The sequence below is a fragment of the Dipodomys spectabilis genome, unplaced genomic scaffold (assembly GCF_019054845.1).
Source record: "Dipodomys spectabilis isolate Male_0828 unplaced genomic scaffold, ASM1905484v1 ptg000594l, whole genome shotgun sequence".
Lineage (NCBI taxonomy): Eukaryota > Metazoa > Chordata > Mammalia > Rodentia > Heteromyidae > Dipodomys > Dipodomys spectabilis.
The window spans coordinates 826,091-932,156 of record NW_024871271.1 but is presented as its reverse complement, the minus strand read 5'-3'; the positions used below and the strand labels follow the sequence as shown (position 1 = coordinate 932,156).

At 58.6% G+C, this 106,066-nt stretch overlaps 2 protein-coding genes across 2 annotated transcripts; both read right to left on the bottom strand.

The window, feature by feature from the left end:
* Nucleotides 1-3,731: 3,731 nt before the first annotated feature.
* On the bottom strand, nucleotides 3,732-16,598 carry Mxd4 (MAX dimerization protein 4). Its single transcript, XM_042670959.1, has 6 exons — nucleotides 16,406-16,598; nucleotides 16,226-16,325; nucleotides 13,648-13,677; nucleotides 9,122-9,236; nucleotides 7,244-7,406; nucleotides 3,732-6,678 (listed from the first exon to the last, which is right to left on the bottom strand). Exons 1-6 carry the CDS (start codon nucleotides 16,467-16,469, stop codon nucleotides 6,521-6,523), a joined length of 630 nt encoding a protein of 209 aa, XP_042526893.1. The 5' UTR covers nucleotides 16,470-16,598; the 3' UTR covers nucleotides 3,732-6,520.
* A 4,061-nt stretch (nucleotides 16,599-20,659) lies between these two features.
* On the bottom strand, nucleotides 20,660-105,832 carry Zfyve28 (zinc finger FYVE-type containing 28). Its single transcript, XM_042670995.1, has 13 exons — nucleotides 105,764-105,832; nucleotides 63,584-63,724; nucleotides 58,318-58,455; nucleotides 56,622-56,824; nucleotides 55,653-55,742; nucleotides 54,410-54,499; nucleotides 48,313-48,414; nucleotides 46,195-47,433; nucleotides 29,047-29,201; nucleotides 28,456-28,572; nucleotides 23,942-24,046; nucleotides 22,887-22,990; nucleotides 20,660-21,802 (listed from the first exon to the last, which is right to left on the bottom strand). Exons 1-13 carry the CDS (start codon nucleotides 105,800-105,802, stop codon nucleotides 21,671-21,673), a joined length of 2,655 nt encoding a protein of 884 aa, XP_042526929.1. The 5' UTR covers nucleotides 105,803-105,832; the 3' UTR covers nucleotides 20,660-21,670.
* Nucleotides 105,833-106,066: the final 234 nt, after the last annotated feature.

The window sequence follows — 106,066 nt, the reverse complement described above, 5'->3', positions numbered from 1 at the left end:
GGGAGGAGGAGGAGTCCGGGGCTTTGCGGGGGGGGGGTCAGGGGCTTTGCGGGGGGGGGGGTCCTCCCCAGCCGGGGCTTTGCGGGGGGGGGGGAGGTCCGGGCTTTGCGGGGGGGTCCTCCCCAGCCGGGGCTTTGCGGGGGGGGGGATCCTTCCCAGCCGGGGCTTTGCGGGGGGGAGGAGGAGGAGTCCGGGGCTTTGCGGGGGGGGGGGGTCCGGGGCTTTGCGGGGGGGTCCTTCCCAGCCGGGGCTTTGCGGGGGGGGGGGGGGGGGGATCCTTCCCAGCCGGGGCTTTGTGGGGGGGGGGATCCTTCCCAGCCGGGGCTTTGGGGGGGAGGAGGAGGAGTCCGGGCTTTGCGTCCTCCCCAGCCGGGGCTTTGCGGGGGAAGGAGGAGTCGGAGTCTTCTCCAGCCCGGGGGCCAGGCCCACCGAGGCTTCCCGGCCATCACTTGCGGTTCTGGCTTCCCGGCCCACAGACTGTCCCAACGACTTCCGAGCTGACCACAGTTACCCTCGCTGAGACTAGACCTGAGGCTCACGGTTTGAAGCCAGCTAGGCCAGTTAAGTCCCCAGAGACTCTTACCTCCCGTCATTCACTCCAAAAGACCTCAGGGACTGCGCCCAGGCCCTGAGTTAAAGCCCCCCCCATAAAACCATAAAGTAAAAGTTAAAAGTGTTAGCGCCACAAGTACAAATGACAAACATACAGGGTCTTCTTGATGTTGTATTTGGAATTTTATCTCAAACTTGTTTCTAAGGCAAGCTTTCTTCCAATCAAAATCAATTGGAGCTTCAGTGTAGTCAAAAGATAAGGACCTGTAATCCTAGCTACTCAGGAGGTAGAGGTCTGAGTATCATGTTTGAAGCCAGCCCAAGCAGGATAATCCATGAGACTCTTACCTCCAATTAAATGCACGTGCCCGCGCGCACACACACACCAAAAAAGACTAGAAGTGGAGCTGTGGCTCAAGTAGTAGAGCTATGCTAGCCTTGAGCATAAAAGCTCAGGGACAGTGCTAAGCTCAAGCCCCAGAACTACACACACACACACACAGATAAAGGGGACACAGGAACAAATCCACACAGAGCAAGCATATAAGTATAAAAATATAATGAATCAACTAGCCTTCAACATAGGTTTGTGGGAATGAATGCTATTACTATTTACTTTTTTTCCTTCCTAGATGTTTTCCTCCCACTAATATTAAAAAGTATCTTAGGTTTTGGATGATGACTTTTCAGACTATTTTTATACTCTTTGCATCAGTTTGTGATGCTGAAGATTGTTTTTAGATACCATTTGAAATTTCATTATTATTATTATTGTGAGGTAGAGAGGTTAGATGACATTTTAATGGAGGTGCTGGGAGCATTCTCCAAGCAGTAGGGAATAGAGTGTTTTTAAGCGGGATATGACACACTCAGATGTGTGTTAAAAGACTCGACTCTGCAGCTACAAAAGCAACAAAGGTGGAGGAGTAAGCTGGAACAAAGCAACCCAGGAATGCGATAGGGCAGAAGGAGCTGCGGGAGCTGGCAGGACCAGGGTGTGACCAGCCAGAGAGATGTGACCTGGGAGACTACCAGCTCCTGATCAGATTGGGGTTCAGTGCCCCAGTGACACAGTGCTCTTAACCTGTGTCCTCCCGGCGCTGGACGCCCTCAGGTTCATGCCGATGTCAGTCTGGTGCTGAGCTGAACCGAAACCTTCACCAGCATTGGCTCTGGTGGCGGCTGATCCTCCTCCACCTGAACTGGGATGAGGGGGAAAGGAAGGACCAGCTCCTGGGATGCCTTTCGTTGCTCTGTCCGTTGTGAGGCCTGCCTGGGCAGAGTCCACCCCTCCCATCCCTCCTGCCCTGACCTAGGAGCCTACACTCCACTTGGAGTCTGCATGGACGCCAGACTGTGAAGCAGCTTTGTCCATGCTCCATGGACATCCCAGGTGGACAGGGGAAGCCTGGGGAGCTGAGGCAGTGTCTGCTGGAGCTCTTCTTTTTCTTTGAGACAGGAGAAGAAATCAGACTTTCAGGGTTGGAGCAGGGAGGAGAAAGACGGTTTATCATCATATTGGCATGTGATGTCATGTGACAAAGTTAACTGTCCTCAAACTCAGAAGAGCGAGCTTGGGGGTGTGGTGTGTGTGTGTGTTGAGGGGTGGGGGTGGGGGTCCTTGGAGTTGGAAGGAGCGGGCCCAGAGGACTGGCAGAGCTCGGCAGCCAAAGGAGAGAAGTGTCTGATACTTGGCCTCAGACAAACGGGGTGAGGCAGCACGAAGTGAGGTGCTGCTGAGAGCCACTGCAGCCCCACCCTGAGGAATGGCATAGCCCACTTCCATGCTGGTAACCTGGGGTTGGTGTGCAGCTCCTCTGGCTAGAGATCGGGTTAGGGAGCAGGAGCCATGTGCAACGGCCCTGCCAGCAATTAGCTCAGATTAGCCTAGCCCCAATATTGTGGCTGTAATCTCAGCAAAAATGTGAGGGGAAGGGATGTGGGGGGCGGGGCCTCAGGGCAGGCTGGGCCTGAGCCTGCCCGGAGAGCTACAGGAGGTGCGCTGAGGGCAGGGTTGGGGTGAAGGACAGGATAAGGCTGATGTTGTGGCTCAATGCCAAGGTCACGGGACTCAGAGGAGGACGGCAGGGAGAGCAGCAGGGCCAGCGCCGGGTGCCCCAGCTGCCCAGAGTGGTCGAGGGCTGGCCGTGGGTGGTACCACTTGAGGGTGCTGGCTGTGGCTTAGCCAACAGGAACATGACAGAGCTGCCCAGGGGGGATGCGGGAATCCCGAGGGTTGGGAGGGGCAGGTCTCCATCCATCCCCCTGTGGCCAGGTGGTGGGGGAGGAGTACCTTCTGTGAGCCTCAGCTTCTCAGCCCGCACAACAACTCGGGTGTTGCTTGTGGCTCGCATGGACCTTGTGCCCACCACTTCCAGTTGTGAGCAGTAGTGACAGATTGTGAAGCACTGTTTGGAACTTAAATTTACAGCAACACCCACTCAGGCCTCAATTGTGTTCCCACCAGAATTCCCTCCCTTTGAGAGTGCCCCTCTCAACATGGGCCTCCCAGGTGGAATCATCCGGGCCCAGAATCATACCACCTGTTGGAAATGGGGAGCACCCCCTCCCACAGTCCCCCCAAAACCTGCCAGCAGGTCCCATCTCTAGCAGCTCTGTCATGGGCCCAGCCTGGGCTTCTTCCCCCATCCCCAACCCCCTCTGTAGTGCTCAAGGTGGCACATCCCCACAGAGCAGGCTCAGACAGCAAGTCCTCCCCACCCCACACACTCTCAAAACCTCACAGCTGCTCCCCCAAGACAGCTGGACGGAGGCAGGCTCTGCTGGCAGGTCCTGAGGTGGGCAGCAGACAATGCCCAGCTTATTCTAGGGATGCTGGGGACTGGAGAGCCACAGCATAGAACCCTGGAAGGGGCAAGCTATCCACAGCCCCAGCCCAGGGCTAGGCAGCACCCCAAACCTGTAATAGCAACACCTGTGGGCACAGAGGCGTGGAGAGGAGTCTGCCTCAACTCCCTCCTGTACTCCACCCCAGGGGTGACAGTGGGATCCACGACTGGTTGGGACACAGGGCTTCCTGACCCGTCAGAAGCAGAGCCCGGACAGGGTGGCGTGGGTCAGTTACATGGGCGGGGATGACAGGATGAGCTCAGGCCCTCTAGCTGAGGCTGAGGGGAAGGGTGCAAAGCAGGACGATGGAAAGAACTGGAAGCCAGAGGCCGAGGTATAAAAATCTGTATTTATATTACAATGACAGATTGACACAGCACAACCCTGCCCGGGGGTGGGAGGGGCTGCTCGGCAGCTCAGGGCCCAGACTCTGCTCAGGACCTGCCCCAGTGCCCCCACAAGGGGTCTGGAGTAGGGATGGAGCCGGGGTGAGGGAGTGGCAGGCCAGCTGACCCCAAGAGAGCTTGGTGATAGCTGGGAACAGGAGAGGGACTAGAGGTTGGTTCCAGGTTCCATCCACCCAGGGGCATAAGCTCAAGAACCCTGCTGTGCCACTGGGAGAGGCCCCAGGACGAGCCACCTGCAGCACCTCCAGAGGACCTGTAGCAGAATGGGAGCCCTGGGTGGGGCTGCTTCTCCCATGCCCCGGCCCAGCCCGGGCCTCAACCAGTCAGCACCACAGGGCCTATATGGGCAGGGAGGGTACAGAGAAAGGACGTAGACTGGCTATTCTGGCCCTGACTTCTTTCTAGAGACCATATCTGCCCTGCTCTGACCCTGTGGCCACCAGTAATGACCAGCTTGTGCAAATGGAAGGGAGTGGGAGAGGAATGGATAGGGACCTCTTAGCACCAGTCCCCCTCCACCCCCCAGACCGTCTGCCACACCTCTGTGCAGGCAGCAGCAGGGGGAAGCAGGGTAGAGCCTGGGCGGCTGCAGAGACCGACCCTGCAGTCTTGGTGGGACAATGGCTGAGCTGCTGGGAAGGTTGGCCTGGGAGCTGCTCTGCTCACCTGGGTTAGACTCTGCCAGGCAGAGTGAGGGAACTGATGGCTTCAGAATTCTGACTTGGGAGCAAGCCCTAAAGACAGACTGGGCACTGGGAATGAATGCTAGGTTGGCCGGCTCCCACAGAGAGAAGCCCCCTTTCTAGACCCTGCAGACCCCCAGAGGCAGGGGAGATGCAGACAGAACCGCCCAGCATCCTCTTAGGCATCCTCTCCTATTCCACAAAACCCACCCGCAGGCCTCCTCTCCACCCGCTCTCCAACAGCCCCTACAGGGCCAGTTCTGTGGCAGAGCTGTTTCCAGGGAACCCTTGCCTAGTGGGGCCCCCCACCACAGGGTGTCCATCGACATGGTGAAAAAAAAACAGCTTGGAACTTTATCACAGATGCCCTGGGGATGGGCGAGGTGCTGCTGCCCTGCCCCCCTGCTGCCACCACCTAAGTATTGCTGTGTGCTGCCCACAGGGAAAGGTCTTCAGGAATGGCAGACCAGCAGCAGCAGCCTCCTACCCTAGCCAGAGACGGCTGTGTCCACCCGCTGCCATCAGTGGATTCCTAGATCCACCTCAAGCCGAGAACAGGGGCAGAGTTGCGGGTTCATAAGGAAGCCCCGGCCAGGCAGACCTGCTGTCCCCAGGCTGCAGTCAGCCACCAGGGAGGCACCACCGAGCCCGGGCCACGGGCCCTGCCTAGAAAGTAGCTACGCCACTCACACGGGCCCGGACATGTCACTGGAGGCGGCCACAGCTGTGGGAAGGACTGGAAAGCTGCCGGGCAGGCCGGGGCATCCCGTGAGCCACAGGGACATGCTGGTGGTGGCGGCAGGGCAACACAGGGACACAAGGCACACTATGATGGTGTGCGGGGGACAGGTCCCTGAGACGCTGGGTCACTCCCACCCCTCGGCACACAAGGACACAACAACGGCTAGGAAAATAGAGTACAAAAATCTTATACAGGAAATAAAGGCGACACACACTCACGTCCTCAGTGAGAGAGTCTTCAGAGTTTTCTCTTTTTAAAAATGTTTCTGTTTTTTGGGGGAACCCTCTGCCGGCTGAGGCCGTGGGCAGAGCGCTGTGAGGGGCTCCCTGGAGGGAGCTCCTGGGTGCGCTTAGCCTGCCTGCCTTTCTCTCTCTCTCTCTCTCTTCCTTTTTTTTTTGCTTAAGAAAGGGAGGTGAGCGTCCAGGGGCAGTGTACCCAGCTCACCCCAGTCTCTGTCAGGAAGAGAAACCATATTCCTGCACAGACCAGGCAAAGCCACCTGGGCCAGGGAAAGGCGAGTCGGGGAGGGGGAAGGGGGAGGCAGCAGGAAAGCCAGGCATAGGCCAGGGGCCAGCACTTACAGGCGGCCCTTGGAGGCCCAACCTCACAGGATGTGTGTCGGCTGGTGCCCGCATGTCTGTGTGAGTGTGCGCGTGTGGGAGCGAGCCCAGGGGGTGCATGTGTGTGTCTCATGGTCCTAAACAGAGCGGAAGCTGCCTAGTGTGGCATGGAGTGGCCTGACTAGCCCCCAGGAACGCGGCCCTGGCTCCTGACACCCGAGGGAAGAAGGCCTCTCTCCACCCGCCTGCCCCAGGTGCTCACCCAAATCCCGCCCTTCACGGGTCCCTCGGTCCACGCCTCAGGAGCCTGTGTGGACCAAAAGATGGACGTACAGACAGACAGACAGTGGCGCCTTCCTTCCTTCCTCAGTCCACGCCTCTCTCCCAGGATCTGGCGTCGGCTCCAAGCTCCCACGGTGGTCATTAAGCCCCTGACATGGAGCCCACCGAAGTTTGCAGCAATGACATTTAATACTTCTGGAATGATTGGGAATCTGAGAACAGACTGTGTGCAGCTACGCTGGGCTCCAGGGCGCGGGAGCTGGGCTCTGCCTCCCTGCAGGACCCTGATCTGCAGGAAGAGGCTGGCAGTCCAGGCAGCAGTGGAGCTTCCAGAATGGCACAGCAGTGGGCCCACGGAGAGGCTGGCATGGGTCAAGGGAGGACTGGAGGGCTGACACGCTCGGCCAGGCAGGGCGGCGGGCCGAGGAGCACAGGACATGGGACCTACAAGAGGCCAGGGTGGCCGGGCCGCTGGCAGGGGCGCCCGTAGCTGCCGTCACTGCAGCCGCCGCTCCGCAGGCTGTAGTGGTCATCGGTGTCACTGCTGCTCCCAACACTGTCCAGTTCCCCGGGGCCCAACTCCATGCCCTCTATGTCCACCTCTGGGGAAACAGAGGGGAACAGGTCAGGCTGGCGCTCTGAGGCTAGCTGGGAGTTCCCTTCCAAGGCAGGGCTCCTCTCCCACAGCAGCAGAGGCTCTGGGGTGGGGGTGGGGGTGGGGAGGACGGCAGACCTGCCTGGCCCAGAGGAAGCAGGTACAAGACTGCTCCAGAGTGCAGCCTGAGGTAAGAGCTCAGCCTGGGACTCAGCATGTGGTCAATGCCTGCACCCCCAGCTACTTAGGAAGGAGGAGTAGCTAGGTAAAGTTAAGAGGGAGAGTCTCTGAAAAACAAGCTAAGGGCCTGAGGGACCCAAGCGGTGGGGTGTAATCACAAATTCCCGCATCTAAACCCAGTACTTGGGGGAGGGGGAGGTGCACTGGGGGGGCAGGGGGGCACACCAGGCTCTGGGCCTCACGGGACAGTCACCATCAGAAAAGAGCATGCCTCTTTGAGTAGGGTGGGGACCTCCTTGTCCCGGGAACACCCCCACCCAGCCCCCGGCATCCTCTCTGCCACGGGGAGGTTCAAGGTGCCTGAAGCCCGCGCAGGCTGCCCGGGCCCCCACCTTGCTCCGAGTCGTCTGTGGAGACAGCCGAGCCGGTGCTGTCTGTGCGCACGCGCTCCACGCTCTGCACCGACAACTGCTCCAGGCGCCGCTTCAGGAAGCGGTGCTCCCGCTGCAGCTGCTCCTTGATGCTCAGGGCACGTCGGTCCTGCTCCTCCAATTTCTGGGGGGCCGTACAGGGTGATCTGTGGGGCTGGGGCTGGGAGGGTCGCAGAAGCCTGCACAGAGCAGGATCCTCACCCCTCATAGGGTGACCCTACACGGTCCCCAGCTCCACTGGCTCCCAAGATGGCCTGGCCCTGTGCTCTCAACATGCTGCCCAGCTCTAGAATGCCCATAGCTGCTGGCCAGCCCAGCCAAGCCCAGTCACATGCGGGCCTGAAACTGCTAGCCAGCACCATCTCCCGAGGCCTGCCCCGCTTGGCCCTCACTGAGCTTGTGCCACAGCGTCTGTGCCACGCCCTCACCTTCAACTCCCTCCTGGCCCAGTCAGTCACTGCTCTGCGAGGACCCCCAGCCCCAGACGGGCCTCTCTCGAAGCTCCCACCACGTAGTCCCTGAGGGGCAGAGGAGGCCCTTCAAGGGGACAGAGACCCACATTCGAGCATTTCCAAATCCCCAAACCTGCATGTGTGTTTGAGGGCCTCCCTTATCCCATGCCCGCTGCCAGCAGCCTCCACGGCCCCACACCCTCCAAGATGGCTGCCTCCTTCCAGAGGACCTGCTTAGGAGAGCATGGAAAGACCCCTGGCCCCACCGGCCCTTCCAGTGGCCACCCCTGCACATCCCAGGGACACACAGCCACCATCCTCCCCTCCTCCCCTAGCCTGGCCATTCCCACAGCGCTGCCTCCCCCCCTCCCCCCCAAGCCTGGCCTACCCACAACACTGCCTGCCCCCCCCCCCCCCCGCCAAGCCTGCCCACACCACTGCCTCCCCCCCCAAGCCTGGCCTGCAGCACAACACTGCCTCCCCCCCCCCCCCCCCGCCAAGCCTGCCCACACCACTGCCTCCCCCCCCAAGCCTGGCCTGCCCACACCACTGCCTCCCCCCCCCCCCCCCCCCCGCAAGCCTGGCCTGCCTGGCCTGCAGCACAACACTGCCTCCCCCCCCCCCCCCCCGCCAAGCCTGCCCACACCACTGCCTCCCCCCCAAGCCTGGCCTGCAGCACAACACTGCCTCCCCCCCCCCCCCCCGCCAAGCCTGGCCTGCCCACAACACTGCCTCCCCCCCCCCCAAACCTGGCCAGCCCACACCACTGCCTCCCTCCCCCAAGCCTGGCCTGCCCACACCACTGCCTCCCCCCCCCCCCCCCGCCAAGCCTGCCCACACCACTGCCTCCCCCCCAAGCCTGGCCTGCAGCACAACACTGCCTCCCCCCCCCCCCCCGCCAAGCCTGGCCTGCCCACAACACTGCCTCCCCCCCCCAAACCTGGCCAGCCCACACCACTGCCTCCCTCCCCCAAGCCTGGCCTGCCCACAACACTGCCTCCCCTGGCCTGCCCACACCACTGCCTCCCCTCCCCAAGCCTGGCCTGCCCACACCACTGCCTCCCCCCCCAAGCCTGGCCTGCCCACAACACTGCCTCCCCTGGCCTGCCCACACCACTGCCTCCCCTCCCCACCCCCACCCCCAGCCTGGCCTGCGCACAACACTGCCTCCCCCTCCCCCCTAAGCCTGGCCTGCGCACACCACTGCCTCCCCCGGCACTGCTAGTAAAACTCAGCCAAGCCATGGCATCTCCTTGATTCCCATCCGTTCTACGGTCCCCCAGAAAATATCCTTTCCCAACACATGCCTCTAGGCCCCCCCCCCCCACGGCCCTCTGGGCCTGTGGCAGAGCCAGGGCTGCAGGAACGGGCAGGCCGCACTGCTCACCTTGATGTGCATCTTGGCCCGCTTCAGGAGGCTCAGCGTGGTGTGGCGCGTGCTGTCAGGGCCCAGGGGTACCAGTTGCTTCAGCTGCTCCAGGTAGAGCCTGAGTTTGGCTCGTCTGAAAGAGCCAGAAACAGTCTGTGAGGCCAGACAGGAAGGCCCATGAGGCGCCAGCAGGAGGGGCCTGGGCCTGAGGGAGGGCCAGGCAGCTCCCCGGCCCCTGGCCCCACCGCGGGGGTCCCTCCCCGGGAATCTCCTGGCCTGGCACGAGGGGCACACTGGATGTGGGCGTTCGAGGGACCCTGCAAAGCCTGCCTAAGCACGGCTGGGCTCAGAGGCCCGGGACTCAGACAATGCCAGCGTGCCGCATGCGCCCTGGTCCCTCTTGTGGCGCTGACCGGGGCGCGTGAGGGCTGAGGGCCACCTCCCTGACCCCGGGTTTGCTAGGCCTTCATGACACATTTTGTTCCTGAATCCATCTCCTCAGGGGGCTTGGCCTCACGACCCCCCCTCCCCGAACAAGTGCTGCTGCTCCTGACAGGCCCACTGGGCTGGAAGGGGCAGCTACGTCCAGGCCATGGCCCTCCGTGGCCTCGGTGACAGCCGGACCCGTGCCGTGGCCGCACGCATCCACAGGCTGGCACACGGCCCCTGCCGGTTGGATCTGAGCGGCTCAGGGGTGCGCGGCTCAGCACTGCCCCCAGGCCCTGCCGGCCCCACCTCGCTCCCATGTCCACCATACTCTGCTAAGTGTGGATTCTCAGGCGCACCGCTGCCAGGTCAAGGCGGGGAATGTTCTGGGGACTTTGGAAAGCCTGCGGCCCATCAGGGCCAGCATCTTCTCCCTAGCCATGGAGCAGCACATTCACGGTCTTCTTCAGTCCTGAAGAGACCCTGCAGGGCCGAAGGCAGGCACTGCCACCTCCTCCTTGGACAGAGGAGGCGTCACTGGGTGCAGAGAGGCTGCGGGGAGACACTGGCAGCCCAGCTCAGAGGGGGGAGGGTGGGAAGGAAGGAGAGAGGCTACAGCCTGCACCCACACCTGTTAACAGCACCGTCTCACTGAGCCCTGGCCCAAGCACCTGGAGGCCCAGAGGTTCTCCTGGATGGGGAACAGTTAGACTTTAGGAAGAACTGCTAGAATACAGACTGAGGCAGGGGCTGGCCAGGAGACGGGGGAGTGGGCTGGGCTTAGGCAGTGTGGTGGAGCTGAGGCCTTGTGGGTTTCCCTCTGCCTTCATTCACGCCCAAGCGCCCAGAACCCCAACCTCCTCTCCTCCAGTGGGTGAACCTGCAGTCCCGGGCTGGAGGCATGTAGCTGAGCAAGCTAACGGAAGAAAGGCCCTGCAAGACCAGTCACCTGTCCTGCGGCCACCACCGAGGCTAGGGTGCCAGGTGCTGTCAGGCCTCCTCGAGCCCACCTGCTGCCACCCCCACTTCATTGCATCTGTCACACATGACCTTAGCAAGTACCAACTGTCAAAAAGAAAGTTCCCCGCCCACAGAGAACCACATGATCACGGTGCTGCATCTCCATTTCCCTGTCATGAGTGTTCAACAAAAAGTTTGGAAACAGAACCACGTGTGTGACAAGTGACCCGGTTTTGTTTGAGCAAATGGTACAGCAGACGCACATGAGAGACTCCATGGAACACAACAAAGCGCAGGAAGCGCGTGTCGCCAGCACAGGCGGCCACAACGTTTATTTCTTTAGCTTGGTGCTCTTCTGTATTTCCAGGTATTTGCTATGCTAGTCCCTCCCCCACGTTACTAATACAGAGAAAGACACATTTGTACAAGAAAGAGGGGGGAAAAACACAGCTAAAAGACAAGTAACAGTAGAAAGATATTTGCGATACATATAAAAGACACACGGTTAGTATTCATGATATTTTGAGCTCATATACATCCAAAATAAAGAGCAGTACCTCAATGTAACAATGAGCAAAGAGCACAAACAGGTGAGCTGCAGAACACAAAGGGCAAATCTAACATGAAGTTCACTCCATCTCATGAGTAATCAAGAAAACAGGCACTCCAACAAGCAGATACACATTTTCTCCTTCACGCCAGCAAGAGGGCAGAAGGCGCTTGCTTAGCCGGCGCCGATGACCTGTCGTTTGCCGTGGGCTTGGCTCGTAACTGTGGCTAGCGTTTCCACTGGTCTTAGGACTTGGGTCTTATAATGTCCTCCCAGGCATGCAAAGATGCGGGGTCAGCACTGCCCGCCACACAGGCACCATTAAGACCCTGAGAGCAAACTGTGGGTCCTACGCAGGCTTCAGGCCAGGGAGGTCTGGGAGGGAGAGGCCGGAGGGCAGCGCTCACGGGGAGCTGAGTGGAGGACCGCAGCAGGGACAGAGGAGTGTTAGGGGCCCTTCTTACCCCAGGGACCAAGTGATTGAGACGCTCTTTGGGGTGCAGTACAGGAAGCACATGAACAACACTTTAGAAAAACACATTTCTCCAGAGACAAAGCAAGGCACTAGACCATACACATGTGCTGTTTAAAATTCAGCGTGTCCACCCAGTCCTGGGCGGGTGCGTGCCCGCGGCTGCAGGCTGCTGGGGTCGCCCTGGCTCCTTGCCCGGGGCAGCAGCTGTGACGGGCAGGCTGCCTGAGGCCCTCAGCTCTGCCAGTGTGGGGTGGGGGCGCCGGGGCGGTCCTCACCCTTTGAGCCCCACAGCCCCAGGACCCGGCCACGCTGAGCCTCCAGCGGAGCCCCTCCCCGCAGCCCTCCGTCCCGGCCCCAGGCATCCCGTGGAGTCGCTGGAACTTTGCCTTTTGGAAAGGACCCGGAGCGGACACAGCCCCTGCGAATCCTGCCTGAACCACCCCCGGTGCCAAGCCCTTGGCACCGCCCTCCTGCCTTGCCGCCACCGGCTCCCACTCCTCAGACAACACTCTGAGCTCCATGCCACGGTGCCCCTCTGCCGCGGGGCTGAGCTCCAGGCGGCTGGCAGAGCCACATTCCGGGCCACACCAGGCCAGGCCGCTGGAGAAAGGGCACCGGGGAAGTCACCTGCCGGCCAGTGGGAAGGGGGCAAAAGAGCTCCTGCAGGCCCTTCAGCTTACTAGAACCTTCTATGCGCCCTGTGTGGTTCCATGGGGCTGCACTGGGCCTCTGCCCCTGGAAGGGACCTGGCGCCATCTCCCTTTAGGGTCAACCCGCCACTCTAGGGCAAAGAGAACCCAGAGCTCCCTCTGTATACTAGCTCCGGCCAAAGCCTAGGGCTGAGCCCACAAGGGCCACCAGGCGCTGGGTTGGCTGCAGCCACTGGCTGGCAGACTGCTTGTCTACCGGGGGACTTAGAAGACGAGGACCAGGGCCAGAGCAAGGCTGAGAACCTGTCCAAGGAGGCCCCACAGGCTCAAGCCAGGCCCCAGTAGAAGGACCCTCTCCCCCAGGGCCGGTGGCATGTGAGCCTGGCTGTGCGTGCGAGGGTACCCAGAGCGTCCCTCCCTCCTCCCTGGCCATGACGGAGACCCCTACCCAGGCCCCAAGCTCAGGCCCCTGGGCTGTTCAGGGCCCACCAAACCTATGGCTTGGCCAGGACTCCTGGCTGGGCTGGGGGCACCTAGGCTGCCAGCCATGCCTGAGGCCCAGTGTGAGCACAGGCTGGGGGCAGAGATGGCAGAGATGAAGGCCAGGCCTGGTCCTCTGCCCTTACCACCTGCCCTCCCTCTGCGCCCAGGCTGCTCCCCCGACACGCTCTCCAGGAAGTGTCCCCTAGAATGCCCCCAGGCCGGGCCTGGTCAGGGCTGACTGGGCTTCTCTGGCCTGGAAGCCCAGCAGCAGCCCCCAACCCCATGGCCCTCTGGGAACACCCTGCCCCCCCCCACACACGTGACCAGTGCAGGAAGTGCATCTCCTCAGGGAACACGGTGTTCCGTCCCGCCCAGCCAGAGCCCCGATCCCGCGGGAGCGGAAGCTGGCGCTGCCAAGGGTTCAGACATGGGGGAGGGAGAGGGGAGAACTGGCCAGACTCCAATCTTCCCAGCACACCCATGAGGCTCTGGTCTGGGATCAGACCCGCCCCACCAGGAAATGGAACTGGCCCATTTCACAGATGTGTGCAGCCTCCACCTAGCAGTCCTCGGGGATCTCCTTGGTCTACGGGCTGCTCCAGGTGCCTGAGCTCCCACTGGCCACCAAGAGGGTGCTCGCCTAGCCACACCTCCCACACACAGGCCGAGTCTCAGGGGACGCAGCCGCAGCACACCCCCGCGCTGGGCTCTGCTGGCTGACTCCGGCCTCAGTCCTGCGGGGACGTGGCCGTCTAGCTGTCTGTGGGAGGCCTGGGGGCAGGAACCCACGCTCTGGTCAGTTGGAGCTCTGGCTCCAACTGGGACTCGGGCAGGAGGAGCGGGCCTCCTCCAAGCTGAGTGCAGGAGCCACACAGGGCCATAGTCCCCTCCTCCGGGGAGCAATCGAACTCTGGCCCCAGTCTGCCGCCCCTCAGCAGAAGGTGGGCCATGCCTGCCAGGCAGCTCGTAAGGAAACACAGGGGGCGGGAGAGCCACTTACCTGTGCTTTTCTAGTTCGTTGTGCGAAGACCTGTTTAGAGAGACAGAAAGACAGGGCTCACTCTGAGGCCCCACATCACAGCACCAACTACCACAGTGCTTGTGAGGGCGCTCGCAGCCCCGGGCCCAGGGAGTCCCCAGGTGATGAGGCAGGGGCGGCTGAGCAGCTGGCAACCCAGGGCTGAGGCGTCTCCCGCGAGCTGTGAGGACAGGGCAGGGCACACACAGCGAGTGCAGAGGGACAGGGGCCCGCGGCCACGCAGCCACCGAGTGCGGCCAACGGGAGGACACAGGGGAGGTAAGGAGCCCTGGAGAAGCCCCACAGTGCTCCACATCTGGCCAGGAACAAGCACCTGCCTTCTCTGCTTCCCTCTCCCCAGGCCGTCTGTATCCCTGCAACAATCCCATCGCACAGACGCAGCTGAGCAGGGCGCACTGTGTCCTAACAAGACGGACAACACTGTCCTCCTGCGGCCCTCCTAAGGCTCACACGCCTGGTGGCCACGGACGTGGTCTCCATGTAGATGGGGACGCCCAGGACAAAGCCATCCTAGCCAGGTCAGCTCATGGTATGCATGTGTGAGTGTGTAAGTGTGCGTGCGTGCGTGTCCTGGGCTGCAAATGCTTCCTGGAGCGGTAGGTCTGGGGGGACTGTGTCCCACGTCCCGAGCCCCACCTGTCCTGCCCATCCAGCCCAGGGCAGCCAGTCCTGAGCACCATTCGGAAGAGTCTGCCCTCCAGTTATGAGGTCACTTGCCATCCCAGTCTGGGGAAGGCTGGGCACACAGGAGCAGGGCTTAGGCACACGCCCCAACCCTGATCCATGTTCCCCTGCTTCCTGGGCCTCTGTGGCCACTGCCTCTTTCCAGTGGCATCTCCCATCTCCACTCAGGCCACAGCACCTGCCCACCCTGTCTGCTTCCACCACCTGACAGCCAGCTGCTGCAGCGGGCCTCTCCTCTTCCCTCCTGGAGTCTGCCAGGTCCTCGGCTCCCTGTGCAGTTTCCAGGCCGCAGGACCTCCTGGTCACCTGGGCTGGGCAAGGAGTCCCGGCACCTCTGCCAGGGCCAAGGAAGCCACAAGGGGCACCGCGGAGGCTCCTCACTGGCCATCAGGGGGCCGTCCCTCAGCCGGGCCATGTGGTCAGGTCTGCTGGCTTACAGGGGAGGCTGAGGTCAGCAGGTGTCCTTCAGTGTAGACAAGCCCACCTATCCGCCCCGGTGAGGACGGCACTGGGCTCCATACACCCTGGGGGGCAGACAGGCACTCTGCCGCAGCCTGGGGCAGCTTCTCCCCTGCTCCCTCTGCCTGCAGGTACCCGCAAGTCCCAGGAGCACCTATCCCTGGAGAAGTAGCACTAATGCCGCTCTGGGTGGTGCCAAGGGCTGTCCTGGCACCGCATCTGTCTGTGAGGTAGGCATTCTTTTGCTTGCCGTCTCAGAGAACCTGGTGCCAGCTCCTCCTTCCAAGCCTTCCCTTCACAGAACTTGGAACAACCACTGGACTGCTGACGTCCTACCCCAGGGATGTCTTCCTGCCTGCCACCCACCGCTCGCTCTAGTTCACCGTGCCCAATCTTGTCTCTTGCCGAGGCAGACGGTAAGAGCCGTCCAGGTAAGGGGCTGCCCCTGACACGCGGCCTGAGGGCCGGCTGCAGATAAGCCTCCTAACAAGGAAAGGGCATCAGCCTAGACTGGGTTGAACAGGCCCAGGGAAGGTTGTAAATACCCAGAGGGGCTGCAGGAAAGCTACAGCCAGGCTGAGACAGCCCCTCTGCACCCCCCAGCTGCCAAGGGCTTGCCATCACAGCAGAAGGTGAAGAGCTCCCAGGAAGAGGGTGTGAGGGGTGAGTGGGCCTGAGCAAGTAACCGCGTCTTTCTATGCTCTGGGCTCCCCAGGCTGCAAGATGGAGACAACCGTGACATTGCCTTCCAGGGACCCACTGGGGCGAGGTGAACGCGGAGGAGGGGGAGGACGTGCTCAGGCGGGCTGGCCGAGCCAGAGGCCGTCCTGGCGGCCGGACGGGAGGCAGGGATGCCCACACAGCCGAGTCTGTGCACAGACGTCCGCAGCAGGGGCCGAGCTGGGCCTCAGGCGGCCAGAGCCTCAAGGAATTGTCTGCCTGGCCGGACCCGCAGCGGCGGGCGCCCGTGCGGGCCTCGCTTCCCAGGAGCACGCAGGCCGCAGGAAGGGGGCCGCGGGATGGGGACAGCGGGGGCTGCCCCGCGCCGGGGCGGGGCCCCGGGTCCGCCGGCAGCCCGGTCCCCTGCCGGCGACCCCCGCCCCGCGGCTGGGGTCTCACGGGGAGCACCGGCGGGGGCCCTGACCCCCACCGTGGAGACGGGGGGGTGCGGGGCGGAGGCGCGGCCGACCCCCCCCAGCAGTCCCCGGGCGCGCGGCGGGCGCGGGCCGGCGGTGGGCGCTGTACGCGTGGCACTGTTTACGGCGGCGGGAGGCGCGGCCGCGGGAAGATGGCGACGCGCGGGCGGGGCGGGCGGGGCCGGGCGGGAGGCCGGGGCGCGGGCGGGGCGCGCCTCCCGCGGGCCGGCGGCCGGGCGCGGGGCGGGGGGCGGCGGTACCTGCTGTTGGGGGCCTTGCGCACCAGGCCGGCTGCCTTTGTTTTCTTCCTGGAGAAGTCGCCGTCGAAGGGCAGCACCGAGGCGTAGCCGTGCTCGGCCTCTGCGGACAGACGGCGCGGTCAGCGGCCCCCCGCGCCCGCCCGCCGCCCGCCCACCCGGGCACAAAGGGGCGCGGGCTACCTCGGTCCCTGCGCTCCAGGTACTCGGCCGCCTCCAGCAGCAGCAGCAGGGAGTTCAGCTCCATCCTGCCGCCCGCGCCCGGGACGGCGGCGGCCGCTGCCCGGCGCGCTCCGGCCGGCTCCGCTCGCCGCCCGCCCCGCGCCCGGCGGCACACTCGCCAGACTCGCGGACTCCTGCGCTCGGCCGCCACCCTCCGCCTCGGGCCCTCAAATTGACACATAAGGGAGAGCGGCGGGTGGGGCGGCCAATAGGCGCGGGCGCTGCGGCCCCGGGGGCGGGCGCCGTGCCGGGCCCCGGCCAATGGGGACGGGCCGAGCGCCTCGGGCAGGGCCGAGAATGTTGACAGATGCAAGGCTAGGCCGGGATAGGCTGGCCGCGCTAGTAACAATTTAGAAGCCCAAGCTTAGCAACAGCACGTGGTGGCCCGGCCCCCGCGCGCGCTGACTGGCGGCCCCCGTGCATGTTAAGTAGTTGCCGCGCGCCGATTGGCCCAGAGCGGCCTATGTAAATTGAAACCGCGGGCCAATGGGCGCTGGCCGGGCGCGCGGCCAATGAGGGCCCTGGAGGCCGGACGGACCCGTTGCCGAGAGGAAGCGGCGCGCCGCGGGCCGGTCGCGGGCCGGGCCTGCGCGGGGCCGGGCCGGACGCGGCGGGGCGCGGGGGGCCCCGGACCGCGAGCCCAGGGCCGGGGCGGCACGGGCTCCGCGGAGCACGCGGCCTGGCGTCCCGCGTCGGGGTCCCTGCGTCGCTGCGCGCCGCAGGTGGCTCCTGGAAGCCGGGACGCGGGAGCGGGGTGGGGACGGCCGGAGACTGGAGCCAGGCACCCCGGGGGCCAGCGGAGAAGCCGAGGCCCCGCCCGGCCGCCGGGGCCCCCGGCGCGGCCGCCTCGGGCTCCCTCGTGGCTCTCGGTGCGGGGCCTGGCCGGGGTGAGAGGGAGCGGCCCACGGCGCGCGCTCCCGGTGAGTGTCCACCTGCCCCGCGGACGGCGGCCTCCACGCGCCCGGAGCCCCCCGCAGAGCGGGGCTGGAGCCGGCGCCGAAGCGCCCCGGTGCTCCCTCCCCCGGGAAGCTTCTAGACCTTCCACCCCGCCGGGCGATCCGTGGCTTCCCCTCTCTGGCCCCGGGTCACCGCACCGCGCAGCTTGTCAGTTGTCTGCTGGCCTCGGCATCGCATCGAACCCCCCCCCCCCACAGGGTCATTAGGTTGGTAGATACCCCCCCACACACAGGGTCATTAGGTTGGTGGACCCCCCCCACAGGGTCATTAGGTTGGTAGATACCCCCCCCACACACAGGGTCATTAGGTTGGTAGACACAGGGTCATTAGGTTGGTAGATACCCCCCCCCCACACACAGGGTCATTAGGTTGGTAGATACCCCCCCCACACACACAGGGTCATTAGGTTGGTAGATACCCCCCCCCCCACACACAGGGTCATTGGGTTGGTAGACACTCCCTCCTCCCATCCCCCATGAACCAGCCCTACCGCCTCCCCTAGATGCCGAGCATGTGCTGGGCCTCAGGGCTGGAGGGCGGCCCGTCAGTCATCTCCCAGCCAGCCGTCTGCCTCACAGACCCAGGTCAGCTGGTTTGTACAACGCCCTGAGAGCCACCATGAGCCGGGCAAAGCCCCGGCTGCTTGCGCCCGAAGCCGGCTGGTGCTCCAGCAGGAGCCAGGAGTCCGTGGAGTTCTGTCTTGGTCTCTCCCTGCAGCCACTCCGGATTCTGGTTTGGCCAAGTCACCTGTTTCTGTAGTTATAAAATGGACATGGCTGCACTACCACTTGGGGTGGCGTAGACTCGGTGAAACACTTCATGGACAGCCCTGGGCTGGACAGCAGGCTGGGCACAAAGCGGTGCCCAGAAGTAGCAGACCAGGGAACAGCGCCCAAGTCAGTACTTGCATGCGCCAAACTCCTGGTCCCGCCCACGGAGGGGAGGGGAAGGAAGGGGAGGTGCCTGCCTGGTCACAACTGGCCAGAACCGGCTGCCAGGCTGGCCCACCACGAGCCCGGGTCAGGCCTTGAGAAAGTTTGACATGCAGGAAAACATTGTTTTCAGAATACAAAAGACAGGGAAATCAGGGTACTTAAAGGTGTGATCAAATGTCTATGGAGCCTGATATAACTCCAATGTTACTTTTAATTTTTAAATAAAACAACTAATCCTACTTGTGAACGACTGTCAGAGTGGATTTTTGTTCTCAACTTATAAAGGTTTCCCCACTTTGCTGATGAGCCCTGCACAGTTTAGCAATTATAAATTAGAGTTTCTTGTAGCCAAAAATATCCTCAAAAGCAAAAAAGATAAAATATCCTTTTAAAAGCTTTTTGAGAAGGAAAAGAAGCCCTAAGGAGGGATATGTGGGGTGGATGAGTGTCCTCGGGGGTGAGCAGGTGGCCCTTAAAGTGGAGGTGCCCAGTCTCTGACCCCTCTGAGCACAGAGCATGCCCAGCCCAGCCCTGCTGCCGTACAGCCCCAAGAGGCTGTGGGGCATCCTTCCTGAAGAAGAGAGCCTGGGGTGGGGCAGGTCTTCCACAAGGGAAAGAGGTGTTGATGTGCGCTGGCTGTGTTTGGGGCTGTGTTGTGCTGTGTGCTGGGGTGGTGACAGCATTGCTAACAAGGAAGGCTGCCTGGAGGTGGCAGTCTCGGAAGGAAACAGGTCTCCTCAGCTCTCCCTGCACAGCCAGCGGGCGGGCCCACGGAGTCCTGGCTTCGGGGTGCCGGCAGCTTTCACCCAACCTGGCTGGCCAGGGCGTGCAACCCCACGGGTAGCCTCCTCGGAGTCTGCCCTGCCTCCGTCACGGCTGTGTCAGATGCAGGCCTCTCTGGAGCCTCCACCCATCTGCGGGGTTCTGAAAACCAGGACCTGGCCACTGGGTGATGGCGGTGGAGGGACCTCTATCAGAGGTGGCACCCTGGGAGCCCGCAGGCCCTGAGGAGGCAGTGTGTGGGGTGCCCCCTGGTGGCTGTGAGGTGCTGTGGTTGGAGTCTGGGCTGGACCAAAGGAGGAAGACATGGAGGAGGTGGTGTGTCAGTGACTCCAGCCCCAGTTTGGCCTTTAGCAAGGACACCAACGGTCCTGAGCCCCGTGCTGTGATGCGGCCCATGTAACCAGCTGACTCTCCCCACTCCCTCCCCTCAGTACAGCACTCTGCCTCCCAGCCAGGGTCCCGTGATCTGCGTGGACAGGCCAGCCGTCCAGTGCCACACACAAGGGGAAGGGCTGCAGGGCCAGCGGCAGAGGCCAAGTGTGTCCTGGCACTGATGGAGTGGAATCTCGGCGCTGAGCCTTTAGGGGTCCCTCCCCTGCTCCTCCCGTGCTACCTCTGGTCACCTCCCAGGCTGCCACGTTCTGCTTGCTGGGCTGCCTCGTGGGGCGCTGTGTCTTAAGTCTGGATCTGAGCACCCGTGGTCAGGGCCCCTTTGGCCTTGGGCCCCTGCTGTGATTGGAAGCTGGGGTGGGGCTGCCGGGGACACCCAAGGGCCCAGTGTCAGCCTGTGTGCCGTCTCTGGCTGCCGGCCGGGTGATGGGACAGGACGGCCCGGGAGTGCCTTCCCCGCACCTATCTGTGGCCACTGCAGCTTCCGGCCCTGTGGTCCTTCCTCTAGCTCACAATCCAGCTCTGCCACTTACTGGCCTCCTCGAGCCTCAGTTCCCCATCAAGATGGACCTCCTCCCCTAGGTGGACGGACGTGATGCCTTATGTCCAGACTGGAAGATGACCACTGAGTGCAGGGCTGGGCTTTGGGGCTGGAGGCTGTGGGGCCTCCTGAGGGTCAGCTGTCCGCAGGGGAGGGCCATCTCTGCGCTCCGTCCAGGCAAGCAGGAGCGGCCCCCCGACGCTCCTCTCCTCCCCAGGGTTTCGTCCTGGGTGGGGGAGCCCAAGCTCCAAACCATCGGCCAGAAAGGGGATATGGGAGCTGCTGTGAGACTCAGCCCCAGCCACGACTCCCAAGGGACTGGGCCCCCAGGTCCTCACTGCCCCGGCCGTGAGCAGGGGCCGCCTCCTCCAGCCACCCCACCCCCTGCTGGGCTAGGCCACAGCAGCACAGGAACACAGGGACCAGCAGGATGGTGGCGGGAGGAGCGGCGGCCGCCCCCCCCCCCCCCCCAGGGCTGATGGAAAGCCATGTCTGCCTTCCAGCCGTTGTAAGAGTGGCACCAGTCCATGTCAGCGCCCACACCTTCATGTCTGGGGGAGGGGGGGAGAAAGTCGTCAGCGTCCACAGAAGACATGAGAGCCTCTGCAATCCTTAAATAGATTTATGGAAATGGTCTCCAGTTACAGCATTTAGAAAATAAAAATAATCTCAATACATAAGATTCCCTCTGTTACATACTCTCCCCCCCAGAAGCCATTTTTGTGCATGTGTATGCCACTGCTGAGCGACAGCGGGTTTTTGTCTATAAAAGAAGCAGTAGGTGTGTCATCTCTAAAAACAAAACTGCAATCGTCATTGCAATGTGAAGCCTGAGATTGAAGCCTGAGGAGACGGCGCGCAGGGGCCATTTGGCTGTCTCAGCCTGGGTCCCAGCGGCTGTGGGTCTGAGGGGTGGGCCCAGGGCCCAGGGCGCAGGGGGAGGAGGGTAGTGCTGGCCACGGGCGGTCTCCGTGGTCCTGTGCCGCCCGGGGCCGGGGCCCAAGAACCTGAAAACCTTCTACCCACGGGGTCTGGGCCCAGCCGATACCTGCTGTCTGCCTGCACTGGGCTGTGTGTGCCTAGGCCGGGGCATGTCCGTGTGCCTCAGGGCCACTGGGCTGGCATTCCACTGTTCCCTCGGGGAAGAAATGAGATATGTGTCCTGGAGCGGGGTCCTAAGGCGGGCAGCGGGACAGGGAAGGATGTGGGGAGCAAGCACAGGAGCCCCTGGCTCCTGCTTCCAATCGCCAGCCACAGAGAGCAGCCACGCCTGCGTCCCTGCGTCCAGAGCGGCCTCTGGGGCGGGTGGAGGAGCCCCCCCTGCTCCACCAGGTGGCCTGCCCCAGAGGCAGCCCCCAGGCACCCCTGGTCCTCCACAGGGAAAGAAGACCTGTCGGGCCCCTGCAGCAGACCTGGCCACCAGGCTGGGGACCGAGGCTGGGGACAGTGGCAACCTGAGCAGGGCTACAGCAACGGCAGCAGCTCGCTGGGGCACGAGGACACCTCCGGGGCGGCCCGTGCGTGCGTGTGTGCGTGTGCGTGTGCTCGGGCAGCAGGGCCGGGAGGAGCCCGGCCTTCCCGGAGTCCCGGGCCCCAGAGCAGCTGGGGTCCCGTGTGGTGTCACATGCCTGCCTTGTCGCTGTAGAACGGGGTGACGTGGAACACGTAGCAGTGTGTGCACACGCGGACCGGCTTCACCTGCCCATAGCGTGGCAGCGGTGCTGAGTGCGGCGAGCAGCGGGAGCAGAAGATCTGGAAGGCAGAGGGACATTGGCGCCGAGCGGGGGGGTCCCGCTCGCCCCTCGGGTCCTCCCTCCAGCCAGGCCGAGCTGTGGCAGGAGGGATCTGCCTGGCCCAGGCCCTGGGGGCTGTGGAGCTGGGACCTGCAGGCACCCCTGGGCAGGAGGCCGGGCTCCAGGGCCTGTGTCACCACTGCCGATGCTTCCCACTCAGGCTCTGGCCCCGTCCCGTGTCTGGCTCTGAGGCACTGGACGTGGCATCATCCAAGTGTGGGCTGATTGCCTGGCCAGGACTGAGAGGGGGCCATGTGCCTGAGGAGCCAGAAGGGCTGCTCGCCTCCCACAACCACAGAGCTTGGTCTGGGGGAGACGCTGGGCAAGCACACCACCCGAGCTTGGTCTGGGGGTGCGCCGGGCGAGTACACCACCCGAGCTTGGTCTGGGGGTGCGCCGGGCGAGCACACCACCCGAGCTTGGTCTGGGGGCGGGCACAGCACCCGAGCCTGGTCTGGGGGCAGGCACAGCACCCGAGCTTGGTCTGGGGGCAGGCACAGCACCCGAGCTTGGTCTGGGGGCAGGCACAGCACCCGAGCTTGGTCTGGGGGGTACGCCGGGAGAGCACACCACCCGAGCTTGGTCTGGGGCCACGCGGGGCAAGCACACCACCCGAGCTTGATCTGAGGGAGATGCTGGGCGAGCACACCACCCGAGCTTGGTCTGGGGGCAAGCACACCACCCGAGCTTGGTCTGGAGGAGATGCCGGGCGAGCACAGCACCCGAGCTTGGTCTGGGGGCGGGCACAGCACCCGAGCTTGGTCTGGGGGCAAGCACACCACCCGAGCTTGGTCTGGGGGGTACGCTGGGTGAGCACAGCACCCGAGCTTGGTCTGGGGGCAGGCACAGCACCCGAGCTTGGTCTGGGGGCAGGCACACCACCCGAGCTTGGTCTGGGGGCGGGCACAGCACCCGAGCTTGGTCTGGGGGTGAGCACAGCACCCGAGCTTGGTCTGGGGGGTACGCTGGGTGAGCACAGCACCCGAGCTTGGTCTGGGGGCGGGCACAGCACCCGAGCTTGGTCTGGGGGCGGGCACACCCACCTTCCCGCAGCTCCGGCAGTGGTGCTTCCTGCGGATGACTGTGAAGGGCGCTTTGCAAGCCGTGCAGAAGCCACAGGCCTCGTCTGGCACCCACTCAGGGGGATCTGTCACAAGAGCCAGGAGCCCATGAACCGGGTGGGGTGGGTGGGCAGGCGTCCTGACCTCCCTTCCCCCCCCCCGTCACCCCCTCCCCCCCCACCCCCTGACGTCTCCCCCACTCCCCCAACCCCCCCCCCCCCCCCCCCGTCCTGGACTTCAGTGTCTGGCTGTGATTTGAGGAACAGACTACAGCCCAGGGGTTCTTCTCAGCCATCACCTAGGTAACCACGCCCCAGCTGCAGGCCAGGCCTGGCCACCTGGACTTGGGGTGTGCAGCAAGGCCCCTCTGTCCACCCAGAAGACCGAGGCCTTCTCTCCCGGGTGTCCTCTGCTGACTCCGGTCGCCTGGTGCCGCCAGTCTTCTGTCATCCATCTTGGAAGGAACCCAGACCTCAGGACCAGACTGGCATGCCATGTGGGGGTCTCTCCCACAAAGGTGCCGGGGTACCCCCAAACAGACCCTGACTTCCTGCCAGCTCAGCCGTCTGGTCTCCAGCCAACTCCAGGCTGATAACGGAGAGGGTCCCCCTGATCTCACAACACTAAACTGGGCAGTCTGCAGCCCCGCTGGCCACAAGAAAGGCTCTGGGACTCCGGAGTTCCCAGGGGAAGGCTCTGAGGCCCCCAGAGCCCCCTGTGAGGAAAGTCCCCAGTTAGTGTGCGGAGTGTCCTCCACCGCCGTGCAGGGCCGCTCTGTGGTGCCCGTGAGCTCTGAGTGTCAGGGGCAGCCAGCCCCTCACCCGACACCTCCTTGACTCCCCACATCATCTGGTTTGTGCCCGCTGGGATGACAGATCTGTGTTCACATGGCAACAAGGGGCTGCGCGCCAAGCCGAGGCGGGGGGGGGGGGGGGGGGGGAGACGGAGGCAGCCTCCCCTGGAAGCTGCACCCCATGTGGCGGAAGCCGAGAGCATCCACAGCAGTTGGGCAGGCCCGGCCCACGCTCCCCACTCACCTTCCAAGTCCCCGGCCCGGGTCTTGGCGGCGAGCTCGGAGGAGGAGAGGGGCTCTTGGCACAGCGCGCAGTCCTCCAGGGCTGCCCTCCGCAGGCTCTGGGACGCTGAAGGAGAGGGGCCGCTGGAGCCGGGTGTCCTCGGCGGCCCCTGGCGGCCACCGTGGTGCTCCCAGAAGGCACGGGCCCCTCAGCACATGGAGCGCGAGGGATGACCCAAAGGGCTCCTTCTGGTGACCTTCTTCATGCTGGGGGAGGAGGCTGAGGTGCATGGTGCATGCATGTATTCTCCCCCATGCATGGTTTGTGTGCCCCCCCCTGTGATGCATGCAGCTCCCCCCATGAGCACATCCTGCCTGGGAGCACTTCTCCCCCATGAGCACATCCTGCCTGGAGCACTCCTCCCCTGACAGCGTCCTGCCTGGAGCACTCCTCCCCTGACAGCATCCTCCCTGGGAGCACTCCTCCCCTGACAGCGTCCTCCCTGGGAGCACTCCTCCCCTGACAGCATCCTGCCTGGAGCACTCCTCCCCAGAGCGTCCTCCCTGGGAGCACTCCTCCCCTGACAGCGTCCTGCCTGGAGCACTCCTCCCCAGAGCGTCCTCCCTGGGAGCACTCCTCCCCTGACAGCGTCCTCCCTGGGAGCACTCCTCCCCTGGGAGCGTCCTGCCTGGGAGCACTCCTCCCCTGACAGCGTCCTGCCTGGAGCACTCCTCCCCTGGGAGCGTCCTGCCTGGGAGCACTCCTTCCCTGACAGCGTCCTGCCTGGAGCACTCCTCCCCTGACAGCGTCCTCCCTGGAGCACTCCTCCCCTGACAGCGTCCTCCCTGGGAGCACTCCTCCCCAGAGCGTCCTCCCTGGAGCACTCCTCCCCTGAGAGCGTCCTGCCTGGGAGCACTCCTCCCCAGAGCGTCCTCCCTGGGAGCACTCCTCCAGTGACAGCGTCCTGCCTGGAGCACTCCTCCCCTGACAGCGTCCTGCCTGGAGCACTCCTCCCCTGACAGCGTCCTGCCTGGAGCACTCCTCCCCTGACAGCGTCCTGCCTGGAGCACTCCTCCCCAGAGCGTCCTCCCTGGGAGCACTCCTCCCCTGACAACGTCCTGCCTGGAGCACTCCTCCCCTGACAGCGTCCTCCCTGGGAGCACTCCTCCCCTGACAGCGTCCTCCCTGGAGCACTCCTCCCCTGACAGCGTCCTCCCTGGAGCACTCCTCCCCTGACAGCGTCCTGCCTGGAGCACTCCTTCCCTGACAGCGTCCTCCCTGGAGCACTCCTCCCCTGACAGCGTCCTGCCTGGGAGCACTCCTCCCCAGACCGTCCTCCCTGGGAGCACTCCTCCCCTGACAGCGTCCTCCCTGGGAGCACTCCTCCCCAGAGCGTCCTCCCTGGGAGCACTCCTCCCCTGACAGCGTCCTGCCTGGGAGCACTCCTCCCCAGAGCGTCCTCCCTGGAGCACTCCTCCCCTGACAGCGTCCTCCCTGGGAGCACTCCTCCCCTGACAGCGTCCTCCCTGGGAGCACTCCTCCCCTGACAGCGTCCTCCCTGGGAGCACTCCTCCCCTGACAGCGTCCTGCCTGGGAGCACTCCTCCCCAGACAGCGTCCTGCCTGGAGCACTCCTCCCCTGACAGCGTCCTGCCTGGAGCACTCCTTCCCTGACAGCGTCCTCCCTGGGAGCACTCCTCCCCAGAGCGTCCTCCCTGGGAGCACTCCTCCCCTGACAGCGTCCTGCCTGGGAGCACTCCTTCCCTGACAGCGTCCTGCCTGGGAGCACTCCTCCCCAGAGCGTCCTCCCTGGGAGCACTCCTCCCCTGACAGCGTCCTCCCTGGGAGCACTCCTCCCCAGAGCGTCCTCCCTGGGAGCACTCCTCCCCTGACAGCGTCCTGCCTGGGAGCACTCCTCCCCAGAGCGTCCTCCCTGGAGCACTCCTCCCCTGACAGCGTCCTCCCTGGGAGCACTCCTCCCCTGACAGCGTCCTCCCTGGGAGCACTCCTCCCCTGACAGCGTCCTCCCTGGGAGCACTCCTCCCCTGACAGCGTCCTGCCTGGGAGCACTCCTCCCCAGACAGCGTCCTGCCTGGAGCACTCCTCCCCTGACAGCGTCCTGCCTGGAGCACTCCTTCCCTGACAGCGTCCTCCCTGGGAGCACTCCTCCCCAGAGCGTCCTCCCTGGGAGCACTCCTCCCCTGACAGCGTCCTGCCTGGGAGCACTCCTTCCCTGACAGCGTCCTGCCTGGAGCACTCCTCCCCTGACAGCGTCCTCCCTGGGAGCACTCCTCCCCTGACAGCGTCCTGCCTGGAGCACTCCTTCCCTGACAGCGTCCTCCCTGGGAGCACTCCTCCCCTGACAGCGTCCTCCCTGGGAGCACTCCTCCCCTGACAGCGTCCTGCCTGGAGCACTCCTCCCCAGAGCGTCCTCCCTGGGAGCACTCCTCCCCTGACAACGTCCTCCCTGGGAGCACTCCTCCCCAGAGCGTCCTCCCTGGGAGCACTCCTCCCCTGACAGCGTCCTGCCTGGGAGCACTCCTCCCCTGACAGCGTCCTGCCTGGAGCACTCCTCCCCTGGGAGCGTCCTGCCTGGGAGCACTCCTTCCCTGACAGCGTCCTGCCTGGAGCACTCCTCCCCTGACAGCGTCCTCCCTGGAGCACTCCTCCCCTGACAGCGTCCTCCCTGGGAGCACTCCTCCCCAGAGCGTCCTCCCTGGAGCACTCCTCCCCTGACAGCGTCCTGCCTGGAGCACTCCTCCCCAGAGCGTCCTCCCTGGGAGCACTCCTCCCCTGACAACGTCCTCCCTGGGAGCACTCCTCCCCAGAGCGTCCTCCCTGGGAGCACTCCTCCCCAGAGCGTCCTCCCTGGAGCACTCCTCCCCTGAGAGCGTCCTGCCTGGGAGCACTCCTCCCCAGAGCGTCCTCCCTGGGAGCACTCCTCCAGTGACAGCGTCCTGCCTGGAGCACTCCTCCCCTGACAGCGTCCTGCCTGGAGCACTCCTTCCCTGACAGCGTCCTGCCTGGAGCACTCCTCCCCTGACAACGTCCTGCCTGGAGCACTCCTCCCCCAGAGCGTCCTCCCTGGAGCACTCCTCCCCTGACAGCGTCCTGCCTGGAGCACTCCTCCCCTGACAACGTCTTGCCTGGAGCACTCCTCCCCAGAGCGTCCTCCCTGGGAGCACTCCTCCCCTGACAGCGTCCTGCCTGGAGCACTCTTCCCCTGACAGCGTCCTCCCTGGAGCACTCCTCCCCTGACAGCGTCCTGCCTGGAGCACTCCTCCCCTGACAGCGTCCTCCCTGGGAGCCCTACTCCCCTGACAGCGTCCTCCCTGGGAGCACTCCTCCCCTGACAGCGTCCTCCCTGGGAGCACTCCTCCCCTGACAGCGTCCTGCCTGGAGCACTCCTCCCTGACAGCGTCCTCCCTGGGAGCACTCCTCCCCTGACAGCGTCCTGCCTGGAGCACTCCTTCCCTGACAGCGTCCTGCCTGGAGCACTCCTCCCCCAGAGCGTCCTCCCTGGAGCACTCCTCCCCTGACAGCGTCCTGCCTGGAGCACTCCTCCCCTGACAACGTCCTGCCTGGAGCACTCCTCCCCCAGAGCGTCCTCCCTGGAGCACTCCTCCCCTGACAGCATCCTGCCTGGAGTACTCCTCCCCTGGGAGCGTCCTCCCTGGAGCACTCCTCCCCAGAGCGTCCTCCCTGGGAGCACTCCTCCCCTGACAGTGTCCTGCCTGGAGCACTCCTCCCCTGGGAGCGTCCTGGGAGCACTCCTCCTCTGGGAGCGTCCAGCCTGGCAGCTCACAGTCCTGTTTGAGAGCGAGTACCCATTTTGGATGTTCCTGATCTATGACTTCCAGGTGGCAAAGCTGGTAAGTACAGAAGCTCCTCGGGACCGTCCTGCTGGGCTGGGCTTCCAGAGGTGATGCACTATGCCAGGTACCCAAACACCCCTCAGCAGAAGCCCTGAGCTGCATCTCAGCTCAGCAAGGAGCAGGGAGCAGGGGTCCGAACACCTCCTCCCTGCACCTGACCAGCCCGCATCAGACACCTCTTCCTTGCCAGACACCGACAGTGCGTACGCGGCCTGCTGGAGCGTGGAGGTGTGCCCTGTGTGACGGTGTGATGCGTGTGCCTTCCATGTGCGCCATGCCACACAGAGGCAGCCCGCAGCCCGCGGGGGACACTGCCCCTGCTCATGGAAGGGGGCCCACACCCCTCGCTCTGGCTGGCCTGTGAAGGTATTGACAGATGGCCAGAGGTGGCATGGTGGCACATCTGGTCTAGTTTTTAAGAGGGAGGGCAGGTCTCTCCCGCATCTGTCTGCGGTAAGACCTCCAGACCCCGCCGGGGACTGGAGCAGGGTCGCCGCCGGCAGCATGGCAGGGGAGGCCACCTCCATGGGCGGTCCCCAGCGGACAGCCTGGCACATTTGGTCATGCCAGTCCAGTGGTGAGCGGTTGGCTCGCTCAGGCACTGCCCGTTCCCCTGGCTGGGAGGTGTGTGTTCGGTGTCCCTTCTTGGGCGGCCACTCACCCTTCTTTAGCTTGTCCCTGTCATCTGCCTCTGGCTTGGTGGCCATGACCTCAAACAGCGTTTTGAGAATACTTCTCAGGTCACTGGCATAGTTCGTCTGCAGTTGGTCAGCCACACCTGAGGGGCAGGACAGAAGGACAGGGAAGGCTGACCTCAGTGGAGGCCAGTGCCACGGGCTAGGTGGGGCTCAGCAGGCCCCGGCCTCTGGGGCGGTACGGAGGGGGAGAGTGCTTCCTGCAAGGCCGCACCACACCACAGCTCCCAGCCGTGCGGACTGCTCGGCCAGGGACCCGCGAGAGCCGCCCCCCGCTGGGCCACCGCCACCATCAGAGGCGGGGCGTCCAGACATGCCCAGGGCCACAGTGTGGACCACACGTGCAGGGCCCCAGGGGCGCCCCAAGCCGCTCCGCTCCCCGCACAGGCCTCCCCCGTCCTTTCTGGTGGGCAGGGCTGGCCTTCCTCAAGAGGGGTGGAGGGATGGCTCTGCCCACAGCCCCACAGCGGGGCCCTGACGTCCGCGCTGCCCACCGCACGCACGGCCAGGGAGGCCGGCCCCGCGGCTCCCAGGCCCCCACCCGGCCCACCACACACCTGAAATGCAGACAAACAGGCGGTGGATGAGGTCCTGGCTGCCGTGGAACCTGGACCGGATCTTCTCTCTGGAGGCGGCGGGGGTCACAGGCATGGCAGCCTGGCTGCCCTCCAGCCCGGTCTTGTCTGAGGAGCAGGAGCTGGGGGTGGAGCTGCTGCAGAGAAGGGAGGCAGGGTGGGTGGGGGCAGTGCCGGGGGCTGAGGGAGCCCAGGGGTCAGCCGGGCGGAGGGACAGACAGATGGATGAGGCAACAGCCTCCCCACTACCGCCCTCCTCGAGAGGACTTGCACATGGCATCCGTGTGAAAAAAAAACATTGATGTGATCCAAGTGAGCCCCTGGAGAACCAGGCAGAACCCTGGAGAACCGGTGCCCGACCTCATCTGGACCGTGATGGCTACGCCCTGGGAGTAAGCCCTTCCGGACCCTTCCGGTGAGTCTCCTAAGCTCAAGCCACTCCCCTTTGTGTCCTTGTCCAGCGCTGTCTCCTGACGTGCTCCTGGCTGCCACACCCTCTGTGGGGGGCTCAACGTGGCCCAGAACCTCTGAGTACACCTGCGCTGAGTACACCGTGACTAAGCAAAGGGCAAAACCACTCTGCAGTCCTCAACCCAACCACCAGTGTCCTTAGAAGACACAGAACTAGAGACGGGGCACTATCCCTGAGCTTTTGTGCTTAAGGCTAGTGCTTTACTGTTTTAAGCCACAGTGTCATTCCAGCTTTTGGGCAGTTAATTGGAGATAAGAGTCTCATGCCTCAACAGATGCTGGCAGGGATGTGGCCAAAAGGGAACACTACGACACTGCTGGTGGAAATATAAATCACTCTGGAAAGCAATATGGAGATTCCTCAAAAGACTAACATGGAGCTCCCCTATGATCCAGTAATCCCATTCCTGGGCATTTACCCAAACGATCACAAGCAACACCACACTGAAGCTACCAACACAACTATGTTCACTGAAGATGAACATCATCTAAGATCTGGAACCAACCCAGATACCCCTCAGTAGATTAATAGATCAAGAAAATGTGGAAGATATACACAATGGAATTCTGTGCTTCGATCAGAATGACATCACCCATTTGTAAGGAAATGGAAAGACTTGAAAAAAAATTAATTGAAGTAAGCCAGACCTAAAGACACATAGGCTCCATGGTTTCGCTCATTTGTAGTAATTAGCATATGTCTGGAATAGTCCTAGCAGAGGACCACAATAGCTCAATAGCTATGTACATATGAGCATATAAAATGATTCTAATCAAAATGAACTCTAAAATATGGAAATGAGTTTATTTTTTGTCGGTTGTGGGGCTTGAACACTGGGCCTGGGCGCTGTCCCTCAGCTCTTCAGCTCAAGGTGAGCGCTCTACCACTGGAGCCACAGCACCACTTCTGGCTTTTTCTGCTTATGTGGTACTGAGGAATCAAACCCAAGGCCTCTTGCATGCAAGGCAAGCGCTCTACCACTGAGCCACCTTCCCAGCCCTTTATTTCCTATTCTAACTGCTGTTTTGTGTATGCAATTTTTTGTCCATCTAGAAATGTTCATTACAATTCTTAAAATTGCCCCCTGAGGCCTACTCTGGGCCTACCCTTTTGGGGGTACTGGCCACCGGCCGTTTGCCCGGCTGGTGGTGTTCCTCAAGCGCTGGCCCTGCGTTGGAGGAAGGCGCATGTGTAGGGACCAGGAAGCTGCCCCTTGCTGGCGGGGCACGCACTGGCGCAGCCTCCGTGCAGGAAGTGCTCTGGTGCCATCCCTGCCCACTCGCCCACTCCTGCGGCCCCGGGCCTCCCGTGGCTCTGGGCAGCCTCCAGAAGAAACTGGAAAGGAGCCGAAGCCTGCACGCCACGGCGGGGAACCGGGGACCTGACCGCCCATCCCAGGGCGGCGTGTGGACGCAAGCCCACGCCAGCCCCGCGTGAGGAGGGACAGGCACCACGGCGGCCAGGACACCTCCTCCCACAAGGTCAGACCCATCCGGAAACACAAAGACAAGACACAAGGAGCACTTCGGGGTGCCACGTGGGGCTGCACGGGAGAGGCTGGGTGGGGAGAGGCCCTGGAACCCCGTGGGCTCCTTCCTTTATTGGAGGAGGGGGCGCCGGGACTCATCGCTCTGACCTAAAGCAATGGATGTTCCCTAGAACCCAGAGAAACGTGTGGGGGGGCATGGCGTGCAAGGCCATGGAACCCAGAGTTCTGCTGGGCCCGAGCGAGGATCTACACCCCACCCCGCACACCTAGACCACCCTGTTTACAGAGGTGAGGCCTCTGACCTCCAGCAGAGGTGCGGCCCTCACGGCCCCGTCCTGGGAGCTGAGGGACGTCAGCTTCCATTGCATAGCCACCAGCATAAGTAGACAGCCTCACAAGCACTGACAATGACAGATGCACAGAGACCTCCTCCGGTGGCATGGCTCACCCTGCCCAGAGACGGAAGACACCAAGGGCCCAGGGAGGAAACAAGCCGTGGCGGAATATCACTCCGCCCTCTCAAGGAATAAGACTTAGAGACCTGCTGCAGTCTGGCTGAGCCTTGGAGCATGCTGAGCGGGGCAAGCCAGACCTACAGTGAATTCCTGCAGAATCCCACTACGTGAGGTCCCTGGAGCAGGCAGCCAGCGAAGACAGCAGCGGAGGGGCCGAGGGGGGGTGGGCACAGTGTGGGAAGATGAGCACACTCTGGGGTGACGGCGACAGGGACTATGCACAGATGGATCATGTGCACGTGACATCACGGTGCCACCGAGCTGGGAACTAAGACCGTGAACATGAAAGCCACGCGCCAGGCGCTCAGGCCTACAACCTTAGCTCCTCAGGAGGCTGAGTTCCGAGAGATTGTAGGTCAGAGTCAGCTAGGTCAGAAAAAGCCCACAAGACTCCATCTCCCATTAACCAGCAAAAAGTAGGGTGGGAGACATGGCAGAGCTCCAGCTATGAGCAGGAAACTGAACAAATGTTTAAGGCTCAAACCCTGGTACTGACAAAAATAGAGAGAGATCAAACTAACTGTGTGTGTGAGTGTGTGTGCATGCATGTGGGAGTACATGCTGGTCCTGGGGCGTGAACTTGGCCCAGGTGCTGTGTCTTAGTTTTTTTGCTCAAGGCAGGCACTTTACCACTTGAGCTATAACTCCACCTCTGGCTTTTTGGCCATTAAAGAGTTTCACAAGCTGGGTGCTGGTGGCTCATGCCTGTAATCCTAGCTACTCAGGAGGCTGAGATCTGAGGATGGAGGTTCAAAGCCAGCCCGGGCAGGAAAGTCTGTGAGACTCTTATCTCCAATAAACCACTAGAAAACTGGAAGTGGCGCTGTAGCTCAAGTGGTAAAGCGCTCGCCTTGAGCTGAAGAGCTGAGGGACAGCGCCCAGGCCCAGCGTTCAAGCCCTACAACTGACAAAAAAAAAAAAACAAGTTTCACAGAACCTCCTTACTCAGGCTGGCTTTGAACTGAGGTCTCAGGTCCTGACCCTCCTGAGTAGTTAGGATGACAGGCATGAGCCAGTGGCACCTGACCAATTGATAATTATTTTGTGTTTTATATCTATATCTATCTATCTATCTATCTATCTATATGTTTTGCCAGAATAAATGTCCTTCTTTGGTGATACTGAGGTTGGAACTCAGGGTTTCATGCATGGTTAGCAGGTGCTCTACATTCCTCCACTCCTCATGAAATTTTAGAGGAAAATAGCCATCAGGGTAGAGGACAGAGACAAAGGAGCCAAGCTGAGTGTGGAAGAGAGGCTGGACCGGCGCGCCATTCGGCTGCAACAACATCCACGTGCTGAAATCCATTCGCAAGGGTGCCCCCCACCATCCGCCCAGTCCATTCGCGGCCTTCCGCAGCTTCCACATGCTCTGTGGCCATGCCCACCACTCTGCCCACGGAAGTTCAAAACACCATTGTCTGGTAGAGAGATACAGGGGGACTTGGTCACATCAGTCCCAAAGGTCTGGGTCAAGCCCGTGCCCAGGTGCAGCCAAGTGAGGCTGCAGCACTGTGCGACGGTTCCAAAGCTCTTCTCTGACAGCCCAGGGTTTCACTGTAGAAGTGGGTAACGCTATAAGCTGAGCTTCTGGAAGGTTGGGAGCCCAGGGCATAGCTTCATTCAGCAGCCTGATACAGCAGACAAACACATTTTACTCAAAAGCTTAATTCCAGTCACCTTTTCAAAAGACCGTAGCGAGCCCGGTGCTGTGGCCTAGAATCCCAGCTTCTCAGGAGACTGAGATAGGAGGATGGCTTCAAAGCCATCTTGAGCAGGAGAGTCTGAGAGACTCTTATCTCCACTAACTACCAAAACAAACAAAAAGCCCAAAGTGGAGCTGTGACTCAAGTGGAGTAAAATACTAGGCTCAGAGTTCAAGCCTTAGAACTGGCAGGCACACACACACCCAGACCATAGCAAAGCCCAAATGAATGTGGCTCAGCAAAGAATTTAGTAACCGAGTATATAGATATAAAAAGGCCTTCACTCCCTTGAGCTTCTCAGTCCGTGAAGCAAGAGTGAACACCGACAGGAAAGCCGACAGTACTGCAAGCTGTTCTGGCTACACAATCATGGATTCACCAGAATCCCCAAATCCATTGCAAGGCCTGGGTACCAGGAAGGAGATGCTGCGGGGCTGTCTGGGTGCGTCTTGCTGTGGGAGACGTGGGAACACAGACCTCTGCACAACCGCGTCCACCCAGCCCGTCATCTCCACCCCAACGCAGGTGATGGGGGCTGACCCCTGTAAAGGTCAGACCCATCAGCCACCTTCCACCACCCACCCAGCCACCCTCCATCCATCCATCCATCATCCAACCTACCCATCTATCCATCCATTCATCTAGCCACCCCCACCCACCCTTCATCCATATCCATCTCTCCATCCATCTCCCATCCACATCCATCCTTCCATCCGTCCATCCAGGCACTCACCCATGCCATCCACTTGTCCTAAAAATGTGTAATAGGAACCATGCTTATGGTAGAGTCACGACAGGGCACACTGCGGAGGGTTAGCGGAAGCTCTTCTTTTCCCTGAGGGCAGCAGGCCTGGGGTCCTGGGAGGACTTCCTGAGGACGGCCCGGGCAAAGGCCTTACGGCAGTCCCCGACTGCAGGGACCCACCCGGGCAATGCTGGGAAGACCAGTCGGTGGAAGGTGGAAGCTGGGGGAGGCTTTCACAGGACCATGGCCAGAGCTAGAGGTGGGAGAGGCCTGTGACAGACCCTCCCAGGAACTCCCCAAACCTCCAGCCTCAGGCCTCAGAGCAGCAGGAGGAGGAGCATGCCCCGAGGCACCGGTGTCCAGCCCTGCCCGTCAGTACCACAGCTCCGGTCAGTACCACAGCTCCGGTCAGTACCACAGCTCCAGTCAGTACCACAGCTGCAGTCAGTACCACAGCTGCAGTCAGTACCACAGCTGCCCGTCAGTACCACAGCTGCAGTCAGTACCACAGCTGCAGTCAGTACCACAGCTCCGGTCAGTACCACAGCTGCAGTCAGTACCACAGCTGCAGTCAGTACCACAGCTGCAGTCAGTACCACAGCTCCGGTCAGTACCACAGCTGCAGTCAGTACCACAGCTGCAGTCAGTACCACAGCTGCCCGTCAGTACCACAGCTGCAGTCAGTACCACAGCTGCCCGTCAGTACCACAGCTCCGGTCAGTACCACAGCTGCAGTCAGTACCACAGCTGCAGTCAGTACCACAGCTGCAGTCAGTACCACAGCTGCAGTCAGTACCACAGCTGCAGTCAGTACCACAGCTGCCCGTCAGTACCACAGCTGCGGTCAGTACCACAGCTGCCCATCAGTACCACAGCTGCCCGTCAGTACCACAGCTGCCCGTCAGTACCACAGCTGCGGTCAGTACCACAGCTGCGGTCAGTACCACAGCTCCGGTCAGTACCACAGCTGCCGGTCAGTACCACAGCTGCCCGTCAGTACCACAGCTGCCCGTCAGTACCACAGCTGCAGTCAGTACCACAGCTGCCCGTCAGTACCACAGCTCCAGTCAGTACCACAGCTCTAGTCAGTACCACAGCTGCCGCCAGTACCACAGCTGCTCGTCAGTACCACAGCTGCCCGTCAGTACCACAGCTGCAGTCAGTACCACAGCTGCAGTCAGTACCACAGCTGCCCGTCAGTACCACAGCTGCCGGTCAGTACCACAGCTGCCCGTCAGTACCACAGCTGCCCGTCAGTACCACAGCTGCAGTCAGTACCACAGCTGCAGTCAGTACCACAGCTGCCCGTCAGTACCACAGCTACTCGTCAGTACCACAGCTGCAGTCAGTACCACAGCTGCAGTCAGTACCACAGCTGCCCGTCAGTACCACAGCTGCCCGTCAGTAGCACAGCTGCCCGTCAGTACCACAGCTGCGGTCAGTACCACAGCTCCGGTCAGTACCACAGCTCCGGTCAGTACCACAGCTGCCGGTCAGTACCACAGCTGCCGGTCAGTACCACAGCTGCCCGTCAGTACCACAGCTGCAGTCAGTACCACAGCTGCCCGTCAGTACCACAGCTCCAGTCAGTACCACAGCTGCAGTCAGTACCACAGCTGCCAGTCAGTACCACAGCTGCTCGTCAGTACCACAGCTCCAGTCAGTACCAGAGCTGCCCGTCAGTACCACAGCTGCAGTCAGTACCACAGCTGCCCGTCAGTACCACAGCTGCAGTCAGTACCACAGCTGCCCGTCAGTACCACAGCTGCCGGTCAGTACCAGAGCTGCCCGTCAGTACCACAGCTGCCCGTCAGTACCACAGCTGCAGTCAGTACCACAGCTGCAGTCAGTACCACAGCTGCCCGTCAGTACCACAGCTGCCCGTCAGTACCACAGGTGCGGTCAGTACCACAGCTCCGGTCAGTACCACAGCTCCGGTCAGTACCACAGCTCCGGTCAGTACCACAGCTGCCGGTCAGTACCACAGCTGCCCGTCAGTACCACAGCTGCCCGTCAGTACCACAGCTGCAGTCAGTACCACAGCTGCAGTCAGTACCACAGCTGCGGTCAGTACCACAGCTGCAGTCAGTACCACAGCTGCCCGTCAGTACCACAGCTGCAGTCAGTACCACAGCTGCCGGTCAGTACCACAGCTGCAGTCAGTACCACAGCTGCTCGTCAGTACCACAGCTCCGGTCAGTACCACAGCTGCAGTCAGTACCACAGCTCCGGTCAGTACCACAGCTGCAGTCAGTACCACAGCTGCCCGTCAGTACCACAGCTGCCCGTCAGTACCACAGCTGCCCGTCAGTACCACAGCTGCCCGTCAGTACCACAGCTGCCCGTCAGTACCACAGCTGCAGTCAGTACCACAGCTGCCCGTCAGTACCACAGCTGCAGTCAGTACCACAGCTGCCGGTCAGTACCACAGCTGCCGGTCAGTACCACAGCTGCAGTCAGTACCACAGCTGCAGTCAGTACCACAGCTGCCGGTCAGTACCACAGCTGCCGGTCAGTACCACAGCTGCAGTCAGTACCACAGCTCCGGTCAGTACCACAGCTGCCCGTCAGTACCACAGCTGCAGTCAGTACCACAGCTCCAGTCAGTACCACAGCTGCCCGTCAGTACCACAGCTGCAGTCAGTACCACAGCTCCAGCCGGCTGCCGCTGCCTGTCGGTACCACAGCTCCGGTCGGCACCAGGGCCTTGGTGCCATGGGGTGAACTGGTGCCTTCCCGCTTCCTTCCTCCTGGCCACATGTGGTCTTTCTCCTGGAAATCTCAACACACGACCCTCACCCTCAGGAATGACATTTCCTCATGACAGCTCCTGATGCCTGCGGGCAAGCAGAGGACAGCAGGAGACGCAGGTTCTTCCCGTGAGACGCACCTCCTCAGACGAGGTTCTGTCCAAGTGAGAAAGTGAGGCGCAAAGCCGGTGCTGGAGGCTCACACCAAAACCCCAGCTACTCAGGAGGCTGAGATCTGAGAGCGCGGTTCAAAGCCAGCACGAAGACTCCTATCTCCCAGCGAGACTCCTATCTCCAATTAATCACTCAAAAGCTGGAAGTGGAGCTGTGGCTCAAAGTGGTAGAGCACTAGCTTTGAGCATAAAGAGCTCAGGGAGCACCCAGGCCCTAAGTTCAAGAACCATAACCAATAACTGGAAGGAAGGAAAAAGGGAGAGAGGGAGGGAGGGAGGGAGGGAGGAAGGGAGGGAAGGAGTGAGTGAGTGAGTGAGGGAGGGAGGGAGGAAGGAAGGAAGGGAGGGAGGGAGGGAGGGAGGGAGGGAAGAAGGAAGGGAGGGAGGGAGGGAGGGAGGGAGGGAGGGAGGGAGGAAGGAAGGGAGGAAGGAAGGAAGGAAGGAAAGAAGGGAGGAAGGGAGAAAGGGAGGGAGGGAGGGAGGGAGGGAGGGAGGAAGGGAGGAAGGGAGGGAAGGAGTGAGTGAGTGAGGGAGGGAGGGAGGAAGGAGCAGGCAGGGACCAGAAAAGAAGTACGAATCCAGGAAATGAGTGGTCTGGGAGAACAGGAACCTAAGGCAGATGTCTCCAGCTGGCGTCCTCGGGGGAGCCTCTGGCTCTGGTCGGGCGGCCTCTGGCTTGGGTTGGGCGGCCTCTGGCTCGGGTCAGACGGCCTCTAGCTCAGGTCGGGCAGCCTCTGGCTCAGGTCAGGCGGCCTCTAGCTCAGGTCGGGCAGCCTCTGGCTCGGGTCGGGCGGCCTCTGGCTCAGGTCGGGCGGCCCTGAGTGCCAGACACATCTTGGTGCCTTCTCTGAGTGCCCACCAGCGTCCCTGCTCCTCTACTCCTGGGGCAGCAGGTATGGACCTGGCCCCGGGGGACCAGCGCTGGCCAGGAGGCAGCCCAGGGACTGGCTCAGGGGCCCGGACCCCACTTCCAAGCACAGCCCTGGACTGGATGCTGGACAGCGCTGCTGGGAGGCCAGGCCCGCATGCCTGCGCCGCCCCTGTGGCTCCCTGGTCGTGGGTAGACGCCGCCCCAGGCCTCAGAGCAACTCAGCACAGGCCACTGGCAGACACCGCCCGCCCTGCGGCGGGAATGGCTCCCACGAGCTTCAGCTCCCACCAAGCCACGCGCAGACCGGAGCGGAGAACGCTTCACAGTCAGGAAATGCCCTCCGCTGCCCTAAGGCTCACAGGGTCCCCGGCAAGTCCCCGTGCTCCCTCTCCTTCCTCAGCCTGGCTCCCTGTCGCCGCCAGACATCCTGTGGCCCCAGGGTCTTAGCTCGGATGTGAGGCAGCCCAGCACGCCTTTTCCTGGCACTTCCTTTGGTCCCATTGCCATCCTTGCGCCATGGTGCGGACAGATCGGACCCAGGCCCGGCTCTTCCCGCCCCACCCCTGCGCGGCGGCCTCCCTGGTCCCCACATCCCTGCGGCACACCTCGGGAGAATGCGGCAGCCACTGCCGGCCTCGAGCAGCGCCGCATCCCCGCCCAGAGGGGCCCCGCCCCGTGCTCAGTGCTGATGGTGTCTGCTGAATGCAGCGGCTCAGCCAGGGAGCGGCGCACGCAGGCCCTGCGCTCCTAGGGACAGCGGCACTGGGCAGCGCCGCTGGCGGTTAGGGAAAGACGGCAGCTGTGTCTGATGTGGAGCCTGCAGAAACCTCAGCCCTCACCACGCCCAGGGAGGCGTGCAGAGGACGGGCTCCACTTGAGCACTGCCCGAACCGGACGCCCGTGCACCGGCAGGGCTCCGCCACCCGGGCATAGCTGGCCTGGCGGCAGAGGAGCTGGACACCCAGCTGGCGGAGCGGGAGGTGGATCTCCTGCGAAGTGGATCTACTGGGGTGATCTCGGAAGGAGGGCAGAGTGGTCAGAAGCCCAGTGTCCAGCCCACGTGAGCAGATGTGACCCCAAGATGAGAGGCTCCCGACAAACCCCCGGAATCGGTGACCCGCCAAGGGTCTGCGGAAGCACCCAGTGGAAGGGTCTGGAATTATCCCGGATTAGTGTGGTCGGTGTCCTGCTGAGAGGCAGGAGAGCCACCACAAGCTGGGGAGGGGCAGTGGCTGGGCCACAGCCAGGGCAGCCGGGGAAGGGGCCCCTCAGACGCCCGCCCACACCCTGCCCTCCACCACTGGGACCGGACAGATTCCCGGGGCACTCAGCTTCTTGCTGGCGGGGGATCTTGTCACTGTGGCCCCAGGACACAACAGTAAAGGCCGAATCTAATGCCATCCTGAGACCACTTTTACCTGCTGGGCAGCCTGCTGCTTCCCTACCCACAGAACGGGCAGGAAACGGCCTGGTGACCACACACTCAGATCCTCAGACCCTGCCTGCCTCTGGCTGGTGCACAGCAGCCTCAGGAGCGTGGACAGGGGGGCCCTGGCGGTGAGCGGAAACAGCCCAACATTATAGCATGCTTGAAGTATTCAAAAATATTCGAAAGAATAGTAACATCCAACGTGTAACTGTGGCATACGCTGTCCAAGGACGTCCCAGCCTGCAATCTGGGCACAGTCCTTTGCAGAGCGTTGTTTGCTGCTGCTTCTTCCACGAGCTGAGCCTTGCACGGCACAGTGGTGGTTGTGATCTGTCTCCTGGGCGGGCTGCACACTCCCAGTGCTCTGTGTGGATGGCGAGGAGCAGAGGAAGGGAGCTCCAGGACTGTCAGGGGACCGTGTGTTCCTGCTTGGCTGCCTGGGGGCCTTTGGAAAACCCAGCTGGCCAGGCCACAAGCTGCCCCCGGGGTGTCTGCAGCCAGGGCAGAGAGAGCCTGCACCACCTCAGCCTTGGGCTGGAAGCTGGGGCGTGGAGCTGAGGGTTGCCCTTCCTCCCCCGAAATATCCATGCGTGAATGAATGTACATGGGCACTATGCCAGGCATGGTTGTGAGGCTGTGTGCACAAATACACGTGAGCGTGCGCTCAGCCACCGAGGTGTGTGAGCAAGGACAGGAGGGCAGATGTGTACAGACCTGACAGTGCGTATTTGGGGTGTGCATGTGAGCACCTGTGTGAGCGCATGCTCCAACCTGGATGGGCCCGCTGCACCCCCTCTGCGCCCTGACCCTGAGACCTGGAATCTCTCCCAGGGTCCAGGGTCTACACCACAGAAGGCAGCTACAAACAGGCCTGACTTCCAGACCACTGAGGTCTGACTCGAGCAGCTTCCACAGAGTGGGTCTCTTCCCAGTGGTTTCCAAACTCATTTCTGCAGCCCGTCACGTAAGAGCACCAGCAGTGTAAGATAGAATTCAGTAGCCTGGGGCCTGCACATCCCTTTAAGCATGAGTCACACTGTGCTTTAAATTTAAATACGATCGTTTAGGAACGAAACCCCGGTGCATGCCAGGGCGAAGGAGCCACCGCGGTGGGCGAACGCTGAAATGATCAGGCCCAGCCTGAGCCTCCCCAGAAGCCCAGGGAAGGACAGGGTCCAGTCACGATAAGGGGTCATTGGGCAGCTGTAGCGGTTAGAGAGGGTCCAACACTTGGCAGCAGGAAGTGCTGCCCCCAGGAGGGGACTGCACGTTGGGAGGGCTGGACATGGAAAGCCAACGGCTTCTGCATGACGGGGGTGAGGGCTTTTGAGAGCGGGCTCCAGAGCTGCGGGGACAGCCTGGGTCTCTGCGCCCGTCACGATCTGCTCCACAGACCGGAGGCCGTGGAGCAGCGGTGGGCGTTGCAGGCAGATGGCCCTGGGTTCGAGTGCTGGTACTACATGTGAGCTTGGACCAATCGTGTGTCCTCTGTTTTATTTTTTTCTTCTCAGTCTTGCCAAGTGCAGATAATGCGTGGACAGAAGTGTGACTCGACTCTGCTCAGCGCTCTGGCATGCTGTGGCACCCACAGGACTGCACCGTCAGGAACTATAGTCAAGACCCAAAGGCAAAGTAACAATTTTTTTTGCCAGTCCTGAGGCTTGAACTCAGGGCCTGGGCACCGTCCCTGAGCTTCTTTTGCCCAAGGCTAGCGCTCTACCACTTGAGCCACAGTGGACTTTCCTGCTTTTTCTGTTTATGATATAATGAGGAATCGAACCCAGGGCTTCGTGCATGCTAGGCAAGCACTCTACCACTGAGCCACATTACCATGGATTATTCTAGATTGGTAAAATGAGGCCAGGCAAAACAAGCTTTGAATAGAATGTGTTTTCCCCTAAAAGGTTCACCTGAAAAGACAGGGAAGAAGCCCGTAGAAAGCAGAGAGCAAAGGATGGGGTGACCTTCAATCTGCAGGGCCTGGGGCGAGAGCGGCTGCCCTCCGCTCTGGGCCTCGCTCCTGGCTCCAACGCAGCTGCCACTGGACCTGCGTCTGTCCCGTGGCAGGGGCAGTCTGGCCATTCTACCCGAACAGAATCCTGCCACAGCTCCCTCCTCTGAAGCACTCAGTGGCTGTATGGCACGCAGGACAAAGCCCCCAAGAGCAGGATCTGCGCCGTTCGCCTGAGGCCCCGTGCCACGCACCGCAGGGCCACAGGTGGCATTGGGCAGGGGCCATGGTCCGATCAGGACAGCCACCTGATGGCCCCTGCTGTGCGTGCCGTGCCAGCAACCAGCACCCCGGCCAGACTCTTGGCTCTTCCCCTAGGACTGGGTGACAGCCACATCCCATCTCCAGGACCACATGAACATCACTGCCACCAGCGGAGCCTCCTGACCTCTCTCTGTGTTTCGTGGACTTCCTGCTGTGTGCAGCTGCTTGTCCATCTGCCTGACACACACCTTTGGCCATGCCTGTCTGGTTCCTTGTTGGGCACACAGACGCCGGCTCTGCGCTCTGGGACATTGACACGCAGGAAGGAAGGAGGAGAGGAGGCCCCCATGCAGGTGCTGCCCTGAACGGGGTGCACTCTCTCTGCAGCTCTGGTTCTGGCTCCCTCCAGCTCAGTACTAGGCCCCAGGGTACTGTCCAAGGTCCTGGAGCAAAGGCATGGTGGCCCTAGCTACCAGGACCTGACACTGGCCCTTCCTCACAGCCCTCATGACACATTCCCCGGAGGGCTTCCTGGAAGACAGGACACCTCCTGAGCACCCTGGACACGACCCACAACCAGCAAAGGACTGCAATCACAGGACCCTGAACACAGCCACGACCAGCACAGGACTGCAATCACAGGACCCTGAACACAGCCCACGACCAGCACAGGACTGCAATCACAGGACCCTGAACACAGCCATGACCAGCACAGAACTGCGATCACAGGACCCTGAACACAGCCACGTCCAGCACAGGACTGCAATCACAGGACCCTGAACACAGCCCACGACCAGCACAGAACAGCAATCACAGGACCCTGAACACAGCCACAACCAGCACAGGACTGCGATCACAGGACCCTGAACACAGCCACGAGCAGCACAGAACTGCAATCACAGGACCCTGAACACAGCCCACGACCAGCACAGGACTACAATCACAGGACCCTGAACACAGCCATGACCAGCACAGGACTGCAATCACAGGACCCTGAACACAGCCCACGACCAGCACAGAACTGCAATCACAGGACCCTGAACACAGCCACGAGCAGCACAGAACTGCAATCACAGGACCCTGAACACAGCCCACGACCAGCACAGGACTACAATCACAGGACCCTGAACACAGCCATGACCAGCACAGAACTGCAATCACAGGACCCTGAACACAGCCACGACCAGCACAGAACTGCGATCACAGGACCCTGAACACAGCCACGACCAGCACAGGACTGCGATCACAGGACCCTGAACACAGCCCACGACCAGCACAGGACTGCAATCACAGGAGCCTGAACACAACCATGACCAGCACAGGACTGCAATCACAGCAGCCTGAACACAGCCCACGACCAGCACAGGACTGCAATCACAGGACCCTGAACACAGCCACGACCAGCACAGGACTGCAATCACAGGAGCCTGAACACAGCCATGACCAGCACAGGACTGCGATCACAGGACCCTGAACACAGCCACGACCAGCACAGGACTGCAATCACAGGAGCCTGAACACAGCCATGACCAGCACAGGACTGCAATCACAGGACCCTGAACACAGCCATGACCAGCACAGGACTGCAATCACAGGACCCTGAACACAGCCACAACCAGCACAGAACTGCAATCACAGGACCCTGAACACAGCCATGACCAGCACAGGACTGCAATCACAGGACCCTGAACACAGCCACGAGCAGCACAGAACTGCAATCACAGGACCCTGAACACAGCCCACGACCAGCACAGAACTGCAATGACAGGACCCTGAACACAGCCATGACCAGCACAGAACTGCAATCACAGGACCCTGAACACAGCCCACGACCAGCACAGAACTGCAATGACAGGACCCTGAACACAGCCACGAGCAGCACAGGACTGCAATCACAGGAGCCTGAACACAGCCCACGACCAGCACAGAACTGCGATCACAGGACCCTGAACACAGCCATGACCAGCACAGAACTGCGATCACAGGACCCTGAACACAGCCACGACCAGCACAGGACTGCGATCACAGGACCCTGAACACAGCCATGACCAGCACAGGACTGCAATCACAGGACCCTGAACACAGCCACAACCAGCACAGAACTGCAATCACAGCAGCCTGAACACAGCCATGACCAGCACAGGACTGCAATCACAGGACCCTGAACACAGCCATGACCAGCACAGAACTGCAATCACAGGACCCTGAACACAGCCCACGACCAGCACAGAACTGCAATCACAGGACCCTGAACACAGCCCACGACCAGCACAGGACTGCGATCACAGGACCCTGAACACAGCCATGAGCAGCACAGAACTGCAATCACAGGACCCTGAACACAGCCACGAGCAGCACAGGACTGCAATCACAGGACCCTGAACACAGCCCACGACCAGCACAGGACTGCAATCACAGGACCCTGAACACAGCCCACGACCAGCACAGGACTGCAATCACAGGAGCCTGAACACAGCCATGAGCAGCACAGAACTGTGATCACAGGACCCTGAACACAGCCACGAGCAGCATCAGCTGGCAGTGTGTGTGGCCCAGCCACACCAGCTCTACCTGGCTGTAACAAAAGTGACAACACCTCCGGAAAGTGCGCTGCCTGCAGAAGCCGGGGCCAGGGTCAGGAAGTTGGGGAGGAGCACCTGGAGCAGCAGTGACTTGCTCATTAGCGGGAGTGTGTGCAGCTGTGTCCATTTTCCTTTGCTTAGACTCCTAAAAATGGAAGAACGGCCAGGCATGGTGATTCATGCCTGTAATTCTACCTACTTCAGGGACTGAGATCAGGAGGACCAGGGTTTGAGGCTAACCTGGGCAAAAAGTCTGTGAGATCAAAGCTCTACCAATAAAGTCTGGTTGAATGGCTCAGGCCTGTCATCGCAGCTATGACAGGACGCACACTCACGTGCATGTACATGCACGCACATGCACGCGCGCGTGCACACACACACAAGTGGAATTGAATTTCAAATACATGCCTCACGCCTGTAATCCTAGCTACTCAGGAGGCTGAGATCTGAGGATCACTGTTCAAAGCCAGCCCAGGCAGGAAAGTCTGTGAGACGCTTATCTCCAATAAACCACTGTGGCTCAAGTGGTAGAGTGCTTGCCTTGAGCTGATGAGCTGAGGGACAGTGTCCAGGCCCTGAGTTCAAGCCCCATGACTGACACACACAAAAAAATGACAAACAAAAGAGGCCAGTGGCGTGGCTCAAGAGAGACAGAGTACCTACTAAGCAAGTGCAGTAATACCAAAAGTATGGAAAACTGAACAATAAAAACTCTGGACCCTGTTTCCTTTAGCAGCAGGAGAGAATAAAATCTCCTCCAACAGGCTTCTCTGGGCGTATCTTCTTTTGTAGATTTGGCTGGAAACCATGCAAATATTTTATATAAACTTACATTAAGTATAAACAGCAGTCTCTATATATCTCATGCAAAGTTAACCTGCTAGGAGTAAAATTGCTGGCAGAACTTCAGAGAGAGGAACAATTTGGAGTCGACAAAGCAACTGGGTGTATACTCTAGAGATTATGCCCTAAAGACAGAAAAAAAAATGCAGACAACCATCCTTGAGCACACATACAGGGTGGCTGGCTTGGAAAGTGCTTTGGCAGCTCCTTAACCATTTAAACATGGTCAGCATTGATCCACGTGTCCACAGAAAACCCGCACCTAGCCGCACAGTGGCACCACGACCGCAGGGCGCTCCTCAGCCGGTGCCCAGAGACACAGGGTGCCTGTCTGTACCATGGTGTCACTCAGCCACAGAGTGGAAGCTTCTGAGGTGGACAGCCATATGGATGACCCTGAACACACTGTGCTGGGCAGAAGAAGCTGGACGCAAAGGGCTGTATCTCCTATGGTTCGTTCGCCAAGCCCACCGGCGGCAAACCCTCTGAGGTGGAACGCAGCCTAGAGGTCACCAGGGGCTGGGAAGGAGGCCGGGGCCGGGGCCGGGGCCGGGGCCGGGGCCGGGGCCGGGGCCGGGGGTATGCTTTGGGGGCATGTTGCTGCTCAAGTGGCTACAGCTGACCCCAGGCGCCATGGCCCAGCCTGACTGGGCAGCAGAGGCCCGAGAGCCATGGAGGGCTCCTCCTGCTCTGTGGGAGGACACTGGCAACACACTGCCTGCTGGAGTCCCAGAAGCCCCCTCCTCACACCATCCCACGGCCCAGCCCGCAGGGCTCTGCTCTGGCTCCAGGCTGAGCCCTTCCTCGGCCTGTCTCGGCGGAGCCTGTGAGGTGAGGGTCTAGGGAAGGGGCCTCTCACCCGGAGGACGCCTTGACTCTGAGTGTGACACTGGCTAGACCCAAGGTTAAAGACAAAACAGGCCATGATGCTGCCACCGGAGCGGCTTGCTGGTCTGCCTTGTGGAGAACAGGCCCAGGTGGGGGGACTGGGGAAGGAGACAGCCTCAGGCATGGGTGTGGGTCCTGAGGGCCTTTCTCCCTACCCTGCTACCACCCACTGTCCTGTCTCCAGGGAGCGTGTGGGGGCCCTGGTGGGAGGGAGATCTACAGACGCCTTTGGAGAGGTGGTCAGACAAAGCCTGGGCTCCTGGGAGCACTCCTGAGAACCTTCTAGAGGGACATAGAGTCCCATCATGGCCCCCGGGAACCACACCCACCACCAGGGGCCTGTGTCCCTCCCATCAGCACGCAGGTGGCTGGCAAGGGTCAGTGGGCAGCACGCTCCATGGGTCCTGGGTCTAAGGCAGGCCCAGCCACGGGCCTGGGTAGACCGTGCTTACCTGCAGCCTGCTGGGTGAGGCGGCGGGGACTGGGCTGTGTCTCCTCCCCCTGGAGGCCCGGGGCTCCCCTCGGGGGCCTCAGGCCCCTTCAGCTGGCTCATGGCCGGGCCCTCTCCTTGGTGCCTGGGGACTGCAGCCCCCTGGGGCCCTAAGGCATGTGTGAGGCACTTGGTGGGGGCAGGACCTTCGCATTCCCGCCCGTCAGAGGCATCTTCCGCGGGCCGGGGAGACGTGGGGTCTGGCAGGGTGTCATCCAGTCTCTGGGGACACTTGTCGCCAGCCTTGGCTAAGCCGGTGGAGGGGTGAGGGGCGTCCAGGAGGCCCCGCAGGGGCTCCACCGCGTCCTCCCGGCCGCCCGGGCAGCTCCGGCAGCACACGCAGGAGTGGAGGAGGCAGCTGGAGGCCGCGTGGCCCCCCTCGGCCTCGGCCCGGGGCTCCGGCGGGGAGGCGGTGTGGCCGGGGACTTCCTGGGGGGCCGTGGCGGGGCCCAGTGCAGCGGGAGACTTGGGGTTGAAGATGACGGTGGCGGAGAGCTTCATGCCACCGGTGCGGTGGGCGATCAGCTCGGCCGTCTCGGCGTCCTCGGTGCTGGCCTCCCAGCCGTCCAGGGAGAGCTGCGAGTCCAGGCAGCTGCAGGAGGAGGTGCCCGCCAGGCCGGCCGCCCGCTTCTCGCCCTCCTCCTCGTTATTGTTGTTGCACCAGTCCTCCGTCTTTCCTGCCATGGGAGCACTGGCCCCCGCCCCGCTGCGGGGCCCGCTGTCCTGGGCGCCAGCTGGGGGGCCGTCTGCCCACCCAAATGGGTCACCCGGGGCCTCTGCCACCTCCACATCGTCCATGAAGAACACCCTCTCCTCCTCGAAGCTGCCTGCCTTCAGCGGCGCTCTGCCGGGAGACCCCTCCCCGCGGGGGCTGCCCTCGGCCCCCAGCTTGCGGGCCGGGGACTGGCAGGCGCTGGGCGGCGAGAGCAGAGAGGACATCTCGTCGCCCGCCCTGTGGACCATCCGGCTGAGCTCCTCCAGCTCCTGGTCGTCGTACTGCATGGAGCAGGCTAGCTCGGCCTCCGGGTCTTTGGCCTTGGCTGAGAGCAGCTCTTCGGGGGGGAGGGGCGTTGGAAAGGTGGGTGCCAGGGCGGTGGGTGGCTGGGCATCCGCCTGCATTGGGAGCTCCGCGTCCTGCGAGACGCAGAGGCTCCGCTCCAGCCTGTGCAGCTCCTCTTCAGTCAGCGCCTGGAGTAAATCCCTACGGTCAAGACAGAGACATGGTGAGGGTCCCAAAGACCACGCCGGCCTCCCTGGCCAGGAGTGGACACAGCCCCCTGCCGGCAGCAGTGGCGGTGGCAGGAGTGCACCCAGCAGTGGCGGTGGCAGGAACGCACCCAGGGCACGGGTGCCCGCACTGTTCAGCACCCAATGGGGTCCTCCCTGACTCAGTGCCAGATGACGGCCGTCTGAAGACCATTTCTCCTTCCTCCTCCCCTCCCTCATTGCATTGTTCTTGTTTATTGGTGGTTAAGTAGTTGCATAAAGGATTTCAAGTTCAGGAGTCAGGTTACGAGTACAATGTATCTTGTCCAATACCAGCCGTTCCATCTTTCCCCATCCCATCCCTACCTCAAGTTACACAAATTTTTACATAGTAGACGTTGAATAGAATGACATTTGCTACCCTTCCTCCCTCCTTTCCCATGCCCTCCTTGTTTCTGCTTCCTGGTATTCACTTAACAAACAGTCCATTAGTTGTTCAGAGTAGTTCATCATTGGACCTCCCCTAATTTGTGTGTCTGTGCATATTACCTGTATCCGCTATCATGTATGTATTTTATATGTAACTTCCACATATGAGAGTAAACAGGTGCCCTTAGTCCCTCTAAGCCTGGCTTACCTCACTTAACATGATTTGTTCTAGGTCTCCCCATTTCCCTGCAAATGACATATTATTCTGATAGATGAGGAAAATCCCATGGTGTGTAGAAACCACATTTTCTCGGTCTGCTCATCTGCTGGAAGGCATCTGGGCTGTTTTTACAACTTGCTACTGTGAATGGTGGAGGGGGTGAACTCGAGCGCCGGCACCACCCTCCCAGCGCAGCTCCCCCCCTCACCGCCGCTCAGCCCTCACCTTATTTTCCGCAGCAGCGTGTGGAAAGGCCGGAACAGCTCGGACATGTCCTCCACCTTGCGGTCCAGGTTCAGGGGCCCGTCTGCATAGACCACGAGGCCACTGCATTTGAGACACGGGAGCCAGCGTGGTCAGACCCGTGGCCCCTGCGTGAGTCCCAGAACCCCACCTCCAAGTGATACCCACTGGGATGTGGTGCAGCCTCACCCTTCGCCTCTAGGACTTAATCAAATATGTGTACAGAGAAAGCAACTGGAGCCACCACCCAGCCTTGAGCACCTTTTGAAGTGGATTAGGGAGTCACAAGATAGTCCTAAGAATGTAATTGTAGCCAGCACCGGTGGCTCACGCCTGTCATCCTAGCTACTCAGGAGGCTGAGATCTGAGGATCACGGCTCAAAGCCAGCCTGGACAGGAAAGTCCATGAGACTTATCTCCAATTAACCACCAGAAAACCAGAAGTGACTCTGTGGCTTCAGTAGTAGAATGCTCACCTTGAGCTGAAGAGCTGAGGGACTGCACCTGAGCCCCGAGTTCAAGCCCCATGACCAACCCCAAAAAAAAAAAAAAAAAGAGTGTAATTGTACATATCAGTGCTGCAATCAGAGAAATTAGCATGGGGATCTGGTCCTCAGATCTTCCTCACTGACATGAGAATAGAGCTGTGGAAGCTCGTGACAGTGAGGCCTGAGAGGATTCCAAACCCTGGCCCTGATCGGAGAACCGGGATGGGAGCCGAAGCCTCCCCTCCGGTACTGTCACTGTGCAGTGGGAAAAGCATCACACTGCCCAGACACCCACAAAGCCCCAGAGCTATTCCCCAGGCAGGGGAGACTGGCTTTCCTCTCCCCCACATGCCCTCCGGCTCAGCACCCGCTGACGGCCCTGAGAATCGCTCTGGCCATCACCACAGAGAGGCTGGCCCCAGCCACCCCACCATGCAGGGCTGCTCTGTGTCTGCCTCCATCAGCCACGGCAGCCGGCTCTCCCAGAGCTTCGCCCCAGGACCCTGCCCTAGGTGCTTCCCGCTGGGTCTCTAGGAAGCAGACGGCAGGGTCTCGGTGGTCTGAGGGGCTCGGGGAAGTCCATCTGTCCCTGGATTCTGTTTTGTTTTGTTTTACTGGAGAACAGCGGAGGACCACATAGCCTCATCCACAAGGATCAAATAAACATAATTTAGGTGACAAATTCGCAAGATAGGGCCTTAACTTTTGATGGTAAACCAGGTGGCCTCAGGACAGTGAAAAGAGGCAGAAAAGGAGCCGAGTGTGTGTGGTTGGAGGTGGGGGCTGGGTGCTAAGAGGCCGCCCGGCCTTCAGCAATCCTCGCAGTCCTGTCGGCTGAGGAGCGGCTGACCCGAGCACGTGCCCGCCCGCGGTGCCCTGCAGTGGCCAGTGCTCCCACACCTGCCCCGCCAGGGTGAGGTCAGGGCAGAGCCCCACAGCAGCCCAGTTAAGAGCAGTGAGAAGGGGCTGCTGCCCAGGGCCTGGCCGTGCTAGGCTCATCTGGAATCTCGGGCATCGGCCCTGTGCCCCAGGGCCCTGTGCCCAGCTGTGCTCACACACTGGAGCACTCAAACCACAAGCGCCTGCTCTGTGCCCGTCCTGCCCCCTGCACGGAGGCTCTGGGAGCAGCCCAAACCACTCCGAGGGGCAGGCATGGCACAGGGCAGACCGGCTCTCTGTGTCCCTGTGAACAAGGGCAAGGCTGGTGACATTGTGTTCCAGGAGCTCAGCAAACACCTGCACAGAGTCCTACTGGCCTGGCCACTGACGCCATGTGCTCTTGGAGAGCGGGACGGGGGCATGGTCCTGGTGGCATGTATGCCAGGACACAACGCACACAGGAACCCGGCTGGAAGAGGCTGCAAAACCCACCCTTCACCACTTTAAAGCGTGGTGCCGCTGGTTAAATACATAGTATTGTGTAAGCTCCGCCTCTCATCCCCCTCCAAGAGCACCTGCAAATAAGTCCTCTAGTCTGCCCCCCCCCATCCACTCATGCCACCTTCTGGCCCACCACTTCCTGTCTCCAGCCCACCACTTCCTGTCTCCAGTTCACCCACACAGCACATCCCATGTAAACTGGATCCTGCGGAGTGTGACCCGCAGCTCTGCTCTCACTCCCCATCGTGTTTACGGTCACGGTCGCTGTGCGGCGTCAGCACTCTGTTCTCATGGAGACATCGCGTCTCACCGTGCACACACGCACTGGGTTATCATTTATCCCCAGGTGGCTATTTGGGCTACCTCCTCCCTCAGACCCCCTGAGGCTGGCGATGGACCAGTCCCAGCGACCTGGTCAGTCGCTGGGTCAAGATTTTAGTTTCTTTATTCTTTTAAAAGAACTATTCGTCTCTCTGCCCCAGCTTTGCCACGGTCAACTTAAAATAAGTCCACTGTGGAAAAAAAAAAAGAACTATTCAAGTAACATTGACCCCAAAGAAATGTATCCTTTACCTGACTACGAAACTGTAACCCTCTGTCCTCAACTTTATATAATGACAAAAACAATAATACTAAAAAGAACTGTTCTAAGATAAAGCCTTTAAAACCAGTTTTGGGAAGACCCAGTCTCTCCAGCCCCGGTCTCCTCCCTCACAGGCATCTCAGTCTCTGTGCAACAAGCAGCGTTCAGGTGTACAGTGGTCACTCGTGATGTGTGTAGTTACGGGAGGGAAGCCTCAAGCTGAGCAGCCGTAGCCCCTGCATGGACAGCGATAGCCCCTCCATGAGCGGCTGTAGACTCTGTGTGTCTGGTCCAGAATGGCTCTGTAGCCAATGAAGAGGGCGCTAGGCTGCAGTCCTGTGGGAGCCAGTGAAGTCCATCACAAGGCAGCCTCAGGACTGGCCTAAAGCCAGTTGGGGCCTGATTCCTTGGGTACACAGCCTTGCTGTGAGGTAGGAGCCCTGTCAGTGGGCCTTGGTGCATGCTCTGCCTGAGCATACACCTTCCTCCATCTCCTGGGGACCCCCCCCAGCCACTTTCCAAGCCCTCCCTCCAGCCTGAGCCCAGAGGGGGGGGGTCCCCCGGGAAGCCCTCCCACAACCGCCCAGCTCTGCCGTGGGTGGGCGGACCCCTGGGCCAGCAGGGCAGACTCGGGGTGCACAGCATGAAGAAGTGGTCCTGTGCTCAGGCTCCTCATCTCCTGGGACATGTCACTCTACACTTCACCCTGACCAACCCAAACATCCTCAGATGATGGGAAATTCCAAAATTCAAGTAGTTACGGGGCTTCAAGTGCCACCCCACTGGGAGGGTGGTGCACACCTGCAATCACACCACTTCGGAGGCTGAGGCAGGAGGGTCCTGAGTTCAAGGCAAGCCTGGGATACAAAATTCAGTGTAAAAAATAGTAAATAAAGTACTGGCCCTCCCGTGTGAGGCGAACTCTTTGGATTTGCTGACTTGACTGCTGAGACGAAGGGTGGTAAGGGGAAGAGCCAGGGATCTGGGCCATTGGAGGGTTCTGGAAAAGCCTACAGGGCTGGTCAGTGAGGAGCCTGAGCCTGGCCAGGTAGTGCAGGACTCCGGGGAGGGGGGTCAGGCCTCACTGTGGTGAGGGGCGTGCCTGTCCTCTGCAGGGAGGGGGGTCAGGCCTCGCTGTGGTGAGGGATGTGCCTGTCCTCTGCAGGGAGGGGGGTCGGGGGGGTCAGGCCTCGCTGTGGTGAGGGGCGTGCCTGTCCTCTGCAGGGAGGGGGGTCAGGGGGGTCGGGGGGGGTCAGGCCTCGCTGTGGTGAGGGTCGTGCCTGTCCTCTGCAGGGAGGGGGGTCGGGGGGGGTCAGGCCTCCCTGTGGTGAGGGGGGTCGGGGGGGTCAGGCCTCGCTGTGGTGAGGGGCGTGCCTGTCCTCTGCAGGGAGGGGGATCGGGGGGGGTCAGACCTCGCTGTGGTGAGGGATGTAACTGTCCTCTGCAGGGAGGGGGGTCGGGGGGGTCAGGCCTCGCTGTGGTGAGGGTCGTGCCTGTCCTCTGCAGGGAGGGGGGTCGGGGGGGGTCAGGCCTCCCTGTGGTGAGGGGGGTCGGGGGGGTCAGGCCTCGCTGTGGTGAGGGGCGTGCCTGTCCTCTGCAGGGAGGGGGGTCAGGGGGGTCGGGGGAGGTCAGGCCTCGCTGTGGTGAGGGTCGTGCCTGTCCTCTGCAGGGAGGGGGGTCGGGGGGGTCAGGCCTCCCTGTGGTGAGGGATGTAACTGTCCTCTGCAGGGAGGGGGGTCGGGGGGGTCAGGCCTCCCTGTGGTGAGGGATGTAACTGTCCTCTGCAGGGAGGGGGGTCGGGGGGGTCAGGCCTCCCTGTGGTGAGGGATGTAACTGTCCTCTGCAGGGAGGGGGGTCAGGGGGGTCGGGGGGGTCAGGCCTCGCTGTGGTGAGGGGGTCGGGGGGGTCAGGCCTCGCTGTGGTGAGGGTCGTGCCTGTCCTCTGCAGGGAGGGGGGTCGGGGGGGGTCAGGCCTCCCTGTGGTGAGGGATGTAACTGTCCTCTGCAGGGAGGGGGGTCAGGGGGGTCAGGCCTCCCTGTGGTGAGGGTCGTGCCTGTCCTCTGCAGGGAGGGGGGTCGGGGGGGTCAGGCCTCCCTGTGGTGAGGGGCGTGCCTGTCCTCTGCAGGGCCGGGGCGCTGGCCTGTCCCGATGCTCAGCAGCACCCCATGTTTCCGCTGTGCTCATACTTCATTGTGCCCTGACACTGCACTGTATGCCTCTGTGCTCTCCAGGTCTCAGTGAGGCGTCTCTGAAGTCAAGGTGTAGTTGAACAACCAAGAACACCCCCAAACACAGGGCTCAGAGTTTGACCTTGAGAAGCTCAGAAATGCTCAGAGACACAAAGAGTTCTACTGCTGTGTACGCAGGGCCTGAATTCATTCACGCACTGCCTTAACACCTTGGAGGCTGAGGCCCTGCATGCCAGCTCCACCCGCGTCCCCCGAGGGGCAGGGGCTGACCAGGTATCCAGCCTGCCTCCAGGCTGCCATCCACCTAGTCTCCAGCCTAGCAGGTTCTGCTTCCTGGCCTGTCCAGAAATTATGCAGTCAAACCAATCCTGTCCTTTGGCAGAAGCCAGGAAATACCTTGTCCTCGTGTCTCTCTGCTCCCTTGGTCACCTGACAGGTCCTGCGTGGGGTGTGGCCAGCCTCCCCGGGTGAGCCTGTGCCCAGCAGGCTGCCATCCTGCGTCAGGTGGCGAGGGCTCAGCCACCTTGCACTACTCGGGGTGGGGGCTCCCCTTCACCACTGAGCAAATCAGGGGTGCTCAGGATGTTTGGCTACTCATCTGCCAGGGGAGGCCAGAAGGCCAGCTCAAAGAGTGCACCGGGGCCAGCCCGAAGACCGCACCGGGGTCAGCCTGGAAAGCACACCAGGGCCAGCCCGGAAAGCGCACAGGGGCCAGCCTGAAGAGCGCACCGGGGCCAGCCCAGAAAGTGCACTGGGGCCAGCCTGGGGAGTGTACCGGGGCCAGCCCGAAGACCACACCAGGATCAGCCCGGAAAGTGCACCGGGGCCAGCCTGAAGACCACACTGGGGTCAGCCCGAAAAGCGCACCGGGGCCAGCCCGGAAAGTGCACCGGGGCCAGCCCGGAAAGTACACCAGGGCCAGCCAGGAAAGTGCACCGGGGCCAGCCCGGAAAGCGCACCAGGGCCAGCCAGGAAAGTGCACCAGGGCCAGCCCGAAGACCACACCGGGGTCAGCCCGGAAAGCGCACAGGGGTCAGCCCGGAAAGCGCACAGGGGTCAGCGCGGAGAGCGCACGGGGCCAGCCTGAAGAGCGCACCGGGGCCAGCCCGAAGAGCGCACGGGGCCAGCCCGAAGAGCGCACCGGGGCCAGCCCGGAAAGCGCACGGGGCCAGCCCGGAAAGCGCGCACGGGGCCAGCCTGAAGACTGCACCGGGGCCAGCCCGGAAAGCGCAAGGGGCCAGCCCGGAAAGCGCACCGGGGCCAGCCCGAAGAGCGCACGGGGCCAGCCCGGAAAGCGCACGGGGGCCAGCCTGAAGTGCGCACCGGGGCCAGTGGCTGAGCAGCCACTGCTGGGCCGTGGCTAACAGAGGCCCGGGCGGCCTCCGCAGGGATGGGCCACCAGGATTCTGCTCGTGACTGTCGGGGAGGAGGGCACTCACCACACGATGGCCAGCCTGGGGATGGTGAACATGAGAGCCGGCTCGTAGTCATCAATCATGTCCTGGGTCAGGTACCCGAAGTCCAGGGCCCTGGCCGAGGAAGACAGAGTGTGAGCACTCACTTGCCTGCGCCTGCGCCAGGCCCCCTGGAACGTCGGGGAGCGCGGCCCACTGCGCCTGCGCCTGCGCCAGGCCCCCAGCACGTCGGGGAGCGTGGCCCACTGCGCCTGCGCCAGGCCTCTAGAACGTCGGGGAGCGTGGCCCACTGCGCCTGTGCCAGACCCCCAGCACGTCGGGGAGCGCGGCCCACTGCACCTGCGCCTGCACCGGGCCCCCAGCACGTCGGGGAGCGCGGCCTGCTCAGGCTGGGCCTCCTCACCCCACAGGACGGGCCTGGAGGGTGACCTGCACCCAGCAGCAGCCCGCGTGCCGCGCAGCGGGCTCCCCGCTGCAAGGAGGCCCAGGCTACTTTCCAGCTTTCCTTTGGCCCCAGGAAAGGACAGAAAACAGGACCTATTTGTGCCACTGGGCGTCTGTTGTGACACCCAAGAGAGCAAAAGAAGAGGCCATGCAGCCCTTGCTCTGCTGCCCCAGGAAACTGACACATCCCTGGTGCCAAGAATAAACATGGGGCAAAGATGATCCCCAAGCAAGGGAGCTTCCCAGCCGCCCTGCCAGCCGGCCGACACCCCTGGCAGGTGCTGCCGCCGCCAGGACCTCAACGCAGCAGGTTTTTCTGTCACCCTGTGTTCTGGCAATCTGAAACATCTCTCAAAAGAACAGACAGTCCCTTTTAAACCTACAAACTACGGTGTGCTTTAGTCAGTTGCAAATCACTTAGTGCCAACAGCACTAGACAAATTGGGGCAATACTCCAGGAGAAATCTTGGCCCCCAAATCCAAATGTAAGAATCTGCGCCAGGCCTGAGGGGTACCGAAGGCCCACCCTGCGGTGGTGCTTAGCAGGCCTGGAGCCCACAGGGGCCCCTCCCAGGGTGAGGTGGAGGAGGGAGTCGGAGGTCTGGGCAGAGGCATCAAAGCTGAGCGCTCTGTGCTGTGCTCCCCCGCAGGCCTCCAGCAGTGCCCTGCCCCTTCAGCCTGAAGCACAGGGGGGCATGGGGCTGGACCAGCAGGAGGCGGGGTGGGGAAGGCAGTGGACCAGGGCTTTCCAAACTCCAGGAGCTTTGACAGGGATGACCGGGCTGCTTGTGGCCTGGAACAGGGCAGGGAACAGCGTCCTCACCTCTCCACAGTCTCGCAGAACAGCACGATGACCTCCTGCTGCACGTAGTATTCCCTGGGAGACTTCACCGGCACCATGGCCGAGACGTAGCTGCGAACAGCAAGGGCTGTCAGGCCTTGGGCTCTCCCCAGGCCTCCCCGACAAGGTATTACATTAAACCCCTAATTCTCAACAGTGCTGCAGGTCATAACTGCATAAATGTACAACTCCCAGCTTTACTGGTATTTTAAATCAGAGCTCCTGCCAGGGCAGACCTGGAAGGCCCCACAGCCTGCACCGTGTCAGCCCTGACCACCCGAAACCATGGTTGCCTCATGACTATCCCCACCTTTACCCTGGCCAGAACGGGGCAAAGGCGGGGGGCCCACACATCACAGTGCAATCTTCACCACTGTGACTGCTGGCCATCCCACCTCTTCACAGCTGCATGTCTACCACAGTGTGCCTGCCTGCCGTGTCCCCACAGGTGACGGCTGCGTGTCCCCAGTGTGCCTGCCTGCCGTGTCCCCACAGTGTGCCTGCCTGCCGTGTCCCCACAGGTCACAGTTGTACGTCTACCACAGGGTACCTGCCGTGGGACACAGGTGACAGCTGCGTGTCCCCAGTGTGCCTGCCTGCCGTGTCCCCACAGGTCACAGTTGTACGTCTACCACAGGGTACCTGCCGGGTCCCCACAGTCACGTCTGCTCATCTCACAGTGTGTCTGCCGTGCCTCTTGGTTCCCCAACAAGTCTTCTCCCCCAGAAGCCCGTCACAGCCAGGACCCTGCAAGACCCCAGGTCACATCCCCGCTCACCCCCACGGTGCCCCAGGGTTAACCCCACAAACAGGTGGCACCATAGACCTTGACTTCTCCATTTTCTAGCAGGGAAACTACAGGATGAGCCCCAAAGAGCTGTCACTCCCTGACCTGGAGGGCAAAGGCGGTGACTCCCACACCTGGGGCGTAGGCCTGGGCCCCAGGGTCACCTGAGTTCAAACTCTGCGAAGAGGATGTCGAACTGCCGCAGGGCCTCCCGCATCTTCTCGGTGTAGGTGTTGAGGTCGCGCAGCGCCTGGTCGCGGAGGGCACCCCGCACATCCTCCAGGCTACGGGTCAGCGCCTTGGCCAAGGGCCGCATGGCCATGCTCTCCAGCTCTCGGTTCATGATGCTGGAGCCAGCGGCCAGGCACTGTGGGCAGAAGTCGGGGAACAGGCGTGGGAGTAGCCCAGGGCTCCCAGGGGCCACCCCGTCTGCAGGGACTTGACCACAGGCCCCAGGGCCTGAGCACCCATGTTCTCTCTGGGCCAGGACTGGGCACCTGCTACTGACGGTGCCCCTCCTGAGGCCTCCATCACTTCAGGGCAGCCACAACCACAACAGGTGTCCCCACAGAGACGGGCACGGCCTCGGCAGGGACCCAGGAGGCAGGCAGGGCACGGGGCTCACGAGAGGGCTTCGCACAGCCCCCCAGTGTGGGGCTCCTGTCCCCTCCAGACCAGCACACAGGATGGCCATGGGCCTGGAGTTCCCAGAAGCCCCACTCGGGGCTGCGTCCTCAGCACAACACACCAGGGCTGAACCGACCCCAAGCACGGTGACCTTCAGGGAGATCACAGACACCTCAAGGCTGGAGAAACCCAACCAGCCTAGAACCCAGACCCACTCCCCTAAGCATGCCAGGCTCTGGGCCGGTGAAGAGCCCCCTGACCACAAAGCCTCCACTTCTGCCAGGCCTCCAGCCTCACTCTGTGTCCTGGGCTTTTACTGACCGCTCTCGGGTCAGGGGTGGGGGTGAAGCCAGCCTCTACGGTGGGAGGAGGGCGTCCTCTTGGGGTGGGGGTGCCTACACACCTGCTCGGCCTTCACCCTTTAGGGCCGAGCCCATCTGCAGTGCCCATTGAGGGCAGTTTCCTGAGTAGCAGAGCAAGAGGTCCCAGCTTCAGCTTCCGGCCATGCCCAGCGCCGAGCGCGGAGCTGGGAGCCCCGGGACCACACCTGGGAGGCCAGCAGCCCGGGGCCCAGACGCCCAGCAGGCCAGCGGCAGGGCCTGTTCACCGAGGAGCACGCCGAGGTTGGACGTGGGCACAGGGTGCTGGCTCACCACAACCGGCCAGGACTCCGGAGGCTTTCCCAGCCAGTGGTTCAGGGGTGAGGGGTCTGCTGCGTGGGGCACGAGGGCTAAGGGGCTACAGAGACAACAGGACAGCACGGGGTGACAGGCAGCAGGCTGCAGCCCCACCCCCGAGCGGGGCTGTGGGAGGCCGGGGCTGGGGACACTGGTCCTGCACCTCCCAGGGCGGGCGCTTTCCTCTGGATGCCTCAGTGTCCCCAGTGGGAAATAAACATAAAGATCTGACGGACTACTATGACATGGCAAAAATCAAGGCCCTTAGTAAGGATAGCCTGGCTGATATCACAGTGTGAAATCAAGGCCCTTAGTAAGGATAGCCTGGCTGATAGCGGTAGTGTTACTACAAGTCCTTTTGGGGGGGGCGGTGGTCCTGGGTGTGTGGAGCCCTGGGAATCTCATTAAAAACCACCTCTGCAACACAGCGTTACAGCTGTCTCCCTTGGAGCAGACAGCAGGCCCTGGGCCCCGCGGTGCCCAGTGTGCAATGGGGCACTGCCTGGATGAGGCCAACCCAACCTAACACCCAGAAACCCAAACAGCCACTTTCTACCTCAGCACCAAACCACAGCTGGCCAGCCAGGTTGTCATGCCGGATCTCCTCGGGGAACTTGACACAGAAATCCCGAGGGGCACGGTCCTGGGGAATGCACTCATCCATGATCTGGCTGATGATGTTTAACACGTTGTCCTGAAACAGAAAAGGAGCGAGCATGCCAACACCACATCCGGCTGGCCCCTGCCACATATGGCACAGGCACCACGCACGTCACTGGTTCTTTTTTTTATTTTTTGTCAGTCGTGGGGCTTGAACTCTGGGCCTGGGCGCTGTCCCTCAGCTCTTCAGCTCAAGGCAAGTGCTCTACCACTTGAGCCACAGCACCACTTCTGGTTTTCTGGTGGTTTATTGGAGATAAGAGTCTCACGGACTTTCCTGCCTAGGCTGGCTTTGAACCATGATCCTCAGATCTCAGCCTCCTGAGTAGCTAGGATAGCAGGCGTGAGCCACCGGCACCTGGCTATCTCCGCTTCTTAAGATACAAAAGTAGTCCAGTAGCATGCCTTTGCTGGTTATACACTTCCCAGGAATATCCCCAGAGTGGACAGGCATGTTGACATTCATCCCTGAGACCCTTCCGCAGGTCAGGCCATGCCCACGTGGCCTCTAGAGCGGTCCTGGTGAACTGCTTGGAGATGACACTGGGAAACTTCCCGCGGCACCGTGAGGCTTTCCCAGCATGCCTGGCGACAGGAGTGGTGCTTGCCCTTCCCCTGCCTGTTCCCTGCAGTGGCGCTGTGTCCATCCTGCGCACCTCTCTGCACACCTGTCCAGTCTTCTGAGGATCCAGCCAGCAAATGGAGCTGCTAGGTCTGCAGGCTCGTGTCTGAGTTTGCTTCTCTCTGCCACATTTCTGTGGCACAGGTCTGGGCCCTGAGAGGTCACGCACTGCCAGTCAGGAGCACAGTTGAGGGGCCCGTGAAGCAGGTCTCTCCTGCCGCACACTGAGGGACACGGCTCCCTCTCTACCGCACAGTCAGCACCCTGTGGGAATAAAAGGCCTTTCCCAGCCAGGTACCAAGGGCTCACACCTGTAATCCTAGCTACTCAGGCGGTGGAGAATCATGGGCAGAAAAGTCCATGAGACTCCATCTCCAATTAAGCAGCAAATGCTGAGCTGGAGACATGGCTTAGGTGGTAGAGCACCAATCATGAGCTCTCTTACTCAGGAGCGAGAGCAAGAACTCTGAGTTCAAGCCCTAGTATACACATGCGCGCGTGCGGGTATGCGCACGCACACACACGCTCACGCACACACGTGCATGCACACACACGTGCACACATACACGCGCACACACACAGCCTCTTGGCTCTCTCCTGGATTACAGCTAACCTTAAGGAACTATGTTTTAAAAATAAAAGTTATTTTACTTCCTCATGCTCAAAATACAAAGTACATGAACTGAATGCATGCCTTGTATCTTCAAGGAAGCCAGGCTTATTGTGTCTTGAATTACATCTTGCTCTTCCTTTAGCACCGTCTTGTCTTCAAGCACACAGAACCCTGTCTAAATCTTTCCTTCTTTGCCCACTCCTCACAGGAAGTCCCGCGATGGGGAAGCAGAGTGGCGCGGAGGGCTTGCGCAGTGACGTGCTGCAGTTGAGCCGCTTCCTCGGCTCCGTCGGCACTGCCATCTCCCGGTGTACTTGGCCTTGCATTCTGCTGACGTCACCCCTGCGGGGACAGGCCACTGTCCGGCTTTTGATGGATAGCGGTGTAAGTGGTGGTGTGCTCTCGCCCCTTCCTTTCCGGGTCTCCACCACCTTAACTAGTGCAGCAGTCATTGACATTGGTGACTTGCAAATGTGGGGGTAATCACTTTAGCACATGCATCTCTAGAAATGGAATTCCAAAGTCAAGAGTGTGATGTGCACTGCAGGCTCTGCTTAGATTCTGCCAAGTTGCTTTACAGAAAGCTCAAACTAATTGACTCTCACCCTCTGTAATTTGGGATCTTGGCGTAATTCCCTTCTGCCTTCGGAGGCTTACGTTTCAAATATTTTAGGAACCAGATATGGAAAATCACCAGCAGTGGGGACCATGGGGCTGGAGAACCCTCTGCACTGAACTCCGAGGCACAGCTCTCGGGCAGAGTAAGGAAAACACTACACCTTAGTGATATTAAAGAGAACGGTATCGAGCCAACGATGATGCATTGAACTTACAAGCTGGCACGTTGAATGATAATCCCTGTTGTACAACTACTTAAAGGAAAAGAGAAAAGAAATAGCCTCTAGTCAACATTGAGTGGAGCTACTGTCATTTCTTCCTAAAAGCCTTTCTGGCTAGGAAGGCCTGGTTCTATGGTCCAATAAAGGATAAAGCAATAAGGTCAACAGTGCCAGGTGTTGCTGTCAGTGTGCCTGCACAAACCCTAGCTGGCATTTCTAATTCTGCCCGAGATGGAGTGGCAGGGGCCACCATCACCTCTCCTGGAGCTGGGCCTCAAGACCCTGGACAGAGGAAAGGAAGTCCGTGGGTCTGAGTCAGGGAAAGCCAGGCAGGTCCTGCCAGGGCCCTGCTGGCTTCACGTCAGAGCATGGGGAGAAGGCACCGGGGGAAAGGAGGGCTCGGCCCCCAGGCCGGGGAGCAGGAAGAGGCCTTTGCTGGTGCTGGCTGAGGATGGGAAACCCCTGCTTTGCATCAAGGAAAGGAAAGGGGTCAGAGGTCAGAGAGGTCAGCTCTTGACTGAGCGCTGATCTGCCAAAGACCTTACACAACAAGATCCGAGCCGCAAAGGAAAGTGAGGAAACGTGAATTATTTGCTCCAATACACTTTATATCTTTTTTTTTTCACGACTGGCATTTGAACCCAGCAGGTGCTTCACTGCTGAGCCAGTCCCTCCCCCCCCCCCCCCGCTTTTTAGTTCTCGTGCCTCCGCCCCAGGAGCACACACCCGGACATCTGCCTGTTTGTAGCTGGGATGACAGGTGTGGACCACCAGGCACAGCTTCCCCCATGCAGAGGGTCTTGCTGACTTCTCTGCCTGGGACCGGCCTGGAACCAGGACCATCCTGATCTCAGCCTCAAAGTAGCTGGGTTTTACAGGCATGACTCACAGGTACCCAAGAGAAGATAGGTCTTGATAGTATACTAACAAAATTCTTCCAAAAGAAATAGGATACTGTCTATTCAGTAAACTGAATTTTAGTTAAAAATCTTCTAACCAAGGAAGTTCCAGGCAGGGTTCAAAGCTGATTCTACCATATGCAGAAGAAAGAGCACACTGCTGTACAAACACACAAGCGCAAGCACTAGTGTCTGTGAGGTCCGACCTTATCAGCAAAACGGATGAGCAGCCAGTAGCTGCTCATAACGGACACAAGCATCTTCAACAAAATTTTAGGGAATATAACTTGACAATTCATAAGAATATGTCATGAAAAGTAGAATGGAGCCCAGAAATGCTGGGTCCTTTCCTTAATGTCTGAAAATGAACCAATGTGTGCCTCGTGAGGCTCCTTCGGGACCAAGTGAAGCAGAATCTCCTGGTCTCTGTCTCAGTGAGGACTGAGAGCCAGTGACACAGTCTAAATCACGCATTTCTTTTGGGGCTGGAGTTTGAACTCAGGGCCCCATGCTTGCTAGGCAGGGCACTCTTCCATTCGAGCCATGCCCCCCACGTTTTGGCTTTAGGTATTTTTCAGGTAGATCCTTATGCTTTTTGTTGAGATTGGCTTTGGGCAGTGGTCCTCCACACCTACAATAATCATAATCAAAAAGTAAGACTTGGAAGTGGCTCTATGGCTCAAGTGGTAGAGCGCCTGCCTTGAGCCAAAGAGCTCAGGGACAGTGCCCAGGCCCAGAGTCAAGACCCACGACTGACAAAAAAAAAAAAACAAAACCAAAAAAACACAAACAAAAAAAACCTTAAGACTCATCTTTTGAACCCTAGGGCTGAACACGTGGGTCAGTAGTACAGCACCTCTTCAGAAAGGGCAGGGCCTTCACCAGACAGGGAAGGAATGCGTCTGGTCTGAGCATTCCACCCCTGCCCCCAGCCCCGCCCTCCCTCCCCGTGGCCTTCAGACAACGTCATCAGCAGAAGCACGTCCACAGCGAGAGGGTGGGAAGGGACAACACTCATGCCTCACAGGGACCAAAATCTTCCCCTCTGTCCCACGAGGGCTGCAGAGGGGGTGGTTCCGGCCTCTCTGAGCATTTCCTCCATGGAGTGCCTCCGGCAGGCTGCCCCTGGCCCCGGGCCCTGGCCAGCATGTTTGTAACGTGAGGCTGGAGGCAGCAGCTCCAAAGGGACAAATGGCTTCATGAGTGGAGGCCGTCACCAAACAACGCAAAGCCACAGAACCCAAAAGAAAAAGGGCACAGATCATGAGGGGGCCCCAAAGGTGTCCTGCTGTGGGGGGCCTCGTGGGTCAGGCCTCGTGGACAGTGTCCTGCTGTGGGGGGAGGGCTTGTGGGTCAGGCCACGTGGACAGTGTCCTGCTGTGGGGGAGCCTCGTGGGTCAGGCCACGTGGACAGTCCTGCTGTGGGGGAGCCTCGTGGGTCAGGCCTCGTGGACAGTGTCCTGCTGTGGGTGGAGGCCTCGTGGGTCAGGCCACGTGGACAGTCCTGCTGTGGGGGAGCCTCGTGGGTCAGGCCACGTGGACAGTCCTGCTGTGGGGGAGGGCTTGTGTGTCAGGCCACACAGACAGGGTGTCCTGCCGGGGGGAGGGCTCGTGGGTCAGGCCTCGTGGACAGAGAGCATGTAGGAAGTGGCCCGATGGACTGGCATGGGTCCACCACAGACCTGAGCCAACCTAGGTGCTACCAGCTGGGCCCCAGGTTGCCCTCCGGCAGGGGCCGCCCATGGCCGCTATGCCAGGGTGCACGTGGTTGCAGTCCTGAGTATTTTTAGTAGCTGCTTCCAGGCTGTCTGTAAATTATGCAGCAGAAGCTGCAGCCCTTGAAGTCAGCAGCGGTGCAGGGCCACACTGCCCACTGCTCCCCGCACCCCTGCAGGGCGCCTGGAGCAGGTGAATGGGTCCCGGGCGGCCAGCCGCTCCCGGGCTCAGGAGCCCAAGGCTCCCAACCCCCTCCCACCAGCTTCTGTTCCACGCTGGGGTCCCGTGTGCTGACTGCCCTCTACCCTACTGTGCTCTGCCCAGGACTGGGCTGGGCTTCTCCAGCATTCCCGAGGGACCCTGAGGCTGTCCCTATGGAACAGAGTGGGGGTGACAAAGGCCATCCTAGGTCTGGACACCACCCAGGCAGGACCAGCCTTTCTTCCAGGGCGACCCCCGGACCCGCGGCTCACCTGGCAGGAGCGAAACTGGCTGACGAGCAGAGTGCACCGCTGGGGGTCCTTGCGCCCGTCCAGGCTGTCCAGCTCCGCGGCCACCTGGTTCAGCTCCTCGTCGGCGTAGTAGAACTGGGCCAGCAACTGCGGGTCTGACCTCTGCAGGGAGGAAGGTGCCAGGAGTGTAACGTGTAACGTGGGTGCTGACAGCTGGAGGAGACACAGAGCCCGTGGCCCTCTGCCGGGTCCGGCTCAGAGCAGCGCTGCTGCCAGGGCGGCCTGGACCCTTCTACCTGCACAGCACTGGTTCATCCAGCAGCCTCCCTCGGGTCAAGGCATTGCACACATAAACTGGCATGTTGAATTGAAACACTTGTGCACAGCTATTTAAAAGTAATTTGTGTAAAGAAGCGTTAGTAAGGTCACCATGGCCTATGGAGCTCTGGCTGGGGCTGTGGGGAAGTGGGGAGGCGGGTAGCTCAGGGGCGCCCTCCACCAAACGCGCTCAGCACTGTTCGGCCGCCACTGCTCTTTCAGCAAAATCCAGGCTCTTTCCCTGCCACCCCTGCGCCTGTCCCCCCCCCCCCCCCCCCCCGCGCGCACTGGCCAGGTCATACACTCGTTGGGGGGGTCCTCTGTCCTGCGCTGTGGAGACCTGGTCTCCTGTGTCTGAGATTCAAAGATTAGTGCGGAGCTGCAGCCTCCTTACCGGAGCGCCCGCAGCACAGGGGCAGCTGCTGACTCACGGAGCTTAGCACCTGGCTGTGTTTGGGGCTGTGTTTCCCTCTCCACTCTCCTCCCAGACAAGCAGGCCCTGAGCTCCATGCGCTCTGCAGCTCTCCCCTCCACTCCCTTCTTGGGCCTTGTCCCAGAGGTGATGAGGCCGTGGTCATCATCCGGCCTGAACCTTCCGGCCAGCCCAGGATGCCGGGGCGCCTGAGCAGAGCGGCTTGGGGCGAGCCCCGAGGCCAGGTGCTGGGGAGCACGGAGCTGCCCTCGGGCCGGGGTGGGCGCCACGCCTTCCTAAGCCTTCCCAGGAGCCGAGGGGACGCCTGTCCTCTGCCGCTCACCCGGCAGAGGCTGCCGCGCCGAGTCCTGGTGCAGCCCGCACTTCGCCTGGTGGCGAGGCCCCAGCACAGCTGCGGACAGAGGTGAAAGGGGGCGCCCTGAGCCCCGGTCACCAGCGGCCACTCTGAGGGTCAACCCCGGGGCCGCAGGCAGGTTTCCGCCTCTCCTGTCCAGAGTGAGGCCAGGCCCTGCGCTCCCTCTCTGAGGCCCAAGGCTGTCACCTCACTGGTGAACACAGAGCCCAGCTCTCTGCTTTCAGACCAAGCCTGCCCTCCCCACGCGCACCCTCCTGTGCCCTGGCAGAGGGCAGCCAGGGGCAGCGCCAGGTTACCAGCTGACAGAAGTGGCACCCCGCGCCCGACTCTGGGCCCACGCACCTGATGCCCAAGGTGAGGCCATCACTCAGATCGCCAGAGCCACACCTCCTCTGACTCCCTGTGCGCATGGGGGGCGGGGAGGAGGGGCCAGTGCTGAGAGCCCTGCAGCTGACGCTCTCGGCAGCCCAGCGCCGCCCTCAGAGCTGGACTGAAACTCAGTCTAACGGCAGCAGGCAGCTCCACCCTCTGCATGCTACACAGCCCAGCTGCGGCTCACCGATGGGCGCCATCTGCCCAGCAACCAGGCCAGGTATTGAATTTGGGGCACTGGAAAAGCAACGATGTCTCCAGAAGACTAAATCTCTGCTTGAGAACAAAGGCAAGGCAGGGGGGCAGAGGCAAACACTGGTTTTACCTGGCTTTGATTTCAGTAAACTAAAGCCCTTAACCCCAGACCTGTAGATATGGGGACTAACGGCAAAGAGCTACAGCACTGCTCTCCCATTCTCTCTCCCCCACACCCCCCACACAGGATGAGAAGAAGAAATGAAGAGTATTCAGGAAAAAAGTTATGAAAATACAAAAGGCCCATGCTATTTTAAACTTTCAGTTCTAACTGAGCCAGCTCTCACCCCCGCAGGACTGGTATTTCAGACAGAATTCAAAGTTCCCGAGTGTCTCTTGCAGTGTCCCTGGGTGGGAGCAGCTAGGAGCCAGAACGAGTCTTCTTCCTACGTCAGCCATAACCCCAAGACCTGAGACACTGTGAGAGGAAGCCCCCAAGCAGGGTCCATGGAAATGAACTCATACAACCAACAAGATTCAGTGTGTTCTGATTAACAGCATCCAGAAGAAAAATCTGGGCACCAAATTTCCATTTCTAAGTATACAGGTAGGAAACAAGCAATTGCCTTCATCACACAGCGCTACACTGGTGAGGTGACCCAGCTCACACACATCTCCCCCACAGGACTGTCCCAGTAACCACCAGCTGCAGCCAGAGGGGTTAGGGCTCGAACTCAGGGCCTAGGCGCTGTCCCTGGGTGCTTTTGCTCAAGGCTAATGCTCTACCACTTGAGCCATGGCTCCACTTCCAGCTTTTTGGTGGTTAACTGGAGATAGAGTCTTACAGACTTTCCTGTCTGACCTGGCTTGGAATCACAATCCTGAGACCTCAACCTCCTGAGTAGCTAGGACTACAGGAGTGAGCTACCAGTGCCTGGCTAAATTAGCACCAGATTTTTAACACTACATTTGATTTCTTTTTAATGTTCCTAAGTAAAGTCCACAACACACAGGAAACAAATGACGTTAAACAGGGATGACCTTGATAAAATGTGTACAATACACAGTGTAAAACAAGAAATTAGAAGATGGGCTGGGAAGGTGGCTCAGTGGTAGAGCGCTTGCCTTGCACGCCTGAGGCCCTGGGTTCGATTCCTCAGCACCACATAAGCAAAAAGAAAAAAGCCGGAAGTGGCGCTGTGGCTCAAGTGGTAGAGCGCTAGCCTTGAGCTGAAGAGCTGAGGGACAGTGCCCAGACCCAGAGTTCAGGCCCCACGACCGGACCCCCCCCAAAAAAAAAAAGAAGAAGAAATTAGAAGTCAACAGAAACACATTTTAAATCATCCTATACCAACATTGTCTCAAGACTCTATCAGTGCAAGTTTTTAAAAAAGACAAAAAGGGGCTAGGAAGGTGGCCCAGTGGTGGAGTGCTTGCGCATGCATGAGGCCCTGGGTTCAGTTCCTCAGAGAAGGCTGGAAGTGGCCATATGGCTCAAGTGGTAGAGCGCTCGCCCTGAGCTGAAGAGCTGAAGGACAGCGCCAGGCAGAGAGGTCAGGTCCCACAACCAAAAAAAAGACAAAAATAACGCCATGAAAAAAGCATTTGCTCCGAAGACTCACAGAACAAACAGGGCCTTTGACAAAGGCGATCAGAAAGCAGCTCTGAGCTCAGACACACAAGGCAGATGGGCCGACGCAGACCTTCTGGGCTGTCCGTTTGTGCCGAATCCCGGTGCGAGACGTGGGCTGCGGCGTGGCAAGGCGGGCCCTGCCGCAGGCCTCCTGGCACCAGCACCGGGTGGCGCTGGTCTCCTGGCAGCTCTGAGGGCTCAGGCCGCGCTGACTCAGGGCTCCACACACTTGGCACCGTTGGCCTGGACAGGTCCTGGCCGCCACGCGCCGTCTCGGGTCCAGGGCAGAGCCCCGAGCCCCACAGCCCCGGCTGCTCACGGGAGGCCCTTGGGCGCCTGCCAGGGAACGGTGTGTCAGCGTGGACCTCCACGATGGAGGTCCAGCCTGGACCCTTCAACACCATGTCTGAGGACCTGAAAGGACACCAGGCTGCTCAGGCAGTAGCACCACGGGCCTGGCCAGGCCTTGGGAGGGGAGCAGCACCACCAATGGGCAGGGTAGGACAGGCGGGTGGGACAGATGGCCAGCCGGGTGGCCCAGCAGACCAGCGGACACATCCTCCACCTCAGGTTTGAGCCCAGGGCGTGAGGCCTGGAGGCCCATGGGGCACAGGCCCCCAGCAGCTGTCTGTAGACACCACCCAGACTTGGAACAACAGTTTCCAGACAGACCACCCTACACGGCCAATCTTGGGCTGATCACCCTACCACTCAGTGCTGGTGGCCCCAGGGCACTTGCTTTCCTGATCTTAGCAGATACTCAAAGATGGTGGCTAGACACAGACTTCGGCGGGACACACTGGCCAGACCCGGGGATCAGGGGCCCAAGGTGCCCACTGGGCCCTCGCCAGTCCTGGGCCTGCTCTTGAGGAAGGCCCTCGACCTCACACTCAGGGTCAGAAATCTAAGAGCACCATAAGTGGCCAAGGAAGGTCTCTGTTGGCATCTGGCTTTGTGGCTCCCACAGTCAGGTGACCCACAGCCCCAGCATGGCAGCTGCCAGGCCACCCCTCAACCAGCGAGGGATCAAAAACAGGTCCCCGGGGCCAAAATGCTCGCCACCCCCACAGCCCACCCAGGCCCTCCTGCAGGGCCTGCCACTGACTGTGCCACTGAGCCCCAAATTGGGCCTCAGGACCCCCCAGGGCTACCAAGGCCACTGACCCAGAGTGTATCAGCCTCCCCTCAATGGGTCTGGAGCTCACTCCTGTAATCACTTGGAGACAGCCTGCTGCCCTCTGGCCCCTTGAGGGACAGTGGCTGGTCCATGCCCTTCCACCCCCCCTTCTTCATCCTGCCTTTGGGAGGGGACCTGGAGCGGGCATGCCGGTCATCAGATGGCCGGCAGCTTCCTAGCCTGGCCTTTGCTGAAGCTCTCGCCAGGCCCCTGGCAGGCCCACTCTCAGGACGCGGGTGCCACTCACCCTCTTGAGCCGCTGACACAGGCTGGCGGCATCCAGGAAGCAGGGGGGGGGTTTGAGGTGACTGAAGAGGGCACAGAGCTGAGCTTGTTTCTTTAATCAACTGACACATAAAGAGAGCAAGCAGAGGCCATATGTGGCTGAGTGAACCACACGCAGGGGTGGCAGCCCTGGTTTCCGCCTTGTGGGCTCGGGCCTGGCGGCTCTTGAGTGCCCCTCACTCTTGACAGAGCAGCTCCATGGGTAGAGAAGGGGAGGCGGGTCCCGTACCTGGAAGCCAGCAGGGACAGCCCAGCCTGGGTCAGGGAGGTGGGGGGGCGGTGGCTGGGCATCGTGGAGAAGAGAGGAGGTCAGGGAATAAGGTGGGGGGAGAGGGCAGAGGAGCCAGAGAATGCCAAGCAGCTCCTACCCCTGTGACCACGTCTGCCCCCCCCCCCCCCCCGCCCCATGTCCTTTCAAGCTGTGCTGTTGTTCAGTCAAATAAAGGAAATAAAACGTAGAGGCCCTGGACTGAGGACAAAATCACCATGGATGGCATCAATGGGGGAGACGAGCCTCAATTCCTTAAAAGCAGCTGCTCTGGAGAACAAGGTCTCTGGCCTTGTGCTGCTCGAGGAGAGGACAGACATTGTGTGCAGAGGAGCCTGGGCTGCGTTTTGTTTTCAGTACTGGAGTCTGAAGCTGAGTCCTTGCACTTACTAAGCAAATACTGCTGCCACTGAGCCAGGCCTCCTGTGCGTGTGTGTGTGTGCATGCGTGTATGCTTGTGTGCACATGTGTATGCACATGCACATGCCTGTACTGGTGTGTGTGCGTGTGTGTGCGTGTGTGTGTGTGTGTGTGTGTATGCTTATGTGCACATGTGTATGAACATACACATGCCTGTACTGGGGCTTGAATTCAGGACCTGGGCACTGTCCCTTTGCTTTTTTGCCCAAGGCTGGCACTCTACCACTCGAGGTAGAACTCTACTTTTAGATTTTAGTAGTTAACTGAAAATAAGAGTCTCACAGACTTTCCTGCCCAGGTTGGCTTCAAACTGTCATCCTCAGATCTCAGTCTCCTGAGTATCTAGGAATGTGTGCCCATCTCTGCTGGCTATTTTTGAGATATAACACGCCTGGACGTGTCCCAGTGACTAGGAACACACCACTGTGTCCAGCTCTTCGCTGGACACAGCAAAAGAATGGGTCTTGCAAACTTTTTTCTGCCTAGATCCAGACCCTAACAATCTCACCTCCTGAGCGTTAGGATTACCAGTCTGAGCCCCAGCTTCTGTGCTTGGCTTTAATGCATTCTTAGAGGAGAAAACAGAGTCGGGTATTCTGGAGGCTCAACATATGGCAGCAGGGAATGGAAGGGGTGTCTGGCTGGGAGGAACTGTGGAGAACTAATTCAGAGCAGATGCTCAAGCCAGGGAGGAAAAAACCCCACAAAACAGAAAATGGGGTAAGTAATGAAAGCGTCCCATGCCCGCTCCCGGCCTGGGAGCACAATCTCAACTCTGGCACTCAGAAGGACTGAAGGCCTGCGGCCATCCTCCGTGAACAGGAATGACCCAACACTTGACTCTCTCCTGCTCACCCTACCTCTCCAACCCCCTGCCCTCTGTCCTGGGGACAGACCTGGGGAGCAGCTGGGCCCAGCCATTGGTTACCAGCCACCTCCACCGCTGGCTGGCTGCTAAGCAGCCACCTCGGGAAGGTCTAGGTGTGGGTGAGTTCATGGGGCGAAGGGTGTAGGGCCAGATCTCAGCCGTGTCCCCAGAGGAGCCAGCTGATGGGCTCTGGTGAGGAGATGGCGGAAGGCAGGAGAGTGGGCACAGGCAAACCTCCGTGCCGAAATCTCTCCAACAGCCAGACTCAGACGTGGCAGCACTTCCTGTCTACTACACAGCCCCACAGCGGGCAGTGTGACCCTGACACAGACCTGACCCACAGCGGGCAGTGTGACCCTGACCCAGACCTGACCTGACCCACAGCGGGCAGTGTGACCCTGACACAGACCTGACCTGACCCACAGCCGGCAGTGTGACCCTGACACAGACCTGACCCACAGCGGGCAGTGTGACCCTGACCCAGACCTGACCCACAGCCGGCAGTGTGACCCTGACACAGACCTGACCTGACCCACAGCCGGCAGTGTGACCCTGACACAGACCTGACCTGACCCACAGCCGGCAGTGTGACCCTGACACAGACCTGACCTGACCCACAGCCGGCAGTGTGACCCTGACCCAGACCTGACCTGACCCACAGCCGGCAGTGTGACCCTGACACAGACCTGACCCACAGCGGGCAGTGTGACCCTGACCCAGACCTGACCCACAGCCAGCAGTGTGACCCTGACACAGACCTGACCTGACCCACAGCCGGCAGTGTGACCCTGACACAGACCTGACCCACAGCGGGCAGTGTGACCCTGACCCAGACCTGACCCACAGCGGGCAGTGTGACCCTGACACAGACCTGACCTGACCCACAGCCGGCAGTGTGACCCTGACACAGACCTGACCTGACCCACAGCCGGCAGTGTGACCCTGACCCAGACCTGACCTGACCCACAGCCGGCAGTGTGACCCTGACACAGACCTGACCTGACCCACAGCCGGCAGTGTGACCCTGACACAGACCTGACCCACAGCGGGCAGTGTGACCCTGACCCAGACCTGACCCACAGCCGGCAGTGTGACCCTGACACAGACCTGACCTGACCCACAGCCGGCAGTGTGACCCTGACACAGACCTGACCTGACCCACAGCCGGCAGTGTGACCCTGACCCAGACCTGACCTGACCCACAGCCGGCAGTGTGACCCTGACACAGACCTGACCTGACCCACAGCCGGCAGTGTGACCCTGACACAGACCTGACCCACAGCGGGCAGTGTGACCCTGACCCAGACCTGACCCACAGCCGGCAGTGTGACCCTGACACAGACCTGACCTGACCCACAGCCGGCAGTGTGACCCTGACACAGACCTGACCTGACCCACAGCCGGCAGTGTGACCCTGACACAGACCTGACCCACAGCGGGCAGTGTGACCCTGACCCAGACCTGACCCACAGCCGGCAGTGTGACCCTGACACAGACCTGACCTGACCCACAGCCGGCAGTGTGACCCTGACACAGACCTGACCTGACCCACAGCCGGCAGTGTGACCCTGACCCAGACCTGACCTGACCCACAGCCGGCAGTGTGACCCTGACCCAGACCTGACCTGACCCACAGCCGGCAGTGTGACCCTGACACAGACCTGACCCACAGCGGGCAGTGTGACCCTGACCCAGACCTGACCCACAGCCGGCAGTGTGACCCTGACACAGACCTGACCTGACCCACAGCCGGCAGTGTGACCCTGACACAGACCTGACCTGACCCACAGCCGGCAGTGTGACCCTGACCCAGACCTGACCTGACCCACAGCCGGCAGTGTGACCCTGACCCAGACCTGACCTGACCCACAGCCGGCAGTGTGACCCTGACACAGACCTGACCCACAGCGGGCAGTGTGACCCTGACCCAGACCTGACCCACAGCCGGCAGTGTGACCCTGACACAGACCTGACCTGACCCACAGCCGGCAGTGTGACCCTGACACAGACCTGACCCACAGCGGGCAGTGTGACCCTGACCCAGACCTGACCCACAGCCGGCAGTGTGACCCTGACACAGACCTGACCTGACCCACAGCCGGCAGTGTGACCCTGACACAGACCTGACCTGACCCACAGCCGGCAGTGTGACCCTGACCCAGACCTGACCTGACCCACAGCCGGCAGTGTGACCCTGACACAGACCTGACCTGACCCACAGCCGGCAGTGTGACCCTGACACAGACCTGACCCACAGCGGGCAGTGTGACCCTGACCCAGACCTGACCCACAGCCGGCAGTGTGACCCTGACACAGACCTGACCTGACCCACAGCCGGCAGTGTGACCCTGACACAGACCTGACCCAGGGTGTTTTGAACCGCATTTCATATCACACTTTACAAAAAATAAGCTCTAAACGTCTTCCTGTTCTTGGGGGCAGGGATTTCTTAAATAGCGCTCTCTCTCTCTCTTTCTCTCTGCCTCTCTCTCTCTTTCTCTGTCTCTGTCTCTGTCTCTCTCTCTCTCACACACACACACACACACACACTAAAACTCATGAACTAGGAAAGAGAAAACTAAGTGGGATCTCACTGCGTTGAAGTTTGTTTTTCTGAAGACCCCTGCTCAGAAATGGAAAGTCTAGCCGCAGACCAGGGTTCTACCGACCGCGCTCCACACACAGACGGCGGCACAGACAGCTGAGCGTCGCGGCGGCCTGTGCCCAGGTGGAGGTGGGACTTGGAAAGACAGTGGTGTTTTCAGGCATGTTCAGAGGCACAAAGGGACGGCACTTGTGATTTGGATGATTTGCCCCTGCCGGCCCCACACGGGGCCCGAGGGCACACGCACACACAGACCTGCACACAAATGCTCACTGCAGCTTTATTTCTAACAACCCAAACCAAGACGCAGCCTGCTGTGGTGGCACACATCTGTAATCCCAGGTGTATGAGAGTGGGAAGAGGGTGGCTATCTGATGTCCACTCTGAGCAAAATTCCCAACGCTTCTCTGGAAAACAAACAAGGCTTGGGCGTGGCACCTGCCTAGGAAGTGTTGAGGTCCTGAGTTCAAACCCCAGTACCACCAAAGAAAGCAGGAGTCAGTCCCGACAGTCACGCAGATGCCACCCCAGGCCTGCCGGGCGCCCCTCAAACCACCCCTCCATCGGCCACCCGCACCCCACTGTCAGCACCAACAGCCCAACTGTCCACAGCGCCCGTCTTCCCATTGTGGAGGGAGGAGAGCCATCCTGATTTTCAACATACAGGGTTAAGCATCAGGGCAAGCTCTACCCCGGGGGAGGGGGAGGCGGGGGGACTTGAGAACTGCCCACACCTCCCGTGAACTGCCCACTCCCCAACCCAGTCCCTGTCCCCAGGGCTCCTTCTGGAACTAAGACATCACCCACCCAGACCCAACACCTACCCAGTGTCCACAGCCCCACGGCCCACCTCTCGGGTCAGCCCCAAGGCACCTGGGCACCTTCACAGTACCGCCCTGGAGCCTCCAGGGATCCGGGCAGAGCCACACCACAGCCCACCCGACACAAGACCCACTGCGTCCTGGCGGACACCGTCCCCCACGCCCGTCCAGCACCGCCCTCTACAGGAACTCCCATCCATCGCACCTTCCAGCCTCCAAAAGCAAGCTATGCTGAAGCCTTTGTAATGTCCAGGTCCTGACAGCTGCGTTAAACACAGGACTCACAAGTATTCCTTGTAAAAGGTAGGAAAATGCTGAACAGTACCCAGTTCCGAGGCACCATTAACCCTGTGGCCTTGCGCCCCGAGTCTGGGAGCCCGGCGCCTCATCTTTACCCCAGAGGGCTGTGGGCAAGGGGCAAGGCAGGCCCCACAGCCACCACCCACAAGAGACAGGCAAGAAGTGTCCACTCTCTTGGGTCCTCTCAGGCTGGGTAAAACCCCCGGGACACTCTCCCCACTCTCAGGCCCGTGAGTCCTACCTGTGGATTTTATGGTCTATTTCTGCAGTAGGCCCAAAGAAGTCAGAGCAAAGATCAAGCAGACCGCATCAGCATGTAATTAAACCTGTGGTGCCATGGGTGGCCCTGTCCCCTTCCCCGGGGTTCTGGAACCCTATGGTTCACCCCCCAGCCCATTCCAGCCCATTTGCTCCCATTAACATTCAGATAGGGTCTCAGGCTGTTGCCTGGAGCCGGTCCTGGACCTCAGCCCTCCTACCAGCTATCAAGTAGCTGGGTTATAGGCATGTTTTTATAAATTGGGTCTCATTTGACTTTTTGCCTATTCTGGCTTCAAAACTCAACCCTCCCATCATTGCCTTCAGAGTATTACATATCATTTCGATATTACAGGTATGAGTTACCATGCCCAGCCCTACACTTACATTTTTAAACATGAAACTGGCCTGTAGATTCCATTTCTCAGCGGCTCTCTGCGCGGTGCACACACAGTGCCTGTGCAGTGCTTGGCTGAGCAGCCGCTCCACTGACCTTTCCGCTGCCCCAGGAGTGTGGCTTTCAAAGGGAAAGCCATGCCAGCCTCCCAGTGCCACAAGCAGACGGTATGAAACACCCATCTGTGCCCCATACTGGCGTAACTGCTCCCAAGCGGTGGATGCACAGTTCTGTCTTTTCTCACACACTGACAACAAATACTGTGTTCTGAAAGGCTGGAAGAGCTGAGCAGGGCCCAGCCTTCCACGCCACGCCGACATTGCACGTTTGTGCTTGTGCCAAACAACGCAGAGTTGGGATGCTGAATGTTCCCCACGCCCCTCACTGCAGAGGCTGGTCTCGGGGCTGTGCTACTGGGAGAGCATGGAACTCTCATGAGGAGGGGCCGGCTGTGAGGTCTGCAGGATGGGGGGGGGGGTGGGAGGGGGTTCCCCATGAAGGGGATTGTGGGACCATAGCCTCCTCTTCCTCCCCCCTGCTTCCTGGAGGCCGAGGCGAGGTTTGCTCTACTACAATGGGCAGCCTCACCACTGGACAGAAGCAACAAGGCCAACCAGTCATGGACTGGACCTCCAGGACAGGCCAATGAACTTCCTCCTTACAAGCAGTCATGGGCTGGACCTCCAGGACAGGCCAATGAACTTTCTCCTTACAACCAGTCATGGGCTGGACCTCCAGGACAGGCCAATGAACTTTCTCCTTACAAGCAGTCATGGACTGGACCTCCAGGACAGGCCAATGAACTTCCTCCTTACAAGCAGTCATGGACTGGACCTCCAGGACAGGCCAATGAACTTTCTCCTTACAACCAGTCATGGGCTGGACCTCCAGGACAGGCCAATGAACTTCCTCCTTACAAGCAGTCATGGGCTGGACCTCCAGGACAGGCCAATGAACTTTCTCCTTACAACCAGTCATGGGCCAGGCCTCCAGGACAGGCCAATGAACTTTCTCCTTACAAGCAGTCTGGACTGGACCTCCAGGACAGGCCAATGAACTTCCTCCTTACAAGCAGTCTGGACTGGACCTCCAGGACAGGCCAATGAACTTCCTCCTTACAAGCCCATCATCTCAGTTAATGGAATACATGGTATACAGACAAGGAAATGACCAATGACACCCCTTCTTGTCCAACTAATGAATGAACAAGAAAAAAGCTTACCATCTCAGCTATTTTGTTACAGTGACAAAATTAACACATGCAAGATCACAAACAGAACACAGAATCCTGCTAGGACCCAAATCAGAGTGTGCCATCCAGGGAATTAGCTGAGAAACCAGCAAGATTGGCCCTAAGAAAAGCGGGTCCATAGGGGAGCTCTATGTTGAGTCTTGAGGAACCTCCATACTGCTTTCCAAAGTGGTTGAACAAGTTTACACTCCCACCAACAATGCAGTAAGGTTCCCTTCTGTCCACATCCCCTCCAGCATCTGTTGTTATTAGAGTTCTTGATTATAGCCATTCTAACTGGGGTGAGGTGATATCTCAATGTTGTTTTGATTTGCATTTCTTTTATGGCTAGGGAGGTTGAGTATTTCTTCATGTGTCTATTGGCCATCCTTCTTTCCTCTTCAGAGAAGTTTCTCCTTAAGTCTTTAGCCCACTTATTTATTGGGCAGTTGTTTCTTTGAGGATTTGTTGTTGGGGGATTTAATTTTTTGAGTTCCAGGTATGAGACCCTTGTCCATTGTATGGCTAGTGAAGATCTCCCAATCCATGGGCTTTCTACTGATGTTGCTAGCTATGTCCTTTGCCATGCAGAAGCTCTGCAATTTCATGCAATCCCATTTGTCCAACCTTTCTTTGATTTGCTGTTTCTGGGTCTCTTTCAAGAAAATTTCGGCCTGTGCCAAGGAGACCTAGGGTTTCTCCTATTCCTTCCTGTAATGTTTTCAGAGTGTCTGCTTTGACTCCGAGGTCTGATCCATTTGGAGTTGATTCTGGTGCAGGGTGATATATAAGGATCTAGCTTTTGTTTTTTACAAGTGATTAACCAGTTTTGCCAGCACCATTTACTGAAGAGGCTGTCTTTCTTCCATTCTTTTAGCACCCTTATCGAAGATTAGATGGCTATAGGTCTGTAGGTTCATTTCTGGGTTTTCAATTCTATTCCATTGGTCCTGAGATCTGTTCTTGTGTCACTACCAAGCTGTTTTGATTACTATGGCTTTATAGTAGAGTTTGAAATTTGGTATTGATATTCCTCCAGCACTATTCTTTCTGTTAAGGATCGTTTTTGCTATTCGGGGTCTTTTATTGTTCCATATGAATTTTTGGATTGCCTCTCCTATTTTCTTGAAGAATGAAGTTGGAATATTGATGGGTATTGCATTGAACTTGTAGATAGCCTTGGGAAGTATTGCCATTTTCACAATGTTGATCCTTTCAATCCAGGAGCATAGGAGGTTTTGCCACTTTCTAAGTTCTGTTTTGATTTCCTTTTTCAGGTTTTTAAAGTTTTCAGGATAGAGATCCTTCACTTCTTTGGTTAAGTTAAGAGCTTCCCTCTGACCCAGCAATCCCACTTTTGGGCATTTACCCAAATGCTCACAAACAAGACCATACTAAAACTACCAGCACAACTATGTTTATTGCAGCATTATTTACCATAGCTAAGATATGGAACCAACCCAGATGCCCCTCAGTAGATGAATGGATCAAGAAAATGTGGTATATATACACAATGGAATTCTATGCCTCCATCAGAAAGAATGACATTGCCCCATTTGTTAGGAAATGGAAAGACTTGGTAAAAGTTATATTAAGTGAAGTAAGCCAGGCCCAAAGAAACATAGATCCCATGGTTTCCCTTATTTGCAATTACTAGTATATGTCTGAGTCAAGCAGAAAAGGTCAGATAAGTTGATGTTAGGTGAAATGAACCCGAAGGTAAGTATTCAAATGTTTTTTCTTTCATGTGATTATTTCTAACGTATTTATAAGATGATTACTTTGTTGCTTTGTATGTCCCTCCTCCATGGTATAACCCCTGCTTTCACTGTATTTGATGTTGGTATAATTTGTGGAGGAGAAAGGAAAAAACAAATCGTTTAAATAGGGATACGGGTGGACTTATCGCAACAATGAGATGTACAAGTTATTATGTCGAAAAACGAACTTTACAACTTTGGCTGGGGGAGGGGGAGGAGATGGGAAGGGATGGGAAGGGGAAACAAAGGAGCAGGCAACAATGCTTGATAAGAAATGCACTCATTACCTTCCCATGTAATTGTAACCCTCTGTATGGTATTTTCACAATAAAAAAAAAAGTTTTTCTAAAAAAAAAAAAAAGAAAGAAAGAAAAGCGGCTCCAGCCCGGGGTTGAAGGACAGAGGCAGAAAAGGTGTTGCCGGGAAGCCAGCCAGCAGAGCCTGGTCTGGAGGCGATGCCCGAGTTCCCCTCCCTGCCTGCCCCCAACTTCCTACCGTGGCTTCCCACCGGCTGAGCCCAGGGAGGTGGAGCCACACTTGGCAAGAAAGGGCCAGGAATGGCCTCAGGACCCAGAACCAGGAAATGTGGGTCACGGAGTTGAGACGGGGTTTCAATCTGTCTACAGTTCAAGTTCACAACCACCTGTGGCCGCTAGGGGTGAACTCTTGGCACAGTTACTCTGCTAATTGTGTCTGTAACCGACTGTATTTGACCCATAGCCATTTTGGTCTTTTTTACTGCAGCAAGACACCTAATTTTCAGTGCTTATGTGGCTGGTATTTCCCAGCCTGCCTTGCAGCTAAGTATGGCCTTGAGATTCAGTTCTAACCAAAGGGATATATGGAGGGTATATGCAGACATGATGGCCGGCCCTCAGCAGCCACAGTGGTCAGGAAATACAAGCCACAGGCTGGAGGAGGCAGTTAAGTAGTGTAGAGTGCAAGGGCTGCTTTCCTTTCCGATTGCAACCCACAAACCCAACCCTAATGGACACCATGGCCTTCAGCCATGTTTCCCTTTCTTTTTCTAAGTGATTTGCGATAGCTTTTATATATTTCGAAAATCGATCACTTCTTTTTTTGTTGTTGTTGTTGGTCGTGGGGCTGAACTCTGGGCCTGGGCGCTGTCCCTCAGCTCTTCAGCTGAAGGCGAACGCTCTACCACTTGAGCCACAGCGCCACTTACAGCTTTTTCTGCTTATGTGGTGCTGAGGAATCAAACCCAGGGCCTCATGTATGCAAGGTAAGCGCTCTACCACTGAGCCACCTTCCCAGAACCGATAATTTCCTCACCATAGTATTACCTGTATTTGCCCCTCTGTGGTAGTCTGTATTTGCCCCTCTGTGTTTAGTACTGGGATGATGGTATCCCACACTAATGCTCACTTTCCTGCTCTGCCCTGTGGTCCACATGGCTTCCTCACTCCAGGAGAGACAGGCTGCCATCACGTCTTTCTGGCCTTTCTGTGGCTTCACCTGGTACTGGACATGTCTGACCCTAGAGAATATGCTTTTCTTTAGGAGCATGGCGGTGGCGTGAGCTGTTTTCCATTTGGAAAAGCATTGATTTATGATAGCTCACACCCCCACAACAAAGCCTCAGGACAGGGTCAGCAGAATGGACTTTGGCCCTAGGCTATAACTTGACCTCAATCCTGCTGCTTTGAGCAGAAGTGGCAGGATCTGGGGACAGGACAGGCCCCTGGCTGCAGGGACCACCGCCCCTCGGCCACCAGCCTCAGGGTGCCAGGGTCAACGCACAGCTTCTCCCAGCTGCTGCGCCTTCAGGGCCGGGGCCGGAAAAGGACCAGCCACCTGCAGCTGGCTGTCCAGCTGTCCACGTGTGGAGCCCTGGTGAACCGCCTCCCTGACACCCCGGTGTACACGTTCCCCCCCTCGTCAAACCGCGAGAGGGAGACTGAGCCCCGCTCAGCCCGCAGCTCCTGGCGCCCTGGGAAGGAAGCCAGGACTGGCCCTTGTTAGAGGTCTCAAGCTCACAGAGGGGTTTCTACAGGTTTCCTGCTGCTGCTACTCTTGCTGCAGTGCTGGGATCTAACCCAGGTCCTGCACACGCCAGGGGACACGCCACTGCCAAGCCACTCCGGCAGGCCTCTCTGCCCTGCCACCCAGGCTGACTGCCAACTCCCAGCTCTGCCGCCTCCCTGCCCAAAGGAGACCCCGGGATTCCAGCCTTTCCCACACACCGTACGTGTCTCTTCTCATTCCAGGCCAGAGCCAGCACTGAGCAGGACCCAACTACCCTGATTTTCCACCCCACCTAAATACACGTTCGTTCCCTTCCTCTTCTCCCCAGATCTCACTCTCAACTGTGCAGCGGCTGGGTTTCCCCAGGCAGGTTAGCCTCAGTCTTGAGATCCTCCAGCCTCAGCCTCCCCAGTGCTGGGATTACAGGTGTGTACCACCATGCCTGGCTCAGACACTCTGCATAGGAGCCCCTCTCTTCCTGCCTATCTGACCTGGCCCCTGACACAGCATGCTGCCCTCAGCAGAGGGTCTGAGCTGACCGAGAACCCCTGAGAGTCACATCACACAGGTTCCCAGAGTCCAGTCTTGTCTGGGGAAGGCCAGGCAGCCTTGGACCACCAGAGAGCTGAGAAGCCATGATAGGACAGAGTGGCGCTCAGGGCCGGCCAGTGCTATGCACAGGCCCAGGAGGATACAAGGAGGGAAAAGAGGCAGAAAGTGAGACAGGCTCTGCTAGCCATTCGCTAGCCAGAACCAAGCCACGTGACTGGGGAAACTAAAGGCTAATGAATCCACAGCCGCAGGCTGCAGGCCAACACCGCAGAGCCCACCCCACAGTCGGAGGCTGGGACTCACTGCCCGCACACGCAGGTGTTGCTCTGTGTCTCAGCTGGCAGCCAAGGCAGGATGTGTTAAGATGGGGCCTCCCCTTCCTGGCAGCACTCATGGGCTGCAGTGGGCCCCTCAATACAGTACTGACCGGGCTGCAGGACACAGCACACGCTCTCCGCCAGCCTCTGGACGGCTGCATAACTCCCTGCAAAGCCTGCGAATACATTTAGACATCAAGACCCATAAACCACTGGCGATTATGACTGTATTAAACATGGATCTCAAGAGAGGCAAATTAAAAGCTTACGTAACATCAATTTCTCAATTAGCTCCTCAAGATCACTCTAAATAATGTCAACCCCAAATACAGCTACCTCATAGGGAAAAAAATCCTCCTGGCAAAGAAAAAGGTCACCAAGCATTGATGGGAACAGCAGAGTCTCCCAAATCTGCTAGAAACCTTTCCCAGAAGTTTACCCCCTCTTACCCTACTCCACAAGAACAGAAGAGGCCCCAGAGCCCTGGGGCTCGCTTTAGTCTGTCATTGCCGAGGCAGATGCAGGCAGAACTTAACTTCAGCAAGTCGAGGAGCGTTTTCACAGCCATGTACATTTAAATTAAGTGAATCGTGACAATAACAAATACTTCAGGGACAAGCAAACAATGTCTGTCACAGTGCAGCCAGGACAGACCCACGTGCTTCTCATCAGCCGCTTGAGCCCACCTGCCTTGTCCTGTGGTCACTCAGACACTCGGCGCTGGGCAGCGGGGGAAGCACTGTGAACTTGCCTCTGATGGCCCAAGACAGTAGTGCTGACACATCACTCCAACCTTCATCCACACCATCGACAGTCCTGGCAAAAACCGAATCTCAGAAGATGAAGCAAATTATGTACACAGAAAAGGACCTTAGGAACTGAGGATACAACACTGGATGTGTTCCAAATCCAAGATGCAGGGTTAGAAAATCGATCAGCGCAAAACGCCGCATCACTGGCCGCACTCAACCTGCATAGTTTTATTAAAGACTTAAGTGGTATGACATCATACAAATGGATACAAAGAAGAGTTGCTGCCACATTGATCTCTGAGAAATGGACAAACGGTGCTGTTGGGTTTGTGTGTGTGCGCTGATACCGCGGGCTTGAACTAAGGGCCTGGGTGCTGTCCCTGAGCAAGGCTGGTACACGTCTCACTTTTTTGGTAATTAACTGGCCATGAGTCTCAGGGGCTTCCTACCCAGGCTGTTTGGAGTCACAACAAGCTGCTCTCTGTAGGCCGTTCAGAGGAGTTGGGCCTCGAGTAGAGGGAGCTGTGGGGGGGCGGGGTGCACAGGTGTTGGGAGAAAAAGGAAAACTGTTCTAGAGTGTTAGGTGTCTCTTCTCGGATCGCTGACTGAAAAGGTGCTGAAGGATTTTTTGGATTTTCACTCTAACTGACCAGAAAGCAGGCATCAACACTGCCCCGCCGGTTGCCTTCATCTGTGAGACCCACGAGGGGACCTGTGGTCACTGGAAGCCACATGTGGCTCTGCAAGAGGTGAGGACTTAAGACGTATTTTACCGACGGAAACCTTGAGCTGATATTTGAAAAGCTAAGCGGTTTTACTACCAGTGGAGCCCCAGCCATTGCTGGCTCAGAAAAATAGTACTGTGTTTGTCAAGAAGACGATGACTCATCTCAATCTTGAGCCAAGTGATTTAACGATTTAATGATGCGCCAGTATGTGCTACGCCAAAAAGTCTCTACGCACAGTCGCTGTGCTGTGGCTCAACAACGGGACGCCACAGCAACGCAGTACACACATGCTGTCATAAAGCACGGTAAACGGTTTAAGGAGTTATGAATGATCTTTAAACTGAGTGCTGTGATCTTGCTGATCACGTGAGGCTTTACAAACTGTGGGGTGAAGTCAGGCAGTTCATGGAGAGGAGGAGAGACGGTCAGGGAGCTCAGCGGCAGCTGTGTGAGCTGGCGTTCATGGTGGTTACCGCCAAGTTCTCAGAGTCCAACCTGGCGTCACACTACAGGGCCCCAACGGCTCTGCTGCTCCTTGCTTTCATACGTGAAGTCGTCTGAAGCTGTGGAAAGTGGAGCTTGGAAGGAGTACAAGGAGCAATAAGTACACAGCCGTGAACATCTTTGCCACTTGTGCCTGCTGACGCGCACCTGCAATCATCTGCCACGGTGAGGGTGGGCACTAGCTCGCCCCACCGCCCACGTCTACCACCGCGACACGGGCAGTGCTGAGCTCCCCACTCCCCACTCTGAGGAGACAAGCACTTGGGTACCATCTGGACAACCTAGTGCTGGGAGCAGTGCTTTTCAAAACTGACTATGGCTCAAGACTGACAGACACAAACCTGGAGAGGAGTCACAAGTAGCAGCAGCAGCATCAACTAACTTCACATTCCACCTGGGAGAAGCAGTCCCAACCAGCACATGACCTGCTTTCGTTAACGGTTTGAACAAATACAGCAGGCTAGTTTTTTGTTATTATCAAGAAGTCGTACCAAGGAGTTCACCTGCATAGCTCAGACAATGAGTGCAATGCTTCTTGGATAATGGCTTTGCCCCATGGGGGGACCCTAGCCACAAGCCACGCAGCTCATTTTTTACCTAGTGTATATGGAACACAGTGACTGCAATTGTTCACCTTTCCTCCCTCCATTTCTGTGCCTCCCTTATAAAAGTTTCCATTTCCTAGAATTTGGAGGGGGTGTTTTTGTCAGTTGTGGGGCCCGAACTCTGGGCCTAGATGCTGTCCCTCAGCTCTTCAGCTCAAGGCCAGCGCCCTACCACTTGAGCCACAGCGTCCCTTCTGGCTTTTTCTGCTTATGTGGTGCTAAGGAATAGAACCCAGGGCCTCATGCATGCAAGGCAAGCACTCTACCACTGAGCCACCTTCCCAGCCCCCTGGACTTTGTTTTGATAAATAGTATTTTAGATGTTCAGAGGAGTTACGCATTTAGATTCCTCCCCTTTGTGTACTCCCTTTAGTAGGTTTATGTGTAAATGCATAAAGCCTTGTATATGTTACCATGTCTAGTTAGTTGTATTTCAGATCTAACTTCTACATATGAGAGAAAATATGCACCATTTGTCTCTGTTTTGCTTATTCTCCCTAACAGGATTTGTTCTAGATCCATCCATTTCCTTGCAAATGACATAATCTTATTCTTTCTGATGGATAAGTAAAATCCCATTGTGTGTAGGCACCACGTTTTTTGGATCCACTCATCTGTTGTAGGGCATCTGGGCTGCTTCCATAGCTTGGCTACTGCGAGCAGCACAGCAGTGAATATGGATGTGCGGTACCTCTGCCGTCATCCTCGCTGACACTGAAATGGCTGGCCATGGGGAATGCTGTATTGCCGTTTGTGAGTAATCTCCAAGCTGCCTTCCAGAGCCACTGAACTAGTTTACATCCTCTCCAACAGTGCTCTAGGGTGTCTTTTCCTCCACATCCCTGCCACCATTTGTTATTCTTCAAATTCTTGATTTTGGCCAATCTAACTCGGGTGAGATGCAATCTCAACGGTGATTTCTTCTAATTGTTACCATAAAGGTGGTACCCAGGGGGCTAGTTTCATAGCCAGGTAATGAATATGTCTCCTTTTTGACAACGTCACGCCTTCTCGTCGCTGTCTCCCAGTTTTTCCCTCCCATCCTCACTCCATGGTGCTTTGGTTTATATTTCTTTTATGCCCAGGGGTGTTGAGCATTTCCTCCATGTGCTTATTGGTCATTCTTACTTCTGAGAAGTCTCTGTTTTGCTCCTTTGCCAATTTACTGATTGGTATACTAGTTTCTTGAGCTCCTTGTATATTATGGATGTCCTTTTCAGATATAGAGCTGGTAAAGATCTTCTCCCAGTCTGTTTGTTGTCTTTCTAGTTTAGTAACCATGTCTTTTGCTGTGCTTTTAGCTTTTTAGGCTGATGTAACCCCATTTGTCAAGCCTCTCTCCAATTTGCTGTGTCCGTAGGATTCTTTTCAAAAAGTTCCTATCTATGTCCTTAAGTTCTAATATTTCTCCTACTCCATCAGGTGAAGTTTCAAAATTTCAGGTCTATTGTTGAAGTATTTGATCCATTTTGAGTTGATATTGGCGCAAGGTGAGAGACAGGGATCCAGTTTTAGTTTTCCCAACACTAATTATTGTCAAGGCTATCTTTTTTCTACTGTATATTTTTGGCTCCTTGTCAAATATCAAGTGACTGTTATAATATGGCTTTATTTCCAGGTCTCCAAGTCTGTACCGTTGATCTTCAGGCCTATTTTCATGCCAAAACCAAGCTGTTTTTACCCTTACAGCTCTGTGACTGAGTCTGAGATTATGATACCACCAGCACATTTTTTTTTTTTTTTTTTGCCTAGAATTGTTTGGCTGTTGGAGGTCTTCTGCTCCCCTACATGAATTTTTTTTGTTTCCTCTATCTGAGTGAAGAATGTCATTGGGATTTTGGTGAGGGTTGCATTGAATTTATGTATCTTTTCTGGCAGTATGACAATTTTCACAATATTAATTCTACCTACCTAATCCTCAATCAGACTTTTATAGTTCTCATTGTAGAGGTCTTTTGCTTCCTTGGTTAGGTTTATTCATAAATATTTTGAGGCTATTGCAAATGAGATTGTTTTCCTGACTTCCCCGACTATATATATATATAACAATACAAAAACTACTGATTTTTGTGGGTTGATTTTTGTATCCACAGCAGGTTAATTTTTAAACTGGTGATTTTGTATAAGAAATTTTGTAGCTGAGCACTGGTGGCTCACGCCTGTAATCCTAGCTACTCAGGAGGCTGAGATCTGAGGATCGCGGTTCAAAAGCCAGTCCAGGCAGGAAACTCCATGAGACCCTTATCTCCAATAAACCACCAGAAAACCAGAAGTGGTGCTGTGGCTCAAGTGGTAGCGCGCTTGCCTTGAGCTCAAGAGCTGAGGGACAGCGCCCAGGCCCTGAGTTCAAGCCTCAGGACCAACCAAAAAAAAAAAAATTTGTAGTAAATATATAAATGGCTGTTGATTAAAAAATACAATTTGCATAGCCAGGAGCCCCGCAGCAGCTCAGCGTGGGTGTGTAGAGGTCAGAAGGCAGCTGAACCCCACGTGTCCCTACCCCTACTGCCCAGGCCATTCACCTCTGGGCTGCACCACAGAGGTCTGCCTCCACCTAGCTACAGAATACTATGACAACTTGGCTGCTTCAAGCACACTACTAGGGCAACACTACTTTAAAACTCCAGGGCTAAGGACTCCCTGGAAGGCAGCCTACACAGACCCAGAGAACACAGCCTTTCCACTGCAAAGGGTGAAGGGCCACGGGAGCTATTTCTGATCTATATCAAGCAGCTGTGGGTTTGCCTGGCAAAAGGCAGGTAGAAACTGCCCTCCGCCGCACCAGGGCCTCCACGCCCCCCCTGCCTGCACCTTGGCTGTTGGCCTATGTCATCCTAAAGCATATGCTTCGTTGTCTTTAACGTTAAAGAGCTGTCGGGCCAAAGTGACATTTTGAGATGTTTTTGCTTGCACAGAGCCGCGGAGGCCGGCGCGCCCTGCACCGCTGCCCTTCTGGAGGCGGGGGCTGAGCAGCCTGCGTGCAGCCACCTCTTCCCTCCATCCACCAGCTGCACCCACAGGGCACCTGGCACCTGTGGGTGCTTACTCTCCTTTATCACCTGTGAGCTTCTCACACGCACATGTCTACTAGAGCCTTCTGTTCCTTCTGGAAACAGCCAGAACAAATTCCTACAACAACATTTTTTTTTTGTCAGTCGTGGGCCTGAACGCTGGGCCTGGGCGCTGTCCCTCAGCTCTTCAGCTCAAGGTGAGCATTCTACCACTTGAGCCACAGCGCCACTTCTGGTTTTCTGGTGGTTTATTGGAGATAAGAGTCTCACAGACTTTCCTGCCCAGGCTGGGCTGGCTTTGCGATCCTCAGATCTCAGCCCTCCTGAGTAGCTAGGATGACAGGCGTGAGCCACCGGCACCTGGCTACAGCAACAATTCTTACAAACTTAAAACTTCTAATCCCAGGACTTCCTGGAGCAGTCAAGGTAGCAGGGCTGGTCCCCTGGGAGGCTCCTGGGGAGAACCTGTTTCTTACATTTCTGATTCCACAGTCCCTCTCTGACTTTCCACTGCCCCCCTCTCCCTCTGCCCCTCCTGCCTCCATCTCTGACTGCGGGATCTGGCGGCCACACCACTTCGAAGGCTGCAGAGGCTGTCAGTCTGTCTGTCTGCAGCCCTTCACTCTGCCCTGCCCAGAGCACCGGCAGCTCCAGGCTGAGGCCGTAGCTGTTCTGGGGAAGCAGCATGGTTACTGTTCTGTTCACACCCACAGGGCGCGCATTCTCCAAGAGCTGGACACACTGTGGGGAAGAGCCAAGACAAAGCAAGGGCCAGCCCAGCCACACCTCCAGAGACCCTGGCACGGCCAAGTGCTTCTGCACAAAGTGGCTGACCACGTGAGAAAGGCCATGACCTGGGCCATGGTGGCCCCAGCACCACACACATACCAGACATCTACACCATCCTGCTACTCAGGCTGAACACTTCAGCAGCTCAAAGTCCCAAAATGGGGTTTTCAGCATCTGTGCCACAGTCTGCTGTGAGCAGTCACCACGCTATACACTTGATACAGGCATTAGGATGTGAGATCCAGGACCTGGGTGTGAGATCCAGAGCACGTGGTGTGAGATCCAGAGCACGTGGTGTGAGATCCAGAGCACGTGGTGTGAGATCCAGAGCACGCGGTAAGATCCAGAGCACATGGTGTGAGATCCAGAAGACATGGTGTGAGACCCAGAGCACACGGTGAGATCCAGAGCACACGATGTGAGATCCAGAGCATGGGTGTGAGATCCAGAGCACGTGGTGTGAGATCCAGAGCACGTGGTGTGAGATCCAGAGCACGCAGTATGAGATCCAGAGCACGTGGTGTGAGATCCAGAGCACACGTGGTGTGAGATCCAGAGCACACGCGGTGTGAGAGCATATGTGGTGTGAGATCCAGAGCATGTGGTGTAAGATCCAGAGCACGTGGTGTGAGATCCAGAGCACATGTGGTATGAGATCCAGAGCATGTGGTGTGAGATCCAGAGCACACGGTGAGATCCAGAACACGTGGTGTGAGATCCAGAGCACATGTGGTGTGAGATCCTGAGCACGTGGTGTGAGATCCAGAACACGCGGTGTAAGATCCAGAGCACATGCAGTGTGAGATCCAGAGCACGTGGTGTGAGATCCAGAGCACGTGGTGTGAGATCCAGAGCACGCGTGGTGTGAGATCCAGAGCACGCGTGGTGTGAGATCCAGAGCACATGCAGTGTGAGATCCAGAGCACACGCGGTGTAAGATCACACGCCGTGTGAGATCCAGAGCACATGCGGTGTGAGATCCAGAGCACGCGTGGTGTGAGATCCAGAGCACATGCGGTGTGAGATCCAGAGCAGGTGGTGTGAGATCCAGAGCAGGTGGTGTGAGATCCAGAGCACATGCGGTGTGAGATCCAGAGCACGTGGTGTGAGATCCAGAGCACACGTGATGTGAGAGCATATGTGGTGTGAGATCCAGAGCACGTGGTGTGAGATGAAATCCAGAGCACGTGGTGTGAGATCCAGAGCATGTGGTGTGAGATCCAGAGCACATGCGGTGTGAGATCCAGAGCACATGCGATGTGACATCCAGAGCACGTGGTGTGAGATCCAGAGCACATGCGGTGTGAGAGCATATGCGGTGTGAGATCCAGAGCATGTGGCGTAAGATCCAGAGCACGTGGTGTGAGATCCAGAGCACATGTGGTGTGAGATCCAGAGCATGTGGTGTGAGATCCAGAGCACGCGTGGTGTGAGATCCAGAGCACGCGTGGTGTGAGATCCAGAGCACACGCAGTGTGAGATCCAGAGCACACGTGGTGTGAGATCCAGAACACGCAGTGTGAGATCCAGAGCACGTGGTGTGAGATCCAGAGCACATGTGGTGTGAGATCCAGAGCACATGCGGTGTGAGAACATATGCGGTGTGAGATCCAGAGCATGTGGCGTAAGATCCAGAGCACGTGGTGTGAGATCCAGAGCACATGTGGTGTGAGATCCAGAGCATGTGGTGTGAGATCCAGAGCACACGGTGAGATCCAGAACACGCAGTGTGAGATCCAGAGCACATGCGGTGTGAGATCCAGAGCACACGTGGTGTGAGATCCAGAACACGCAGTGTGAGATCCAGAGCACGTGGTGTGAGATCCAGAGCACATGCGGTGTGAGATCCAGAGCACATGTTGTGAGATCCAGAGCACGTGGTGTGAGATCCAGAGCACGTGGTGTGAGATCCAGAGCACATGGTGTGAAATCCAGGGCACGTGGTGTGAGATCCAGAGCACGTGGTGTGAGATCCAGAGCACATGCGATGTGAGATCCAGAGCACGTGGTGTGAAAGCCAGAGCACATGGTGTAAGATCCAGAGCACATGCGGTGTGAGATCCAGAGCACGTGGTGTGAGATCCAGAGCACACGTGGTGTGAGATCCAGAGCACATGCAGTGTGAGAGCATATGCGGTGTGAGATCCAGAGCACGTGGTGTGAGATCCAGAGCACGTGGTGTGAGATCCAGAGAACATGTGGTATGAGATCCAGAGCATGTGGTGTGAGATCCAGAACATGCGGTGTGAGATCCAGAGCACATGCGGTGTGAGATCCAGAGCATGTGGTGTGAGATCCAGAACATGCGGTGTGAGATCCAGAGCACATGCGGTGTGAGATCCAGAGCATGTGGTGTGAGATCCAGAGCACGTGGTGTGAGATCCAGAGCACATGCGGTGTGAGATCCAGAGCACGTGGTGTGAGATCCAGAGCACGTGGTGTGAGATCCAGAGCACATGCGGTGTGAGATCCAGAGCACGTGGTGTGAGATCCAGAGCACGTGGTGTGAGATCCAGAGCACGCGTGGTGTAAGATCCAGAGCACACGCAGTGTGAGAGCATATGCGGTGTGAGATCCAGAGCATGTGGTGTAAGATCCAGAGCACGTGGTGTGAGATCCAGAGCACATGTGGTATGAGATCCAGAACATGTGGTGTGAGATCTAGAACATGCGGTGTGAGATCCAGAGCACATGCGGTGTGAGATCCAGAGCACGTGGTGTGAGATCCAGAACACGCGGTGTGAGATCCAGAGCACGCGTGGTGTAAGATCCAGAGCACACGCAGTGTGAGAGCATATGCGGTGTGAGATCCAGAGCATGTGGTGTAAGATCCAGAGCACGTGGTGTGAGATCCAGAGCACATGCGGTATGAGATCCAGAGCATGTGGTGTGAGATCCAGAGCACATGCGGTGTGAGATCCAGAGCATGTGGTGTAAGATCCAGAGCACGTGGTGTGAGATCCAGAGCACATGCGGTGTGAGATCCAGAGTATGTGGTGTAAGATCCAGAACACGCCGTGTGAGATCCAGAGCACATGCGGTGTGAGATCCAGAGCACGCGTGGTGTGAGATCCAGAGCACATGCGGTGTGAGATCCAGAGCACGCGTGGTGTGAGATCCAGAGCACACATGGTGTGAGATCCAGAGCACATGGTATGAGATCCAGAGCACGCGTGGTGTGAGATTCAGAGCACACATGGTGTGAGATCCAGAGCACGCGGTGTGAGATCCAGAGCACGCGGTGTGAGATCCAGAACACGCGGTGTGGGATCCAGAGCATGCAGTATGAGAGCAGGTGGGGCAGGTGGCACTGACATCTACTGCACATGTGGTGTGGTGTATGGCACTTGCAGGGGAGATGTGCAACCCTCTGAGGTGAGACCCAGCGTGTGTGGGTGAGATCCTGAGCTCATGGAATGAGATGCAGAGCACACCCCTCTGGTGAGATCTAGAACACGCGGAAGTGAAAGCTAGTGCTCGCAGAGGGGGAGGTAAGACCTGGAGCCCCCAGAGGAGAAGCCCAGAGCGCTTGTTTGTGAGACTCAGACCACATGGAGTTAGCTCTAGTATGCAAGCTGCTGCACACAGGCTGACTACAGGTCACTATCCCTGTGTCTGGGGGCTCCCTTTCCATCAACGGGTGAGTCCCTTTCCGGTCTCTGTGGGTGTGGACTGGAAGCTGACTTGCTTAGACAGTGAGACACCAGAACACTCTCCAGTCTGATGTCTCACAAGTTCTCCCTCCTTGGACCCGGCTGAGACATAAGGATACCCATCCAGGCTGCCGAGAAATGGGGGCCTTGTGGAGGGAGAGGCTGGTGGTTCTGAGTGACCAGGACCAGCCCTGGACCTCCAGGCTCCCCAGAATAAGCCTATGATGTGCTAAATCAAGACCAGAATCATGAGCAACTCTGATGTGGCTCCATGCTAGTTCTAGCTGCAGTGACACCACTGCCCGGGCTTAGGCAACATTTCCCCAGGGATCTGGAAGCCAGCAGGGGCAGGGTGCCAGGGTGCCAGCTCTCCCCGGTCTGAAGTCTACCACTCACCACTGTTGTCCTCAGGCACAGAGAGAATGCGAACACGCCAGTCCTGTGGACACTCACCATTACCCTTGCTCAACAGTCACACTGGGTCAGCACTGCCAACTGTGAACGTGGGGACACATTCAGTCCCCACCCTGTCCTTTAACCTCGTCCTGCTGCGTACAGGATTCTCTAACATTCTAGACCCTTTTGCTGCATTTTCTAAGTCTCAGCAAACCCAGGCACCCAGCCTTCCATGCGGCAGGGCTAGGGGCCTCCTGGGCTTCTGTTGGTGTTCTTTGTGTTTTGCATGCCTCATTGTGAATGATCTCTGAGGGCGGTAGACGGGCACCGCTCAGCCGGCATGGACCCGGAGCATGCGCAGCCCAGAGCTGAGGGGTTCTTTCCTCACATGCTCCTCCCTGGGAGCCCCAGGAGCTCGGCAGACCCCAGCACCCATGTGCAGTGGCTCCAGTCTCCCGACGCCGCCATCCTTATCTCAGGATAGGACAGGCCAGCTGGAGCCCAAGTCTGCCCGGGTTTGGGGGCTGCAGAGAGGAAGTGTGGAGATAGATTCTCTGCGGGGCACTCAGCCAGGAAGTCTCAGTCCAGCAGCATCTAGTAGTGGAAAATCAGCCAGAGCAAGGGTGTGCAGCAGTGAGGCAGCAGAAGCACTCAAGCAGCACAGGGACCAACAGAGGGCCAAGGCCAAGCCCGGGACCAACAGAGGGACAAGGCCAAGCCCGGGACCAACAGAGGGCCAAGGCCAAGCCCGGGACCAACAGGGGGCCAAGGCCAAGCCCGGGACCAACAGAGGGACAAGGCCAAGCCCGGGACCAACAGGGGGCCAAGGCCAAGCCCGGGACCAACAGAGGGGCAAGGCCAAGCCCGGGACCAACAGAGGGGCAAGGCCAAGCCCAGGACCAACAGAGGGCCAAGGCCAAGCCCGGGACCAACAGGGGGCCAAGGCCAAGCCCATGACCAACCGAGGGCCAAGGCCAAGCCCAGGACCAAAAGAGGAGCCAAGGCCAGCCAGGTCCCTGCTCCTCCCGCACGGCCTTGTCACAGGCTGCTGTTTGGAGGGAACTTCGGAGCAAAGCTACCCACTCCTGAGGCCAGAGCCGGGCAGCAGGAGAGCTGGCTTAGCCCACGCCTCCACGGGGCCTGGGGAACAGCTGTCCACACTCAGAGCACCTGAAAGTACCCCGATGAGACGACAGGAGCATGGAGAGCGGCCTGAGCGGGTTCCCAGGTGTCCACACCCAAGGCCTGGCCGGCCCAACCCACCAGCACGGGCCTCAGCTCGGCTGAGGACGGCAGCAAGCACAGCCCCCTTCAGGGCTCACGGTGCTGCGTCTGCAGATTCACTCAGCCTCAGAGAGCTAATTATGCCTTCACCACAGCGGAGACAAACGCCTAACAATATCAAGACCTCCACCGTCCATCCCACACGCAGACCTCCACCATCCATCCCCACACACAGACCACAGACCTCCACCATCCATCCCCACACACAGACCACAGACCTCCACCATCCATCCCCACACACAGACCACAGACCTCCACCATCCATCCCCACACACAGACCACAGACCTCCACCATCCATCCCCACACACAGACCACAGACCTCCACCATCCATCCCCACACACAGACCACAGAACTCCACCATCCATCCCCACACACAGACCTCCACCATCCATCCCCACACACAGACCTCCACCATCCATCCCCACACACAGACCTCCACCATCCATCCCCACACACAGACCTCCACCATCCATCCCACACACAGACCACAGACCTCCACCATCCATCCCCACACACAGACCACAGACCTCCACCATCCATCCCCACACACAGACCACAGACCTCCACCATCCATCCCCACACACAGACCACAGAACTCCACCATCCATCCCCACACACAGACCAGACCTCCACCATCCATCCCCACACACAGACCTCCACCATCCATCCCCACACACAGACCTCCACCATCCATCCCCACACACAGACCTCCACCATCCATCCCCACACACAGACCTCCACCATCCATCCCACACACAGACCACAGACCTCCACCGTCCATCCTCACACACAGACCTCCACCGTCCATCCCCACACGCAGACCTCCACCATCCATCCCCACACACAGACCACAGACCTCCACCGTCCATCCTCACACACAGACCTCCACCATCCATCCCCACACGCAGACCTCCACCGTCCATCCCCACACACATACCTCCACCATCCATCCTCACACACATACCTCCACCATCCATCCTCACACACAGACCTCCACCATCCATCCCCACACACAGACCACAGACCTCCACCATCCATCCCCACACACAGACCTCCACCGTCCATCCCCACACACAGACCTCCACCATCCATCCCCACACACAGACCTCCACCATCCCCACACACAGACCTCCACCGTCCATCCCCACACACAGACCTCCACCATCCATCCCCACACACAGACCTCCACCATCCATCCCCACACACAGACCTCCACCATCCATCCCATACACAGACCTCCACCGTCCATCCCCACACACAGACCTCCACCGTCCATCCCCACACACAGACCTCCACCGTCCATCCCCACATACAGACCTCCACCGTCCATCCCACACACAGACCTCCACCATCCATCCCCACACACAGACCTCCACCATCCATCCCCACACACAGACCTCCACCGTCCATCCCCACACACAGACCTCCACCGTCCATCCCCACACACAGACCTCCACCATCCATCCCACACACAGACCTCCACCGTCCATCCCCACACAGACCTCCACCGTCCATCCCCACACACATGCAGGCTTTGTGTACACCATTTCAGGCATGTAGACGAACCTCTGTTGACCCTGATCGTAGGGTGGTGAATGGGACATCATTGCCCGCAGGTGTCCTATGCTGTGGCTGGGCATGAGAGCAGCTCACGTTTTGAGAAGCCCTGTGACACGGGAGGCAGAGGGGTCAACACCAGAACAAGTACCCCACAGGAGAGGCGGCCACGGGCAGCACCTGTGTGCGGCACCGTCCCCCACCCATCAGGACAGCTGACCTCCCCGAAGTGTTTACAGTGATGAGCAAACACCCCATTATTCCTACAGCACTGTGCACCTCCTCGCTGGGCGCCGTTCCGCTCTGCTTTGCGCCATCTTTGCTGCTCTCCCCTGGCCCTCTCCTCCTTGGGAGTTACGTGTTCTCTCTCGTCCCGACGTGTTGCCCTGTGCTAACGCACACGCTGTATTTGCAGGCGGGAGTTAGGCACATCCTCTTTCTAAAAAGCCTTTTTTTTTTTTTTTTGCAGCACCTGGATTTGAACTCAAGGCCTTGTGCTTCGCCAGGAAAATTCTCTACTTGAGCCAGACCCTCAGCCCTACTTTAGTAATTTTTGTTTTTTTTTTTTTTTTTGGGGGGGGTCCAGTCATGGGGCCTGAACTCTGGGCCTGGGCGCTGTTCCTCAGCTCTTCAGCTCAAGGCTAGCGCTCTACCACTTGAGCCAAAGCGCCACTTCTGGCTTTTTTCTTTTTGCTTATGTGGTGCTGAGGAATCGAACCCAGGGCCTCATGCATGCAAGGCAAGCGCTCTACCACTAGGCCACCTTCCCAGCCCCTACTTTAGTAATTTTTTAGGTAAGTTCTCAAACTTTTACCCAGACCACAATCCTCCCAGCTATACATCCCACAGAGCTGCGATTACAGATGTCTCCTCCAGGGCTGGACTTAAGCCACCATCTTCCTGTCCCTCTACCTCCCAAGTGGCTGGGATTACAGACCTGAGCCACCACACGCAGCTAGAATCCCAAACCGGCCTGGATGTGGTCAGGCCTTCCAGTCCACTCTCTGCCCACCTTGTTTTTCGGGCTGTTCTAGCCGGTCTGATTCTCATTCTCCTCGTTTGGCGCAGTCACCGCCCACGGGCTCAGCGGCTTCGCCCCACCATTGCCGCTTGCCTCCCACGCCTTCCTCCTGACTGATTTTCTTTCTGAGGACATTTTCCAGCACTTCTTCAGCAAGGATTTGGGGGTGGTTGCCTTTTTGTCTCCTGAAGTTGCCTTTCATTTCATTGTGCCCTGAAGCTGGGTTCAGCCCCGGACAGCGGCCTGCAGTCCTGGGGAGAGCTTGCTCCCCAGACAGCGGCCTGCAGTCCTGGAGAGAGCTTGCTCCCCAGACGGCGGCCTGCAGTTCTGGGGAGAGCTTGCTCCCCCAACTGCGCACCCCAGACAGCGGCCTGCAGTCCTGGGGAGAGCTTGCTCCCCAGACAGCGGCCTGCAGTCCTGGGGAGAGCTTGCTCCCCCGACTGTGCACCCCAGACAGCAGCCTGCAGTCCTGGGGAGAGCTTGCTCCCCTGACCGCGCGGTGAAGCCTGCAGCAGCCCGGCTGCCATTGGTGAAGCCTGCAGCGGCCCGGCTGCCATCGGGGCCCCAGCCTTTCCTCCAGCCACGTACACGCTTGGATGTCGGCTCAGACACGGGTAGTGACTGGGGCACAAGTGCTGTTATGACGGACAGCGTGGTCCATGGGTGGCACTGCTGGGAGCTGGCAGGGGCCAGCCAGATGGCTGTGCTCTCGAAGAGACTGTGGGAGCCTCTGTCTGGCTTCCCATTTGGTGACAGAAGGTCCAGCCACCCTCTGCCACTCACCAGAGGCCAGCTCAGTGGGGGGCCCCTGATCTTGGACCTCAACTTCTAGGGCTGGGAAGGTGGCTCAGTAGTAGAGTGCTTGCCTCGCATGCATGAGACCCTGGGTTCGATTCCTTAGCACCACATAAGCAGAAAAAGCCAGAAGTGGCGCTGTGGCTCAAGTGGTAGCGTGCTAGCCTTGAGCTGAAGAGCTCAGAGACAGCACCCAGGCCCAAAGCTCAGGCCCCACGACCAACAAACAAACAAACAAACAAAATAAATAATACTGTGAGACACCTAATCCCTTTTTCTTTATAAAGTTAGCTGCTCACAGTTCACAATAGCCAGGATATGGAAACAACCTGGATGTCCTACCACAGATGAATGGATAAAAAAATTGTGGTATCTCTGTACAATAGAATATTATGCAGCCATTAGAAACAACAAAATAATGGCATTTGCAGAGAAATGGATAGAGCTAGAAGAAATCATGTTGAGCGAGGTAAGCCAAGAGTAAAGAAACAAACCGCACATGGTCTCCCTGTTAAGTGGATGTTAAATCTAAAATGTAAGGTGATCAGACAAAATTAACAAGACTTAAGAAACAAAGGACTTCCACTCATCTGGTCGAATCACTACTAAATAACCCCATGCTACTGATGACATATATGGCATATATGTGCACACTGGAGGGAAACCAGGAGGACGACACAGAACTAGAGGGAACCAGGGAAAAACATACAACAGCAGGACCCATCAGCTGCACTGGACATTGACCAAAATGAACTAAGCAACTCAATGGCAGCGATGGGAGGGAGGGAACGAGTGGGAAAGAGGGAACAGTTGACGCTATGCAAAACAAAAGGAATGTACATATCACTCAACGTGGAAGAAATGACTATTGCAAAGCTCATAGAACTCACAAATGTTATAGACCACGATAGACAATTTGCTCCAGGAAATTTAGAATTTGTGATTTTAACTGAGCATCACTATCCCACAATACTGTGAAATTTCGGAAATTATGTAATCACTTAATCACAGTAAAGAATTTGAATAAATAAATAAAGTTAGCTGCTTCAAAGCATCTCATTACCATGACAGAAAGTTGACTGATAAGCCGCTTGTACTGATAAGCCACAACTACAGCAGTAAGTGTAAATAGGAGGACTGTGGTCCAAGCCCACCGGACAAAAATCAAAATACCATCTTGAAAATAGCCAGAGCACAAGGAAGGGGCTGCAGCGGTGGCTCAGGGCTGCCTAACAAGCATGAAGCCCTGAGTTCAAACCTTAGGACACAGGGGAGAGGAAAGGAGGGGAGGGGAGGGGAGGGGAGGGAAAAGGAAAGGAAAAAAAGATGGGAGTGAAGGGGGAAGGGGAAGGGGAAGGAAGGGAAGGGGAAGGGGAAGGGAAAGGGATCTCCAGGAGAGACCCTGGGATGCTGTCCAGCCAGCTTCTGTGAACCTCTGGGGCCCCCTGGACCTCCCTACCCAGCTGCCAGGCAAATTTTGAAGTCTGGCCCAGTGGACAGACACCCAGACCACGAGTGTGAGCTGGCCTCCTATGAAAGCACTCAGTCTAGGGGTTGCAGCTATAGACAGGGGCTTCAAGACACACTCAGCTTTGAGGTTTCATCCCTCCTGAATCTGGCACTCTTGCGGGGATGAAACTCAACAGCTTGTGTCTGTGTGAAACATGGCATTCTCCAATTTCATCCTTGTTAATGTGAATGATAGGATTTCATTTTCCTTATGGCTGTGTAATACCCATATATGTAATACACATGTATACATATATACACACACACACACATTCTGCTTGTGGTCAGGCACCTCGGCTGACGCTGCTGTCTGCCTGTTGAGGACAATTCTCAGTACATGTAAGTATGCAAGTGTCTTTCTGGTATATTGGTTCACTCTCCTTCAGATCTAGTCCCGTAGTGGAATGAGGAGGTCAGAAAGTAGGCCCACTTTAGTCTTTTGAAGACTCTCCACCCTTGAGTTTACATTCACACCAACGATGCATGAGGTTTCTGTTCCTCTCCTCTATGTTCCCAACAGCATTCATTGTTGTTTCTTTTCTTGATGGCTGCCATTCTGACTGAGGTGAGATGGAATCTTAAGTGGAATCTAAGACTTGCATTTCCTTTGTGCTAAAGATGTTGAACATTGCTTCACACATCAGCCATTTGTATTCTTCTTCTGAACACTAATTCAATTTGCTTGCCCACTTATTAGCTGGATTATTTGTTCTTCATGATTTGATGTAGTCTCATTTGTCACAGCTTGCTCTTGTTTTCTAGGCAGCTAGAATCCTATTCAGAAAATAATTACCTGTGCAGATTACTGCTCCCAGGATAGATTAAAGTTCTAGGTCTTGCTTTGAGTTCTTTGGTCTGGGGGGAGAGCTAGAGGCCTAGTTTCAGTCTCCTGCAGACGGTAGGCACCCAATCTACCCAGCACCATTTTCTTTACTCCAGGGGATGTTTTTGTTTGTTTGTTTTCTCGTCTGTCAGGACTTGGGTGGCTGTAGCTGTGTGATCTTATTCCTGGGTCTTCTATGCTGTTGCACTGGTCTTTGGGTCTGTTTTTTCTGATATCTTCTTCAATTCCTTTCCTGAGGTTTTGCAGTTATCATTGTAAACGTCCTTCACTTCCTTGCTTAATTTCTAAGTATTGTATTGTTTTTGAGGCTACTGTGAATGGAAGTGTTTTTCCTCAGTTCTTTCTTAACCCGTTAATTGTTGGGATATAGAAAAGCTGTTGGTTTTGTTTTGTTTTGTTTTAGCATTGGTTTATGTTTCTGAAGGTGTTCATCAGATTCTAGAAGTTCATTGGTTGAGTCTGTAGGGCAGTCAAGTACAGAATTATATCACCAGCAAATATGGATAATCTGACCTCTTCCTTCCCTCTTTGAATCCCTTTTATTTCTTTCTCCTGCCTTATTACTCTGAACTAGAAATTCTAGTACCATATTGAGTACTAAGAGTAGGGAGATTAGCTACTCTTGTCTTATTCCTGGACTTTAGAAAAAAACTTCATTTTTCCTCACTTAATTTTTGTTGTTGTTTTTGTAGTTTGCTTTGTTTTGTTGTTGTTGTTGAGATAAGGTCTCACTGTGAATTCCAGGATAGCTTAGAATACGCAACCCTCCTGCTGCTGCCTCCCTGATTCCAGGCTTACGAATGTGCACCCTCCTCCAGTCCTCCTCTGTGAAGGCTGGGCAATTTCTGTCATGGGATGCACCATGTTTTGTTGATCCACACATCTGTTGTCAGACATTTGGGGTGTTTCCACCTTCTGGCTACTAATCATAGAGCTATTACGAACTTGGGATACAATTCTTTAAAGTGTCTGACATTATAATATATATATATATATGTATATATATATATATGTATATATATATATACATATATATATATATGTAGTTAATAATAGTACTAAGGATTTTCTTTTAGTCCCAATATCCCTAAAAAATAATTTAGTATATTTTCAAAAACTAAAAAGTTATTATCGCCAAATTCGGTATTCACGCCCAGTCCCTCTGAGAAGCCCTGCTCCACCCTGTCTGGACTGCAGGAGGGTGGAGGGACACTTTTCACAGCGCACCCAGAGCAGAGACAGCCAGGCCAAGCCGTGAGGACCTCAGCTCCTGGCCAGGAAGAAGCCCCCATGTGGCATCCTGCATCCCTGCTACCACCAGCACAGAACCCGTGTGAAAAGGGAGAACTGTACACTGCAGGAAGGAAGAACCGTTCCAGAACCTGTGTGAAAAGGGAGAACTGTACACTGCAGGAAGGAAGAACCGTTCCACATAAATTACCATAATATAAAACCTTCTGGTCAATTCTGCCTCATCTAGTCAGACAAGTCAAGAAAAAGGATCCATTCATTTCTGTCTTTCTCCTTCAGACACTTGAATTGCCCACCAGTCTCCAACTTCCTGCGTGATCCAACAATGAAAAGTTCAAAAGTAATTGTTTCAATCCACGGAGCCCATGCAAAAACTTCCTCCGGGGGCCGGGGCTTCACCTCACTCGGAGGATAAAGTGCCGACAGAGTCTAGCTCTGAAGTCTCCAGCAAGTTAATGCGCCCTCTCTGAGACTTCATGTATAAAACAGGTTGCGGGGCTGGGCAGGTGGCTCAGTGGTAGAGCGCTTGCCTTGCATGCATGAGGCCCTGGGTTTAATTCCCCAGCACCACATAAGCAAAAAAAAAAAAAAAAAAGCCGGAAGTGGTGCTGTGGCTCAAGTGATAGAGCGCTAACCTTGAGCTGATGAGCTGAGAGACAGTGCCCAGGCCCAGAGTTCAGGCTCCACGACCGGACCCAAAAAAACCAAACCAAACCAAAACAAAACAAAACAAAACAGGTTGCATCGGATAGTCTAGATGATAACAAAGAACCCAAACATCACATGCTGACCCACACAAGCTCATCCCTATCTACCTGCTCCCACGTCACAGCTGGCCATAGAAATGGGGTACACCCAAACCGGCACTTTCACCTGGTCCTCCACTCCTGGCTGCTGCCACATGATGCCCAGGCTGACCTCTCACGGGTCCTCAGCAAGCAGCCAACAAGCAGGACATGGGCTGTGGCACAGACAGCTTGAGAGGCATGGAGGCCAGGCCCGGCTCAGTGGACCCTGTGGCATCCCCAGCTGACTTTCAGCAGCAGTCAGGCACAGACTGGAGTGTCTCTCCCAGGGAGGAAGTGGAGGAGGGCAGCAAGTCCTGACTCTTTGAAACTGACACGTGTCCTGTGTCAGGGTCTGTTCTCAGCAACCAAGAATCTAACAGGCCTCCAAGAGAAAAAGGGGAGGTTAGGAATACCCTTTCACCCCCAAAATGATCTGGGAGAAGTAGCTGGGGGCACAGCTGGTCTCTGGGTCTCCATGAGACACTGAACTCTTCCTGAAGAATCAAATGTTGACCACACCCAGCTGCTCTGCTCCCAGCTGCTGCCATGGCTGAGCAGCTACTATGAGCCTTCCCTCCCAACAACTCCACAAAGCAGTCCCATCACCTCCACTTGACAGCTAGGGAAACTGAGGCACAAGCCTGGGAGACACCGGACAAGAGTCCCCCATCCGGGTGCTGAAGCAAAGCCCTCCTGTCTGGGTCCCTGGTGCCGTTGGCTGCATTGTACATGTCGCTCGGCTGGGAACGCACCCAGCGGGCCACCATCCCTCTGCAGGACAGCACACACGCACCACCACGGAGCCCAGTGCTGCCACTCACACACGGCATGGCCGCGGCACACACAGATCCGCTCTGTATGGCCATAGCAAGCACAGATGCTATGCTGGGAATTTCTAGTGGCTGGAAGCAGGCACTAAAACCGCCCTAAATTATCCATCTCTCCCCTAGAGGTCAAAAGTAATCACCTAAGACATCCCTGTTCAGAGTGCTGGGGCAGCATGCATAGCCCTGCTCCCCCTGGGGTGACCGCCTGCTGGATGCGGCTGAATCCCAATACCAATTACTGGGAGCTTTCGACTCCCATTAACAAAGCCCTCACCACACTTCCAGTAAGTGCGTCCAATGGCTGGGAAAGGGGCCTAGCCCACAGAAACCCATGCGGGCCCTTCCTGTGACTCCACCTCTTCCTGGTCTTGAAGATGTGCTTGGGAGGAGTTGCCGTGCACCCCACACACCCCTACTACTAAACACCACAGCCAAGTCTGGGAGCAGAGAGCAGCTTCCCGCTGAGCGCCTGCCCTGCACCCGGGGATCACAGCCACAAGCCCTCAAGGGCTGTGGGCCCAGCCAGCATGCAGCCCTGAAGTAGGGCTCTGGAGAGAGCCAGAGGGAGAGGCCCCAGCCCTGTGAACTCAGGGAACCCTGGGACACAGGCGAAGGTGGGCAGAGCCAGCTAACCTGCCGGGCCTCCTGGCCCACCCGGCCTTCCTGAGCCCGGCTCTGGCCAGGCATTTGCTGGGAGGGGGCTGGCCGTGGTGAGGACTACGCGCCGCCTGAACACTGGCTTTCCGATGGAGACAGCTGCCCCTGCAGCTGCAGCCTGGGCCAGCTGGACACTCACAGTTATCAGCTGCAGATCAGACAGACAGCACTTAGGCAAGGACATAACAACACTCAAATCCCAAATACCACAAGGTCCATGCACAGGGAGTACTGGCAGAGTGCTGTGGGGCAGCGGTACATCCCAGCGTGAGCATCATGGGACTCGAGGAGGAAGTGGTATGTCCCAGCGTGAGCATCATGGGACTGGAGAGGAAGCAGTACATCCCAGTGTGAAGCATCATGGGACTCGAGGAGGAAGTGGTATGTCCCAGCGTGAGCATCATGGGACTGGAGAGGAAGCAGTACATCCCAGTGTGAAGCATCATGGGACTCAAGGTGGAAGTGGTATGTCCCAGCGTGAGCATCATGGGACTCGAGCAGGAAGCAGTACATCCTGGCGTGAAGCATCATGGGTCTCGAGCAGGAAGTGGTATGTCCTAGCGTGAGCATCATGGGACTCGAGCAGGAAGTGGTATGTCCTAGCGTGAGCATCATGGGACTCGAGGAGGAAGCAGTATATCCTGGTATAAATCATCATGGGAATTGAGGAGGAAGCAGTACTTCCCAGTGTGAAGCATCATGGGAATTGAGGAGGAAGCAGTATATCCTGGTATAAATCATCATGGGAACCGAGCAGGAAGCAGTATGTCCCAGTGTGAAGCATCATAAGAATTGAGCAGGAAGCAGTATGTCCCAGTGTGAAGTGTCAAGAGACTCAAGGAGGAAGCGGTGTGTCCCAGTGTGAAGCATCATGGGAACCAAGCAGGAAGCAGTACATCCTAGTGGGAAGCATCAAGGGGCTCAAGGAGGAAGTGGCACATCCCAGTGTGAAGCATCATGGGAACCGAGCAGGAAGCAGCACGCCCCAGTGTGAAGCATCATGGGAACCGAGCAGGAAGCAGTACGCCCCAGTGGGAAGCATCATGGGAACCGAGCAGGAAGCAGCACATCCCAGTGGGAAGCATCATGGGAACCGAGCAGGAAGCAGCACCTCCCAGTGTGAAGCATCATGGGAACCGAGCAGGAAGCAGCACCTCCCAGTGGGAAGCATCATGGGAACCGAGCAGGAAGCAGCACATCCCAGTGGGAAGCATCATGGGAACCGAGCAGGAAGCAGCACGCCCCAGTGTGAAGCATCATGGGAACCGAGCAGGAAGCAGCACGCCCCAGTGTGAAGCATCATGGGAACCGAGCAGGAAGCAGCACGCCCCAGTGTGAAGCATCATGGGAACCGAGCAGGAAGCAGTACGCCCCAGTGGGAAGCATCATGGGAACCGAGCAGGAAGCAGCACATCCCAGTGTGAAGCATCATGGGAACCGAGCAGGAAGCAGCACCTCCCAGTGGGAAGCATCATGGGAACCGAGCAGGAAGCAGCACATCCCAGTGGGAAGCATCATGGGACTCAGGACATCAGTGGCTGCTCTCTCACAGGCTACTCTCCTATTCAGACCCCACATGCCCAGCAAGTCTCAGAGCCTTCCCTTATAAAGGCCATCTCAGAACCTAGAATATTCACATAGCATCTACACATCACTCAGTAAAGCAGGGTTACAAGGAATTACCCTGAAAAGGAAGGGACCAGAAAGGTTAATAACTCCTGCTCTGGAAGTGGTTTGTGGGTACAGATGAGAGACCTGGGGTACATGCTTGAGTGTGGTAATCAGTAGTACCTGTCCACTGTCCAGCCTCACCCACCCACAGATCAACCCCTCCTCAGAGGTGGAAAACACAAATGCACCCTCCAGAATGGCTCTCTCTGGCCCAGGTCTGAGTCCAGGGTCCCCATTCCCCCATGCCATCATTCCTTCCTCCTAGTGACCAGAGATGACCATTCAGGGCTACTGGTAATGTGTTAGACCAAGCAAAGAAACAGAGCACTGATACTTACATCTCAAATAAAGGCACCAATTCCAAAGGCCTTTCTAATGCATCAACTCTCAGAAAGGCTGTTCACTAGGGAAGAGGGAAACATGACCAGAGGCTGGGCCATCAGGCTGGCTGCCCAGCACTGGCCCGTCCAGGCTGCCTTCAGAGTCAGGGTCACACTCAGAATACTGACAGGTTCATCAGGGAAAATCACACTGGTGCTCAAAAGATTCATCTTAGGAAAATTAGTGGAAATATACTTTGCAAATGTCATTTTAATGTTAAACTATTGTATTATTCATCATTTACTCTTTTACCCAACTTAAGTAGTTATTAATGCTTCACATACCAGAAACTGTGTCATATAAAAACATTTTAAGCATTTTCAATCACTTTTTAGAACTACAGGAGTAATGAATGTTTACCTCAAAATATTCTTCACTGCACTGTAACGAACAAGGTCAGTGTTCAGAGCAAATTAAATTAATAAATAGGTTGTCTATGTCTAAAATACACAGTGGAGAAGTAATCCTAACTGTAGGCAACAATACACACACACACACACACACACACACACACACACACACACACACACACACACACACACACACACACACACACACACACACACACACACACACACACACACACACACACACACACACACACACACACCTCCTCGGCTCACACTTACCACTTCAACTCTTCCAGGCCTGGAACCTTCCCAGAACCAACTCCACCCTCCCTTCTGCCAAAACCCACTCCATTCTGCAGGAAGGAAAAGCATAAAATTCAGTTCATAATCTGAGGCAAACATTGAGGCCTCAGTTTGGAAAATGAAAGGCTACTGCAGTGACAAAACATAGTTCAACCCTTCAAACCATCAAAGTACTTAACTCCAGTGACGGAGCCCAAACAAGAGCCAGCCAAGTTTAGGCTGGGCAGCAGCTCCAGAGATGGTCATGGGCAGAGGCAGAGATCTGAGACCCAGAGGTGGCTCAAATCCAGAGGTCAGGGACAACTGCGGGCTGGCCGCTGAGAATGACAGGGCGGAAAGGACCAGGCCTGGGCGGAACTGTATTCCCCTGTCCTTTGAAGCACAGGCCTGGGAGAGAATGGAGAGAGTGGACGACGGGCAGTTGACGGCTGGAAGAGAGCTGTAAGGACGCTCCCCCTCCCTCCCCCCACCTCTCCCTCCCTCTCCCTCCCTTCTCCCTCTCTCTCTCCCTCTCTCCCCCCTTCCTGGGGCTTGAACTCAGCCTCCAGCTCTCAGAGCCCGACCTCAAGGGCAGGGACTGCTCTCGCTTCCAGTCTCTTCTCCACGCACAGCCACAGCCCAGTCCGAAGTGACCGCTCACGAGACGGAAGTGAGCACGGCCCTCCCGGCCGCCGGCCGCCCCAAAGCCTTTCCTTAGCTGGCGACAGTCACCCAACAGAGCTGCGACCCATCTGCTGCGCAGGGCCCGGCCGTGCGGGGCAGAGCCCGAAGCCGCGGAGGGAGCCCGGGCGAAGGGAGAAGGCGGCCGGGCGCGCAGGGCGTGGCCAGGGCAAGGCAGCCCTCAGACCACACCCGGCGCGGAAGCGGCCGCGGTGCTGCTGCAGCGGGGCGAGAGCGGCCTGCGCCCGGCCGCCCTGGGAGCCCCGCATCACCCCGGGGCCGGCCGCCCTGGGAGCCCCGCATCACCCCGGGGCCGGCCGCCCTGGGAGCCCCGCATCACCCCCCGGGCCATGCGCCCTGGGAGCCCCGCATCACCCCCGGGCTGGCCGCCCTGGGAGCCCCGCATCACCCCGGGGCCGGCCGCCCTGGGAGCCCCGCATCACCCCGGGGCCGGCCGCCCTGGGAGCCCCGCATCACCCCCCGGGCCATGCGCCCTGGGAGCCCCGCATCACCCCCGGGCTGGCCGCCCTGGGAGCCCCGCATCACCCCCCGGGCCGGCCGCCCTGGGAGCCCCGCATCACCCCCGGGCTGGCCGCCCTGGGAGCCCCGCATCACCCCCCGGGCCGGCCGCCCTGGGAGCCCCGCATCACCCCGGGCTATGCGCCCTGGGAGCCCCGCATCACCCCCGGGCCGGCCCCAGGAGCCGTGACACCGCGGCCGGCCAAGCAGGCGCGAGTTCGCCCTCCGCCGTGGGCCGGGGCTCCCGGAGAGCCCGCTGCGAACCGCTCTGGAAGAGGGGGCCGGGGGACCCCGGGCGGAGAGCGCTCGGCCGGCGGGGGCTCGGGTAGGCCGGCGCCGCGCTGACCCCACCCAAGCCGTGCCCCGCCCCGGGCGCCCGCGGGTCCCGACCCCAGGCGGGCGGCGGGGACGCAGCGCCCGCAGTGCGACGGCGCGGACCCGGCCCCGGCCGCGCGCGGCCCGGGGCTCCGCGCGCCCACCCGGCGCTGGGGCCCAGGACACGGGGGAGGGGAAGGGGACACGAGACCAGGACGGGGATGCGAACCGGACCCAGGGAGGAAGGGGTCTGGGGGTCCGGCGCGGGCACTGGTCCTCTCTTCGGGCCCGCAAGGACCGGCGCGGGCGCTGGGAGACGGACGGGGCGCAGCGGGTCCGCCCGGCCCTCGGAGCTCCGCCGGGGCAGCGGAGAGGCCGTCCCCGCGGGTCCGCGCCGCGGACGGGACGGCGGCGAGGGGAAGGGGTCGGCGCGAGCGGGAGGGGCGCGGCGGCGGGGCGCGGGGCGCGGGGCGCTCACCTTGGGTTTGTACAGCCACTTTCGGAACCTGTTCATCATCGCCGCGCCCGCCCGGGCGGGGCTCGGGACGGCCCCCGCCCGCCGCAGCGCTGCGCTCCGCTCGGGCCCGGCCGCGGCGCGGGGAGGACGCGGAGGCCGGGGCCGGGCCGGGCCCCCCCCCCCCCGTGCGGGCCGAGGGCGGCTGGGCGCAGCGGACCGCGGGCGGGCGGGCGCGCGGGGCAGGTGCGCAGCCCGGAGGATGCTCGGGGAGCGGCGCGCCGGGCGGGCCCGGAACCGCAGGCGGGCGGGCGGGCGGGCGGGCTC

Coding starts and splice junctions, on each gene's coding strand:
- Mxd4 (XM_042670959.1), bottom strand. CDS start 16,469: ATGGAGCTGAACTCCCTGCTGCTGCTGCTGGAGGCGGCCGAGTACCTG. Junction 9,237..13,647: donor AACGAACTAGAAAAGCACAG/GTAAGTGGCTCT, acceptor TGGCTCTTTCAG/ACGAGCCAAACTCAGGCTCT. Junction 7,407..9,121: donor GGGCCAAGATGCACATCAAG/GTGAGCAGTGCG, acceptor ACGGCCCCCCAG/AAATTGGAGGAGCAGGACCG.
- Zfyve28 (XM_042670995.1), bottom strand. CDS start 105,802: ATGATGAACAGGTTCCGAAAGTGGCTGTACAAACCCAAG. Junction 47,434..48,312: donor ACGCTGCTGCGGAAAATAAG/GTGAGGGCTGAG, acceptor TCTTGACCGTAG/GGATTTACTCCAGGCGCTGA. Junction 28,573..29,046: donor CCTGTTTGTCTGCATTTCAG/GTGTGTGGTGGG, acceptor CCTGCCCCTCAG/GTGTGGCTGACCAACTGCAG.